Source organism: Syngnathus typhle, linkage group LG8, assembly GCF_033458585.1.
Source record: "Syngnathus typhle isolate RoL2023-S1 ecotype Sweden linkage group LG8, RoL_Styp_1.0, whole genome shotgun sequence".
Taxonomy (NCBI): domain Eukaryota; kingdom Metazoa; phylum Chordata; class Actinopteri; order Syngnathiformes; family Syngnathidae; genus Syngnathus; species Syngnathus typhle.
The window spans coordinates 9719586-9861380 of record NC_083745.1 but is presented as its reverse complement, the minus strand read 5'-3'; the positions used below and the strand labels follow the sequence as shown (position 1 = coordinate 9861380).

Here is a 141795-nt window from a genome sequence, read left to right as displayed (position 1 = left end):
TATGACCCGACCTAGGAGAGTGACGATGAACGATTACCCTAAAAATACCAAAGCGGAAAAAACTCTCATCTCATCTTGAATCCTAAATTTGGTGGTTCGTGTGATTTGTTGTTCTCAGGTATTCCATTAGTACACGTGAGAGTTATGAAGGGTCAGCATTCTCGCAAAGAACCTCATCAATCATCAGTCCCAAGCTGGACGACATATTTCACACATATCATAAAACGTACAATCCATTCCTCAAAACCTGGAGAGTATTTCATTGAGGGATATCAATGCAACCGTCTCATAACAATCAGTCCTGGTAGATTTGACACTGTGAGTTGAATTGTGGAGGTGCGGTTTGTCTCTCTGCCACCTGTGTACTTCATCTTTATTAGAGAAAGAAAAGATTCAATTCTGATAATAAATGGCCTCCCTCAGTGAGCAGTTCTCTTCTAATCATAAAAAATGAGTTATTACATGAAGACGGTCATCAAGGTGATACCTGTCCGCCCACATAAATAAACTTGAAACACTTGCTAAATTTGCTAAAAGTTTACAGTCTGAAGACAGTTCCTAAAAAAAGAACCGCACAGCGGTCCTGAAAAGGCTCATTAACACCTTATCGAAGTATGGTCGAGCCCCAAATAAGAAACTCATTAATCTCATCTCAGATGATATTTAACTCTGTTTCTCTACATACTTCATTTGACTCCACCGATGACATCATTGGCCAGCGATGTTGTGGCACCAGCAGATGTCAGGATATAGATTGACAGATTGTCTCATGCCAGCGGGGGGGCTACTGGTGATGAAGAGGGTATGTGATGCAAAGCTGTGATCTGTCATGCCCCCTGCCCCATCCAACCCTTTTAAATCCCCCTCTGTGCCTGCAGGGTTTTCTGGAGACACCTCGCGCCCCACGCACAATTACCCTTCAAGCTGTTGCCGAGCACAATTACCATGGTCTTTAGTAAAACCACACACGGAGTGGCAATAACATATGTAATGGCCACTTCTGCTGTTGAGCTGGAAACAGTTTAACTTGTCCTGGGTGAAAAAAAATAAGCTGCTGCTTTCACACCCTCTTTGAGGTATTTCGAAATGGATGCTCTACACCGTAAGCAGACAGGCCAGCAATTATACACTATTGCTAGCTTCCAAGATGAAGATGTCTGGAAAATATGTAAAGTATTGACAGTGAGACAGTTGCACGTTGTTTTAATTGTTGAACATGAGAGAGACAAGTTTTAGATTTGTTGGGTTATGCAGCATATGAATACAAAAGGAGTCTCTGTTCTCATAAATGTTGCAATGATGTCAAACAATTTTTTTAGGAGAACTATGCCTATACAATTGTGGGTTCAATCCCGGTTCCAGCCTTCCTGTGTGGAGTTTGCATGTTCTCCCCGTGCCTGCCTGGGTTTCCTTCGGGTACTCCCATTTCCTCTCACATTCCAAAAACATGCGTGGTAGGCCGAATGAACATTCCAAATTACCTTTAGGTGTCAGCGTGAATGGTTATTTTCAAGCACGTAATATGGAACACCGAAATTTGTCAACACATTTTAATGTCTGAACCCTGCTTTGAAACCCTAACCCCGAACCCCTAATCCTACTTTGAAACCCCAACCTTAGCTTGAAACCCTACTTTTAAACCCTAACCCTAGTTTTCAACCCTACTTTGAAACCCTAACCATAGTTTTAAACTCTACTTTGAAACCCTAACCCTAGGTTAAAGCCTACTTCAAACCCCTAACCCTAGTTTTAAACCCTACTTTGAAATCCTAACCCTAGTTTTAGACCCTACTTTAAAACCCTAAACCCTAGTTTGTATCCTACTTTAAAACCCTAACCCTAATTTTAAACCTCACTATGAAACCCTAACTCTAGTTTAAATCCTATGGTGAAATTTAAACCCTCGTTTGAAACCCTCACCCTGGTTTTAAAACTACTTTAAAAACCCTAACCCCTAGCCCTAACCCTAACCGATGGTTCTCTCCCACCGGTTGCATTTAATGAAACGACAATGTGGGACTAAACAGAAGTTTGAATACATCAATCATGGTTGAAAAGCAGATGTGACTGGCTGAACTTCAACCTTTTGTACTGGCAGATGTGAGTGAAAACATCTTGAACCAAAGTAATCAATCAAAAGAACTAATACAAATGTTGAAGCACAAGCGTTATCTTTAGAAACTCAGAATAAAGTAAAATGCTGGGAAGGCTGTGCGGGAGGTTCACACTTGTTCCACTCCCCACATGTGCCGGCCTTTGAAATGTCCACGCTCTGCTTGGTGCCATCAATTATTAGCGACGGTGTGGTGATTAATTTCTGTTCCAGGTCATGAGTTGATTGGAGAAGGCTTTGGGGAGAATCAAATTGATTGAATGCATCCTGTGTCTGCTGTGGCGAAGGCGCTTCTCGAACTCTCAGAGGGGACGCTGTGTATCTGTCTGTCCGCCCCCTTCACTCCACAGAGATCATCTGCAAATGAATATAAATCAGCAACCTCTTCGCTCACCTTCCCCCCAGGTAGGAGAAAGGATAGCGCGTGGTGGCGCAGGTGCAGTCGAGCGCCGTGCAATTGGAAGAGAAATGAATAGAATATGAGCGAGAGAGCGCTTTGTGCTCAAGAGACTAACATCTATGCCGAAGAGATCAGACGAAAGGCAGATATGGAAAAGTTCTGATTACAAACACTTGGAAAGACACATGGTCAATGAGTTTTGCCACTGACATCTGAAGCAGACCGGCAGATGCTCAAATCGTCTCACTGTCATCTCGATAAAAACGAATCCTTCTCAGAATGTAGAAAACAGACAAAAATGGAACATGATAGTTTCTTAATCATGCTGTGGATCCATGCATTTGACTGGTTGTCATCTCAGTCGTGATGATGGTGCTGCCCAATACTCGAACCCAGTTCTTTTCATTAACTGTTTACATTCCCAGGCACCGTCAGATTGCAGCATCACAGTGCAGCCAATGGAAATATCCATATTTTATATGGCTTGAAATTTTGCTTGCAAACAACAGTTTCGAGGAGACATATTTGGGGAAATATGAATTTCCGAATCTCACGCTTAATTGACACTGTATCATCTTTTTCTTCCTTTATCAATATTTTAAAAAGCTCTGTTATCAATCTGTGTTTTGACATTGATTTTTGTGCTTCTGAATATTTTGTCCCTTGCAAATCCGCAGCGCACCCCAGCACCTGTCAACCTCCCTCCTCTCCCTCCTGCCTCACTTAGCTCTTTTGCTGACTGTCAGGCCAAACCGCTGCAGCAGGCAGGACTCCTCTGACCTGCAGCATCAGACGTTCTGGAATCTCTGACATTTTCTGATGCAGAATTTCTTGAAAATGAATTCCTCGTTAAATGTGATTGCATGATGGTCAGTACAGTCGACATATAGTATGTAGGAAGGAAATGCTCGGAAAGCATGTAGCCTTGGCTAAAGACGTAATGACCCACTTAAAACCCACCAATGGGACACGTGGATCCATCCCATCAATAACATATGAACTTGACAAGCAATCAGTGCAGTTGTGATAAGGAAGTGAAAATTTAGGTTGTGAAACTGTCACGTGAAATGTTATTAACCGTACAATCACTGGTTTGTATCGAGTATGTAGGTCAGTCAGCGGGCCTACAAGCGGCCCGGGCAATTCGTCGGTATTATGGTCTGTTGTTCTGCTCTTCAATGCCTTTGAATGATTTGACCTTCATTGAGGTCCACCGTTCATGATCATACTGCCTCAGCAGACAATTGTGGTAATAGGCCAGTGATAGGTTGCTTTTCATCTCACAACATGACTTATTTGAATGTCTTTTCAAATAAACGCTGGCTTCAAATCTGCCCTTGAGGCTGTTTTCCCCTCAGTGTAGCTTGTATGTCCACAGGGTAGAACACCATGCAGTCTTTTATTTTCTTGGGCACCGCTAATCACCTTTAAATCCGAAGCTAGAGGCTATTTTAGTGGACAATAGTGACGTTAGTGTTTGCCCTGAGGCAGCTTGCCATACGGAGCAAGAGCAGGAGGTAGCACCAGCTAAGTGAGAGCGCCATATGTTTACGCAAAGACTTTAGATTTTATGACTTTTTTCCTCGGAACAATAAAAGTGAGGTCGTATCTCACAATACGGCCAACTTGTCCACCCACAGACAGAGAACAGGAAGTTATGCAGACATGCACAAAGGAAATTGTCCATCTATCTATCCATCTATCAAGCCATTAACCTGAGGAGTATTGAATGATGTCAATGACAAGCCCATATCATTTAAAGACAAATTAAAATGAAATTGAAATATGCCTTAACAGTGATGAACCAAGCAAGATTGATTCATCGATTCACTAGGAAAATAAGTGTAATAGAAAGCCATTGAGAACCTGTTTATGTTTTTTTTTATTTAAGCTGAAGGCTGCTGGAGAGCTTTGCACGGCAGGTACTATTGATTCTTAAAGTCATCAAAGTGCTGACAGGATGATATTTGTGTTTGTTTTTTCATGAAACACCTTCACTATTTTTCCCCTGTCTAGTTTTGATGTTTCTTGATGCTAAGTGATGATAATTGTTTTCCAAACCCAAACGATTGCCTTCTGCACCTCTCAGAAGAAGATCAAGGAAGATGTTGATTTTTAAAACAGCATAAATGCAGTTGAAGACACTACAGGAAGAGGCTACTCTCAGCAGCAGCGAATTAACAGTGATGCATGCTGACAGTTGTAGACGCAGCAAAGCGAGATGACCGAGCCATCAATAAACACAAAAGGCGTACAACGATGAGATTTCCTTTTATTGTCCTTAACGATGTCTCAAAATTGCATTGTCCTTCTCCTGCTCCATTTTGACATCATGGTGTGTTATTGCGTTATGTGGAGTTTAACTGTTATGTACAATGAAGACATACATGCTGGAGTATGAAGTGAAGGTCAAAAGGTCAGAGATGACACATCAGTCACTTGCACACAATGGCGCCATGTAAGTGAGCTGCTGGGGAGGAGAAAGCCTGGAGGATGCCTTCTCCAACAGATGGAGATGTGTGAGCAGGCCAGGCAATTAGGCCCACTGTAATCCTCCATCTGCCTTCCTACATCACCAGCCTCCAGCCCAGAAAAGAGGATCAGGCACTGTACACCATCCAAAAAACCTGACAGAGCATAATGAGAAATAAGACAGTCAGCCATTTTATCTTTTAATTACACTATTTGTCCTCATTTATCATCTTCCTCTTATCATGATTCTCCCTAATTTTTGCTTCTTTCTTCCACTTCAGTACTTTAAATTCATAGATGTGACAATAATCCTCACTTATGTGCTGCAAACTTCAATGTGAACTGTACATGACCACTTCTGAGATCTCATGGTTGACACCACACACCAAAAAGGCTAATGGAGTAGCAGTGGCGCGCCAAACCCCATTGCTGATGGGTCACGACACAAAAGACGAGACCCTTCCAGAGGCCTCGGTTAACCTGCTCTTTGTCATGTGACAGTGAGTCACTTTGCAAAACTGTCTCCAGCTTATCACTGGTCATTGAGTCGAATATCTATTTGAACGTTTATGGTGTCAACTGTGCCCTCTTAAAGGCGGGAGGCCAACACTCACTCTTCACCTCTTTGTTGACACATTTGCACAATGCCACACTTCATAGTGTCTTCTACTGCATGTAAAAGTACAGAATATGAGGGTTTGGCCATCTCCAGTTTATAATTTTAATGTTATTCAGAAAGAACGTGACGATCAACAATACAAGCTACCGTATAAGAACTATTCGAGAGGAGTTTATTTGTCCTTTTACTAAGATTAAAGCAGAAGAAATAATCTGGCAAATCATCATTCGAAAGGGACACAACAGCCAACCGTCCCTGTCGTTGCTCTGGAATTTCTAGATCATGGTCTATTAAAATGCTAGAACATCTGGGACCCACTCTGATTTCTGTCAAAATAGAAATTCATCCATAGTTTATCTTGAGCCATAGCTCGGTGACTATCAATCGGAACAAGGGAAACGAGCTCCCGGGGAGCGAGCTTGTTTACCTGCCCGATTGATCAGAAGCACCAATGTGTGGCAGTGTTTTTGATTTTCTGAACCTGGATTTGACACCTCTGCATATTTCGCTGCTATACACGGCATTGATTGATTTAAGGTGCAAATGTGAACTCAGCTTGACAGCAAGCAAATTGACTGTGTCTACTGGAAAAACACTGGGGTCAGTTCAACTGTAACATGCTTTCTAAACATGACATCAGAAAGCTTTACTGTACTTGAAAGTTAAATGCAAGCCATCTGAACCCCAGCTGGTAAAACTAATCCGACGTGCACGTGGCAGCAGTGAAAGATTGACTTTTTACTGGGTAACTTTTGCTCCAATGCTAAATCTGCCAATGCGAATGCAAAGTCAACCGCCGGGACTAAATATGCTGTGGCAAAAGGTCGAGTGTCTATGGAGTGGCCCAGTCTGTATTTCACAATTATGTGTTTTGTTTGTTTTTTCCGAATGTGGTGTACATGCAGGACATTTGAATCAAGAAATTGTTCATTCATTCAAGTGCCAATTTGTGTAATTATCTCCTGGTCACCGTATGGAACAAAGCCAAAGCGCAGCTCAGCCCCGTTTATTTCGGATAATTGGAATGTTTTGAAATCGTAAATAATGATGGAGTTTCTCCCGATTGGATTAAATTGAAAATGAACTGGACTATTTCTGAACACCCCCGTCTCCACTTTTACATTCATGTTGAGCAGATCATCAGATTGTCTGTAAAAGATGTGACATTTCCTGGTCCATTTCAGCTGTCATTTCTATTGTCCTTTTATCTTTTGTAAGATTGGCTTTGTGTGTTGGTATGTCTCTTCTTTTTAAGGATTTGACAGTTGAATTAAAGGTCTTAGAGGGGGAAAAAAGATAGCAACTTTAAAAGCACTCAATGAATCCCTAGTTCCTGATAAATGGCACATTGTCTTGTGGGACCGAGCATGGACAGAGAATGTTCTCTACCATGTGAAAAAGATGCAGACTTGTCTGCAGAAGCAGGATGTTCTGTGAATCATAAAGACCGCTTTCTTCATGCCTCCCGCCCCCTGGGAGCGAATGAGCGCGGCCCCATACATGAGTGTTGCTACGGTCACCATTGACCTTCTGGAATATTTACAGATCATTCGAAGGGCAACTCCTGCCTAAGGACCGATCCATTGAGTGCCAATAACAGGAGATTGAATGAACATTCACAGCATGCATGCCAGTCAGATATATTGGCTTTATACTTTTGGCAACATTCTTTTGTGCTTAAAATGATCCAATAAGGATATACGTTATAAAATAAGAGGGATGCAAAGTAAGTCAATCTGCTAAAAGTCTCTTCTCTGTCAAGTCCTGGAATAGAGCAGGGCGACCAAATGCAGCTTAGACCAGGATTTATTGAGGGAAAAGGGAATTGGAAATAAGGATGAGGGGAACAAACCTACTGGCACGGAAACTGACATGACTTGCAGACACAGAGACTAAACTAACCGGATCAGAGACAGACAAAGAAACAGAAAAGACAAGAGACTAGACAAGACAGAAAGACGAGAACAATCCGACAGAGGAGTGACGTGCAGACAGGACTTAAATACAAGACAGGTAACAAGAGGCATGTGAGGGTGATCACACTGATCATGGACAGACGCAGGAGGGGAGGGGCGACGCGAACAGAAACCATGACCACATAGACACAAGGAAACGAAAGGTGACATTCTCTGAGGTGAAGCCTTGTTATGTCTCTGACAGACGAGACATTCTGCGCTGTTCCATCTGCTGCTGTGTCTGGAGGTCATCAGCCTCACTATCAATGGTCAGCCGGAGAAAAGGTTGCAGGGTCACTACATTAGCCGTTGCGCTCAGACTTGTCAACCAAGAATGAATATTAGTTCTATTTTTTCATGGAGGGACAACTACAACCAAGACAACCAAGTCGGAGCCTGAGCCTTCCGATGACAGAGGCTTTATGAGCTGCCCTGCATCCTTTCGCAGGTGTTAATGCAAATAGTTGGCTGGATCATGCCGATGATTCCGTTACAACTGGTTCTTTGTTTCTATTTGTGGAAGAAAAGCTCAGCATGTGGGGGGGAAAGGGAATGTATCGTGACGAAAATAAAAGCATTTAAAAGTGCAGTGGTAGGCAGTTATGTGTATTTACCTCATTGTTATGCAACTGTGGGGCAGATGTGCAGAACGGTTCTCTCACACACACATTTCAGACACAGACAAATAACAAGGTATACACGGTCACCTATTGTCACACTTGATGGGAAAGCAGACAGTCATAGACTTAACTATTCATAAACAATTTGCTGAAAAGGCAATTTCCCAATTTCTTTTACTTCTCTATAGCCAACCAAAACAGCAGCACCAAAGCACATGAACAGGCCAAGCCAACATTTGTGCAGATTGATTGATGCAAAGTTATCAATGCAAGCAACTGAAGCATTCTGATTTGCCATCAGTTCTTGCATGCATCCCTATTAATTATAAATCTCATTAAATACCCTGAACGGACAATAACAGAGCCATGGAAATGAGTAGCAATGACACAAGAGGAGTGTGAAAGAAATGCAATATATAATTGGTGAGGTGAATCAAAGTGTGAACTTGAAATGTCAAACACAACCAACAGTCCCCTGAGCATAGTGGAAAACCTTCAATCTGTTTTGCCTTTGAAAGACAAAATGTCATTTTACCCAAGGTTTTATGATTATTGCAAGCTTGCTAACCTTAACAGCAACATTCATTTAATCTGTTGTGATTGGTCCATAATGTTACCTGCGCATACTGATGCCATTTGACCGAACAAAAGAACAATCCAAATCATACTAGTTTTTCTTGTGATTCATCAACCAATCAGTTTCTGCAGAAACGTATTTCCGCGGGGGAACTTGCATGCATGTCGGTGAAGGAAAAGCCTCATGAGTTATCTAATGTAGCATGTAGAGTCACGGAGACATTTCCCATGCATCATTCATTTATGTGACATATGAAAATTGGAGGAATGAAGATATCAATCAATCGGAAGGTTGTCACATAGCACATATTCAAGCAACAGTGGAAAGCAAACAACTTGTCGTACTCGTAGAGAGGAAAGGTTGAGAAAAAATAGGTGAGGGTGAAGAAGGGTGAACCAAAGGCTGGCTGCCAAACAGACTCATATAGTCTCTCCGAGCCGTGTCAGGTGTCTTTCGAAAAGATATATAAATAGTGCATAGCTGCTCCCCGAGCTAGTGCACTCCCTCCCTTTGAGTGTCATTAGGCCCATTTGGCGCAGTAATTGCTTATAGCGAGGCAGTCAACCGAGGCGCTGACGGATGGAAGGAGACGACAAGACTATTTTTGGTTAAGCCGCACCGGCCGCACATTACCGCACTTTTTTTTTTAAGAGAGACATTTTCTCATTATATATGCACCTCGCTAGTAAAAAAAAAATAGCCACATACCGAAGCTAATAACATTAGGATGTCACATAAAACCAGACTTGAACTCATGAGGTTTAAAAAATAGCACATCAATATTTAAGGGTAAATCATCGTCTGTCTTCATATGATTGACTGGCAACAACTTCACTTTGTAGTCTGCCTTTCATCCAAAGTCAGCTTGGATAGGGTCCAGCTCCTGCATCACTAAAAAGGTGAAGCAGAATATAAAATGGATGAATGCATATTGGGAAATGATGGTCTAATTACCAGGTAACATATGGAGTCTACACAAGGACCGCCTCAGTGAAATTATTACACACAAGCACCAGTCTGATAAAATGACCATCACAAAGAACAATAGCTCTTTTTTTTCCCCCCCAATCCTTTGTCTTTGCTGACGAGGGAGTTAGCAGCCAGAAGGTTATTTTTCACCTCACCTGTCCTCTGCCTGCTCAATGACAGATAAACCCAGCGGGTCGGCTCTGCGTCTTGCGTCTACAGATGGCACGTTGGTGCTGATGGGGCACTCTGGAGAGCACACATGGATGTGCAGAGTGGATGGAGGGTGTGTGGCATATGTGCACCAGTGAGAGTAATAGTAAGACCAATCTGCCTGAAAAAGAAGAAATCGAGGGGATGAATGAGGAAGCTCCATGGCAACCAAAATAAAGAGAGGCCAGAGGATCTCCTCAGGCAACTTGCATGTGCATGTTCTTGTTATTATCACCATGGGAAGACTTTTCACTGCTCAAGTGTTCTATTGATTTTACTGAACAATTTCTGCATACAGTATTTTGACAACAAGGTCATTTTTATAATGTTCTTGAAAATAAATCTAAATAAATGATAAGTTCAGTCTTGTGTATAAATAGAGACTTCACGTGGTTGTTAAAATACAGTCATACCAGTAGTACCTTTATGTTGGAAATAAATATTTAAGTCTCCCTAAACTAAGCCTAATGACACCATTGTTCTCCACACTGGTACTTCTAAAAACATTGAAGATTATCCGTAGGTGTGGTTGAATCTGTGATTTACCGGACACTGGTGGAAATCAACCTTTTGGGACAGCCTCGTGCTCACCTGATTATGAGCCTGTGGTTTAAGTCAAAGTACCATACATTATATTATATTTTCAAAACTTTTAGCTTCATGTCCACTGATCCTGTTTCAATCCGCATCACTCTAAATGTAAACTATATATGTTGAACACAGTGCTGTTTAAACACATTGACACACAACACACAATGCGCCCTGGGTAAAACACACAAGTTAAATACATATTTAATGAGTCCTATTTGATATGATAAAATGTGATTCGTGTCAATTATGCATTAAGAATTAAAGTTATAAAGCAGCACTTACCAGCATGTCAATGACCTGCGCGGGTCATGCGAAGAAATTCCCAGCGGCGTTCTCAAGGGGCTCCTCAAGTTCATTACCTCTGCTGCGGGAGGAATGGTTGTCACAGAAAAGGTCCTCAGGGAGACACCGCAAAGTGAGCTCGTGGCTTTGCAGCTCTGCTCACCATCTCTCAGCAGGCTCTATATTAGGAACCTGTCAGATGTTTATGAATACACCTCAAAGTCCTCAACTATTGCCTCTTCCATGTGTTTGATTTTTGTGCTTTGCCCTTGAAATGGCTGTGACCTCAATTCATAATATATGCGATGTTGCCACAACGTTGGTTGGTATGACGACAAAATGTATTATTTATGTTATTTGGACGAGGGCATCTAAAGTACACTTTGTGTGATGATGAAGGCATCTGCAACCATGGAAAATGTCAGATTGCTGTTGTTGCAGTGCACACAATGAATACATAAAAAAAAATCCATATTCTACTGGGTAATACAATTGAGAAAAATATAAACAATAGTCTTGGATATGGATTAGTGGGAGTAACATGCACAATGCTTATGATTTCACATGACATATTATATAGGGCTATACATGCAATGGGAGGGGTTAGTTCAGATTAAGCTGATCGTGATGAATTGGTTCAATTTAAACCATATGGTTACGAGTCGCTCAAATCATACAGCGGGAAATTCGCTTTCCTTCCTGTTTATTGAAAGAGCTTTTCACAATCCAATACAGCTATGTGCGCATTTTGTTCTTCGTGTAGAGTCATTTAAATGGACTTCATTTTCTTTACAGGATATTTTGGGGTACTCGTCTAAACCCATTCAAATGCTAAATCCAACTAGACATTAGAGCGATACAATATTACATGATATGACCAATCAGTGTCCTTTCAGGGAACAGATGCGTGATTCTGTTTTTCTTTCATCCAGCCATCCATTATCTGAACTGCTGTAATAAAAAAAAAAGCATAGCAGTACTTTTTAACAGAAATCTACCACATTTGTTCTTTTAAATATTTGTTCTAAATCTTACTATGCTTGAGGGGTGAAGATTAATTTGGCAAATGATTTTCTATGGATAATTAAGACTCGCATTCAATTAAGCAACCATGATTGTTTTGGGAATGAGAAAGGAAGCTAGAGATTCAAACCCACAACCTCTCTTAATATTCTAGCATGCTCTTGACTTCCTCTCTCCACTTTTACCTCTGTTCCAGGTCCACCTGTCTTCTCTCCACAGTGTGACAATTTGATGCCAAAGGCAAAAACCAGGGCAGGATATTAAAATGAGCTATTCCGCACCCTCACGTCAAATCAGTCATCGGTTTAAGAAAGCCAGAAGAAGCAAGCGCTTTTTTATAACTTGAGTATTTGTTGGTACATGTGGGTCTAATCCACTCTGCAGCTCTGTGCGATGATGAATATTGATGCTTCCGTTTGAATGGATGTTGTCTGCGTCCTACTGCTGTGGGTCTGCTTATCTAGCCTCACCGCTTCCATTTCATTTGGCTAATTCACAGTGGATGGTTGTCACACCACAAGTAATAATTCCCAATATTTGCAGCTAGCTGTACAGTATGATTAATAATACATGCAGGGTCAAGTGTTCACCAGGCAAACATTTCACATCCATTTTCTTGTGTTGTTGTTTGCTGTTGCAGAGTCACTGGTTCCCTACAGGAAACTCTTCCCTCTGTCAGTCTCAATTTCTTCCTATCTTTCTCTCCTCGCTTGCACTTTTAATTCCAAATGGCACTAATGTCCTCGGGCTGCTCTTCTTCATTTATTTGCGATTCTGGGGTGGGAGTGTCTTAAAATGGCCTACAGGGCCGCTCTTTAAAACAAAAGAATTGCACTCCTCAAAGCTAAATTGATTGAAGTGTGCGTTATCGAAATTCAAAGTTTTGTGGGGGGCATGGTTATACAGATTAACATTTCACAAGCTCTGTGAGCAAGATTTTAGCATTTAGTGGATTTAGTTTTACCCCGGGTATCGTCTCACTTGGCCCACCCTTGACCTCTTTCAGCAGAAATAAACTGTTAACATTTTGTTAGCTGCCTGTTTCTGGAAATGTGTATGGAAGACAGCAATTTAGAATTTTGCCAAAGAATGGTATTTTTAGATTAACACCAGTCATTTGCAGTCTGAATGCAGAGGGCTAAATTTCTCAGTCTCCGGGAGAAAGTTGCTACATTTGTTGTCTGTTGCTTTTATAATATTAGCTACCGTATTTTCCGGACTATAAGGCGCACCGGACTATAAGGCGCACCTTCAATGAATGGCGCATTTTAAAACTTTGTCCTTATACAAGGCGCATTGGACTATTAGGCGCACCATTAATGCATCATGTCAGATTTTTAATCCAAATCATTCTCCATTTTCTCTTTTTTATTTCAACTTCAGACGCAACAAATTCCTTTATAATCACAAAATAATGATCCATAGTCTTTTTGATTCATGATTTATAGTCTTCAGCGGGCCACTTATGATTGATTTCATGACACAATGCTTCAGGCCAGTTTAAATTTAGGAATTTGGTCCATATATAAGGCGCACCAGACTATAAGGCGCACTGTCGGCCTTTGAGAAAATTTTAGGTTTTTAGGTGCGCCTTATAGTCTGGAAAATACGGTACTTTAATATTATATTTTTTAAACATTTTAATATTAAGAGGCGGGATGGGGGGAATCATGTATACACTGTACATATTTCTATGTGTAAACATTTCTGACATGGTTGGGCATGGTTTATATAAATGAATTTCTTAAAATTGTACAAATGTATCATAATATATGTCCTGTTTAAACGTGAAATGGCCACGATAGCTGCAATACATATATCTATATACTTCTTGGTTCCAAACTGCCTTTAAAACACCGAGCAGACGGGCTTTGATGGGCTCAAGTTTCACACTTGACTGCAGCCTGTAAAATGCATTTTATTTCACCGTTTAAACGTGCACATTTAGTTAGCGACGCACAACGCTTCCCCTTGGCATATTGTGTTACTGCGCTCGTAATCCATCTTTCAGCCATTGCCTTTGATGACTGCAGCATAGTGAGCAAACTGTTCACTGAGCTTGGCTACTTGCGTTTATGATTTCTTTTATGAGTGTGTACAGCCTAAATCACATAAATCCACCATAAGCAGAACCACTGTGTTTTTATGCTGTTGGAAAACACACTTTACAATTGTTTTGAGAAACTTTATTTTAGTGTTGAAGTACTGCTTCTTCAGATACTAAATTGTCCATATGACAGGCTTGCCATGAGTTTACCTCGCCATTTTCCCAAAGTTATATTGGATAGAATCCAGCTTTTTTTTTTCCTGCCACATCCCTTGTGAAATGGAAGAAGCTAGGACAATAATGGAGGTTGAAAACTCAACCCAGGCCGAACCTTCAGATAAAATGGAACTTGGCAGAAATACCCCATCACTCACTGGCGCCATCATTAGGGTTCTTGCTCTAAAAAAGGGCATCCAGCTCCATCCATCAGATGTATTGATGTCTGCTCTTACCGTGGTGTCTGTCTCCAACCGAGACAAAGTGAAGAAGACATTTCATCCTTCTACGGGCAGCCACGTTCCCAAGGGAGGCTGCAAGGTGAGTCGCTGACCGAGCTTTCCCTGGAGGACGTACTAACAATATGTTTTTACTGCTTGGACATGGAAGTGATCAATTCTTTCTCCTTGGTGAGTGCAAAATGGGCCACATCCCATTCGTCTGAACAAAACACACAAAAAGCAGAACAAAGAACCCTTCACGCTGAAACATTGTTCCTCCAAATCGAGGTTGGGTTTTAGTTCTTTAAGTTCTTTAGTTCTTTTAGGTCTGAGTGAAATACTGTTTTATATTTCATTATAATTATGTCTTTTTAGATCTCTGTTGAGTTTGTCCAAGTATTCCCAATGTGTTTAATAAAACGACAAGTTTCACACTTAGAAGAATGAACTTTTCCACAGTAATGACTTTTATTGAGAGGCACCTGTATATCACATTCTAAAGCCAGGCATGCTCATGAAGGCAATTCAAGAGAGTTTCAGGCACAGCTCTCCAGCACTCTATTTTATTTTACTCTATGGGTCGATAGTTCACAGATTTCTCACTCACTACTGTTTTCATTGTGCTGGGGGGGTTGAAGACTCTCGGGGGGAGTCAACACCAGATGGACGGAACAGTGAGCCGCATGCTCTGGTGAGCATTTTTTCCACAAATACAAAATTCAGAGATAACAATAAGTGAGACATTACAAAATCATGGGAAAGAATATTAAATAGTGGTAAAGATTTTTTTTTATACTTTCTTCTTTTTCCCTGCATTGTCCATCTGCTTGTGTAAATCACACTCACATTTATGACTATTGGACAATTTAGTCTTTAATTAACCTAACCCTTTTTGGAATGTGGGAGGAAGTATCTGGAGAAAACCCACGCAAGAAATGAGAGAACTTCACCTTTAAGAATATTTTGGCCTCTGTTTGTTTTGATCACAGATGAGAGTTCTGTCTATTCAATGTTGCCGCAGCTGTGTTATTTATTTGTATCAGTGGCACTTTATTAATGGCTTCACCGAGAGATATGCAGATTTGGCGTACAGACACTCTGCAATTAAATTATTGGAGATCTTTATTGATTTTGCATAATTTTTCCTCCCGCCTGATTGCACAGCGTAATTTAGAGTGATAAACACAGTGGGTCCGGATTCACGTGAAAGGCTTATAAAGTGTTCAAGTGAAGCTTCTTGCGCTCAGAGTGGATCAAAGACTCTATTTTCATAGACATTTGGAATGAAAGGCAGTCTCTAAGTGCCCACATTTCACCATGACCCGTGATTGCCTGGCCAACTTTACATCATGGAGGACCGCATGCAAATTCTTAATTGTCCATTTCTGGCACAGTGACACACTAAAATATCTGATAAGTCCAAACTCGAGATAGTTCTTAACCTGGGTCCTATAATGGTAGTGTGCATGGTACCTAATAAAGGGTTCAGCAAGTGCATATGGCGGTACTCCCATTCAGAGGCAATTTCATCCCAAGTGAGTATACCCTGCAGCACATATTGTCTTGCTATATGTATCTGCAGCAAACCATCTGGATTTTTTTCCTCAAGCAATTTTACGAGACCGACTGCCTCATGGGGCTCACTGTGGTGCCACAACGGATTCAGTTATGAGGTGGGCTCATTTTGGTGGTAAGTGTGAGCGTGCGTGTGTGTGTGTGTTAGCCGACTGGCTGAGTCTGTAGGCTGCCTCAAGCTGATAGATGGTGGAGTCTTCTGGCTTGGAAAATGCTTTTCAGCCTGTCAGCAGCATGAGAGTGAGACATTGTGTGTGTGGGGCATGCAGCTGTGTTTACAAGGCAAGGCTCCACACTCTTGAGGATGAATCTGCCTCGGCTCGCAACACAAGGCTGGATCATATGGACACAAAGCAACAGCGCACCACCTTCAGCACCGCACGCCCTCTGCCACTTTGTCTTCCAATTAGCCACAGCGTTGCTGCTGAGGTGAGATAACAAAAGAAGCTTGTATCCCCTACAGACCTCACTAGAGGACCTTTATTAGCGTATTGATAACGCCGACATGTCAACACTGCCCCCACTTGCCTGGAAGGATGCCCACACGTTCTCCGTGAGGGGCTATCACCAAAGTGGGTACAAAAAGAAAACAGCAGGAAACATCATCAGGCATGATGCTACATGCTGTAATTAGTGAGACACGATGGACAATAAATAGGAATTATGGGAATGCACAGTAAATTAAAAAAAAGATTATCCCATTAAACGACACAAAAAATGTCTGGAATGTACGAAAAGATTTAGCATAAGTCATCATGCAGTCAGTGGTGCAAACAGCATTTGTTTTCTCTGCCAACTGATATTTTTTCCTTCAACATTGCAACTGTTTACAAGTATTTAAATAACAAAATCAAATTAGTTTATATGAATAAGTATTAGGGCCACATTGAAAAAAATGAACGTGGGGGTAGTAGTATTACTAATACATTTCTCATGTTTTCAATACTACAAGTATCAACTCAAATTTCTAGAAGAAAAATCTTGATAGTATATTGTGGGAAAAATTATTACTTTCATCAAATTAAAAAAAGAGGGAATAATAATAAATAAAAATAGGAAGGATTAAGTCGTGTTATATATTTACAAGAGAGAAAAATCTATCAGTGTTTGAAAAGTTTTGAATTTATTCTTGTTTTCACCTTAACCTTACAACTTTTTTATCAATGTAGCCCTAATACTATAAATATAAGATTTTCATCACTAGCAACAGTGTTCAAGTTAGCACCACATACATAAAATTACATTAAGTCCACTTGCAAAGAAAAAAACACACACAAAAAAAGCCACTGGATCAAAAAATAAAACAGTTAGTTTGTGTGCATGTATGCTAATGTAAAAAAAAGAAGATTGTCTTCTTTATCCCACAAATAATGCAAAAAGTGGTACAAATTTGGGGCTTCCGTGTTTACATTCTCTGTTTTGGTCATTGGAGTTTTCGGGTTAGTACATAGTTTAGAACACAAAAATAAACCTTCAATTGAAAACACTAGTGTAGACATTTCATTTCTTGATATTAACTGGGGGGAAAAAAAACAGTCGACTGAGAAGCCTGAAGGCACTTTGAGAATTTGAATTGCAAGTGTTGTATAGAATGTGTTTTTAAGTTAAGGTTAGCAACAACTGGAGACTTTGCTCAGTTCCACAGAGGGCTGCTTGTAAATGACTTTGAGTGCGGCTTTACGTTAAATAGAAATGTGGTCAGAGTGCAGGTCAGGCTCCCAGTGTGCGTGCTCATAAAACACAACCTGCATCCGCTTCAAATGTCCCAGCTGTCACTAAAGTACTGGTCCTCTTCCTCCTCTTCTTCCTCCTCCAAAATCCCATTTTCCACAGGCTCGTCATCATCCCGCAATTCACCAACATGCGCGTCCTCCTTGACTTCCTCGCTGAGTAGGGTGAGCATGTTTTGCAAAGTGGTTTTAACTTCCTGAACTTGCCTCTCCAGCGACTGTGCGATGTCAGTTAAGGAAGACTGAGATGGAGTTAGAGACCTTCATTGATATCAGTGTTACAAACAGCAGGACAAATTGTGACACTTGTGGTTCTCGACGCTTAACGGTAATAGCGGGGACCCGATGAAGGCATCAATGTCCAATTTGGCGAAAGAACTGATTACTGGGACAGATCATCACGCCGTAGTCAATTTAACCCCATGCACTCAAAGAGTGAATTGCAGCAATTCGCTATTCATGCTCCCATCAGCGGCGCTGGGTGGCAGGACCCCCGCAATGCAGCTGCATTATTCATGACCCATCAATGAACAGGATGGAGGCCGTCCTCACAGGGGACTTGTTTAACCTGCTTGGAAATCCAAATCAAGCCTGCGAGAGTCCGGCTTAAGCGTTAAATCAAAGGGGCGGGCTCGTGGCAGATGGAACCCGATGGCTCGTTTTACACTTTCAATGGGCACAGATTGTCTCCATCCATAATTAAACGGCCATTAAAAAAGACCAGATTCCACAGAAGGTTGTTGAAGGTGTACTCCAACCATGGCTTCTTTTGACGTTTACAAGCAATACATACAGGGTCTTGAAAAAAATACAAGATCAATTGATAAGAAATGTTTATAACTATCAGATACTTACTCATAACTCATTGAGCATTTTCCTAATCATGACACAGCATTTTAGGGTCTCTACAGTACGTGGCATCTTGAGCTCAACTGGTTTCTAACAAAACACACTTTCTGAAATGCCTCAAGCATTATTCCGCAATTGCAAATAGCTTGAAGTTTTTACACATTCCAGTCTCGCGACATATTCCAGTTATAAGTTTTGAATAAATATTTCTCTGGAATTTTGTGGTTGTCTGTCCTCACAGAGGACACACAGGGGCAATTTTTTCGGATCTTCAGATTTCTTTGGCACCTGTTGCATTATCGTTGGTTTCTGTTTCATTTCTACAATCGTGTCCAGTTTCCTCAGTGACCTCAAATGATCACTATGCATATTTCCAAGGAGCAAAAACACACAAAGTTCGTGAAGAAGCGAATCTATCTTTGACATCTTGCTAACAGAGCAAAACGTCGTACTGGCGCTGATAACATGAAGGCCGATTGAAAAATCTGATTGGACATGAACAGACTGCAGAAAAGAAACAGGAAAATTGGATCTTTGATTGAATGTACAGGTACCGTGCCATTTGTGGAAAGTAAAGACTTGAGCTTGATCTTCAAACCCGTATTGGACTATCAACCGTTCTACAATGAATGAGGAAAAACACACTAATCTACATCCAATCAAGCTTTCTAATTAGCACGGAAAATGAAGCATTGTGACCTGTAATCAGCTTCAACCCTTCCATGTGACTCATTACCATGGATATTATAATGTTCTGCAAGCCAGATCCAGCAGGCTGGAACAGGTGCAGGGCGGATGGGAGTGTATGTGTTCAAAGTTGAAAGTATAAAAGCTTTGCAGGCGCGATAGTGACATTCCTCTATTTGCCACTGCGCTGCCCCTGTCTGCCTACTTTAATCTCAGTGCCCGAGAATGGCAGCCCGCATTTGTGACCCTCCAATAACCTCACTTGGACTTTTACCGTGTTATTTTCTCGATAGCACATCCTGCCTGTCAAGAGAAATACGCCCGATTCCTGCTCAGCTTCAATTCCGTTGAATGTCAGATACGACAGCTTGAGCTATGTCTTCTCCGCCTAACATTGGAGAGCTAACATTTGGTGGCGTGCGAGTTGCTTCCAGGAAACAGCAGATCGCAAATATAAATTGGAGAGAAAGAGCAACATCTTAATAACTGTATACTTGGAGCGAAAGGATATCAGCGAGGGCCTGGTCCCGGTTCTCTATGGCCGTCTGTAAGTCGTCCTCCAAGGTCATTAGTCTGTCACTGATCAGCTCGCAGCGCTCGGAGAGGTCTGCTGCCTCGTCATCGCTGGACACGTCCTGCTGGGAGATTGGCAACAGCGGAGGAAAGAAAAATGTTTGAATGTTTGAATTAATTCACCTTGGTCAAGTAAATTGTTATGAAACTTTCTCGATTTGGACTACACCCATGAGTCTCAGAGTATCATCAAACCAGTGTGCAATGTGTTGGTATCTGATAACCCTCCAGGCATCAGCTAGTCAATATTGACTTCTTGGATTGAATTTTGTCTGAGGAGAAGAAACAATGCCTGGCAATGTTTTTTTAGCGCGTGTATACACAGACCCATCAGAACATTATGACCATTTGCACAATTTTACACCATCCAATACAAGTGCTGCAGCAAAACATCTGCGTTTAAAAGGAGACTAATGCTCAGTTTTGAAGATGCAGAGTAGAACTGTGGATCATAATACCAAGGAATATAAGAATAGCTAGAGTTTGGTTCAGTGATAAAAAGTGAAAATTAAAATGCTTTAGTTAGTAGATAACCAGTATGGATTCATGTTTTGTGGGAAATGTTTGAAATAATTAGCTCTAATGTGTGCTCTTAAGTGCTTGAAAGATTTTATAAATGGGAAAATGAAACTTGTTTGAGCAATCTATCCTCAATTTCTGTGGCAGGATTTACATATCCTCTGAACTTCCAGTTATAGATTAATTGTCGTGCTTATTTTTGGCTGACACCTTACAACAAGTCTATGGGAATATTTTGTTGAGATGTCTCGGATGTAGTATTTTGAATAAGCGGAGAAGTGTTGGATGGGAAAATAAAGGGCTGCCAAAGTGTCTGTCAGTAGGCTGCCAAGGTCATCAAGTCCACACTAAACATTGGGGTTATGTACTACCGGTGACCTCCGCTGTGCTGCGAGGATGGAGCAGTGCATGATGGGAAAGTCAGTTTGATGTGGGAGCACAGTGCAGTAGGGCACTTAAGCATTGAGGGAACAGAGCCGGCCATAATTAGAGCAGCCTCTTTTGAAGACATCGTGTCCTATTTTTCTTTTCCTTCTGTATCAGGCAAGGTGAACACATATACACAATTACACAGAAGAGTACACACAGACATCTAAACACACGCACACAAACAAATGCAAGAGAGTCACATCTGACTCATGGCTACAGGTTGAAAATATCAACTCCCTGCAGCTCAAAGATGTCACAGCAATGGTAGTAGAGTCAATTCTCTACATTGTGTATATCACTCCCTCTTAGATGATACAACACATGTTCAACAAACAACAAGTTAAAGCCAGAGGCACTACATCGTGACGGAGCGGCCGTCTCCAAACCAATTGAGATTAACGAACAAAAACAGCACAGGTAATGATTCGAGATAATGCCTTCAAGATAACATTCTCCATTGTGAGGCACCTTAAGTGTATGTCAGTCCTCACCACATATGAAACTAGGATTCATGTCCTCCATCAACAAAAGGAAAACCCGCTGAGCTAAAGCGTCGCTGTGCTGTTTGTTTTCAGGCTGTAAAGGTTAGCAGCTTCTTTAGCAGATAAGAGAACCGTGTTTGTGTAGCTGATTGATTCTATTCTCCAGCCTCCAGTCGCTCTTGCTAAAAGTCAATACGACCTGAGGAGAGAAAGCCCAGTGTACACACTGTGACATTCTTGATAGGTTTGTTTGTAAGTTTTTACAAAGAAGATATTCAACCCTTCAACAGCCGTCATTGTGATCAACACGATACGCGCGTCTTGCTATTGACAAATGTGATTTCGGTGTCATTTGCATGTCAAATTGCATAAGTGAGACTTGCCAGCACCGGCACTGCATAGTGGCAGTTTGATGAACATTAGTTGTAATGTTCAGGGACCCCCAGTAAACAAAGCAGGCATAATCAAATTATGTCGAAATGCAATACTCGGATGCACGCAGGCCTTGTCATAGTTATCTCGGCAATCAAGACTCAAAGGCTGCATGTGACTGTTGTGCTCCCCCAGGGTGCTGCTCAGTCAGACATTGTAAAATGCATAAACACGGCACCGGCTTTACATTCATGGTAAGGGTAACTTAAAAGTACAAAACAATCTTAACCTCAAAAGTAAATCGAATAAATCACATTTCAAACAAGCAGTGCCGTATTTTCCGCACTATAAGGCGCACCTAAAAACCTCCAGTTTTCTCAGAGTGTGCCTTATAATCCGGTGCGCCTTATATATGGACCAATATTGAGCCACTATGGCAGGCGTGTCCAAATATATGGACTTACGTATATATGGACAAAGTTTTAAAATGAGCCATTCGTTGAAGGTGCGTTTTATAATCCGGTGCGCCTTATAGTGCGGAAAATACGGTACAAATTTGCTTGAATGCTGGTCCCGCGGGATAAAGTACACTCATTTTTTACTGCTTGTCCTACTCAGGATCACGTGTTTGCTGGTGCCAATCCAAACTGACTACGAAGGCAGAATTCACCCTGGACATGTCGCTATCCAAAAGCAGGAATCTAATAATACCATTGTAAACAATGATAAGTAGTTTGGGAAACACCACAATCCCATCAGAGCAAATGGTCACTACATATTTATTGCTAGCATCCTACTGCCATGCAGAATGAGGAGGGTGCTAAAAGAACCTTGAGAGGATAAAACAACAATTAGAAGACATTAGAAGGAAATTGAGTAGTGCTGAAACATACACACGTAGCCACAAATCCATCTCCATTGCGGCGGCGGGGCAACAGCTTGGCAGCAGCTAAGTGGAAATCATTTACTTAAAGTCATTACGGAAAGGAGAAAGAGGTCAGAATGTGTTCTTGGCAGAGATTTCAGCACTGCCACAAAGCCGCAGCGACATCGTCAACGCCACCGGGATGAGTTGCCCTCCAATTTTTGAAGTCGCAGTTTTCTCTTTAGGCATTCTTATTCGCTCCAGCGACATCATTCAAGTGTCAATCAAGAAGAACTACAACAGTTTCTAATATGTCACCATTTAGGTCTAATCTTATTAATAATCCAAGACAGGTGAATTCCAAGAAGTTATTCATCTACTACGGCATTACCCGAACTATAATGGCCAATCCCTGTGCAGCAGATATAAATGGGAAAAGGTATGTGTGTATAAACATGAAAAAAAATCTAACTTTGCAAATAAGTAATCTGTCAAAATTATAGCTGAGTCATGTTTGATTCAAGGTCAACTAATGGATTTTTTTGTGTCCCGGCACACCAACATAAATAAAAGTGACACTTTAATTACAGTGGGAACATTCAGGCACACAGTGATGCTATTAACATGACCAACCTGTGGGTTGTTATCCTCCATGCAGAACAAAAACTCCTCCAATTTCTGCAACAAAAGGGAAACGTTTATTGAAGCCACACAGACGTAAATCGGTTCATGAATTATGGAAAACGCAATTTATGTCGGTCGGCTACTCTACGTGAGCAGCAGGGCATAGTAATGACACTGGAATTATTCATTAGCAAATGTGATGAGAGAACAACAGACTAAATGGCTCATCTGGACAGCAGATTCCTTTGTTAGTATTCAAAGTGAGGTAATTATCTCATGCAGACCAACGTATTGTTTGTGGTTTCAGGCTATATGCTCACATGTAGACGAATAAGCATAGGTTCAATTATAAGTTTTAATTTAAAAAGTTGTAAAACAAATACAAGTCATTTCGTTTATGTTTTGGAATAAATGTGAGTGAAGTTCACCTGCAGTTGAATGAAACGTTCACATATACAAACAGCCATTACATTTGTGGTCATAGCTGTTTACAGTAGTAACACGAATTTATGGCATTCCATTTTAATGTTTTTTTTTTTATGGAGTAAAAACTGTAATTTTGCTGTCATCCCGCCATCTGATTTTACTCATTACATTGTATCCCGTTGCAACATAATCTGTCACATACTGTTTTGTGGTACTAAAAAGATGAGTCTCGTTGTCTGTAGCCTTGAAAACATGTCAACTGGATAAGAATTACTGTGACAGTTATTATTTTTCTTCGGTTTAAAAAAGCCATAATAGTCTATCAGGATAAAAAGGAAATGTTTGGGGTTCTGATCTAGTTCTTTGCGTTGTTTATGTTGTCAGTCAAACAGCAGGATTATTATATTAACATGTAGAAAACATATTTTGCCACATACATCAATATTGCTAAATACACACTTGTTTATAACTTGGGGTGGAGATGAAAGAATGAACTGCACACAGCTCTGTCTTTCTCACCTTTGACTTCTTGGAGAAATGTTAGGAGAGGCTAGGCTTTAGCAGGAAAACAAAAGCAGAGAGAAACAAAAGGAAAGCAGAAAGAAGATTCGTGCCGTTCATTTAATGCAGTTAGGCAGTGTTTAAGAGAGGTTAAGAGGGCACAGGTGCAAAATGTAGATTTAGGGTTGTGCAAAGCAGGATGGTTATCAGCTCTAATGGAGAGTAAGAAACTGTGAAGGTACATTTAGCAAAACTGACACACTTTTCATGCAGTCCAAGCATCTCATGCTGAGACAGGCAGTTTGAAATTCAGAACATGAGCCTCTGGTAAAAAAACCTGCAAATATTACATTTCTGAGAGGCAATGTAGCAAATATAGCTGCACAAAAAAAAAACATGTCTGGCAAGTTCTCTTTTTTATTATTATTTTGATAGCTGCTGGCTATGTTGACTTTGTTCTTATCTCAGACGAGACTGTCGACATTGTGGGTGGAGGCAAGTGTGAGGAGAGGAGCGAACAATTCGGGATCTACCCTGGAGCAATGGCTTCAAATCACTGGTGAAAGCGTTCTCATACACATGCATGCACACGCCCACAAGAATTCTTACTCACAGAACTAAATGGTAGAATTTGTAGAATGAAGGGTAATAAGTGTAGTTGCCACTCAAATGTCTTTATTTCATAATTGAAAATAGAAAAAAGTAATGAGAATGCGACTCATCTTACTGTGATTGTACAAAATTAGCATGTTTGCCAAAACTAATAATGGTGAATGTGAAATCTTTGGCTTGTGTAAGGAACATGCTTAAAATAAAACGTCACAAAGCGCTATTTTTTGAGACGTACATCTCACTTTACATGCAGAGGTTGTTTTACCTTGGTGAACTCCGAGTTCTGTAAATTGGCCTCGGGACACCAACGGCCGCCTAAAGCTGTCAACATGGCGCTGTCTTCTTCCTCTTTGGCGCACACTTGACTTGTAGCACAGTCAGTTGTGGCGAGATGGTCGTCCACGTCCGCTCCGCAACTGATGGACGTCCGTAGCTGCAAGCCTCTTAAGAACAGGTGACATGCCTCCAGGTCGGCCTCCCAAATCCGCTCCAAGCCGGAACAGCTACAGCTAACATCCAATAAAAATATAAACAAGACGAAGTCAATGCGAGACAATATTTTCATTCAGCAATTTTATGCAAGCATAATAGAAGTCACGCGTGATTCTTGCTCATGCAACAAATGACAAAATAATTATGTAACTGACTATAATTTAAAGGGTGATCAAAAAAGAATATTTAAAGACTAACAAAGTGATTAATCTCCAGAGGAGTTTGTGACGGTGATTTCTTGCTCAGAGAATGATTTGCATCAAACTGTCAAAGCTACATTTCTTTAAAAGAAAAAGCATCCACAAATTATTCACCTCAGATCTCTGATCTGTTTACGAGCTATTTTTTTACTGACCTTTGTCTTTTCCTAACCTTTAGGTAACGCATCATTTCCGAAGATGTGTAGCCGCAGGTGACATTTGGGCAACCAAATGTATTGACCTTGTTTCTCTGTATTTTTTCCCTCCATTCAAACAGAATGGGAAAATGTCACACTCAAGGAAAAACATAAATTGCTTAAGCCATAAAAAAAAAAAAATACAGACGACACCGTCATGTGCAGGAAAACAAATGAAGAGTTACAAGATGTGTTGGAAAGCGTAACTGTGATCCCATTTCCAATGAACCCATTTCTAGTTGCTGCCCTGTCACAAATTTTCAAAAGCAAATTGATTTAAAAAGTAATAATAAAATAATAAAAAATAATAATAAATATAAAGTCATTACTATATACTATAAATTATCATACAGAGGTGAATTCTCAAGACAAATGTATGCAGACAGTGTGAAATCTCCCTATTTCATGCTCTTCGGCGGTAATGAAGCTCCTGAAAATTGAATTCCACTTTTTATTCCAGCTCATCTCCTACCTGCAAAAGGCTGCCAGCTCTGTGCCCTGCCAGTGGCCTGCCCATCAGCCGTCGTCTAACCTTCATTTTGGCACACAGGTGATAGAAAAACTGCTCATCCCAGCAGTCCTGCACTTGGTGATTTAGCACTCAATGCTGTTTCTTCTCAACTGTGTTGAAGTGGGCTGCACCCGCTGAGCCATTCTATTGTTACATTGCTTCTTTTGAAGAGGTGAGAACACACAAACAATTGAGAAATTAATTGGAAAATCTTCTCCAAATGTCAAAGTTGGCCACATCTATCACAAAATGCCCTCTCACTGTGACTGCTGCTTCTAAGGCTTTTTTGCTAAATTGTCAAACAATACAACAGCTCCAAAGCAGCGCTGTGATGGTGGCATCCTGGAGCTCATCTGTCTCAGCTTCTTAGCCACGGGTTAATTGGTGGCAGCCACTCAGCCTGCTGTCTAACAGTGACAGGGTGTGGGCGTGCTGCTTCGTTGTTCTTGGGTCCTCCACCCTGCAACTACTAACTGGCAGGACTGATGTTGCAACTGCAAGTTAGGGAGAGCCAAAGCTTGTAAGGACTACATTTATTGTTGCTTCTTTTTCTGCACAGGGATGTCTCCATGTGATATGGGAATATCCCACAATTAAAAGCGCTACTTTGATTGGCAGCAAATGGCATCATTTTGTTCACGCCCACAACGGCGCAAACTGCCCTTTTTTAAATGAGCCCACTTGTGCACATCTGTAAAATGACCAATAGTTGGTCTATCCCACGTCTGTCCAGATTTATGACATGCCTCGCACCAGACTTGCGGAAATAGAGCCCTCAGTGTCATGTGGGCTCAACCATGGCACAGATATAGTGATGCATCGTGTGAGTGCATCTCAAAGGCGAATACAGAGAATCTGCAGAAGTCACTCTTTTATTTTCTCTGCTGTAATCAAAACCTTGTCGTTTCCTTCGATATCCAATATTTCTGATGTTAGGTGAGCAAAGGAACAACATCATTCCTTTTGGCTCAGCTTGTGGATCACAAGGTTTTTGGGTTAATATATATTGAGTCAACCTTGGGGCAATAACCACTTTTTCAAACACATGCCTTCAATTTGGAAATGCTCATTTGCAATACCCACAGGCTTGGCTATAAACCAACCCATTAGAAGCTAACGGAACCAACCACATCATTATAAGATGAAAGAAATTAGGATATCATTTTACAAAAGTGGTGGCAGCACTGGAAGAGTTTATACAGAGCAGGGATAAAATATGAAAAAACTACCTCAATTGGGTTTTCTTTGACAAAATTCAAAAAGTGAATTAAAAAATGTGTTAATAGTAAGGAATGAGAGACTTAATTGTGTCAACATCTCACATATCACACTAAGCAGAGGTGCTGTTAACATGGTAAGAACCAAGGCAGTGACTATAGGAGGGAGTGTGATGGATGATGCATGGCGCGGCGAATGCTTTGTGAGGTGGGTTGTTTGATTTCTGCGAGGTTTGTAAAGCAGCCATCCGAGCAACCATGATTGCTCTGTTTGACACAATTCACACGTGACAGACGCTGCTTGGATGCTCCCAGAGCACCTTGAGCTCAAAGAGCATGTTTTTTTTTTTTTGCCATTACAATTATAGGAGAGAAATGATAAATGGCACTCCAATCTTACTTGAATGAAAGCAAAGTATTTTGTTTAGGTAGAAAAATATAGACTCACATTAAATGACTAAGCTGCTTGTCTCAACATGGTGTTCTTGTCCAAATGACACGTTTACAGCATCAATGCAGCTTTGATATTGGGTTCTAGTCTTTAGCCAGGAAGAGATAATTGCTTTTCTTTTTTTCTTTCAAAAGCATCCGTCACCACGGAGACCAGACGTCTCACCAGCGCATGTACATTTCTCCCTCCCCCAACCTTCCTCCCTATCCTCCCCTCCTGTCACCGCAGCACTCCATCACCACTGATATACATTGAAGCTGAATGATAACATTTACAGTGGATGATGGGTGCTTTTGCACGTTCATGCAGGTTATTGTACAGCACGTTTCAGCGAAATATGTCTTATTGTGTCAGCACAACAAATCCACCAGGTGTTATCTGGAGCTGCATTGTTACATTTCTGGCTTTGTCTGCCTCAAAATGCATTGATTCAAATAGGATATAAACAGTAGGGAATAAAAATTACATTTCAGCCAACCAGCCATCATCAACATCCATTTTCTATAGTGGGTGAAAGCAAACTGAACTGGTCATTAGTCGATCACAGAAGAAGCTAACATACAACAGGGAACGATGATGTAGTTTACAATTATAATTTTTTTTTACATTTATCACACTTGACAATGACATGTTTGAGACTACAAGCACTGGAAAGAAAAGATTTTCCAAAATACACCTATGGCCTATGATCTCTAATATCACTATCTGCATCTCTGAAGTCGACACAGTGAATTATTAATCCAATGGAGTGAATTTGAGAACTCGTGCATTCGCATCTGGTGAGCTCTGGCTGATCGAAGCAACATGTCCGACTCCTTACTGCAGGGGTGTCAAACTCATTTTTTTCACGGGCCACATTGTAGTCATAGCTTCTTTCGGAGGGCCATTATGACTGTCAACCCAAATAGATTTATGAGCGCCTCATTATACACAGTAAAAGCTACAAAACAAACTGACAAATAACTCCTTTTCAAGACGAGTAAAAACTGGTCAAACATTTAAAAAAAAAAGATATTATGAAAAGTGAAGACAATTTGCAATTCTAGTAATGACACACGAATTTGATGCACAATTTGTCTTTGCGGGCCACATAAAATGATGGGGCGAGCTGTAGATGGGCCCCCGGGCCTTGAGTTTGACACCTGTGCTTTACTGTTTCCTCCCAGATTGCAAAATTATGCAGCTAAGGTTAACAGAATCTCCTTAAGTGTGAATGTGAATGATTATCTGTGAGTGACTAGCAATCAGTCCAAAATGCACCCTGCTACTCATCCAAAACTCTGTTGAGCACCAGCTCACTCATTACCCGAATGGAACAAGCACTTCCAAAAATTGAATATTGATTTTTTTTTCTTTGCACAAAATATATTACAGAAAGGAGAGAAAAGTTGCAAGTACTGCTGTAAGTACATAAAGGTAAAAGAAATCTGTAGAAGGGGGAGTAGAAGCTGTCACATAAGTCATTTGGGAGACACAGAGAAAAGTGAGAAAGGCTCAAGGGGCAAAAAAAAAAACATGATGAAAGGTGTAAAAGGAGCATGAGGTGTTGGATGAGTCAAGTGAGGACAATGGCGGTAAGTCCTAAGGGCTTGTTGTTCTGTTTAGGCCTTCATTTTTTCCAATTGGTGTATTAAAGGGGCTATTGTGTACTGTATTTTCTAACATAATAAAAACATTGGCAAACAACTTACCTGTGCAACCTGTCTTCTAATAGCTCAATGTACTTGACGGCATTGTCCTTCAGCTGGCTTTCTACGTGGAGAGAACACAGGAAGAAAAATAGCACATCAAAGTCAATTGACGTAATTTGCTGCAAAACAATGACAGGGTATCTTGAGAACAAAACCTTTGTCCTGAAGTCCATTCTGGATCACCACAGTTGGAGAGGCTATTGTTTGAGAGTGAAAAATAAAATTCGCTGTCTCTCTTTGTCTCAAGACGAACACATAGAGTACTTGAGAAAATAAGGACACAAACTTGAGCTGGCTACAGAGAACAATAACCTACATGTCCTCATGTCACACCAGTCTTTTTGCAGGGCTTTAAACTGGACGGCGTATTGCTTTCTGTCGCCCCCTGCCAGCTTTGAGCTGTGCCTGAGGACGCAGACACGGGTTGGCTGAGCGTTAGTTAAGGAGTTAGGATAAAGGCGGAGGCAAACCGAGCGTCGTTAATGAGCTCATGTATGAAACATGAAAACGTGCCCCCCTGCGGCAGCGCATCTTGAAACGCAATGGGAGGCATTTATATATCAAATTGTTCCCTCATTCAAGTTTATGTATATGTTTTTGGGAGAGTAGGAGGATCCCGCACAATCAGGAGAAAATGCAAACTCCGCACAGGAGGGCCTGAGCGGAATTCAAATCCAGGACCTCTTGAGTTCATATGCTACCCACTAACACACTGTGCTGCCCCAATTTAAGCACGTGGTGGAAATTCCCCATGTACTAATTCTACTATCAGAGTGAGCTGAAGGTCATGTAGCAGTGCTTCTATTTAGATCTCACACCGAAAGGCGACAAGAAACCTAATTGGTGTTCCGAAGGATACTGTAGTTTGACATGCAATTTGTATTATTGTCTCCAAGGTGGTTATTAGACTGTGTCAGTTCCGGGATGAGACAGGCAGACACAGCAAGGAGAAAGGCTGAGTAACACACACATAAAAACACACTTACACACACTTCTGTACACACTTCTGTGCAAACACAAAGTAGATAGTCTGGCTATTCCCAGATGCTGCATGTGCATGGAGAGGGAAAGATCTCGCGTGACATCCTCATCTCATATGGTGTATGTGGACAAGGCAGCTCACGTCCAACCTCTTTAATTGCTGCGTGATATCATATCCTGCCTGAATGTCTCCCACGTCAACTTTCATCCATGCATTCATTCATTTATTAAGTAGCATGCAAATAGATAGCCACTGAATTATACATGGCGCAGGCTTTAAGCCAGACTTTGGATCGATGATGGAATGTACAAATGAGAGATGACAAAGTAGGCGATGGCTTGAACAAGAGGAAGAGACAGATTGAGATGTGAAATATTGCAAGGAAAAGAACAAGACACAAGAAATGAAGATAGGTGATGCAGACATAAGCGTATTGACTTCATATGTCCTCATTCGCGAATCCTGTTATATGCTGAAGAGTCAGCGCGCCATCTTGTCGCCATGCCAACCGCCAGCAAAACGAATGAACCTTTGTGGGCATTACAGATGAAAGAAAACTAACAGAATAGGGGAAGCAGGCATCAAGCGGCAAAACCTACCCCTGAGCGAAATGAACCCAAGCAATGGGTGATATTACCACTTCCTGTAAGTCTGCAGGAGGCCATGTCATTTGGCAGACCATGCGAATTAAATCAGTACTAAAAAGCCATCCAAGATGAGAGGAGCTTCTGTTGTAGTCCGTGATATATGAGGCTAAGCTCAGCCTCCCATTGTGACAGTGATCTCAGCAGGTGCTCATTCCAGATCCCCAAGACTGGCTCCAAAAAGCCATCCAATCACAATAAATACACAACTAGTCATAACGCATTCCTTAATGTTCCAAATGATACTTTTGCTTTGATAGGGTTCAATATAATTTCTTTCTCTTGGCGTGGCTCACTAAGAAATAATTACCCAACATTTAAAATTGATGAAGAAGGAGATCGTAATGCATCGTATTTATAGAGACAAAGCAAATAGAGCAGATTCATCACACGACGACACACAAAGTTAACAATGGGATTATATGAGCATTGGAAGAGCCATGTAATTGAAAATGAATAATACAGTAATTTCCTGACTACCTCGTAACAATACCTAACATCTGTGGGGGCTTCCGTGTTGTCTAACAAATTAGAGTGCTAATGCAGCGCCAATGATATGCATGTTATAAAAGCCTGTGCATAATAAGACAGAAGAGCAATTGTGTGTCTTTGTAACCGAGCATTGGCTGTGATAAATGTGTTCAAGCTCAGCTCCGGTTGCTTGAGAGCACAGCGCTGCAGGTAATATGAACACGCTCTGCATTATGCACACACTCACAATGCACAGTGTGGATTTATCTGAATGAAGCAGTCGCACTGGCAATGAAAGTTGCTATAGCGGACACTCAATAACCCATGATATTGTCCAGCTTTGGGAGCACAAAGCATAGCAATACCCAGACAACAGCTGGCACAGAGAACACATTGTGGAACCATGCATGAATGTGCACATAGAACTCAAAAGGAGTCAGTCGGCAGGTCGGTGTATGGACACGTGAAGGATTGGAGGCAGTTTGTATTATAAATGCTGCATGGCACATTTTGCAACTACTCCATCAAGGACGATTTTTATCGAGCAAAAAGTCGCAGGTGAAGAGTCTGGCTGTCATTCTTGACAGCGCCAAAAATTTTAATTCACATAAATAACATCATACAGTCAGCATGCTTCCTTCCCCGCAATATAAATTGACTTCACCCATATGTCCCCATTATTCACAAGAATCATAACACACTTTCCGGATCGATTACTGCAATTTTATTTTTGTTGGTTTCTACAAACTGTGAACTGGTCCAGAATTCAGCTGCTCAAGTCAGTACAAGAAGCATATCCCTTCAGCAGCTACCGGTTCAATTTGGAATACACTTCAACATGGCCACTTTCAAAGCCATCCATAACGTCTTCGCACAATACCTGTTGTATACCACACCACCACGTCTCACACACTTTGATCTCACACGCACAAACAAAATCTCCACCTCATTGTCCAAGCTTGCCCACTTCATCACAACCCAACTCATTTGACCGTTGCAACACGGACTCCAATTTTCCTTTGCAATTACTCCTTCAAGTGTTTTTCTTCTTTTTTTGAACAAGAACATTCTTGTGTTTTCAATTTGTTTGTACCCTAACATTACAGTTTGATAGCGTGGGTGTCCTTATGTGCTCTGAAAGTGGCCTTTAAATATAGTGAACTGGGGTTTTTGTTTCGAATCCCGACTGTCTGGCAGATTATTAAATGATCGTTTTTAATGGGTGTTGACAGTGATGCACTCCTAATACCTAGAACGAAAAGATTGTTATGTCTGTGAGCAAAGTTGGCTGCTTTTTTTCCCGTGTTGTTGCTCCTTCTGTATTACAATAGCAGCACTTTTAAGGTTTCTAATTACCATAACATCAATGTTAATTTTTCATTAGCCCATTTCTTAATTAAAAATTTTCATCGAGAAGGTGCATACAATTTTTTGTCATTTCTCAACAAATACTGCATTGATGAATCTTAATGATGAAATCCAAGCATAAGCAAGAAATAAGTATCAGGAGTACAAAATGGTGCTGATTAAAATTAGAATTGTTCAGAGCTGATGAAGGACTACTCAGTGCTATTGTTGTTGAAGAGAAGTAACTGATTTCGCTAGACCTCAATGTGAGTTGATCTCACACGTCGTTTTAACTGACAGAAGAAAGAACATGTTGCACCAAAATGACTAATGCCCTGAGTTCATGAGTAGAGGGGGAAAAAAATCCCCTTAGCCTGAGGGTATGGGTGTGTTCACACCTCTGTTGATGAACTGACAAAAGAACAATGGACCAAAGACAACGTAAACACATGCAATAAAATTCTATATAACTCAAGCTTGCTCTAAAAATGTTCGAAACTCACGCTCACAGTGCTTTGCAACAACATTCACGAAGGGAAAAGTCAATATACAAGCCAGAAGGACATAATTCTACTATCAGCTGTCCATGAGTATAATTAACTTGCTCACTATGCAGTGTCATTTAAAGAGAAGACATTGATTGACACTGTGGATTTATTTCAACAGTGATTCCCATGGGTACTTTCAAGCTAACATGTTATTATGCACAATGGAACGTCCCATCCCTATCACAGGAAGAAAGAATAATGCCTATAGAACTTCAGAAACAAAAAGCAGGAAACACTCTCCCGGGTCCACTTAACCACTTTAGCACTCTCAATCACACCGAGCCTTTTTGGGAGAAGTGCTGTCATACCTTCCACCAAGTTCTCAATAGAAGGACCCTAAAAGTGGCAGGGTAATGAATAAGTCATATACGAACGCCCTGGGCATTACTATCAGCACTCCATTAAGACGAAAATTGCATTTGTGTAATAACTCTGAGAGGCAGTATTTGGATGTGCACTTCCATTGCTAGATACAAAAAAATGACTGGCCAGAGTCCAAAAATAAAATCTACATCAAAGTAGGATGAAGGTGACTTGGATTGATGTGTTAAGAATGAATAGCTGGTTAAGACTGAGCAGACGAAAGAGAATTTATTATGTGTGACAATATTAAACAATGGGAGCATATTGCTTCTGTCTACATCAAAATAAACTCAAATTGACGTCAGTCTTACAAGCGAAGAACACCTCATGAATACTGAAATTTATATTAAATAAGAATTGCCAGAGATAAGCGGAAGTCACAGTCAGCGCTTTCACATCTCATTGTCTACACTCCTGGGGGTCATTTACCCTTCTTGTCCGGTCTTTCAATTATTTATTTGCAAATTTAGCATCACTCGAAATCCCTCTTGGGGGACAAAATTACACTCTCTGATGGGAGTGAAACCTCTGGATATAATGGATTTCATATTCATCAACACTCAAAGCCAATGGCAATTAAGGACATGATGGCTCCAACATCCAAAAGCCCCACCCTGAGTCTCAGCCACTCAAAATATAAAATCGATCCATGAGTACTTTTATCCTGACCATGTTGTGTTTTAAGGCACTATGGTGCTTTTCAAAGTACATCCATTTTTATTCTGATGAGATGTTTCTAGGGTTGTAGGACTGCAATACAAACAGTAGATGGACTTGAGGCGGACAAAAGCCACAAAGCTCGTCCATTGACTGAGCAAATAATTTTTTTCCCTTCACTTGATGGGTGCTTTTGATTGACTTTAAAATGTAATAAAAATGATAATAATACCGTTAATCCATCACCCATGTCTGCCTGTGCACCAATCAAATTTTCCAAATATAGTAATGCCCTGACATGCCCAACCCTAAGGGGTGTCAAACATTTTTTTCGCGGACCGCATTGTAGTCATAACTTCTTTCGGAGGGCCATTATGACTGTCAACCCAAATAAATGTATGAGCAACTCATATTATTCTACTAGTAATGACACACAAATTTGATGGATAATTTGTCTTCGCAGGCCACATAAAATGATGTGGTGGGCTGTATCTGGCCCCCGGGCCTTGAGTTTGACACCTGTGCCCTAAACAGAGGATTGATACCTAAAAGTGAAGAAATAATTTCTGTCTTTCCTCAAAACATTTGTCACGACACCCATTTTTGGGATGTTTCTAGTTGTTTAGGAGTGTACTCATCAAAGTAAATATCTCAAGGGCCACCTTGACTTTCAAGTCAAAAAATCATTTCCAACCCTTTCCAGCCAAGGACGAAATATGCTGTTTGTATACTATCAGGTTCCAGCACGCGTGTGCCAGATTCGTATTACCAAGTTGGCTGACAGTTTAATGAGCCCCTAGCTTGGTGTCAGCAACACATTGAGAAATTGCTGCTGCTGCTGCTGCTGCTGCTGCCATATTGTGTGTGCCCACTTGAGCATTTGAGCAAGGCGAAAAACCAATCATTAGCTCGCCATCTCGTCCCACATAGTGACGTGTTATCTACCTGATTCCCATTCCTTTGTCTAGCCTGAGCATCCTACTTCTTTGTGTGGCCCTCAGCGGTTCCACGAGCATGCTGAGTCACAACATGTATTTAAGATACAGCGGTATGATGTCTAGATTGTTAGGGATGTCAAATATTTGTCTGCTAATCAATGTGGGCGCGATTGTCTTCGAGAAGGTAAAATTCGTACATCTTAATTCCCACCAGTTGTCACTACTGTAATGACTAAATATAATTAAAATGAATGGATATGTTAAGAAAGACCAAACAAAAAAAGGCTCCGAACAATGAGAGTGTGCCCCCTAGTGACAAAAGATGGAGAAAATGGGCCAACACTAATGGGTGGGCTGTAGTCACTAATGATCACAAGAGAAGGCATTAGAAGGCTGATTGAACACGTTGGGGGTTACTGCAATAGCGTACTTGCACTGTCGTCTCGTCACTTTACCCATCCCCCATCCTCATGTGCCCACCTCAGTGCCTCACACAGTGAAATGACCTTTAGCGAGATCTGCCTGTGAGTGATGGATTGGAGAAACACTGCAGGCGGTGCGATCAAAATGCATTTCCAAGAGGCCATAGCCTTTAGTTAGCATTCCAAAAAGGCAAAGGTTTGTTTTAAGCAGCATTCAGAGCTCCTGTAGCGCTAATACGTCACAGCGGCAGCGTGTGACTCGAAGGTAATTGGCGAGTTCACACACTCTAAAAGTGTATTCCCTCGTTGACACTCCACTTCTTCTTAACAGCTGCCAGTTCTGATGCAAACTCATTTGATGTAGGGTCCCCAAAGACAGATGGCAGTTTTTCTGTTCCTTTGCGAGAAAAGTCACCATTCATTGATGTCCTCGAGTCCCAGCGTGAAGCAACATAAGAGAGGACCTCTCTTAAAAGAATGATTCACTTATTCATATTTAAAGAGCTGCGAAAGGGAGGTGGCTATCAAAGATGAAACCAACGTTCAGTGTTCATTTTAACAAACATTTAATTAGTATTACCAGCCCTCCACCCATTCTTTAATCCGTGCAGCCTTCCTTCTAAATATGTGTGGTCATGGGTTAAATACAAATTTCATTGGCTTAAAAAATGCTGATTGAGCCAATAAATCATTTGTCATCAAATTGCGACAAACCTGGGAAACCCTGCTAATGATAATATTATTGATGACATCATGGCAATCTGAAAGGTTGTTTGGTAATTGCTTGAAGGCAATGACATCATCATTGACCAGAATTGCTTTTCTGTGTTTACGATTTTGCATTTAGTCCTACGGGGGAAATCCCACTAGTTAGTGCGGTAAACACAAATTTAAGACAGGTATGAGAGTGTTTGAAGACCTGATTCTCAGCATTTGCACAATTCATTCGATTTCTATCTGGGTATGTTCTGAACCTTTCCCTTCACAGACTGCACTTACTACGCATATCATCCGCTGGAGGTTATTAAAGTTTGCCATAGCCTTGTTGACTTCTCAATGTCTTCTACAATAATGAAACCTGCTCGATTATTGTTTCCTCCAGTTATTTCCTCTTCCTGCGACAGCCTTCCTCCTTGGGGACAAAAGTCTATAATGTGAGTGCAGACAGACTCACCATGCTGCACCTCCCGGTGCTCCAACTCCTGTCTGAGCTGCTGCCGCTGCTCCTTCATCCTGGCTAGCTCTTGGCTGCTACCTGAGCTTAGACTGTGCAGCCGCTTGGCCAGAGCCTCCAGTCGCTCTTGCTCCTGGTACACCGCCTTCATCTCAGCCTTCAGCTCCTTGGCACTGCTGAAGTCGTTCCCTGCAGCGGTGCGCCGCAGAAACACATTATTGCCGACAACTCTCATTAATGAATGACTTTTACATTAATGGTGTAATTAAATGAAGCTAATGGAGCTTGTATAAGTACAGTGAAACCTTTAAGGTTGAGCACATTCCAGGACACTGGTTATACTCTGATGGGTTTGGATTTCGAATATATTTTTCCCACGGGAAATAATGGAAATACGATGAATCGGTTCCAGGGTCAAAGTATTGCCATGGTAAAACCTTTATTAACCGTGCAGGAAAGTAACACATAAAAAGGACCATTTTAATTAACACGTAACATGCAATGAACATGCAGAAAGGCTTTATAGCTGCTGAGGAGAGTGTAGCTAATTTTCCAGCATATATTTCGTTCTTTTATTATTATTGTTGACAAAATTGTCCATAGGTATAAGCATGAATGGTTGCTTGTCTATATGTGCCCTGATATTATCTGGCGAGCAAACAACAGTTGTCCATCTCTTACCCCAAGTCAGCTGGGTTTGGCTAAACACAAGACAAAGCGCACAAAATACGTCTTGCGTTATGCTATAATGAATGGTTATTATGTGCAATCTCAGAGACATATTTTTAGATTCTTGATTTTTGTAGGGCTCGGATGTAGCGCTTGCACTGTAAATTATAAGATCATAACAATGAAGGAAGGGCGGAGTCACCTGAGATGGCGGCCAGTTTGGCTTCCTGCAAAGCTAAGAGCTGAGTTTCAGTCTCACTGACTTTCCTCCTGAGGCTGCTGCCCAGCTTCTGACTCATGACCACCTCGAGAATGAAAAGAGCAGAGAGGGGAGGGGGGGTGAGGTTAGTCACAAAAAAAAAGAAAGCACATGAATCCCAGAGGATGCACGGTTCATTTCCAGTTCTGTCCCAATGTTCTTTTCCAACTCATTCATACAAGACGATTCGTTTGGATTCTTCTTTGGATACACGACAGAGCCTGATGCTTTACATGGATCTAACCTTTAGGAAGACAAAGACTTCTCCGCCTTTCATGTGGATGTGTGCAAATGTGAAATCTCCATAAAAGATGCTGTAGTAATGTCAGAGAGGAGAGAGGCATTGAATGTCACGGGAGACGTGATACCTCAGCTCTTGCAAGCTGATGGTTACTGATAAAAACCTGTCTGGCCTCCATCAGCCCTTTAAACTTGTGTTTTTATACAGACAGCCAGATGCAATCCCCACGACAAATCTCTCATCTTTTTTGGAGCTACATTTATGGCTCAAAGGGACATGGAGCAGGATTGCCCTTCATGTTTCTTTCTTGAACCTGACACAGTTTTGCGCTACACTTTGAAAATGTTGTCAAATGGATTGGATTTTTGAGGCAGAGCATCTCCAAGGGAGCTTTCTTCACACAGAAATATAGAAATTTATCAGGCTTGTATAATTCTAACTAAAGTTGGAATTGGAAGCCGCTTCCGACATAAAAGGCATTTATGTAACGAGTGATTTTAATTTCAAGACGAATTTGAAAGCGAACGACACTTCTAGTGAATTTTTGAATGAATCGTTCGTTAATTTCGGGTGTAGAAAAAAATATTTGAAGTCAAGAAAGTACCACAGTGGTGAAAGTCTTTGCTGGCAAACTTTTAAAATTGTCTTCTGAGGAGCCTTTGGAGCACCACCAACCATTTATTACTGACAAGAAATTGTCTTTATTGCCCTCCCCAGCTTTTGTACTGCTCACAAATTGCCTCTGGCCTTTTTCACATTCAAGAGATCAGTCAGTGGAAAACGCAAGCCTATGCAAAGCATGCAATGTGAAATTGCATCACACTGGCCTGATCGCCATTAAGAAGGACTCGAGTTGGTATTCCTTGACAGGGTATAGACAATGTAGCACTTAACAGAAATTAATAATAATAATAATAATAATAAATTATATTTATAGTTCACTTTACATTTAAAAAAAAAACCTCAAAGTGTTAACAATGGAAGTAAAAATCTTTTGTCAGTAACAAAAACAGTTATGCAAGACTTCTTCTCACTACTGCCATGCTTTAGTGAAATCTCTGATCTGCGGTCACCCCTTCTTGTAAATAAATAAGCAGTAAAGGGAGAGGTGCTACTGCTGCTAAATGTCAGCTCACTATTTTAGAACAAAGTTAAATCAGCCTGCTGAGATTTTTCATGCATGAATGCAATGCATTCGTCAACCCTTCAAAATTAGAACCTTCATTGGGGCGTGACTTATTACTACTATGACCATTTTGAACCGCACTAATAATAGATTTGTTAGTAATGGGGCAATTGCAATTTAGCTTAGGTTTAATAAATTACATTGCAATGGAGTCTTATGCTTCACTCGCACAAACACAAAGGTAGACCAAGCAACGGACACAGGTGAACTTTTGAGAGACTTTTTTTTTGGTCACAGAAAGTATGTCATCCAGATAGAATCATTTTTAATAGGACACAAAATAAACAATTTTCCGAGAATCGTGGAGAGTTCACTGCTTCATCAAATAGGAATAACCACATGAATACAAACACTGACATTTAGTAGCATGCAAATGTATCAAGCTGCAGTGGATGCACGGCGCATCCTTTCAATTTCAACATGCCGCTCATTGAAATTCATACACAATCACTCATTTCCCCCCCACCAAAATAGTGCCTTACTTTGGCAGTAGCTTCCTTGATGGATAGATTCAATGCCTGCTCCTGTTCCTGAAGTCTACAATAGGAAATAAAGAAAAATGTTGGTGCAAAATCAAACAATTTTTTTTTTTTTTGCATCATCTTATGGAACATTCAGTCTGAAGGTTGAATAAAATGTTATAACTCAAGATGGCTGCTGACGTTCAAAACTTTCTTCAGATAATAAAAAAAAGTTTCATCAGTGATCTCTCTAGACACCGAAGAGGACTCTTAAACAAAACCTTTTGAGTAGTTACTTATCAAGCATGCATAACACACATGAGTGACTCATTCTTTCGAGTTCTAGGCTGACAAATATGTTTTATTGACTGACCTATTGGATAAAGATGTGAACTTATTTCAACAAATGATGTCATTAGAGTGTAAACATGCTGCACACAGGACCAACTAGTGATTTTTTTTTGGTTATGCAAAGTCAAATATGGTAAAACACAGCATCCGATACGTAATAAAAGACAAAGTGGTCATATTGCTAAGAATTAATGAACCTTTTAACAAATTTGTTAAACAGTGGTAAAATGTGTCTCAACGATCAGTCTCATTTTTGCTGGAGCAAGATGAGATCTTTTACCAAACAAGAAAAATAAAACGTGATTGACATGACCTGCTCTTTTCTGCTTTAAATGCAAAACGGCATCACAATCATCCTGCTGACCCAAATCACAGCACACCGAGATTTGCGGCTGAATGCCCAATCTGAGGTGGAATTTTCAATCAGTTCTGAGAATAAATGCCTTCTGGCTGAGGTGAGAATATGCCAGATATCAAATTATGGTGGGTCACGCCACCGGGAAGGTGATAAGTACAATTTACATGTCTTCCTAACAAGTGGCAAGACTGAGCGGCATCCCAGAGTGCTCTCCTGTGAGCTATTACCATTAGAGATGCAAAGTAATCATTTGCATCTGAGAAAAAAACATTATCATGCAGAGCACTTTTGTGCAGGTGTGAGAGAGGAGGAGTTCCCTGTGATGTAAAAAAATATTGTCATTCTGTAACAAACACTTCATTTGGTACACCATGCCATCCAATGACATGCAAATGTATACCAAGAGTGTCAGTAAAGTTCCAGGATGGGTGTCACATAAGATGTATTTTTAAATCCAAACTTTCTTTCTTTGATGAAATCCCCCCCCCTGGAGTCTAACACCTCTTCTCAGCTTTCTTTGTCATGGTCTGCATGAATTGGCAAAGGCATTTTGAGCAGGCGTCATGGTGAAATAGCCAAAGTTGTCCAAGTACAACTCTCGCCACTTCTCGCTTGTTGAACGAAGCAAGTCCCTTTTAGAAGATTTGCCAATTCATCATATATACATTGAAGGAGAAAAGTCACGGTTTGTAGTCTGGCTTTAAAATGTATCTTTTGTGACCCCTGTCCTGGAACTTTTCTGACACACCTCATGTATTGTGCAGATGTACCAATACTTTCTGAACTAAACTCCAGTGTAAGCCATTTCAACCTACACGTGCAACACAACACATGAAAATATAGTGTGACGCAAGGGACATGTATGGCCTGCTGTACTGTCATCGTAGCTCTCTAGCATCTTCATCGGGTAGCTAACAGTACTGCAGGGATTGTTGCAACTGTGAGTGGTGTGGGAAACAAACTGACAGTTGACTGAATTTCTGTTCTTTAGCATTGTTCAAACGTTCACATGTGCAGTTTTCCACATCCCTAACGTAGCCAAACATTTAATCTCACCTGAGCATGGAGGGAGGAGGAGAGACGGAGATCTGGATGCGGTTCTCAGACATCACAAGATCGTGAAGCGTTAGGCTCAAGTCTCTGAGCTGGACCGAGGTGCAGCTCCTCAGCACGGAGCCCTCCAGCTCCTCAGCCTCCATTTGCTGCTCCTCTTGCTGGATCTGCTGGTCCAGACATTGACTGCGATCCTTTAGTTCTGCCAATCTCTGCTGCAGTTCCTTGATTTCCTCCTGCATTGCATGATTTTTTTTTTTTTTTACATTCGACCCATCTGACATGCAGATTGCGTAAAATCTGAAATTACCTCTACTGATTGTTTCTCTTGGGTGAGACGATCTCGACGGCGCACTGAATCTGACGGCTCTCCTCCATCGTATTCTGCTCCCAACCTGGTCGACAACATAAACCAAGAGACTGATTGGTGTCTGAAACGGCCCCCGTTTTTCCTCAATCTCCAAGTAACTCGGGGTCATCTAAAAGCAGGATGACCTCGATACACATTTAGCATTAGCGTGACATGTAGTTATTTCAAAACAGCCTCTCTTGAGAGATAAGAGGAACGCGTAACTATTGTGTTTGACCTTTAAGGTACTTTTCAGGATGTATGCAGCAGAGGCCCTGCTAGATTTCCTTCCTGTCACAAGAATTATGTTGCATAACTCTCTTTCACTGCCTGCTTTAAGAACATCCTTTTGAACGGGATGAATAAAAACAAGGTACATTTTGGACTATTTTTTATTGAGTGTGGTTTGCTGTCATAAACAACTGAACACGTAACCCTGCAGGTGTGCATAAAAGATTATCAAAGTCACAAATACATCAATATGTTTACAAGCACACAGCCAAGCTTGTGCTTAAAACATTTTTGTTTTCAATACAATGGTATGCACATATGGGGCAAGTGTCAAGTCATTAATTTTTTAACAAATATGGATAAATATTTTTTTTCTACGGTTAAAGTCGGTTAAAGAACTTGAAATAAATGTATAATTCCCATGTAAAGTTTCTGTAGAATGTCCTGAAACTTACTGAAAAATGTCTGCCGCAATTACAATGACATGAAGTAGTGACTGATAAGTGTGATTCTACAAATAGCGACTTACCCTTGTGTGACTGACCTGTGCTGACCACTGTCTGTCCTGTAGAGGGCGCTCTGCACCACCTCTCTGAGCCTCTGGAGAAACAGAGCCACACTCGGCTGTCTGGATGGTAAGCCCAGCTTCAGAGCTTCTCGCTCCTTGCACAGTTCCTCCAGCTTTTTCCCAAATCGCTCAGCTGAAAAAACACACATATGTCCAATGTTGAGCTTGAATGATGCATTCCTGCACACTGTGGCATTGAGCAATCAAAACAATCCATCCAATTGCTATACCATTTAATCAATCAATACAATAATCAATGACCAAAAAACAGGACCTATTGAACTTTGGTGCGGGCAAAAACAGGGTGTGTGCTACACTGAGATTATTATCATTATTATTATTATTATTATTTTATTTTTGTGATTGATTGATATATCAATAAAACAATTAACACTTTAAAGTGCCGTATCCATGAAACAAACAAACAAAACAAAAAAAAAATGAAAACAAATACACAACAAAGAATGCTCGAAATGGAGTAAGAGGAAGCATCTTATTATTATCATTATTATTATTATTATTTATGATCTCAAAACACTGCAAATAGCAACTATCTGGCCTCAAATTTGAGCACAGCACTGTATGTCCTGTGCAGTGTAACAACTTCAAACTGGTTTTAAAGGCATCCAAATAACTTTACTCTAATCCGAATTGTTAATAGGTAAAACCGGGTGCTTTGTGAGTCCCAAAGGTATCTATCTTCAGGCTGCCAAGAGCAGATGTTGGTGAAGCTATTTCAGTCATGTGGGCTGAGAAATAGGTCACAAATTAGCCCGTTCCTCCGTGCGTCTCTTAACTCTCCATGCTCCATAACTTGATTAAACAAGGCCTTCAGAGTACAATTGAATCATGTTAGATTTGTGGACGCACTGGCAATGTCTTATGACAAAAACCGACCTAGTGCGCCACGAGGAGTCCTCTTAATACACACCACTGCCCTAATTCAGTTTATAAATATCATCTCGGTCTATTTCTGTGAGTCAATAAATTCTGTCATAGGTTCAATGTGTTTTAACTCTTTTTAGAATCAGAAACATTATGTTCTCACATTTATTTTCTAATTATATTAAGAAATCCCCATCCTTTCTTCTTCATCTTTGATAAGCATATTTAAATATTTGGATACAGCGTGAACAGGATCTTCAGTCTGGATATTTTTTATCGCTTTAAGCCAGAACATGGTCTTTTTTTCCCCAGTGTTCCGACCTCCCTTCAGTAAATCTAATTAGAACACACAATTACAGCATGAAGAACAAATTGTACACACAAATATAAAGATAAATATGAACAAGATATTGTTTCATTCTGTCCTTACAAAACCTCAGTCTTGCACCAGTTTGCCTTACAGGCTTGCCTAAAGTATTGACTGACAAGTTCACCTGCGTCATAGTCATCGTCCACAATGGCTTTTTGTTGCAATCTCTGGAGCTTTAACATCATGGACTCGATCTGGGGACAAAACAAAATCAAGAAGCAGAATAAAATTACCAAGCGGTCTCACGGGCAATGCCCTTTGAACATTTAGCGAAGGGCCAAAAAGTTTGAAAAGGATAAGGATAAGATCACAGTGACATAATGAGAACGGTCTTTAGTCATTTAGTCATTCGACAATAACGTAAGATTCTCTCTCGAGAGTTGGAAGCAATAAATTGTGGACTGTTTTATTTTATTTTTATTTTATTTTATTTATTTTATATGTTGTTATATTTTTTTATATGATACATCTCTTCACATAAAATTCAGAGTTTTCCAAAGCGTTATTGCTAATAAGTCAAAATCATATTTTCGGAAATATAGCTGTTTATGGCAAACTTCAATAAGAATGTATCTTTAACCACCTTAGTGTGCGTCCGGTTGTTTTGGAGACAGTCTTGCAGCACGTGGTCATACTTCTTCACCAAATTGTCCCAGCCTTGGTCCGAAGCAGGTGTGTTGCTCTCGTATCCCGACGTAACTGAGGATGCAGAGGCGGTGTCCGAGTCAAGTGACAGTGAAGAGGTGATTTCTGAATCCAGACATTGGAAGTCACTATTGGGCAGGTAAGAAGACACCTCCCTGCTGCCCCACATACGTTCCCCCCAAAATCGTCCGAGTGTCTCCTTTTCTTCGTGGCTGCTTGGGACAGAGTTGGATGTGACCTGGGTGGATGGTTTTGACTCAGGTTGATCAAAAAACGACAATGCTGGTTCAAATTCAGAGACGTTAGGCACTTCTGTGGTTTTAGCTTCTGGGTCATGTGTTGGTGTTGCGGGGGCAGAGAGACTCCTAAGAGACTGTTGAATAAAACTGAAGCTGGAATTGAAAGACTCTCCCTGGGTAGTTGAATGGGGAAGTACTGAACTTTGGGTTAACGTGAGTTCACTGTTTGGTTGACTGAGGGCACAGTCATCGTTGGAGGGAGGAGTGACGTCGTGGGAGGATTTGTCAGGTTGTGCAATTTTCATTGGAGACATTATGACAGCAGACGATTGACTCATCCCTTTAGTTTGACATCCACTTTTGCCATTCCTTATGCAAATTGCTTCGTCTTCTCTGTCCTCATCCTCCACGTCTTCCGGATCATCGCTGGTGCTTGTCGGTCTGGATTGCTCCCCTCTCATGTAACCAGGCCTCCGGTGGAGCCTCTTACGGCCGACGCTGCCAGCTGTCCCTGAGGCTCTGCCACCTGTCGATACACAGATTAACCATTAAGCTGGACAACACGGTCAAAAGGAAGAGAACGAGCGGCTCAGCGAAAACATCCAGGACACGCTATGCCCGGAAGATTAATCAAGAATGTGAATTCACACCATTGTTAAAACGAAGGCGGATTTTATGCTCATTGATGGGGCCCTTAACTTCAGTCAAGCTTCATGTTTGAAAATAACACACAGCCAGATGTGTGAGAGTTCCCAGGGTTCTGGTCCAGCTGTTGGGAAATACCAAAAACATACAGTCATCTTAAGTTAAGCCACGCCCACCCGGAGAGCTGGGGTGTTTCAATGTGTTGTTTTTTTTAAAGCAAAACAGAACAGAAGAAAGCTTCTCACACTCTTTGCCTTCTGTGCAGAATACAGAACAATACATGGGCAGGACTGAGTAAGGCACACCTCTTATAAATTGTTGAGTCATTACGCATGGCTTGGTTCTTAACAACAGGAACAATTTGGGGGTGGTTATTTTTTTGCTTATGCAAGGTAAAGGAAGGTGGAAGCGTCTGGTGTGGAAGAATTTCAATGACCCAGATGTCATTCCCATGATACACTTCTGGGTAGAACTAGCATGGTTTGTGTAAGCGTGGCCTTGATGATGAATAGTGATTTGTCCTGACACCTGCTCCGCATGATTATACATGTCATGTGTAGGATTCAGCGACAAACACAATCTTAAATGGCGAGAATCAACGGGCTCTTTGTGTGCAGCTGCACTGCTCGCTTTTATTTCAGACTTCTCTACCCGGTGCCCACTCTCACACATTCTATAGACATGAAGGGACACACACACACTGGCAGACTTTTGTGCTGAATACAGAGGAGGCATTCTGTCATTGCGAAATCCCGATTGAAATCTCAACTATAATGTATTTCTAGAGCGGAATTTAAAGTGATATATGGCATTTATATTATGCACAATGACTGAAACTATAATGACTCCGTTCATTTATAGAACAACCACTGCACAACCCCGTGACACCCCCATGACGTCACTCCTCAACCATATCCATGTGACTTTTGGGAGCACGGGTATGGAAGGAGCACTTAGGGGAAAGTTGGGATACCATATTGAAATAGGAGCACAAGGAAAAGCCTTTGCTTCCATTGTCCTCTCTGTCCAGTGGGACCTCAAATTAAAGCTCAGGTTACTGCGCCACTGTTCTAGAATCATTTACACAATTCCACACTTTGTTCTCAGGTACAACTAGCTACCATCTGTTGTGTTATTATATACGTCGCTGTTTGTAGTCAAGAAAAAGTAGCCAGAGTGTAAGAAAAAGGGAAGGTCTTTTTACCACTGCATCATACTTCGATTACACAAAGAAGGTTCTTCCCAGTAAAGGGAAGGAAATGCCTCAGGCATATTGTGTGTTGTACTTTTTCGCTAAAGCCTTTCCGAGGTACATTCCCTGTTTCCTGCCAGGATTTGAGCTGAAATAGTCTGCAAGGAATCCCGATGGATAAGTGAAAAAGGAAGACACACGTCACAAGTGACTTTCACATTAGTCTGAGTGTAAGTGATTCCAGGCTCGGAAAAAAAATGGGACCAAAATAGTCGTTAATCACTGTATTTCAGACAAATGGGGCCTGGTTATTTACCTTTGGAGATAAAAGAGGCCAACTTTGCAGGCCTTAAGTTAAACACTATGTCCCATTGGTTGTTGAAAGTGCTTTAACCAAAGACAGAAGGAATGCAGAGGCTCTCGTAAAAGCATAGTCATTTAAGGAACAAGCTCAGCAAGACAAACATCAGCAAATCTTCAAATCCACATGTCAGCAGGCTCCTGAGAAGCAGTGTGCCTCCGCAGATGTGCAACACCACACCACTTGTGACCCCCGTACTGTCGAACACTGTCGCCTATCCAACTATCGTAGCGTGTGATGAGGCTTTCCACGACAAAATCAGCTCCCCACTTCCTGTATGGTCACATGAGGATTGCAATTTATCTGGTTTTAAGTAATAGGCAGACAAAGCACATGTTTTCTATTTGTTTTCATCTTATACTTGAATGTTCACATGCCATTCTCACAGATATAGGGAAAAGTTTAGTTTAACAATAAAATAATAAAATAAAGTGGTTCGGTCACATTGTATTGTATGACTTAATTTAACTTATGTTAATAAAGGAGTTAAATATTGTGTGACTGAAATTGTTGAATGGATACAATTTTTGATCGGGCTTAACCAGAGCTAATATGAAAAATGTGAATAGTGCTGTAAATCAAATGACACAATACAGTAGTAGTCCATTCCTTTCCTTCAACATACACAAAAGTTCATAGATGATTTGATGATTGTGACGCTGCCTTTACAAGACTAAAACTGTTCAAGTGTCTTTCAAAATATAAGCATGGCATTGCACAATTTAATAAACAATAAGACTGGTCCACATTTTTTTCTATTTTATTTTTATTTAATAAACTTTTATAGGTCATTTTTTGTGCTGATTATAATCAGCCCTTGTTTTTTCTGTAGAACATTGGGTTTTTAATAATAATAATAAAAGTAATGTATGTGAGATAGAAAAATATTTATCAATATTTATTAATTAAGGTTTAGGCTCAGCAACAGGAAGATTTTTTTTATATATATAACTAACAATGCATGGTAGAATCCATCTTGCCCAAAGCAGGTCAAAGTTAACAAAAAAAAAAAGGATGTATTGAAGAAAAAAATCAATGTCTAAAATACATTGATGGACGCATCCATCTCTGATTAAAATGTGCTGTTGACCAGTCTAATGTAATTTAGTTTTATATATTTACTTAATGTTCACTTTGTTTTTTTTGTTGTTATAAGTGAGAACAATTTGCAACATTGCCACAGATTTCAGCAAGGAATTTGGGACACTTTTTTTGTTTTTGCTTTATGTGGGCCATATAAATTGATGTGGCAGGTCGAATCAGGGCCCAGACCTTGAGATGACACCTGTGAGCAAACCACTGAGCCTCTCCATATGGAACATCCATCATGCTTGTCTTGTCCTCAAGCCTATCCCAAACCACTTGTGGCAATAAATGGGGTACTATGGCACATCCTGGACTGGCGCCCAGTCAATCGCAGAAATCGCAGAAAAATATCCATTCACAATCACGTTCATATCTAGCATCATGCATGTTTTTAATGTTAGTGGAAACCGGCAAAACACACACACACAATATTCCAACCATGAACCTCAGAACTACGGGTCACATGGGCAAACCACTAGTCCACTATGCCACTCCTTACTGTATTTTAGCAGTGCTGTTAACGTTTAAACATATGATCATAATAAATTATCCAAATAAAACGTTTTTTTTTTACCTTCCATACGTCCTTGGTTGTGGCGATGCAGAGAGTTGCCGTGGCATTTCAGGCCCAACAATCCAGCAAACATGTCTCCATGAAGAAAAGGACGAAGAAGCTGATGGTCCAACGATGTGACGTTCAGCAACTACGCGATGACACGGAGCATGACTGAGCTCACTTCCGCTGTGGAAAAGTCAAGAGACTTCTTTGTTTAAAAACTTACAGTGCAACTAAGTAGAGCAACTTTTTAACGCTGCAAGTTGATCCTTGGTAAACATTTCTGCAATCTAAAAGTTTGGTGGGATTTCTGACGCAAACGAGTCCTCCGGTTGCGTGTGAGCAGCAATCAGTGCAAAAATAAAAAAAAAGATCTAATAAAGAATGGCAATGTAATATCCGACACGGGATAGACAGATGACGAATTGGACGAGTTTTGTCTGATTGTCAATCGTGCGGATCATTGCTCAGTCGCTGGGCGAGCGGTCCGTTAGTCGATGCCCTGTGTCGTGTTGGAGCTCCTACGCGGTGAGGAATTTGACTCCAGCCTCCTTCAGACCGCCTCAATTCCCCAGTAAGCATCCTATGAATGTTTGGAGACACACCACCACATTTCACGCCGCCGCTCTTTGCACACACACGCGCGCGCGCGCCTCACACGGAAAATAACATTACGCATGTAATATTTATAATTTATAATTATTGCGAGGAATCGTTAACATGATCAGTGCATTCACATCAATAAATATAATTTCTTACTAATACCATATAAAGGTAATTTGAGAGTGAGGAGATCTGACAATTGTCTCCACCGCTTTGAAATGAGCCAGATGAGATGGCTTGGGCATCTGTATGGTTAGAATGCCACCTGATGAGTTCCGGGCCCTGGGGACGACCCAGTCCACGCTGGATCGATTATGTCTCCCAGTTGGCCTGGGAACACCTTGGGACTTCCCCAGTAGACACTGTGGATAAGAAGAAGATGTGTCCCTGTGCCAATAAAATGCACTGCCTTGCATGTAGCCAGATCACCTGCTTTGGAGATTAGAAGCACTTAATGTCCTTTGGCAAGCAAAGGAGCTAACTGCTTATTTAGAGGACGCCTCATGACCCGAGAGGTTATCAAGTTTAAGTACTCCAAAACAGAAGACGTCACGTTAACAAATAGCCATATCAGAATAATGATGACATGCATGCTGTATGAACTCCCACTGAAATGTAAGCCTAGCAATTTATTAGAGAAAAACAATTTCTTGGTTTTGATTTATGATAATGCGATTTTGATTCTGAGATAAAGGTTTTCAAACAACTCTGTTTACTTGATATATCTGCTAGACTGCTAGTGAGAGTTGTGTGTGCCTTATTCTCTCTCATGCAGAATTTCCACGCGTAATGACTGGAAAATAATTATTTTACAGGAACACAAAGTACTGATATTTACCAGCAGATGGCAGACTTAACCTTTTATTCACGCACACCCAACAACAGGGCGAAATAATACATGCACAAACTGGATAAGAGCAAATCGCCAATCAACACAAATCTTAATTTATACCAAATTCTTCCTTAACTTATGCAAGTTTTTAAACGAATGCACAAACAATCTGCAAACATGTGCTACTCTGACTCATAGAATATAGAGTCACAGCTGTATGCACACGAGTGATACGTGTCTCGTGAGTAATGAGATAAGAAAGAGGGTGGAGGGGAGGCCAAAATACAGGGGTTGCTTGACGTACGTATGTGCGTGCGTGTACATCAGGTGGCTGCCAGAGAATGGGCCTGAACAAAGGTCACATGCTCTACCTTAGATTATCTGTGTGTGATAGGGGAAGGGGAGGGCTGAGAGTGAAATAAAATAAACACACGTTATCAAAGAAGCCTCAAGTCTTGAAAGCATGACAAAGTTGCTGCAGAACTTTCATCCGTATAAAATGTCTGCAGTGGTTAGATCTATAGAGGAAAAAAAAAAAACATTGTTTATTATTGCAACAATAGTTTATTGTAGTATGAAAAAGTAAACCATGTTAAACATATGAAAGGCAATTACGATAAGGGTGTAAAGGACTTTTTTAGACCACAGCCTCTTCTGAGTCCATGTGAGCATTTCGGCTGGAGAAGACATCGGCCAGCATATGTTTGGGGATCTCAGAACCGCGGACTCGGAGGGCGTAACAGGCGTCCTCTACTTTTCCGAGACTCTGACGGAGAGTGTGCAGCTTCTTGGACACCTCATAAGGGCCCGTGTTTCCGATGTAGGAGAAACCGTCATGGATGTGGCGCAGGAACTGGCTGAGCTGGAAGGGCGTGTCGATGTCACCGTTGCCCACGCTACTGATGCACAGGCGCATCAGCTCTCCCGTCAGGTCGGCCACTCCCAGCAGGTAGTCTGCCGGCATCACCTGGAAAGTCGTGACCCGAGGTTCCGATGACAGCGTGTCGGCAGAGCCCTGAGGGAGCACAAGGGAGTTACTAAGCAAAGTAAATAACCAATATTCAGCACCTTTGAGTGTTTTCACACTATTTGATTCTGTACATCAAGAGATTTTACCTTTGATAATGACATTATCACAATGCGACAATTCTGTAAAAATGACATACTATAATTCACTTGGGAAACATCACACACTTATTCAATAATGTAAGCTTGCATTAACAGCAGCAATAAACAGCAACCAAGACAACATTGATGGTTTCGACGACCGTCAGCTAACAGTGAACGGAGAACGAAAGCTATACATGGCAGAGTCGAGATTGTTTTTACAATCTGTATTGTAAATGGGATTTGTTTCCCAACCATGTGGACCGCTTCCAAGTAATACCAGCATCTGATAGGTCACGTGAATTTCTGTACATCACACTTTTCCCTCTATGGCAAATGAAAGTATGAAACTAAGATATTGTAACAGCTTGTAACTTTGCTCATGTCACATAAATTTTGGGGGAAACTTTCAGTTATTATAGTGTATATACAAACATAGGCAAACAAGTAATCCTCCTTTGCACATTGCACTTTGTACTTTGCATTTGGCGGCAGTCATAATAAAGCTATATGTTCCACACCCGGTTAGATTTGCATTTGTAAAAGATTAGAAAATAGCTTTTACCACGGACAGTCCTACTTTTTTATTTCCACAATAAGCTACACGTACAAGAGAATACGAAAACTGCTAATCGTATTGTTGGAACAAAAAGAAAGAATAAAGTGAAACATAGAACCCAAAATACTGCTAGCTTGTGCAATGACAAAGTCTGCATATCCACAATCCTGCTCAGCGTTTGATCGCCTTTAACTTTGAGGTTGCATCATAGTCATTACATCACGTTTATGGCATGATGAGGGTCCATGCTTAAGCGGATCTGAATACTAAAGTTCTGATGCAGCAACTGGTTAAAAGTAAAGGGGAGATTTTTTTTTTTACATTTTCACATTCTACAGTCCAAACTTCATGGCAATTTAAGAATTAGTCATAAACTGACCTATACCCAATATTTAGGTAAGAACAGGTAGGACGTAAATGGCATGCATGGTCATACGTCTAAATGTACAACATTTCAAACTCAGAAATCTACCTCATCTCCTTTCATGAATACTAGACTGGCGTTGATCTCCTCCAGACTGATGAGGCTGCGATGACGGATGTAGTGCTGGAACGAGGCGGCCTCCACATATTCCTGGATTCCTGAATGCATGAAACCCACATTGAAATAAATCACTCACACCGAGCGAAGCAGCCGAGACACTTATTAAGTAAGAAATATGGAGCTTTTGGGGTGACATTTCAGGATCGATCTATAAAGGTTTAACTGTTGAACGTTTCACTACTCTTTGCACAAACTTCTGTTCATGAAGGGTGGGAGCTGACCCGCAACCATCAAACAGGATGTGGTCAGAGAGAAGTGACCACTGAGGTTAGTTTCATAGGTTGCAACAGAGATAAACTGGAAGAGTCACAGAAAGGCATAAAATCGGATGTCCTTGGTAAGGATTGCACTGTCCAGTACTACATTTTAGACTCATCCATAAATTTCATCTGAAAGTTGATTTTCCCAAACTGTGACCATATGCAATGCTGTCATACACAAAACAGAATACAGACGTTTAAAAAAGAAAAAGAAATAGGGCAGAATGCATATCTAGCCGAGTGTGCGTAAACACTAGAGGCTATCTGCAGCGTATAGATCAGATGCAGATAGTGATTCAAACCTGTTTCCTGCAACAGTCTTTTGATTTGAACAACAGTAGCCATTTTTTGTGGCAGGCCGAGATGACCCCTCATTTGTTTTCTGGCCCTGTGTAAACAACAATCAAATAATCACAGGACGGAAGACTTTGTGTCTGAAGTTTACTTTTGGAGCGGCAATTGAACTTCAAAAGGGCCTGCTATCTCGCTGAGGCTAACCACGGAAAGCTACGCGCCGCTGTGCTTCGTCTTTACTCTGCTTTCAGTGGGTGGCAGACAGACTCGCAGAAATGTGTTGTCTTTGTTTTGACATTTCGCAGATTCCATTTACGGGGATGATTCATGTAGAGGTCCTTGTTTACATGGAGTACAGGTTTGCCAGTTTAATAGGTGGGGGGGCAAGAAAATATAACTGAGTATTTTTTTCCGCACATATTTCCTGTTATGCACTTTATTAAAAAAAATCTTCTAACTTCCATTGCCCCATATACATTTATTTGGGCTGGTTTTTCATCAGCGCCACTTAGCATTTTCGAACCAGATGATAAAAATGCTATTTTAATTATAGACAAAATATGTGCTCTTCATATAGGTCATTATTTTTATCATTTGATTTTCAATGCATGTATAAAAGATCCATTACTCAAGAGCAAAACTTTTGCAGCAACCACAGCATTCAAGTGAACTCATTTCAGTATGCTGAGCGCCGGCCACGCTACAGTGCACTTCCACTTGGTTATGCAAATCTTCAGTTTGAGATTTTATCAAAGTGAAACATTCAGCCTGTTATAAGCAGTAATTAGGTTCAGATTCTGTCCTCAATATCATTAATGGCCTTTCTGTGACAAAATAAGTGAAGCCAGTACATAAGCCTGGAGACTCCTTGTGCAGATTAGCTGCAAAGCCTTTACCGTGAGTTCTAATAAAGATGATAAAATTTCAGAGAGGAAAAGAGTCTAATTGCTGGGAACTGCCACCGGTCACGTCGCAGAGGATGCCGCATTGATTCAAGAATGGGTACAATCTGAAAATGACTTCCCTCCCCCCCTAGCGAGCTAGATAACAGCTCGCCATCACATGAGTTTGTCTCCAAACTTTGCAGACATTTTGGCTACACTTACAAGAACGGATAGTGATGCAAGAAGAGGAAAAACAACGTTATCAGAGGGTGTTCCTGTCAATGTAGGCCTGCACCAAGGTCACATTTTCACACAAAAATGTTACCATCAATTTAAAGCACAGGAGGAGATACCGGCATGCACAACACTTTACAAAAGTTCACCCAAGGTGTCTTGGTTAGTTATCGAAAATTAGTTTACTCTGTTGATCCAAAAACTCACCTGCGGTAAACGCTCTATGAAACTGATAGATGTCTTCTCCTCGAAGCTCTTCTGCAATCTGACCGATTTTCTCCCTCACACCACACAGTTTCCCATCGGCCTCATTCAAAATGGGCTCTGCATCTGGAACACTTCCAACCCAAAAAAAGAAACCCAGAGCACAGTTGGAGCAGAACTTCTGCAGTTCATCTCAGAAGTAAACATTTGGGCCTTGTGTATGACGGTTTTGTTTCTGCTCTATTTCCACATGAACAATGAAGTGAGAAGGAGATGGTAAAGGAAATCCTACGTGTGATTAAAAAAAAAAACTCAAATCTTACCAACCTAAATGTATTGATAGAAATACAAAAACACTATGTGTCAGATTTGAAATAAACAAATAATTATTCTTAATTCATGAATACTGTCGCCATTAAAACACTTTTAATTTCACATACTCGTCGTGTTAGTGCATACCTTGTCACTCTGTGTAAAAGAAAAATCGTCCTCTTGCTCTCAATGGTGACATCTCGACTGAGCTTAACAAGACGCTCGTATTTGTCGTGCTTGGTGTCAAGTTCCATCTGGAAGACTTTAAATGAAATGTGTGTAAATTAATAGTTTAGAAATGATCATATCCAACCAGGTGAGAAGTGACATTTTCAAAGAGTGTACCTTTGAAGGCTGCAATGACTGGTGAAGACAAATTGGCACTTGTCTCACACTGTTGAGCCACATTTCCATTTTTCTGTGGATGTCCTTCACCTGCAGAAAAGATAGAAATGAAGCTTCTTCTTTTTTTTTTTTTTTTTACAGCTATCTAATCTAATAAGCACCCGGACATGATGCATAGTTCTGCAAATTACATAATCTCACCGTTAGTTCACACTCCAAAACAATAATGCCCGTGACATTAATTACATTGTAATACAGTATTTAGTTAAAGCAATGCACAAGTATAGCTGCCCCATCAGTTTAAATGAGACATTCTAACAAAAGGAACAATTTTCCTGAGCCGATTGCAAAATAACAACCAGTCGGATTCATAAACAAACATGGCTGTTAACGTAGAACCTCGAAGCTACATGTGCATCTGACGTTTTCAGACCAAAATGACCCGAGTTATGATTAGTCGCAAAGTTTGATCTTACCTCCTCGCTTATTCATACCTTCAACGTTATCCTAAAGTACAAGTGAGGCAAAATTTGGATTGCTTTTGACGACTGCTTGAAACGTGCTCTCAATAAGCACGCAGCTTCACTTGATGAAGCTTAGTAAAATAGTTCGTCAAGGATCAGGTTGTCTTTAAAATACAGAATTACCTGCGCATTTAAAGGAAATTATGATAAATGTGCAGGGATTCCACGCGAAATAATTTCTAGTTATGTAGATTTATTTTCAGGCAGTCGGGCTGTCTCGTCATTGTGGGTCTTCATGATGTTTTCTGCGTAACAGGAAATACAGGAAGCGGTGCATTATGGAATTTGTAGTCTTTTAGAAAGCTATGCAGAAGGGCCTTCGGTGAGTGCTACTCATTCAAAACAAAAAGTCTGCTTTGCGAATAAAGGTTATTCTGTGTGCTCCCTTGGAGTACGAACTTTTAATTTAGATGCTTGTAAATTGTTTGTTCAACTATTTTTCTACTTATTTTAAAGGGGCGGGGGTTACTAAGAAATCATCAACAATCATAGCTTATGTCTCACAGTTGTTGAAAGTGAAGACAATTTGCAAGAAACATGAGGTCGCTGATCATTATGTTGCAGGAGTCATCGGACTTGATCACGATGACTCACTCACTCGAATGGTTAAAGGCCTCTTTGGAAAGTCAAATCTAATCAAAATCGACATCTAAATCTAACCTTTTTATTCCTTAACCTTGCCTCTGTTCCCTTCACGCTTGTGTATTTGAATGGGGAATAAATTCTGCTATTTTATTTATTGTAATGATGGATTCATTGACGTTAATGAATAGAAAAAAAATCAACACAAACAGTTATTTATTTATTTATTTATTTATTTATTTATTTATTTATTTATTTATTTATTTATTTATTTATTTATTTATTTATTTATTTATTTATTTATTTATTTATTTTCTCTTCGTATGCAGGGTAGGAGACAGGGAGGCTGTTTCCTTCCTGACTGCATGCCTCCGTATTCAAGATTCAAGAGTTTTTATTCACCATGTTTGAGCGTGCCAAACAAGGATATTTTGTGGACTATTTACAGATTCTAAATCCAAGAGAACAGACCTTGATATTGGGTCAGTGTATGATTTTACACACATACACAACATTTAAAACATCTCATTTTAAAGGATATTTTACTGAAAGTCGTGGAATCCTCCATATCTAATAATAATAATAATAATAACAATAATAATAATAATTATTATTATTGTAAAATAATTTTAAAAAACGGTCTTTCAGCCATTGTCTTTACTCTGAAGTACCGTGGGCCTTGTTTCATTCGTTTTTTTGATCAGATTACTCCTCCTCCAGTGGCTCTTGAAGACTGTCTACGTGCAGTCTGACTAGTATCAACCTCATTTCGCCTGTGGAAGCGTGCATGCTGACGCCAGACCCCGTTTACTTATAAATAAGGGTGCTCGAATGAACGTTGACTGTGCAAGCATTGGATGCATGCATGCATAATGCAACGTTGAATATTTTAACATATGCATTGGAGAGTTTCTACGGGGAAGTTGTTCAACTATAAGTCAGATAAATGCGTGTATTATAACAGAAGGAGAATCTTGACACAGATATTGGGATCGTTTTGTGAAGGGAATTTCACGAATGTCATTCAAGAATGAGGACAACATGCTGATGTGACGTTGAGGGTTGTTGCCTTCACGGGCTGCCCTTGGGCTCATATAGTATCGCCGAGCTTTCACAATAGCTCGTTGTTGCTGTATTTAAAATTGCATCTTGTCATATTTCCAGGTAGAATGTCACATTTGGTTGCCAAGTAAATTGTCACATTTGGTTGCTTTGCTGCAATGATTCCATCCTTACAAATATGCTAATGAGAAGCTTTGATGACGCTGTAAGTGTTTGTTAATTGGTGTGCCGATTAGTTGTCAACTGTCAGTTCCTTTTCGAGTTCACACAAAGCTTCAAAAAGATAGATAAATATGAGATGTCTCTGTATGAAGATAAGAGACGAGCCGTAAATTGACGACCCGAACGTTTTCAGCGTCATCAGATATCCGACTACAGCGAACATAACTTGCTGGGGCGTGGCTTTCACCTGACGTCAGAGCGGGCGGGCTGGACAGGCTGGGAACACTGAGCGTCGCCATGCACGACGCGCGGACCGACAGCTAGCCTGCAGAATGCCTCGTGAAGACCTTGACGCAGGCCGTTTCGTTCGCCACGGGCCACCCAATGTCGCGTTATTTCTCCGACTCTACATCTGGAGAGGCAGCGGGTGTTATGTAGAGCACAGTTTTTAAGTTAAACTTTGGGGTTTTGCTGGGTGTAGCGTGGCAAGAGGCGGTGCACTGCTTCCAAAGTTATCGGCTAGCAGGGCGCGTGTGAAGGATTGGAATAAAAGGCGCCGCGTATTCGCTGTTAGCGCCAAACATGGAGAAGCAACAGAACGACCTGGAGCGAGAGCGCCAGTACTGTGAACTTTGTGGGAAAATGGAGAATCTTTTGAAGTGTGGTAGGTGTCGGAGCTCCTTCTACTGCTGCAAAGAGCACCAAAAACAGCACTGGAAAGAACACAAGCTCATTTGTAAGCAAGTGGAGAAGACGAAGCCTCCGAATCAGAAGCCCGAGCCCGAGCAACCGCCCGGGGATGAGAAAGCGCCGGATAAATGCCCGAAGAAGAACAGCCCCGAGCGCCAGGCGGACACTGGTGCGCCTTCGTCAGAAACCACGGAGCCGCAGGGGGTCGGAGAGCAACTGGCCGAGGAAGGCTCCAACAATACCGCCACACCTAATGGACAAACGAGTTCTTCACCGCAGAGGCTGGCCACGGAGTACGTCATCCCGTGTATGAACAAGCACGGCATCTGCGTGGTGGACAACTTCATGGGCGAGGAGATCGGACTTGGCATTCTGGAGAACGTCAAAGCCCTGCACAAAACCGGCCGGTTCACGGACGGCCAGGTGGTCAGTCAGAAAAGTGACTCCACTAAAGACATCCGTGGGGACAAAATCACGTGGGTCGACGGGAAAGAGGCCGGCTGTGAGAAGATCCGCTTTCTCACCAGTCGCATGGACGACCTGGTCAGACATTGTAATGGAAAACTGGGCAACTACGCCATCAATGGAAGGACAAAAGTAAGTAGAGATACAGGTGGGCATTGTTGATCATTCCATTTTTTTTTTTAACGTCAAACTTGCTTGCATACTTCAAATTGAGTGAGTCAAGAAAGTCAATACACACAGCCATTGCCTCTCTTTACCTTGTCACGTTTTACCAATGCAAACTGTGCAATGCACTTCTTCGGCAGATGTACAATACCTTTTAGAAATAAATTCCAACGCAAAGTGCTTCACATGGATGAAAAGCAACCCCCACCCCCCTCCACTTGTCCAAAATACAGAAACATGCACACAAAACAGGTTAAAATCATAATGGCGTGACCTGACGACCTGCACACCTGTCTCAATATAAAGCATCTACATGCTGTGCCTTTCTCGAACGTTCTTCAATTGCACTTTTTTTTTTGCTACATAAGTGCATAGCAACTTTACAAGGTCAGATGACTCACAGTATGACCCTGTCGGTGTATCCGGTGTCTACCGCCACTGCTGTGCGCCCCTGATTATAACAACGTATTAAACTGTTAAGAAGCATTAGGTAAAAGCTGAAAGTCAACTCTGTCTCCTACGTAGGATTTATTTTTGCATTACAGGGGTCCTTTGGTCATGCTAAACAACTGGCATGTGACCAATGTTTCTATTACAGTTTGGGCGTGATAAGTGACACTGTAATTTCGGACGCTTCCCATCAATGAAGTTGCAGCGTGAAGCTTCTCCGTTCATGATGTGAACACTCGTCACACTAACAACCTTGTTCAGATGGCACATTTGAAACTTTTGTTTGACGTTGCACTCTTTAGCGCTTCCGTTAACACTGTGCTTGCTCTGAACTCCCGTAGAGTGTGGGTGGAGTGTGGCGCCGTGACCCCGAGTCACCATTCTCAAGCAGTGAGCTGTCAGTGTTCCCTTTAAATAGAATTTAGCAGTGATTTGATGCAATATGTTGTCCAGCAAAAACATCAGCGGGCGGGGGCGGAGTGACGCAGATAACCCAAAGCGGCACGCTTCTATTTTAGTTGTTTTTCCTTCGACCCAGTTTCTTAACCTGGACGCTTCGAAAGACGCGTTTCAGGACGTGCCAAGTGTGTGTTTCGCCACCCGTCAAGCGAGAATGTGACTTCTCGCCGACTGCCCCGATTGTCCTTGGACCGTGACCAGAAAAAATGAGCACGATTTACACAAACACGAAGGCCGTCAGTATCGATGGCTCGACGGGAGCTGACGATAATGTGAGCAGAATTGGCATTGGGAAAGATAAAGGGAAAACGTGCACAAAGTGTTATTTGGTGTAATTGTTTTCATTTTCCCTTCTTCACTTGATAACATTGTTGGAGGCTGCAGTCAGCTGGGCATGTTTGTATAAACACAAAATGCTTTTGGGTGCCTCTAGTGCTTTCATGGTTGATGTAGAGGCATTTTTGAGGTTTTTTTTTTTTTTTTTGCACCTTCTAGTAGCATGAAATTGGTATTGACATTACGATTGTCATGTAGTTTGTTGTTCATCAGTTCTGACTGTCTGTGGACCTGACTGCTCCTCTGAGGAAGTTGACTGTTGACCTAAATCTTAACACTCTATAGCATAAGAAGGCTAGAGAGGAAGTCATGTGTTGCGGGGTCCTCTGAGTGTTGGATATTTCGCTATAGGCTGCGTGAGGTAGCTGTTCCTTCCGCTTCCACGCTCACCACTTTGTATACGACCTTTTTTCCGCCTTATTGTTTGCACGTCATACAATCAACAGTGCAAAAAAAAAAAGAAAAAGACAACTTAAGAACAAAAAGCATTACTCTTGGCCACCTGATACATTAACCTTGTTGTTAAACCATACTCGTCCTATTTAAAAAAAAAAATTTTTAAAAAACTCTAAATTATATCATGTCATTCATTAAGTTTCCGTCAACCTTGTTGAACTTTGACTCTAGATGGCATACTGGATATTCTATTATTCAAGCTGTGTTCTCACTCATCTATACTTCTGCCAACAGGAAGTATCAGTGACTGATTCAATTAGAGAATCGTGCTCACGTGACTCCTCCACTCACAAATGAAGCTATTCATTTATTGCAACAGCAACTAAAAAGTTGAATTACAACAGAAACAAAAATACACCAATTGGAGCACGTCTGATTAAACCATAGTCTGAGCTGCCGGTTTTTCTGATTATTGTTTTAATCGACACCAATTATTTGATTAATAGAGCATGGTGAATTCTAGACCACATTTTTGTTCTTCCTTATGATAACAATGAAGCCAGGCTTGTGTTTTTTATAAGTCTCGTTTTGACAGCCAACATTGTGTTTGTTCATAAAGTTAAAACATCTCAGGTCGTGCAAACAAGTCCAAAGTCATGCAGGCAAGGTTTAGTATGTGCATTCGCGTACGTTCAAATCCTTCCGTTTCCTTTATATTGTATTTAAAAAGATGCATTTGAAATCCCAAATCAAAGTCATGAAACAGATGATTCACACATTGTTCTTGTAGAAAACTACAGTATGTGCCAGATGAAGACGTACATTTCCTCTGATAACTGTTCTTGAGGATTTTGCATTGAATTTGATTCATTTCAAGACAGATGATCAGAAGCACGAGGCTGTTTAGACGACCATCTTATTTTTCAAGCATTTTTAGAAGAGCTTGGTTAAAAACATTTCTGTGGTTTAAGAGTTTTTTTTCTGCTTTGAGACATTATTATTACTATCATTATTATTATTACATGGTAGTGCTGGAGGAGAAATGAATCTTTCTGTTTTCTGATGACTTTGCTGTGACTGCGTTTACTTGGTACTTTGAATTTGAAGTCATTTTTATAACCATGCTCCTTATTGACATAAATGGAAATGCTGCCCGAAAATATCTAATGTGTTTACTTGATATATGCAAAACTAATCTGGTGCAAAGATATTTTATCATGATGTGATGTTACTCTTGATGCTTGATGGTAAAAAAAAAAAAAAAAGTGAACTCATTTATCCTTCAAACTTTGTAGCTGGGTGGGGCATTGACCAACGAAAGAAAACATTGCACTTTGGTTTTGATCCAGGAGTGCTCACCACTTGAGTTAACATGATTCAAACTTTTTCCAAATGTCTCAGTGAAAGTGACAAATACAAAAGTTGTTTGATTTGGTACTGATCTAAATGAGGATGTTTTATATACTTTAACAGCAGTCTATGCTCTGACTAACATTCTGGATTAAAAACTATATGTCAGGGCTTAAAGAAATGCTTGACTAAAACCTTTCAATCTGCAATTTTCATCCAAATTTACATGTAAATCTCATGTTCAGTTTGAAATATTTATGCCACTCAGTTAGTTTCATACGCAGGTCTGTTTATAGTTTACCAACATCCTGCTCCACACAGATTGAAAGGCTTAGTCATCCTTTTTTCCATCTGAAATTTACTGCAAGTATAGACTTCCAGGGAAAGACGACAAACGAGGCGTGCGCGTGCAGTTCACACCTCCCGTCACAAACGTGTCCCGAGCAGCATGTGCAGCATGAGCCCAGCTCAAGTGTGGGGAGTGTGAGGACGGGGAGGGGGAGTCATCACGGAGGATCAGCCAGTCCACCTCACGCGCTGCACGTAGCATGACCATTAAAATGCTAGTCTCTCTGGAATGATGCCAGGAGTCAAAGTTTATTGCAGTTCAGCTCTCTCTTCTGCTTTAGCTCCGGCCATACTCTCTTACAGGCATGTGCGTGCATGCAGCAGCTAAACCTCTTTGGCATGAAGGTTTTTCCCCATTAAATGCACTTTGATTGTTAAATGGTAAAATGGATGGCAAGCTTGTGCAGCCAGAACAAGCTTGCACACATCTTTTGTGTGAAAGTTGAGGAACGGTAATTCCGATCCTTAATTCTAATATTACTCTTTTGTCTGATAGAGGAGAGCTAGTTATTTTCTGCTCCAATATTTACCTGTGGCACTGTGTATTTTTAATGTCTACTCATTACCATTTTGATCTTCTTGTCTTTAGGCAATGGTAGCATGTTACCCTGGAAACGGGACCTGTTACGTGCGTCATGTGGATAACCCCAACGGCGATGGACGTTGTGTCACATGCATATATTACCTTAATAAGGATTGGAATGCTAAGGTATGGGATGGATGTGTGCGAGGCAAAAACCTAAAAAAAAAAAAACATGCTGAAAATTGGAAACTTGCTGGAAGAATAATATAATAATATTGTTATTATGATAATAGAAATGTATTTTTTTTTAAATATGCAATGAATATAAATAACTTGTAGCAGAGTATCAAGAAGCTTAAGAATACTGCATCCCTGTGAAAATGGCAGAAAGAGCCGGTATCAATATTTTACCCCAGATGTGAGCGTGGTGTTGTAAAAAGTCAATCACTGTCATCCATAGACAAAGTAAGCGTATTAGCAGACAGCAGTCATGTCCGTGACTGAGTCTCATGTTTTTTTTATTCCACAGTGCCAGTACGTGCCGTCTGGCCATCCTCCTTGTTGATAATCCCATTAAAAAAAAAAAGGATCCTGCTTATCAAACCACACCCAAACGACCACAATCGCCCCACACAGTTTAATTCTTAATGGCTTCAGCATCAACGCAGTATGAAAAAAAAAAAAGCGACTCAATTAAACATAGCAAAAGTGTTTTGGGCATCACGTTGCTCAGTTAGAATTTGGCATCAGTCGTCGTCAGGCAGTCTTGGCAGCTTTGTGTTTCCGCACATGACCATGACTGAGGCTGAGCTGTGTTTCTGCTCCAGCACTGTGCATCAGGTGGACCCCGATGCCCTCATGCTAATCATGAAGGTTGTTATGCCCATTGCCATTGTTATGTTCACGCATGAGCTTTAATTATTCCAATGAACCATGTTCTGAAACCCGGTTACTTTGGGCCCTATATTGGTTGGTTTTTGATGAGCCCTCTTTGATAGAATGTGGTTGCCAGGATACCGCGGCTCATTGCAGAAGAGGGTCTTGAATATTCAGGTTCACTTGTTTCAGTTATGTACCTCCAACCTCTATAGCGGGAACAAAAACATTCTCACGACAAAATTCTTACGGTTCGACAACAAATGATCAATATTTATAGGGGATTTCAAATCATTGTAGTATTCTCCTGGCAGTTCAATATGCCATTTACTGTGCATTATTTAAGTCCCATGTATGTACACTGTCACACCAATGAAGTTACACCCCATATTTTGCGTGTTAACTTTCCCTTAACCGGTTGCAGGTTGCTTTAAAAAAAAAAAAAAAAAAAAACGCCTCCTACCCTCATTGACCCAATTGTGTTGGCTTAACCTTGTCATGCCGTTGACATTTTCCCTTGGTTACAAAAAGTGCAAATGAGCAGAGCCTCTTGGAGGTGTGCGTGTGAAGGAGGGAGCCTATCATATCAGCGGTGTGTGCGGGTTTGAACGGCACGCTTGCAGCAATCTGCTTTTTCACTCTCCAGGTCCTTTATCCAGCCACCGCAGTTTTCCTGTAGGTTATTCTTCCGATCCCTCCACAGGAAAGCCATCCCCCCCGCTGCTGTTTCCTATCTTGAACTTTCCTCCGAGCCCCTGGACTCGTCGGACAACCCTTTCCCCTCGCATTGGCGTCCAGCCGATGCCGTTGTGGGATATCACCGGGGATCTTTTTATGAACCCCTTTTAAGGCGACGTCATGTGACGTGACCTTTGAACTTGGATAAACAATACAGATCTAAGAGCGGGGCACGCGCAGCGCTGCGCAGAGGCTTTGCTTCACCTTGCTGCTTTTGTCCCCATGCTTCATGCTTGTTCTCATCTCCCAGGAACATGGTGGCATTCTCCGAATCTTCCCAGAAGGAAAAACCCAATTTGCCGACATAGAGCCAAAATTTGACCGGCTGCTTTTTTTCTGGTCAGACAGACGCAACCCCCACGAGGTTCAGCCTGCTTTTGCTACCAGGTGAGCTTCAACCACAGAAGTGAAACTCATTTACCCATTGTCATGTTTGTCTGGAGCAGGACATTGTCCCGGTTGTACTTACTCGCTCTGAACATTTTTAATTCACCCCAAAAACCAACAAATAGCAACTGGCAGAACAATTGAATGGTCTTCCTCGAGACGGCAACTAACGTGTTTGTGCTTTTTGCCTCAATAATAGTTGGGAAACTAGTGTCCCTCCCATTAGGCTATTTGTAACACGTCTGGGAGCACTTGACAGCCAAAGTACAGTTCTTTTGTTTGTAGTGTGAGCGCTTCCTGGCCAGGCTCAAGCACTTCCATGGTCCAGTTATTAATGATGACCTTGTATCGTACCAAAAAACAAAGCAGAAAGATGCCAGATAACCCTCAGAGTCAAAGCCCAAAGTGGGACACTCGGAATAATGCACGTGTGCAAATAAAATGGCTCAAAGGACTGAAATATCAAACGTATGGATGTTTGCGTCGGACAAACTTTATCTCGGAGGTGTCCGAGGTATCGACGGCTCAAGCAGTTACGCCAGTAAGGGTGTTGGCCGTCTCGTTCCACCCCACTCGGTGCTGTTTTTGTTGTTTTTTCACCTACTCCAGCCATATTGAATTTTAGATTACCCTCTAAAAACACTCTCAGGGGAAAGCAACATCTATAAGCAGCTCCCCGTTAAATATTGAAGTCTAAAAAAATGCAATATTTAACGAACAGCCACTTGCATAATAGTATAATAAAGCATAAGGATGATAAACACAAGTCCAAATCACCCACCCAGTCAAAAGCCCAACGTGCGCTTGTGTACGTGTCATCTAATCAATGCGATCGTTCCACCCTCCAGTTATTGATCACAACTGCCTTGAACAGTGCAAATAAACAAAGATATGAAACAACTCACAAAGTCAAAGCCCAAGGTGCACTTGCATACTTTGTCTGATCAATGGGATCGGCCTTCCCAGGGATTCAAAGTGAAAAGCGCCACATTGCACGATGCCAATAAACAAGAGTCAGTGTGAATGCAGCAGTCGTGTCAATTAGGGTGCAATAACCCAAGCTGAAAAATATATGAACATAATTAAAATGTCATCTTTTTCAAATATGTTTGGGATGGCACCTCGTCCTACATACACACGTTTAGCAGTGAGTCAGTGCTCTCGCTTTGTCTCTGCAGGTATGCCATCACCGTGTGGTATTTTGATGCAGATGAGCGAGCCAGAGCGAAAGAAAAGTACTTAACAGGTACGGTTGGACCAGCGCTTCAAGCCCGTTTATCTCCGATGACTTTATGTGGACACTCGCAACAAACATATGTCGTCTTATTGTGTGCGTTTTGCTCCGCACGTGCAGGTGCAGGAGAAAAAGGAGTAAAGGTTGAACTTGGCACGCCATCCGATCCCAGCTAGTGCGACGACGCACCCGTCCGATCCAGGCAGCCAAGAAAGTGCTCTGTCCCCAGAAAGTGGCCCTTAGAGAGCATGTGTGTGTTTTACATGAGCCAGTGGGAAGTGGATGGTTTTGGAAAGGAAACAAAAAACAAGCATACACAGCCAAGGGTGTTCATATTCAGTCAAGCCTGACTGCACAACGGACCTTGAATGTCATGACATTGTACTGAAAGGGATTGTGTGTGCGTGTGTGGTTTTTTTTACTTCCTTCTCCCGGCCGGCCCACCGTCTTTTTCAATAGGCGAACATTTGCGCCACAACTCACCGGAATCAAGCTCATCTCTCAGTGAATTCCTTTAAGGTACAGCATTCTGCATAAACCCAATGCATTATGCTTTTCACGTGGAATCGTCGTTTTTATGCTGCTGTCTGGGAAATGTGCTTGTGTGCAAAAGAATGCCGAATGAGATGCATTAAAAACACATTTATCCTGACAGAATAACAATGGTCTTAATTTCTTGCCCTTTTTCATCAGAAAGCTATTTGAATCCAAATGCCCAAAGAATGGTGTCACTCTTCAAATCTAGTTTTACACTGCCACCTGCGGGAGGTGTAATGGTATAGCACTCATTTTGTTTTTTTGCGGTTCAGAGAATGGATGCATGGATCTCAATATTTAATGCACTTATTTCCATATAATGGAAGCTGATTTACAAAAGGTCACAAATTAATTGTGTCTTAATGTGACCACTCTAATGTACAGCAGATTGAGTAGGGGTCCAGTTTTGTATAACTTTAAAAAGAGCTTCATGAGAAAAGAACTTTTTCCTTACAATGTTTCCTTCATTTGATAATGAATCAGAAGTCAGAAAATACCTTCAATAAAATACTATAGACTGTTTAATTTTTCAATTGATAGCACAATCAATTTCAAGGTACAATCTGTATGCATATCTACACAATTTGGACTCCAGCCTCATGAAAATAGCGTTAATAAAACCAGTGAATTTACAAAGCAAGTATGGCCTGTTGGTCTTTTTCCTCATTCCAGTTCACTACACACCGTATAAAAACATCCACTCTCATAATAAACTTGATGAACTGGATTGTTGCAGTGGTGTACAACCACACAGTGATCACACTCAGTGTTTCTAATCATTTTGCTCTTACAAAACCAGAAGCGGAGAGAGCTGTGATATTCATTTAGGTTTTACACCAGTGCAAACTACAATAAACAGTCAAAATAATACATCTAACAGTGTCAATCAAAATGGAGTATTAAATATATTTTATATTACATTTTGAAAGTTAACCCTATGTGACCAATGTGTCTACAGTTGCATCTCAATAAATAAAAAATAATCTAAAAAAGTAATTTATTACAGGACAGCATTACACGCTGGTTGAATCGAGGTAAGTGGAAATGTTTGGTGAATCTGTTTCGCCTTAAATGTAAAAAGCTTCTTTAATTCTAATTTATGGACTTACTAAAATTCGCAAATAAGGACCCCTTTAGGCATATCATTGTGGATGTGGCTGATGAACAATAAGGATTGTTTTGGAGAAGACTGACCACCGGAGCCAAGTGCTGATATTTTTGGCATCCATTAAATAGTTCAATTAAGATCAGTCTTCTGATAGTTACTGTACACTATAGCGAGCATTAAAAACAAAGTCAAACGGAAGGGATATGCCTTTGAGGACAACAACGTCCACATCTTGGGATAGGGACTTTTATGAAATTCAAATTGAATGAGATGCACAAAATTTATCAACTACTTCTATTTACTTGTGTCCATTTATCAGAAAAAAATAAGTGACTTTAAAAATATATATTTCACTACAATCTATTTGACTGTTTCCATGATCTAAACTACTATATAATAAATTTGTATGAAAAGAAATACACATACAGTACATAGGGATAGAGTGCATAATACAAAGGGTCAGGAAATATATTAATCAGATATCAATATAACAGGAAGAAAAATGAGTAGTAAGATTGGGCCCTGTTTGTACATTACAGAATTGTGCAAATCGTCTTCCCATAAGTAGTCCTTCATATACTGGCACGTTCTTTTATTGAACTAATGTGAATATATCGAGTCCAGTGTGCTTGACAAGGATAGTAACGGTGTGCAAAAAACCTTTGGAGTCAAGGAATTCATTGTGACCTCATGTCAGTAATGGTTGAGCTCCTCTGGAGGAGGCGGCAGGTGGTAAATGTCGTCCCCTCCGACGTACGCGCTGATGCTGTTACTCTGGCTTCCCCACTCGTAACTGTCGGCAACCAAACTGTCACAAACACAAAGGAGTGTCATTGAGTCTGAAGTAGGCAAACTTTTAAGTCACAAGTATTTTTTTTTTTTAAATTGAGAAATTGTTTCTTAAAAACACTCAGTGAGCCAAAACAGTGTTTTGCCCGTGCATTAAACATCTCTTCCTGTAACTACATTTTTAAGGAATAATGTTTTAAACCTGGCTTGGATGTTCTGAGGCATGACGCTCCATGCAAGGTCATCATCACTGTCGTAACGTCGAGGGTTGTCGAAGAAATAAGCCCTGGACGAGAAGACGTGACTTGGAATCCCAGAACCGGTCTGCGAGACAAGACAGAGACCCACATTGCTTGTTTTCTTCTGGTTTCAAAGAAACATCACTTACAGTCTCCTTCAGCTCCTTCCACTAAACATCACGCTGATAAAAGTTGCACCACAACTACCGCCTCTTCTCATGATTAAGCTTCCAGTATTGCACAAGGTGCAGTGAATTTTGTAATCCCTGGAAGATGCAAAAAGGAAGCAATGGCACAAGCTTACTGGTGACTCACCCTGTCCAGGTTGGGCTGGCGGACTCTGAAGAAAAAAACGACAAGAGAAGTGGGGAGCAGCTCCCATATGAACAAGATCACCCCAAAGACCACGTAGCCTGTGTCGCCTAGAGTGGACTGTAGATCTGCCTGAAAGAAAATACAAACATGTCGAGAATAATCCAGAGAGTTTTAATTCTTGCTATTTGATTTATTCCGACTTCATTCGGGTTGCTAGTGAGCTGGTGATCTTCTCTTCTTTTTTTATTTTATTTATCAAGGGGCTACTTTGAGTATGGACCACTAGCGACCTAATAAATTGCCTAAAGTAAGAGAGCATTTGTTTCTACGCCGGTCGGTCAAAATATTGCTTTACCGGTCATTGCACCAAAAAAAAACTAAAGTTTTGCAATGAAATGCAATATGAGATGAAATTCTGAGGCTTACCTGGTCAGAAACGTTGTACCAGTCATAGTCAAAGGAGTTGATGCTCTTATTGGACAATCCCAGGACCACCAGGTTGTAGCAGGCCCTGGACGTGTACAGGAGGATAACAATGGCTCCTATGGCACTCACCTGGCACACCGACGTTCCCTGAAAAAGAATCACAAGGACATCAAACCAAAACTCCTCATCTGTGTTCTTAAACATGGTTGCTCATTACTCACCTTGGATTCCAGATAAATGTTAGCCAAGGACATTTTGGCAATCTTGTAGAGACACAGCGAGAGCGAGACGGCGCACAAGACGAAGAGGGTGTCGTTGATGGCAACCCTCACCAGCACCACAGTGCGGGCGTCCGCAGACGATGTCCTCACCAGCATGGCGCACACCAGGTTGACGGCCAAAAACAGCACGCTCATGAACAGGAAGACAAGGTACAGTGGCAGCCTTGCGGGGACACAAAAGAGTTGTGCAAATTCAAGAAATCGTGGAAGCATTTTTCTCTTGCAAATTTTGTACTACGAAGACCATAACTCTTCTTCGCACACTGTAAAACTTGTCACGTGACTTTATCTTACCTGTATCTCAGGAGCTCTGGTGCATATTTGGACTTGGCCTTGAACACGACCTGTCATGAGAAAGAGAAAATGGTGTACTGTAAATACCTCGTGTTGTTGTGATGCAACAAGCCGTCTTCACTTCTGTATTCAAATTGCAGCAAATACCCAAAAAAAAAAAAATCAAACAGGAAGCTTGCTGGCTTACACTTTTTCCCCACACATTTTCTACTGCAGCTAAGAATAAACTTTAGTTAGCGGGCTGAGAAGCTTTTGGTTGATATGCGAATTACGTAAGCAGATGAGGAATGAGTCACTCGTAAAATGTGATTGGAACGAAGTGTGTTATCACGCTGGCACCTCAGTGGGACGACTGTTGTCAATAAATTGATTATAAATAGAACTTTAGTTTCAGTTTGTCATCACTGAGAAATCATTTTATACAAATGGCACACCATTAATTGCTCAGTTATAATCTTGTGAAAGTCTATTAAATAGTGCATAAAAAAATTGGAGTTACATTTATAAAAATTAAAAGCAGTAGCATGGTATCCTATCAATTTTAGGAAATTCAACCTGATCCTCTTGTTTACCTGTGGAATGTTTTGAACAGGTCTTTGTTGACCATGCGTCAATTGTTTTGCTGCCACCGTCCCATTTTTTTTTGTAATATGCTGCGGGCATTAAAGTCAAAATAAGAGGATAACCAAAAATATTCCTTGATTTGAATATTAAATATTTTGGAAAGCTTTTACAGATCATTGTATTTTGTTTTTTATGGATGTTTTTCAACACAATGTTTGTACAAGGAGCCGGTTGAACCGCCTCAATATACCGCAGTCATATTTGTTGTTAGTCACAGAGGAAAAAGTAAACAATCTTACGTTACGGTATCTGTCTACATGTGCTGCTCCATTGTTTCTGTTCAAATATTTGTCGCTAAAAGGGTTATAACACTGCAATACAAATGCTTTTGCGAGCCTGTCGATGGTAATGTTTTTTTTTTTTTTTTTTTTTAAATACAGGTGTATTTTTAATGGTTTGAAAGTGTACTTTAACTTAAGTGGGATTTAAACTGCTTGTCTTACACTTACCAACCGAGCCACTAAAGTTTAATGTCGCTCATGAACACTTGGAAAGCTGCATAGTTTTTGCAGGTGGTATGAAAAATATTAATATTCTGCCCCTCTTATGTGGCTGTGGTGTGTAAGAAAATATTAGCAAATATTAACCTCTCTGTAGAAGACTCAAGTTCGGCCTTACCACTGGCAAAGGACGGCATCATGTTTGCACTCACCTGTGCAAAGTAGAGGTTCATGAGGCTCAGTGTGAAGAACTGCAGGCACACGGGGAAGCAGTACAGCAGCCAGAAGGGAAAAGGCCCCAAAGTGTTGGCCGTGACAAAGTTCTTGAAGTAGAAGGAGAAGAGCACCGTGCGCAGGGCCGACCACAGCAGGCACAGGAACAGGAACACGGTCTGGTAGCTGAAGCGCTTGTGCCGGTAGCGCAGCACCAACCACAGTTGGACGTAGATGAAGATGAAGAGCAGTGAGTAGAAGGCGCTGTAGACCACCGTCAGACCCAGGGTCACGTAAGGGGGCACGGCCGGCGTGAGAGTGGGCAGGGGGAATGACTCCCGAGTCTCCTCCACCGGGGCCTCCATGAGCGTCTCCGCGATGAGGACGAGAAGGAGGAGGAGGAGCCCGGCTCCTGACCAGCGATCGCGTCAAAAGCAGCTCAAGCCGGTGCAGACGAAGCGACTTAGCACGGACGACAACGCAGTCAAGAGAAAGGAAGCGGCAAGGGAGGAATGAGGCTCACTTCCTGAGCCTGACACAAGCGCAAGCACATGATCGGATGAGGATGGCCGGCCGGCCGCTCGCTCTCGGAGGTGCACAGACGGAGGCGGCAAGGAAGCTGCACGGGACCAGATCTTGCAACCTCCCTCCCTGGTCGGATGGCTGGATCTCGCTGCATGGCACGCCCCCTTTGCAGTGACGTCACTGGTCGCGTCAGCTGACGTACGATTGTTGTACCTTTAACCCTGTCAGGGAGCGCCTCACGCCAGCTAAAGGGTCCCTGGAGACAAGTGCTGCTTCGCACGTACACCCAACAGCCCCAGCATCAGGTTCAAAGATAATACTCAATGTTGATGCTAAAATGGCAATGTTTAGATCATGCAGGCTTAAAGACTTTCTCATTTTTATGTAAGTATATGGTGCCACTTTAAGTTCAAGTTTTGAAAAGGTATATAGGCCGGATGTTCAATTGCCAGCAAGTTTGACTGGAAATGAAAGCTGCTAGTAATTAATTAAAAAACATTAGGCATACCATATCACAAACTGTCCCTCCCCCCCCCCCCCCAAAAAAGTAATAATAAAATTATTAGAGGCTGCTGTCTGTATGATGATACATTTTGATGGTGTCCCTAAAAACAAAATGTCACTCTGAAGCCTAGTTAGTAGGAAGCTTGCATTAAACATTCACTCATACGCCCATTTTAGTGGGTGAAGACGCCAAAATCACATTTCCTATTGCAAAACTTTCGTCCCCGCCCTGTCTGTGGTTTGAAACACTAATACATTTAATATCAGTGTTCATCACAAAAGACATGAGGGCTAATCTCTTGAACGAGCAATGTGAAGACAATGACCGTTTGTTGGAGTAAAATGTCTGAATCAAGTCAAATATGAGCAAGGTTTGCAAAATTGGTGATAAGTGTGGGGGTGGTTTCACATCGGTGGAGCATGTGAAAATGCAAGAGGCCAAAGTGGAAGGTCATTTGGTGACCGCATTCATCACTCCACACCGTTGTAACACTGCACAATCCCAAAGCTACCATAGCAGGGTTCCATGGTGTAATGGTTAGCACTCTGGACTTTGAATCCAGCGATCTGAGTTCAAATCTCAGTGGAACCTGAATTGATCATTTATGTTGCACTCCAAAGACGTATATGTTATGTTGTTAGCTTACCAAAAGACTCCAAATTTCCCACTGGTGTAAATATGGGAAAGAAAATATGTTCCCTGTCACCTCAAGATGTACCTTACTTCTCATTCAAAGTGATTTGGGTTAGACTAGGATACATTGTGGAAGAAATTGTATGTGTGGTTAAAATGTTTATTCCAGCGCCTCCATCTCATTACCCACAATGGTCACATGATGGCACTGTTAACCTATGTTATACATGGAAACATGGTAAAGTCCTGCATTACATTTACATTTACCCTATAATGGTATCTAAGCCAAATACAGTGAACTCAAAAACTATTGCCTCATTCACTTTCCAAAATTGCACAAACGTGGTCAGGATGGATGTAAGCTCAAGGCTCAATTTATCGTTATTTTGTCTGCTGTATAAACATCTGAGGCAGCCTATATGGTCCAGAAACACAATGTTGATGCAGCTGGCTCAACTATTCAAAACAGGGCAAATTGGCTTGTTTTGAAGAATGAAGAAATAAGTTTAAGAAGATGACGCATAAAGGTCAGCTGGCACAAAATCGAGCGAACACACTCAAGTGACTGTCCATCCATAAAACAGGAGGAAAAAAAGTTTATTCTCAAAGCTTGAATGTTGAGTGTCTAGTCTGTGGTCATAATGTTTTAATCCAAGCGGCCATCAGATTCTGTCGGTGGTTACTGGGCCATGCGGTGATGTCAGTGCCCCGATAGGCCTCTGGCTTGTCTCCAAATGCACTAATATGGCTTCAGTGGATCTTCACACAGTGGATCCTTTATTCGGATACTTTATAAACGGAGGTAGATAATACAGTAAAGGACGTTTCACTTCAAGATGGCAAAAGCTGGGCTGCTGTAGTTTGAATGAGTGAGTAAAATTTCACTTGACAAGATGTTACCTGAGGTAAGTCCCTAAGAAAGGAGATGAAACTAATTTGAGATTTCAACAGGCAGGATTATTCAACAATAAGTGTGGTGGAAATCCAGGCAGAGTTAACATGACCCTTGCGGGCCTGCACAATTAATTCAGCAGATAACAATAAATGAAAAAATAAAAAAAACACCTTGGTCATGGTAGATGTAAAGGTTGTAAATAAACAAAGACAACTTTTCTTTTCCCTTTTTCTTCCTCGTTCTTTTTTGAAGGAAAAACAACCTTTTGATAGACGGATAGATAGATAGATAGATAGATAGACAGATAGATAGATAGATAGATAGATAGATAGATAGATAGATAGATAGATAGATAGATAGATAGATAGATAGATAGATAGATAGATAGATAGATAGATAGATAGATAGATAGATAGATAGATAGATAGATAGATAGATAGATAGATAGATAGATAGATAGATAGATAGATAGATTCAGTTGTGTTTACTTTTTAATCTCAGTGTATTTGCATTTAATTTTATAACAGTTCTTTAAATATTCACTTACAATTCTTATGTGCAGCTTACTTTAACCGAATCAGTATTAATTAATTGATCTATTTCTTTAATTTATTTATTCAGATGTACATTTTTAAACTACACAAATGTGGATTATAAGATACTTATTTTAAGTTTAATAAGTTTTCCCAAGATACTGTAGTCTTTATGTTGGTCAAGATAGTGGCACTACGAGAGGTTATTATTTTCCAGGTGTGCAACGTAAAAGTAAAGTGAAAGCTTATGTGTGAGATTTGTGATGTTCTTTTTTTTCCAAAGTGAAAGAGACTACTTGAGAAATCTGCCTTTAAGATCAAGCATGTCCTCCTTCTCATTTCCTTTTCTAGTATTGCTATTTGATGAAAGAAGCCCGGAGCGCCCCCCTCAGCTCAGCTCAACTCCGCCCCAAGTCCTTCAAACTCTGCCTGAACTTTCCTCACTGGAGGCCGGGCGTCACTCTGCTCCGTGGACCTCCTCCGCTCCGGTCACGGTGCTGCAGACTCAAGCACAACCAGGACTGCTCCGAAGCCCCTGTAGAACACGAGCAATGGCTTGGCTGGAGCAAGCGTGGCTCGTCTGCGCCTCTTTCCTCGCAATGGTGGCGTCAGCTCAGAGCTTAACGCGAGGAGACTTTTTCCCGTTCGGTCCGAGCGCTGGAGATCAACAGTTGGACGCGGGCGATGACCTCACGCACAGACTTGAACTGGAAAAGCCTGTGCTCTTTTATGATGGCACTTTTAACAGCATCTTTGTAAGTAAATCCGCATTTTACTATTATTACCATGGAAATAAAAATGTCAAAACGTCCTCTGGTTTGGTTGGACTATCCACGATGGTCTTGCGCAATTACGCACTTCTTTGGGGTTTATCAAACGAAAAAACCATATGTGTGAAAGAATGACGTATTTGTTTTCTTAAATATTGACTTGGTTATCACAAAGATTGCATGAATCGTTTGGAATGCACGTGTCCTTCTCACATTCTTGCAGCCCCAGGTTATCACTTCACTGTTGACCTACAACCCAAAGTGCCTCCTACTTAAGTATATAACCAAGTGGTTGGCTCTTCTTTTGTGTGAATGTAGCCTACTTCCCAAAAGTAATGTTTTCAGTTGTTTCCTGCCCTATCACTGAAGTTCTTATGAGGAGCATATTAATGTAAAAAAAAAAAATGCAAAATTGTATGAAAGATCCACCATTGTGTGGGACACACAAGTACCCCTTTATATTCTCCCAATCTGCTTTTTAAATAAAAGGGCTGTGTCTTTGTTTTCAGCTTTAATGCATGAGAGAATAATTTACGTATTTAACCAGACTCTGGTTACCATAGGAATTCATATACCAACAAATACTGTCTTTAACTGACAGACTATTTTGTGAAGGTTTCCATCTGCAACTTCGATGTCCACTTTTGAGTCATGTGGGAATTGTTTTGGTGCATATCTGTGCCCTAAATTGGGAATAAATATTTTTTTTACTAAAACAAAAACATGCATGGGGTTTCCCCTCTGTTCCGTTACGTCACCCACCACAAACATATTAGTCAGCTCCAATTAAAATTCTTCACGCAGCAGATAAAACATATGAACTAGTGTCTGTGCCCGGTGGGGGAACACTCACCTCTTTATATCTGACAAAGCTTTAACCATCCAAAAAAACAAATATACAATAAAAAGTCATGATACGCAATGGCAACTTACTTAAAAGGTCTAAATCGCACACTGACTGACCATTTTCCCAGCTTTTGGGCCAGGAAGTGGCTGTAATGAAGATGACTTGAGGCTCTCTGGGGCTGCTGGTCAGGGGTAAGGACAGGAAACGTAGCGTTCTTGCTCCCCCCACCCCCCACCGCCCACCCCCTGATCAGGAAGTGAAGGAGCCCCATGTGCCGGGGGCGTCTGCGTGTGTTTTTGACATGATCCCAGCTCCTCTTTTCATCTGCCTCGTGAAGAAAGTAAAACCGTTGTCCAATGGCATCTCGTTCATCAGCGCTCATGTGCCGCCTAGGAGCGGCCTTGGATCATTAGTCTAATGAGTTTGGGATAGAGATCAAAGTGGGACACATTGGACTGGAACAGTCCTTCACGTGTCTGTCCTAGTTCTTGTGAACAAAGTCGTCCCCAGTTCCAAGCCTCGCCAATCCTCATCTTGTCATTTCAGATCAACACCAACGGCTTCATCGCCACTGCGCAGCCCAAAACCGAGTCGACCTACCTTGGCAAAATGCCCGCTCCCTTCGGAATGATCGCGGCTCTGCACGGAGATCTTGACACAAGCGATGCAGAGGGGAACGTTTTCTTCCGTGAAGACAGCAGCCCGGATATGCTGCGTCGGGCTGCGGAGCACATCAACAGAGCCTTCCCAGAAGACCAAGAAGTCAGTCCCACCCACGTGGTGGTCATCACCTGGATAGACGTCGCCCAAAAGGAGACTGAAAGCACCGGCGAGAAGAAGGTGAGCCTCATAATGATGCAATCATGTGAAAGATGTCTGAGTGGTTTGTGGACGTGACCTTTTGGCCTTTAGGGCTGCAAACGATGTCAGCATCAGCCACTAGTCTGTTTGAATGGCAAATAGATACTGAAGGCACACTCATGAATTAAATGCTCATGCCATTTTTCCCTTAACAGAGAAACACCTTTCAACTGGCCATTGCATCAGTGGGGTCTTCTTCATATGCTATAATGCTATATCCCAGAGATGGGATACAGTATACAAATACTCCCGTAGGGGAGACTAGCGTCATCCTGCACGCTGGGTTCAGTCAAGGCCTGGTTCAAGGTTTCCTGTTTTCCAGTCAGGGCCCATACTACCGCACCACCAATGACAAAGACGCATCCGTCAGTGCTTTAGCCGAGTATGTCACGTCGTACATTTCCATTGTGTTGCTTTCATTGAAAAATGTGCTTTCACCCATTCAGGCAGACCAACTCAGGACTCAGGGGGGTTTGGGTGTATGAGATTGGAACGTCGCCTTATTTTACTAATGTGGCTCCAGGAGAGGTGAGCGAGCTGCCCACTGAGGCAACATTGTCCCATTCCACCGTCGACATAGAAGAAGCCCCTGATTCCAGGGGAGTTGTGTATACGAATGGACAGCAAGAGGTTTACCCTCCTGTTGAACCAGAAGAGGAACAGATCCAGGTAGAACCCGTTCAATACCAGCCCCACCGACCCGACAATTCAGAAGTGCTGGTGGTGGAGGACACGGATATAAATGTCGATGGTGAGTTGTAATGCTGCCTGTTGATGTCATTGGATTGAATTGATATGATTTTCTGCATTTGCTTCTGTGTTTTAGTGTTTGCGTACAACCTTGGCACATGCTCAAATAACAGACAAAAGTGTTCCCAATTTGCTGACTGCAAGGACCACTCCAGTGGGTATTGCTGTCACTGCAGGCCCGGTTTCTATGGCAATGGGATACAGTGCGTGGCAGAGGGTATGGCTACTTTACGTTCACATACAATTAGAAGAAGATGCTTTTTTTTGGCCAGATTAAGATCACTTACTCTAGTTGGGATTCATGGAATGTTTTACTTTTAAATTATTTGAGTATTCATTGATGTCACAACTGTTTAGGTTTGGTGCTAGTGGTGTAGTATATGCTGCTGCATTTCTAACCCATCAAAAACAACAAAACCAAACTGAACTCAATAACAAATCATTGCTACACAGAATGATGATGACGCCTTCCTGGAAATGATTCTCCGACAGTCCAGATATGGCGAGACGTCAATGAATATTGACAATGCTTATTTGTCTTGCTAGGAAAACCTCAGCGGATGAACGGTAAAGTACATGGCCAGGTGTACGTGGGCAACTCTCCCACTCCGGAGCGCTTCAACAGCAACGATCTGCACTCGTACGTGGTGGTGAACGACGGACGCTCTTATGTGGCCATCAGTGACATCCCTCAGAGCCTCGGACCCTCGCTGATGCCCCTATCAGCGCTGGGCGGTGTGATCGGGTGGGCTTTTGCTCTTGAGCAGCCCGGCTTCAAGAACGGCTTCAGCATTATCGGTGAGGGAGAGATTCAGTATCCGAATGTCACAATTCGTCATACAGCTGTGCTCGTTGAAATTCCCAAGAATGACCTCAGCGTAGACCCAAGGGGCGGCAGCTAATCTATTGCTGGGGTGGTCTCTATTAACCCTTTTTGTGCTCGTCTCCTAGGAGGAGTTTTCACTCGGCAGGCTGAGGTCACCTTTCTACCCGGGAATGAAAAGCTGACAATCAGGCAGGAATTTACAGGCATCGATGAACACGACCACCTTGCGGTGAGCACAACCCTGGAGGGTCGAGTTCCTGAGGTGCCTCGCGACTCCACCGTTCAGGTGGAGTCCTACTCTGAGATCTACCAGTACAGCAGCAACTGTAAGTAAACCCCCATTGTGGAAATGCCAGTACTAATTTAAGAACATGTTTACACGGGAAGAAAATTGTTATTTCCTTTCAGTAATCACTTCATCCTCCACGCGGAAGTACGTGGTCAACTTGCCCGATGGAACCAAGGACGAGACGAGGACGTATCAGTGGCGTCAGACCATTTCCTTCCAAGGTTGTCAGCATGACGAGTCCACGAGAGACATGCGGCCCACGCAGATGCTCAACGTGGACCAGGTCTTTGTCATGTACGACTCCAAAAATGAACTCATCCGCTTCGCCATGAGCAACAAAATCGGAAACATCAACGGTGAGCTTCCGGACATTATTGTTTTCGTCCTAGCTCTTTTCCTGCCGTGTCACCATGACATGCTGGCAAAAACTGTGTTTGCTATGAATCAAATGACTTTTCTCAGGAGGACAACCAGAAGAGAATCCGTGTTTCACCGGAAGACACGGCTGCGACACCAATGCGGTTTGTCGACCTGAAGAGGGGACCAAGTTCACATGCCAGTGCGCCTCTGGCTTCACTGGTGACGGACGCACGTGTTACGGTATGGTCAATTTCAATATTCGGTAGATTGTTGCCAAAATATTTACTTTCAAGAAAACCCGCTGTCCCGTGAGATAGACTGGCGTCATTTGTCGATTAGACGTACACACATTTCTAGTTGATTTGTCTTTCATGACTGAACAATCTCACTAATTTGGGGAAAACCACGCGTGGGAAACGTTTTTCAATCGTCCTTTTCAACCAGAGTGAGACAGGAAGGCATATACAGTACAAAGAGGAAGGATGTATTTTAGACAGATGCTATCTGGAACCATTTGTAATGAACAAATCTTCATTAGCTCTGATCTCCTGTCATCTGCTAATGAAAGACACAAATTTGACAAATCCGGATTTAGGAGATTACGTGTCATTTATTATTAACATGATTCTTGTCTGATAACTGTTACTTATCTCCATTAGACATTGATGAGTGCAGAGAGAATTCTGAGATTTGTGACTCACACGCTATTTGCAACAACCAGCCTGGCACCTTCCGCTGTGAATGTCTCGATGGATATCAATTTGCCAGCGATGGGCAGACGTGCGTTGGTAAGTACTCGGCTCACCAAATGAAATAACTTACAAGCGCTGTTATTTCATGCAACAAAATGTGAGTAATGATAGATGTTTGTGACAGCACTGGCAGAGCTAGGATTTGCTTTCTTGGGGTTTGCTCATCAACCCACAGAACAAAAGTCTTTTTGACAAAACCCGAGATTTCTTCAAAAATGCAGATACTAAACATTCCTTTTGTGTTCCTTGAGGGGAAGGGTGAACATATGGAAAGAAATTTCCAGGAAAAAAAAATCAAAAAAGGAAAGTTAATCATCTTCAGTCCTACTCTACTCTGAAACGACATAAATACGTCTTTGGGAGTGAATGATTTGATAGGGGAGCTGTTTCGAGTGGACATTTCTGCCTCAGCACGAAACATGTACTCAGCTGCATTTGTCTGGCCTCCTTCACCCATCAGCTGTGAATCGACCCACGGACGCGTGTGAAGAAGGTACTCATACCTGTGACATTCCTGAGCGTGCTCAATGTAGCTACACTGGAGGTTCCTCCTACATCTGCTCCTGCCTGCCCGGGTTCACAGGAGATGGAAGAGTCTGCCAAGGTAAAACCTCAGAGACACAAATCCACTATACAGACTTGAATTGTTGCACCATCTGCTCAAGAGCCGGGGGGGGAAGTGAGCTGGGTTACATCATGTACTTGCTGGAACGGGATAGTAAAACATCGAAAACAGATGGACATTTCAGAGTATAGCTTCTTCCTTGGCTGCTACTCCATAAGTCACATTCATAGTGTCGGAGTCCTTGCTTGACTCCCAAATCATTCTGTGCAACGCTAACCATAACATGAGTGGAATGATAGCTCATGTTTTTTTTGCCTTGAAGACATAGACGAGTGCCAGCCGGGCAGGTGCCACCAGGACGCGGTGTGCTACAACACCCAGGGATCCTTCACCTGCCAGTGTAGGCCGGGTTACTACGGCGATGGCTTTTATTGCTCCCCAGGTAAGTTTGAAGGCACGCCGGCAGTTTTTTTTTTTCATCTCGCTAGGCCAATGAATGACTTCAACAGCCAATGTGATTTCACACCCCTCGGTGGACTGACAGGAAACATGTGTTCTGTTATGTCTGCTAACATCCAGCTGCTTTGTTTTGGATGGCTGCCACTGGATCTGTGTGCAGGGAATTTTGCACAGCTGGCATCTGTTTTTTTATTTTTTTTAAGGGGGAGTTTTTGTCTCATTTAAGATAAAACAAGGAGAAAGGAAATGAAGATGCGTCATAAAATCCATGCCCACGCATTTCTTTCAGAGCGGACAAAAACGCAATGTGAGAGCCACAGAGACAGTCTTCTTGGTGTGACTGAGTTTGGCCCTCGTGGTCCGCGACCTCCTGTTGGGCAGTACATCCCCACGTGTGATGAGAACGGCAACTATGAATCCATGCAGTGCCATGGCAGCACAGGGCACTGCTGGTGTGTGGACCGCAACGGACAGGAGATCCCAGGGACACGCTCAGGTCCTGGTGGTCGACCCATGTGTGAGTTCATTACAGTTGATTTTATACCACACACTTTTATTCTATTATTTTCAGATACATTACAAACAGTTGGTCCGTTCCTACAAATCATTTATCAATTTATGATTGTGTTTTCATTGTCTGTTAGGTATTGACCATGGTGGGGTGAGACCACCCATTGGCCCCACCCCTCGACCTGACATCTACCCACTGCCGCCTGGCACACATCTGCTGTACGCACAGAGCGGCAGGATTGAGCACGTCCCCCTTGAAGGTTACGATATGAAGAAAGAAGACGCCAAGACTGTCCTCCATCTACCTGTGAGTTTTTCCCTTTTCATCTCGTTTAAGATCCACGTGGTCAAAGCAGACCATGACAGTTTATATGAACAGCTGCTAACAAGTGCAACTTGATTCATATGGTCTAATGAGTGGTGTACATTTTTTTCCACTACCATCAAGCTGTTATTTTCAAGGCGTCAGGTGAGGTGTCTCATAAAATGCTTGTAAAAAGCCTGTTGTGTTCATCGTGCTTCCAGTGTAGCAGCTTGAATTCAAAGCCTGCCTGCCCGTTACTTGAGGCACTTGGTGACATTCTCCTTAATTACAAACATCAGCTCCGTGCAACTGAAATTTGCATTTCTCTGATTTTTCACATCGGCTGTTCTTAAGTCTGGCGTGGCTTTTTCGTAATGTGCGGCGGTAGATTTATGTTAAGTCATTAATGTCAGAAAATACATCTGCTTCATGTTTGTATTTGGGAACACTTGTTTTTGAAGTAAGCGCGGTTCAAAGCTGTTGTTTGGCGTCTGCTCCACAGGAGAAAGTAGTTATTGGAGTGGCCTACGACTGCGTGGACAAGATGATCTACTGGACCGAGATCACGTCTCCATCAATCAGCAAGGCCAGCATTCAGGGGGGAGAGCCTGTGACGATCATTAGATCAGGTAAAACCTCCCTTTACATCCATTTCTCACACTCACTTGTCAGAAACAAATTGTTAAGACGTGGACTTGACTTTTTTTTTTTTTTTGTCAAAGACCTGCAGAGTCCAGAAGGGATTGCAATCGACCACCTGGGACGAAATATGTTCTGGACTGATTCTGTGGCGGACCGCATCGAGGTGGCCTCGCTTGACGGCTCCCAACGACGTGTCATTGTAGACTCCGGTCTCGTCAACCCCCGTGCTATTATCGTGGACCCACCCAATGGGTGCGTGATGGTGTTTTCTTAAAACAATCCAAAGCCCTGCAGAAAATGGCTGAATGGATAAATTGATTGATATTCTACAAAACTGTAACAGACGTTGTTTCCATTCATTTATTTCTACATCGTTACAGTAATCTGTACTGGGCCGATTGGAACCGAGACGCTCCCAAGATTGAAACCTCTTACATGGACGGCGCCAACAGACGGGTGCTTATTAAAGACGATCTGGGCCTGCCGAACGGTTTGACCTACGATGCCCAGAGTTCTCTGCTGTGTTGGGTGGATGCGGGTAGGTCAGAGGGCGCGGCGACGAAGTGGTCAATGAAGTGCCTTTTGGAAATCAGAGCTGATTGTAGTCTGTTGCGTGTAGGCACACATAAAGTGGAGTGTACCAACCCAGGCCGAGGAGACCGTAGACAGATCTTGGAGGGCCTTCAGTACCCTTTTGGAGTCACTTCCTTTGGGAAGAACATCTACTACACAGATTGGCGAAGGTTTGAATTATTTGCTTTCCACCCTTGTTGGAGCCCAGTCACCATGGTTCCAAAAGTTGTATTTACATGAGATAAAATTTCCCCTAGAAAATCTGCGCAATTATAACTAAAGTGTATGATCAAATTTAGAAGTGTGAACTCACTCATAAGTTTGTGAAACAATCTCACAAGTAGAAGAGTGTCTGGGAGGTCAGTCTTTAGCCAGGACATAGAGACACACAACTTATCTGAAGTGGTTGCACGAATAAAATGATTCTCATGTGACATCAAGCATAATGGAGGTTTGACTTTCAAATGCATATTTTTCCAACTTTTTCTCAGAACATAAACTTCACACCTCCCATGGCATTCAACATGTGAGCTTGCACTACACTGGCATTAAAAAGCTTGGATGCTTTCCCATCCTCAGACACTCTCAACTTGATACTGTCTAGCTTTTCCCCCATGTGGTTCATTTTGTGGTGTTAGATCGGCGGGGGTTGGGATGTCTGTTTGTGTGTATGTGTGTCTATGTGGAAAGGCATCCTAAAAAGTGGCAGCTGCTTGCAATTTCTCCACCTCAGTTGGGGGAAGGTATACGCTTCCACAGTTGCACATCAACAAACTCTGCCAGTCCCATCTGCCCACACTTACTCACTCCTGACACAAAACACACAGACTGGTCACTTTTAGGAGTTTCTCATCTGTCTGAGTATTGGATCGCTCACTTTTCTTTGGTATTATTTACTACAGGGACGCTGTGGTCACAGTGGACCGCTATACGGGCAGGGAGTCTGACGAGTTCCAGCCTCAGAAACGCTCCAAGCTATATGGGATCACCACAGCCTACGCCCAATGTCCTTCAGGTGAATGCAATGACCGCAATATGGATTCATGTTGACATTTTCTCTCTCCGGTGTTGAGTGAGCAAAGTCCCCTTCCTGCCCAGTGTCACCTTTCGTTTACTGTCCTCCTCATGAGCCTTTCTTAGAAAGGCCTTGACCCTCATACTTTTATCGGCTATCCTCAAGTCAGGCCTTAAATCTAGCCTTCAATGAATCCCATTTTTTTATGAGCACTGGGCCCGCTTTGAAGTGTTCCAAGGGTGTTTTTACGACCATAAAGTGTAGCTTCTCTCTTTGACCAAACCAAGATAACACTGAGTGAGAATATGACTGAATATGACTGAGCCCACAACAGCCCGAGGCCTCGTCCTCCCTTCTCGATAAGGCTGCATGCATGAATCCAGGGAATGTGCAGACCAGTGGGAGGGCCTCCAACATCTGCTGTTAGCTATGTGTTTTCTGTAAGGATGTATATGTCTGTAAAACAAACCACGAAGAGGCTGTTTCCTGTCGCTCCCCTGCTATGCTCGTTTATTTTAATAGGGCCTTCCTGCATCTGTATGCTTCCTCCAACAGGACAAAACTACTGTGCGGTGAACAACGGCGGCTGCACACACCTCTGCTTAGCAACACCCAACGGTCGCTCCTGCAAGTGTCCCGACAATGCAGTCGGCGTGGGCTGCGTTGAGAGGAACGGCGAGTATTGAGCAAAAAATAGAAGCCACTCGGCGTTACTGTGATGTAACCGCTGAAAATGCCACTGAGGTGAATTTACTGTGCCTTTTATTGTGCCTCATTGCTATTCTTATCTGCATTTTTACATTATAAAATCCCAACAGAATTGTAAATATGGACACTATTATGTTGACATTGTTTTCCCGAGTGCACATAAACTGAGAATAAAACTCAAGGGATTAGTAATTTAATGTGAAATACGTTATAGTAACACATGACACTATTTCCTGTTGGTTTGGGCTTGTTTCTATTAGTAATATCGACAGATATGATTGAAGTTCCTGTTCAAGCTTTGTGGGATGAGTTTACATGGTGGGCAGAAAAAAATAAAAAGGTTTTTCTAACAAATTTGTTTGCATTGTCATAGTGACCTCTTGTGTTTAGTAGAAGAAATTACATCTATAATCCAACAATAATCGGCAAAGCGCATACTTTTTTTTTAAAGGCAGGCATTTTATAAACGTCCCGTTGGAATATTATTTGCACATGCCGTTTCACAAATTTATATTGCACCCGAATCCACCATGAGATGTGATTTATTCCTTAATTTAATCGTGCGTCATCCAATGGAAAAAAAACAGACACGGAAGTGAATGAGATGAATTTCCCTGCAATTTGTCTTAAGGATCAAAACAAATTTATTCTTGATTGAGATTAAGGCAATTTCAAGTTATCCTGGTGATTATGTAGATTCCATACATTTTTGAAAATATTTCAAACCTAAATTGAAGTTGATTTGCCAAGGACATTATTCCATAAAATCGTAAAAATGCCGTATTTTAAATAATAAAACTCAATTAATAATCCCGTGTTGCAGTGCCCTACAGCATATTTTTTTTTAACTCGTTTAAAGACTTATTTTATTCTTTGCCTTTTGACTGACTTGTATGTTAGTCTGTGTTTCAATTGACTGTTTTCGCTGTCTTTGTGATTGTTCCATATCTATATGTGAAGCGCTTTGTTAAAGCTGTTGTAAAATGCGCTATATAAATAAAATTGTATTTTGTTGTATTGTATTGTATTCTGAATGAAGGGGACATTGTGCCTTGCAGTCAAAAATAAGGTTTAAAGTTACCGAGACTATAATAACCAGTAGGTTGTTTTCATTTACGGAGGAAAAACAGGTATGTGTGCTAATACTCTCATCCTCTTTTGCATTTGACATTATGCACGGAGACAAGACATGCGAACTCTGTATTCCATTAAAGGTAAGTAATTATAGAACCAACTTTAACAATACACGAACTGCGTCGACAGCTGCCATGCAAACAGTGCAACACTCGAGCTGAGTGGAATTGATACTGATGAATGATTACATTGCAATTACTATTATATTACCACATTTTGGGGCGCCTAGTATTAGAAAGTGCTTTTAATTATGCAAAGCGAGTATGTAACTATCGGGGCTCATTTCAAATAAGGTATGTTTTTTTCATTCACGCTAGAAGAGTCAAGCGAGTGAGAACAGAGACAACATTGTCCAACAAGAGTTTTCAACATAAAACCTTGTGGCAAACCCATGGAATGCATCTTTAAACGATAACTTTGTTTTAATTAACTCACCATTTATTCTAACTTTCATTTAGTAATTATTTGGTCTTAAAATGTGGTAGGCAAGTCCCTAAAAGGATTCAACAGACTGCATTTACTTTTTAAAACATGACCGGACCGGAAATGAGTAGTAGAACATTTGTAACTTCACCAGCTTCTGTCACATAGCAGCTAGTTTAGCAAAATAGCTAGTTTAAGCCCTCGTATCCGTGTTGTTTTGTTTATTCTCTGGTGTGTCGCAAGTTGCGGGTCCAGTTCAGGTAAAAGTGCGTGTTGCTGCTGTGTGATGGACAGATTTGTCATCTGAGTCTCTAAGTAACCAAGGGTCATGTGGTACCTCTGCAGATGCTGAATGAAAAAGTGGGGGCGAAAAAGCAGCTGAGTGAAGCATGAATCTGCTATGAACGACTCCAAAGATCATTTGGGGATTCGGTCGACGCTAGTCGAAGAACTTTGGAAGAGCTGGGAATGTTCACTTCATTATTACTCTTGGCCTCCTCAGCATCTTGATTGGCGGTCTACCTGGAGTCGTGGACATCATGGCCAGTCCATGGCAGAGCGACTTGTCTTATATGTGGGAAAAATACATGGACTGTAGGCTTCAAGGAGCGGATCTGCAGGTAGGTGCTGCAAAGTGCAACACTCAACTCATCTAGAAAAGATCAGTGTCATGCTTTTTTTTTTTTTATACATTGGAGCACTTTCCTGATTGTTTATTGTGACAATGCTTAGAAAACAATCAAAAAGTACTTTTTCCAAATATCTCCACTGCAGTTTTCAATCTACTCCTATCTTAATTGTGCCTCATATTTTGCTTCTGCCTTTTCACAAGGAGAGACTAAGTGATGAGCACAATCAATTTTAAAATTCTAACCAGCACAGATAAATAACTCATCTGCATGATTTCTTTCAATAGCGGATTTTTTGTCTTAAATTGAGAATGAAAGTATTGTGTGTGTGTGTGCCGATTTATTAATTGTAAGATTGAAGGATAGATTAAAGTCATGCAGCGCTTGTCATGCTCTCACAGTAATCAGATGTGGAAGAAAGATTGGAACAAAGTGATTTTTCATGTTGCCCGGGACACGGGAAAAACCTTCGCCTGTGATCCTCTCGATGTCATGTGGCTGACATGGCGTTACCGTGCTCAGGTGGAGGCTGGTGTCTTCAATTCGGAGTTTGTAGATATTGCTTCTTAAGTCGATCAGCATGCTGCAGCTCTTGCAGTTGCTCTCCCACTGTCAGCCATTTAGTAGCAGCCTGATCACGAGACTTGCGTTAGGCCATGGAAGATCTAATTTTGCCAATATTTTAATCCATTATTTCTTTTTACCAATCATTTAATCCATCAGTCCTCATGTTTGAGTAACCCTTTCGATACAGACTGTGGAATCCTAGTAGTTGTCCCGTTTTGTAGTTTCCCGCAAATGTTTTGACTTCTTTTTCCTTGTGTATTTTTTTTTGTCTCTTTGCACTTATATAAAGCAGTCAGCCTTTTCCAATACGATGTAACTCGTCGGCTGGGCGGGTATGGAAATTATAATATTAATCACTATTATTTCAATTGAGTTAGAAATTATTCATTGACGTCACAACTTTAATTTGATCCAACTACTCAAATACTCAACACTATCGTCACAACCTCATGCTTCATCCCTGCACGTTGAACACCTTATTCTTCAACTCTCTTTTGGTTTTGTCAAGTCCAAAATGAACTTATGAAAATATTGTGAAGTTAAAGCTGTTTGCATTTTCATTCTGTTGCATCCACAAGCCCTGAGCAACCGTGATATTACTTTTATACAGCAAACGGCAAAATGGCCGCCTCATGAGAGGGATAAAAAAACAGTGAAATTAGCCGCTTAATTCATATACCACAAATGCAATAATAATTAAAATGTTGTCTTTTGACCAGTGCAGGTGCATAGAACCTATAAAGATTTTTTTTTCTTCTTGACCTTCTCTTTACGTCAGTGATGTGAAAGTATCTTAACGATACTGACTTCCTCTTTTTTTAAATGTGTTTTAATTCCCATCTCAGGCAAATGCAGAAGTGGCATTAAAAAAATGGCATCTTGGTGCAAAACTAATAAAAAAGAAAGCTGCGATGAGTCATGTTGGGAAACCACAACAAGGTTGTGAATTTGCTCTTGGCACCCACCCATAGTCCCTTTTACGATTGGACATTGACACTATGGTAACAAACTATTATTTTAGCCTCGGGGTCTTTGGATTCAAAGCTCTCCTTATAGAGTGTTCTTAAGCTTAAAATAGCGTTGAATAATGTGTTCTTTAGCAAAGGCAAATCGCCTCCGCATAGCTGAGTGAACGTGTGAAGGCTGCTTTCCATGTCCACGTCTTGTTGAATTTTGATTAGGTAATTCGGTTTAGTGGAATGATTCTCTGGCTCGTGGCCAGGAATGAAAACACGAAGTGGTGGATTGTCGAGTCTCGTTTTAAGTCAAGGGGATGTTTCAAAAGACCAAGAAAGGCATTTGAAGCACCTAATTTTCAAAGCATACATGGGGATTAAAGCTCGGTTCTATTTCTTCATTAACTGGAAGAATAACGCTTTTTGTACAGTAAGAAATCACAGCCAAAAGGCTTTGGTGAAGAAAAGAACTAGCTAAGGATTTGAATATGTAAGTTATTGCGACACACTTTGTATATTCCGGACGCTTTACTTTTCGTCGACTTTCTCAGCTCAGGAGCGACCTTTCAGTTGGTAAAAAGATGATTGAAATGGTAAAGCGCTTTGTAATTTTTTTTTTCTTATTCTATTGGCAACGTTACTTTTGATTTAATTTGATTTTGCATTCATGTGTAATGTATTGCAAAATATTTTTGTTTCTGTTCGTTTGCTGTTGATTAATACCAAATAACATACAAATTGTTCCTTCAATATCATGTCAGAATGTAGGGAGCAGAGAAATAGCAAATAATTAAAGTGTCAGTCTGTGTATAATCTTTATATTATACATAAACAACTTTTTGATAATGACAATAATTGAGACATGGAATGCAAAATACAAATCAAAAATTTTCATTTGATAATTTTATTTTCATTGTTTTGAGGCACTGTCAGCAAAGGCACCTATTTGAATACCAAAAATTATTGTAGCTTTATTTCATAAGAAAACCGAATTGGCACTGTTGAACATGATCTATATACTTTAGAACTCATTCAGGGTGGATGTTTGATCTTTGTTTTAAATTCCCAAATTCAAATAAAATTTGAATTAATCAGTTCCACGTGTTACCATGATTCAACAGACTCATTTGTCACATCAGTGCAAAAAGAAAAAAAAAACAGTTAATACTTTACTGTAAACCTTATAATTGAGAAAAAAATGTTTGTCAATTAAATTATATCTTTAATTTTTAGTCCCTGTGCTACATGTTTGCAACAAAAAATTGTTGTGCATTGTGCGTATAACAAATGAACTACATTTACTTTACCTCAAGTGATGGAAAATCAACTGTTGCGGCCTACACATGAAAAACATGAAGTCAGACACCAACCATTCTGTCTTGTGATCATCATACTCCGTCAATTAAAAGTGGTTTATAATCATTTGACGCTAATGATATTTAGCTGGTTGTCTTTTTGATGATGTTTACCAAATCTTAACAAAGACGGTTTCCTGTTCTAGATGGACCACATGACTTTTTTTTTCCCCTCACATCTGCTTTCATTTTCAACCAGAAGTCCTACTTGCCGTTCCAAACAACTACCTGACTAGTTGAATTATTCATATCGTTGTCAGGTTGAAGCGATTCAGATTACAATTGCGTCACAGTTTTTTTTTTCCCCCCACCTGTATGTTGTTGTGTCTAGCCCTAAAAACACTGTGTAACATATTGTCGGCCTGCTCTTATCATGCGTACTGTCCAATTATTCTTTGCTGCTCAATTTGGCAGCCTGAGGGGGTCAACCTGAAGATATTCTCTTGATGGATGCACCGAGGAGTTAAATGACAATAGCTTGTGCTCCGCTAGTTTTAATCCAGCAGATAAGATTCTGTGCCGAGGAAAAAGTGATCATGATCTTGATCTTTGGTTACTGGCTGACCGCAGCCTTCTTTGCAGTTTAACTGGAACGATACACTTGTTTAGGAAATGGTATGACTGGAGCGTCTACAAACATTTGTGGCTGACCATGTGCACGATTGCAGAAAAATCTGTCGTAAAATACTACTATATAATAAAAAAAACAAAAAGGACCAATCTCTATTTGTCTAAAAAAAAATTCATTTCCTGCACCGTGTTTGAATGCAGATAAGGAGCAAACATGCTTTATGAAAGTAGCTCCTTGACATTTCAGCCCAGCGCTGTGACTCATCGCTCGTAAGGTAACGTCGAACATTAGGGCATCCTCATGATGCTCATCACCCAAATGTCCAATTAGATCAGTCGGGATGTCAAAGTGGAAGAACGGAAAACAACAAATATTACATAACCTATACACTCCCCCTCATCCCTTCTCACGAGGAAAGGATCACATCCTTTACACTGCCTCACTGCTAAATTGTGTACCGAGCGCTTCATAGAAGAGACTGGAGCAGGCTGAGTGACTCATCTACCAGACTCCCATGACTCGGCCTCCCGTGATCACCCGTGTAAAGACGCAGGTCACAGCAACAGATGCCCAGTAGTGCTAAATCCCCAGAAACTTAATCCAAAGTATTAGTTGAAGCAGTGTATTGTAGTGGGCCATTACTCTGAAATCTGAGGTGGTTTCTGATTTAAAAAAAATGGATTCAAAAATCTTCCAGTAAGTCATCAATTCAAATGTAAATGATAAATTGGACAGTTATTTTTTTCCAAATGCTTTCGCTCCAGTTCCAACTGATGATTATCCAAGATGTATATGAACACTTTTGGGTAATCTCTCTATTATCAAATCATCTCATCTGGCTGGTGCACAAAGTATTCTAAAATTTGATTAAAGTCTTCAGAGGTGGAAAACAAGCAACCCCTGCCTGGAAATTGGCATAATCTTGCACCACTCATTTCCCTTTTTCCCCATTAGAGGAAATTGGCCGCAGCCACAACACCGATTGAGATTATTTATCCACTTTTGGTGCACCCTGGTCGAGTGACCCCATCCCACCTAGCTGGCCACCTCCTTTGGGTGAAACGGTGAAACTCGCTTGCACCCTCTGGTCTCCATCTGCATCATCTGGCACCAGTGATTTAGGCATATTCAATTTGGCAAACACAAAGATAATCGTATTCCTAATTCCTAATAACACGAAAATCATGACTTGCTTTTACAGTTGTGACACAGGAAGGAAGTTGATACGGATTCTTTTGCAGTAATCAATTTCACAAATATGTCTCGCTTGCCTGTAAACAAGACACAGTTGTATTACTATTTTGTTTTATGTCAATGAACTGTCACCCTGTATTGATATGACAACGCGTCCTGGAACCAGCTAAATGGCATATGCATATTATTTACATTCCCTTCTCAAAGCAACAGTGAGGCTTTAGTTTTGCTGCTCTGGACTGAAAATATTTGGACTTGACATCAAATGATGACTGACATTGGATCAACAATTTGTATATGATGAAATGAGCTTTCACTTGTGCAACTCTTTAAAGTATTAAAGTGCCGTAACGGTCTCCTATTTGATGCCTTGGAAATTCTTTTGTACTTTACTCCTGATACATTTGAACAACAAGATGCTTTTGAAGCTGTGGAAGCGTTCTACGGACTGTGTTTTTGTCTGAAAGATGTCAGGAAAAGCCTACTAGAACATTTGAACTATATTTGGGATTAATGAAAGACTCCAAATAGTTTCAAGTATGTGCTGACTTCATTTAACTTCATTTTGAATGTGATTGGTAAGCACAGCCACATTCTAATTATAAGATTATGTGCACAAATGTACAAGGACATTTTATGTTTATTTTTATTCACATTAAAGATGGCAATTTTTTTAAGATTATTTGTCTTGGTCTGGTTATTATTATTTTTTTTTTTACATGACAAAAATCTGGCATTTGAACAAGGCGATGTGGGCTTTCCACATCTTTGCAGTTAGATTGAGGTCAGAAGTTTTTGTAGTTGAAAATTCACGTGTTGAGCTTGAATTCTGAGAAATATAACAAACTAAAAAAAAAAAAGAAATTCCCCCACAAAACACATGACCCCAATCTGATCATACGCGTCCACTGTTTGTATCGACCAGTGTGTTTTGATATTTGAACTTTTCAATCCTGTCAAGAATAGAATTGGTTTGATTCCTGATTCTCTGATCTGTGATGTTCTTATCGGCGTTTTTGTCTCTTATCAGGTCAGCCTCCAGAGTCTAGAGAATTTCCTCTGTCTCTTCCACTATGTGCAGCATCACCCTCAGCACACCAAAGATGCACTGAGATTCTGGTAGGTGCCATTATTAGCCTGTCTGCTCAAGACTGATGATATGACAGCCTTTTAATTATCATCATCATCATCTTCATTTAATCGTATGTATTGGGACAGAGTTTGGGTCACTGTGAAGTTGGGTATTAATACATTGTGCAAGTGCAGCAAGTGATTGGGAGCACAGTTATGAATTTTATTGACAAAATTGTAATAAGGTCAACATTGCTATTGTTTATGCCCAACTGTAACTTGACAAATATTAACAGTTGTCCAAGTTACAGACATGCAGGAAATAAAAAAAATCCATTGAGAAAAACTGAGCATGGGACATTTTGGAATTCAAGTGTTTCTAAAGTGTAGTCCGAGAGTTGATTTGTGCGTGAGAAATCGGTGCTCTTTAAAAAAAGCTGAAGAGCTGCAGGCAATTTAATATTTGAATCTGCAAAATAAGATTTGACATTTCCTACTGTTGTTACAACAGAATGTACACCCTACAAGCCACAACAATCGTTTCAACATATTGCAGTATTATTTTTTTAAAGCGAGGAATTGAAAAGTAACGTGTGTAATACTTTGTAAAGGAACAGTTAAGAAATTCTGTCAACTCTGTGCTATCAATGATCCCAAATAAGCAAAGCGTCTTATCTACTGTACATGTTGACAAATTGAATCGGTTGCTTTTCTGATAAACCTGTAGCAATGACTAAATTTGCTTCCAAAATCCCGCCATCTTCTTGTAAATAGAACTAAAAGCATGGCAATATAAAGTTTGTCACCATCACAGTTGCACCGGTATTGCAGGTTTTGTGAGTGATGGTCTACTACAGAGGTCCTCTGCAGGTCATTGGAGTCTCTTGCAGTATTCCCAAGGCCAGTCCCCTTGCCATGTGACATCACATGCTTTCATGTGATACGCTGATCTGCTGCGAATCTGGAAAGCTTCCATTTGAAATTCCAATTTAATGGAATTTGCTCGGCAGAACAGAAAATTTAGTCAGTCGGCGCACGGGAAGGTATGCAGATACAGCCAGCGGTCGAGCTGCAGTCAAGCTTGGAATATACGCAAGATGGCGGGAAGAAAACTGTCATTCCCAATATTATTTGGTAAGGCAACCAAATGTGTGTATACACTTGAGCTCTGCATATTTATCAATACATTTATTGTGTCTGTGATTGTCAAAGGCAGGTTTTCTTTCTGACTATATCTAGATATGGTTCACGAGAGCAATATGTGTTTTCAAATGACTTTAACATTGTTAGGAGAGATAAAGGCTTAATTCAACTGTGTAGATGACATTATGTGTTTCTTAAACAACAAACACAAAGACGCGTTGGATAGACAGTATGTCTTGTTGACGCTTGCCTATATTTTACATTTGGTAAAACTTGTTGGTGGAGTGCTAATTACTAAGATTGGCCTTTTTTGGCAATTTGTACTATGTCAGATTAGTTCTGGCTCCCCCCTTACTGCATACTGTTGTACAATATGGATTACATAGTGACCCAAAAAGTACCACTCTAAATGTTTTAGCTCAAAAATTGGTGGTCACACTATTTTAACTAGTGTCATGTATATTTTCATCTTTAAATCTTCTAAACTCCTGTTTGTTTGGTTTCTTTCCCTTTTGATTGGTCATTTTTTTTCTTAATTATGACTGGTGTATACTGGAATTGTGGGACAAATAAAGGAATATCTTATCAACTACAAGGTTATACAGTTGTCTACTATTTGTCCGTTAATAGGACTTTTGACAGTGTTGCACCACAAGTCTGTTTCTGCGTGACGTTTCCCTTCAAACATGTCAATTGAAAGATTTAAATTAAATTATTATTATTAAATTATAACTAAAACAAATTCAATTTTTAACAATTTTATGAATCGCTGGTCACGGGCAACTGTACTGTGCCACGGTTAACTCCCCACCATTTTGTGTACACAAACATGCAACCAGAGTGTGGCGCTGAGGAGGCAATGGCTATTCAGAATTATGTGGGTAAAAAGAACACGAATTAATTTAAGCTGTTTTTATTTTGTGTTTATTTGTGTTGAATGTGCTGCCACAATTGTCACTTGATGTATTTCATTGATATAGTCTATATGCAGGGGCGTGGTTGCCATCAGGAATTTTGGTAGATTCCCGAACTGCCGGTCCAAATCCTTCCACGCGCGAATATATTTTGGTGCCTGATGGTTGTGTAATGGTCACGCATTCTTTGTTAGTGAGTGCTTGTCTTTCCTCATCTTATGTCACAATTTGATCTTTTTTTATTACGGTTAAATCTTTGTGATTTGATTTGCTTTTCTGCCAATGCTGCTATTGTATATTTCACTTGTTACTTTGCGGAGCAATGCATATTACATAATCCTTTATGTTGATCTCAGGCCCTCTCTTTCTGTTTCTTTCTCTTTTAGCTCAGACATGAGTGGGGCCAGTAATACGCTGGCAAGGGAGTTCCTGACTGATGTACACCAGCTATGCAGTGCGGTGGCACAGAGAGCAGAGGCACGGGAGGAGGATGAGGAGGAAAGTCATATGGTTGCACTGGGGGAGTACCTCGTCAGAGGAAGAGGATTTTTGTTGCTTAGCACCCTGGATTCCATCATTGACCAGGTGAGAATTTTCAGTGCCATATATAAATTGTAATACATATCAGCAATGAGTTTTCAAGGTTCTCCCTGTCACATTCTCGCTGTCCCTGACCTTCCTCCCGTCTGAACTGAACTTTATCTACGAAACTGACATAAATTGGCCATTTTACTTCTATTTGTCAGAACATGGTAATCCCAAATGAGAATAAATAGTATAAAAAAAACGGATGGATGTTATGTTGGACATCTACGTTATCTCTGCCTAATCTCATCTTTTTAGAACTGATATTTACCCACCACCAAAATGATTATTGTGCGTTTTAATCTGGGAGCTGATCATTGTTTACAGACACTTGACGAAGTTGGTTGATCGTTTTTAATTAGCACATGAAGAAGTGGGTTCTCGCTGCAGTGAGGAATGCTGTCTGTCGCCCGGGTCTCGGAAGCAAGACAGCCACGTAGACGCTACATTGTTTCCCCACTGTAGATTTACAGATAAATTTAGCCAAACATTGTAAGGTGGTCTCAAAAAAGTAATCATAAAGAGGTTAATTTCACTGCTCATGATAATTTTGACTTGGTAACGAGAAGCAAGAGGGTACGTGTATTGCGCTCAGTTTGTCTCGATGGGCGTGTCTTAATGTGACATCAGAGTGTGACCAAAAGGTGAGAAGGGAGGCTTTCGAGGTAACCCCCGTGTGTTTTGTCGCTCACTCAGGAGCTGACTTGTAGAGAGGAGCTGCTCACCTTGTTGCTGTCTCTACTCCCACTGGTGTGGAAGATTCCCGTACAGGAAGAAAAAGCACCAGGTTTGTGCACATTATCATCATCATCAATATTAAATGTTTATGTCGCAACTACTAATAAGATGACTAACTGCTCTTTGTTGTGTCCAACCAAATTGTTCAGCACACTTTATTTCATGTCATAATTACCGTGTTTCTTCACAGAGCTTTTTGTCTATTGTCCTACTTTGCTAAGCGTATGCGCCCTTTGAACTCTTAACTTGGTCAAGTCGCCTAACATGCAATTAAGCACGACTAGTTTTTGTTTATTTACCCCAGATTATTTTCAAAACTTATTTTCTTTTTCCCTTTTCGACCAGTGGTTTCAAATGTTGTAAATGATGACTAAAGTGAAAGCCATGAATTATCGAAGTGCCTACAGGAGCCTCTGACCTTTGGATGACACTGGTATTTAGTACTGGACTGATGATCGTCTGTGGCATCGACGCTAGACATTTTTTACTTTAATTATTTTCTTACGCACTGAATGTGTTTTAACAAGTGGGTCATGGTTTCTGACAATTAACCCCCATGCACATGTGCCACCATGATAAGGAGTCTAGAATCCTGAAGCTAAACGTTCTGTGAGCTGCGTAGCCGTGTAATTTTTCTCTCTAAGGCGTGTTTTTGTTCTGTATTTCCAAAAGCTCACAAGCGACATTCCTCTATGTCGACAGATTTCACCCTGCCGTCGCTATTAGAGGTGTTCCTCAGCCGGGAGGTAAAGGCCGTGCCTCTTAGAGCAGGACAGAAGCCTGGGACAGATGAACAGGAAACTGGAAAGAGGCCGCGTGTCGGCAGTGGCACCTGGAAATCAAGGAGGTCACGTAGGACAGCCCAGAAATACTCTGTAAAGGATGCTCGGCGCTCCCAAGTTTCTACCTCAGATTCAGAAGCCAATGCTGAAGACAAGGCGGGCCCAAGTGGCACAAGGAGCAGAAGGTCGCATGGCTCTACCATCCGTGTACATCATCTCCATCATCGTTTGGAAGCCACGCAGTTAACGGACTCAGCGACCACCACCACGGAAACCATGAGCGCGCCATACCTTCATCCCAGGGTCTCTGGGTCTCACGCAATGGACACTGAAACTCTGACAGACCCAGCTGCAATGTCAATATTTAATCGCATGGAGAACTCACCCTTTGACCTCTGCTACGTATTACTTTCATTATTGGAGAAAGTGTGTAAATTTGATATGAGCATCAATCACAATCCTGGCTTGGCAGTCAGTGTTGTTCCAACTCTGACCGAGATCCTAACCGAGTTTGGAGATTGTTGCGGTCCAGGAGGTGGTGGAACAGGGGCCGATGAGCTTGCTGGGGGCTGGACAGAAGAGCCAATTGCATTGGTGCAGAGAATGCTTCTGCGCACCATTTTGCACCTGATGTCAGTTGATGTCAGTCAAAGTGAAACCCTTCCAGATAGCCTGAGACGCAGCCTGACCGACCTGCTACGGGCCACTCTAAAAATCCAAAGCTGCCTAGACAGACAGACCAATCCCTTTGCTCCTCGACCAAAAAAGACCCTACAGGAAGTCCAAGAAGATTTTTCTTTTTCCCGCTATCGCCACAGGGCACTACTCCTGCCTGAGCTTCTCGAAGGTGTATTGCAAGTCCTTCTGGGTTGCCTGCAGGCCTCAACACCCAACCCTTTCTTCTTTAGTCAAGCACTAGACCTCATTCATGAATTTGTCCAGCACCGTGGTCTGGAGCTTTTTGAGACGACAGTACTGCGTCTAGAGGAACTTGGGATGGCGAGGGATTCAGAAGTAGGAGGCGAGGCTTCAGATAGGCTACGAGGTTTAATTGCCGGGGTCTTCAAGATTGTAAGTGCAGTGAAGAAAGCAAAGTCAGAGCAGCTACATCAGTCTGTGTGCGCTCGACGTCGTCACCGACGTTGTGAATATTCCCACTTCCTTCATCATCACAGAGACCTGTCGGGTTTGCCTGTCTCCGCTTTTAAGTTGGCTGCCAGGCGGAACCCCTTTGAGGAGGACGGCGATGGGAAAGAAGGAATGGGGGGCGATGCAGTGCGTTACCCCGAACGCTGCTGCTGCCTGGCCGCCTGTGCTCACCAATGTCTGCGGCTCCTGCAACGCTTGTCGTCCAGTGGACCGGCCATATTGCAAGTACTGGCCGGGGTGCAGGCTGTTGGAATCTGCTGTTGCATGGACCCTCGTTCCGTGATACGGCCACTCCTGTACGCCTTCCAAGCGCCAGGTCTTCGTAGTTATCAGTCTCATGTTCTCAGTGTTCTCGGCAGACTAGTACTAGACCAGCTTGGCGGAGGACAGCCCTCGGAGAGAGCGAAGCTTGCTTCATGTAACATTTGCACTTTGGACCACAGTCAGTTGCCAGGCCTGGAGGAGACGCTACAACATGGGGAACTTTCGGCTATTTCTACCAGCCTATGCTACCGCTCCCAGGGGATTCTGCCAAGTGGAGGCAGCGCAGAGGACATGCTATGGAAGTGGGATGCCCTCGAGGCTTACCAAGAGCTCGTGTTTGGAGACGACTGGCACCTGAGCCAGCATGTCGCTGGTCACGTGTGCCACTTGACACTGCGTGGCAATGCTGTCGTGCAGTGGCAGCTCTACACACATATCTTCAACCCTGTTCTACAGCGAGGGGTCGAGCTAGCCCACCATGCCCAACAGCTTGGAGTATCTACAGTTTGTACCAAAGTCTGCGGCTATCACACACAGTGCCTGCCCATCGAGATTCTACTCGTATATCTGCAAGCATTACCCGCCCTTCTCAAATCCAGGTAAGTTATCCGATTTGTTCCCTCTGTTCATATTATTCTCTTCAGTACTACTTAAAGGCGTTAGGTGCTTTGAGTAATAGTGAGAAGATGATTATCTGAAAAATCTGTTAATTATCAGTTTTAAGGATAAAAAGGATGCTTGGTATTGATTATATAACATACATATAAAAAAATATATATATATTTTTTTTCATGATTGCCTGATTATTAAATCCATCCCATTGTCATTAGATCGGTCCAACCTTGTCATTGCTAATTGATGCTAATCAATAATTTAGCAAGGCTTTGTGGATAACAAGTGACCTGGGATACTATTGTTAGGTTTTGTGACAAGGGTACAGCGTTGGAGATCTGGAAAAGGCTGCAGTTTTCTAAAGCTGCATAGTAACATACACTCGACAGTTTGACTTTGTTTAGATGTTTTCGATAAGAGTTCTGTATTGGTACAGTGTATGTTCATAAAAGAATATGGTAACTCAAAAGTAACTTTAGAAAGGAAACAGTTTAAAAATGCATTTAGGCTCGAACCAATGTAGCCGGAAACCTTACTGATGGGTGAACACATTTTTAGTTGAATTAACCATGAAACAGAATTTTTCATTCATCACTGCCTGGTTATACCGATTTTGTCTTTGGCATGCGTTATAATTCAAAACCCAGACAAATTACAAGAAAACAGTAGTGTTTATCCGGTAATAATTTTGAACCATGTCTCACAATTAATGCAACAATTATTTTTTAAATAGAGCTGCAGGAGATGCTACATGTGACATGATCTTGAAAAACATTAGTAAACAGTAAACATTAAAAAGGAAACATTCCATTGGGATGACTATTTGTTTAGATAAAAAGGTTTTGCACTCTAGGAACTGAAGCACTGCTACACCTGTCATCTTATTGATTGATTGATTGATGGATTGATGAATTAATACTGACAAATATTTCCATCACAGGGTCATCCGAGATCTTTTCATCAGCTGCAATGGCCTCAACCAGATGACAGAACTAGTGTACCTTGACCAGACGTGCTCTTTAGCTTTGAAAGTATTTGAGATTCTGATAACCAGCTTCGGACACCAGCAAGCTGACAGCGCGCTCCAAGAGTTGGAGATAGCTGTTGCGGAAAAGAAGCCGACAATCTCGAACCTGGCTGAGGATTCGGGCTCTAGGGGATCTGGAGAGGGTCCTCAGAGCCTCAGCAAGTTCTATGAAGTGCTAAAGGAGGCATACCCACGCCACAAAAGTCGTAGCGGGCAGGGCCGTGGAGCAGGTCGTTGCCAAGCAGAGACGCACCTCCATGTCATTAACCTCTTCCTCTGTGTTGCGTTTCTGTGTGTTAGCAAAGACGCCGACTCTGACCGGGACTCTGCTAATGATTCGGAAGATACTTCGGGCTATGACAGTACAGCTAGTGAGCCTCTTGGTGGGCGCTTGGTATACCTGTCCCCAGACAGTGTGACCCTACCGTCCAAAGAACAGATCCGACGGGCAGCTGACATTTGGTCAGTGTGTCGATGTGTCTACCAGGCCAATCCTTTGTTCCAGAGGCAATTCTTCAGACTTGGAGGCTTGGATGTTTGTTTGCGCCTCATGAGCATGGTTATTCAGAAGCTTTCCTGTAAATCCAAGGATGGCAAAGCAAAGAAAAAGGAGCTCAAAGTCAAACGTAGCCCAGACTCCACCGTTGGAGTAGATGAGCAAGGTCAAGGTTCAATTAAGAGTACTCCAGCTGAGGGGAAAAGCAAAGATCCAGCCAAGAGGCTGGAGGAAGAGTGGCAGTTAGAAAGTATTCGCCTTCTTGAGGCCTTATTGGCGATTTGTCTAAACAGTGCCAACTCAGCCCTGCAGAGGACGGACTTGGAGCTTTCTTCTCAGGTATGCATCTTCAGCTATCAACCACAAAATACAAATATTCTGGTCATAGCGAGTGTCTCATGTATGGTATTATGTCTTCTCTGTAGCCCAAGTCAGTGGGAGATACCTTGTTAGAAATCAAAGAGCAGCTTTCTTGCTCGGGGGTGGTCAACTCTGACCTCGCCGTGCCACTCTTTGATTCTCTGCTGAGAGTAGCTTTGGCCGACGTGTCATCCACTCCCGATCCCCCTGAGGAGAAACCAGACAGGGTGAGTCCTGCCTTTGGAGATGCTGTAAGTGACATTATGCATTTTTCTTATCCTATCAACTCATGTAGTTTTATATAGTAGCGAAATTAGACACTAGAGAAAATAACAATACAAGATAATCGCATGACTTCATTTTTCCATTGATCAAGTTTTGATTCTCCTCAACAAAAATGCTTGTTCCAACACAGGATGGCTCATGCTTTTATAAAATAGATTTTACCCAATGCTGAAGCATGTTGTGCTCTCTCAGTGAGTCATGCAGAGCGTCCCAATGATCCAGCTGAATTTGTTCTGTGAAGCTCAAAGGTTATTCCGACGTCACAGTCAAATGATGTCACATGGATCCACATGTCTTGGCCTATTTTTTTTTTTACAGGAACTGAATTGTTCTTTATTGTCCGCCTCCACGGTGAATCAGTTGACACTTAAGACTTGTTTACTTGTGTGCACCCCTTCATGTCCTTTTGATGACGAGCGATGCAAAACAGGAACTAGGTTGCCTGCGAGCTGTACAAGTCAGCTAATAATAATTCATCTTATTTGTACTTCAGTTTTTACACATCCGTTAAACAATTTTAAATGGTTGGCATTTTGTTCACATTTGCTATTATTGAGATTAAAATGTATGGTTTGACGTTTTTTTTGTTTTCTCTCGCTTTGTCTGGCTTCCTCTTTTTTCCTCTCACCGTCTTTCTATCAGAAGTTCCAAGTGCTGGTAGAGGGGGCAGCTCCGACAGGCGATCTATCAGAGGAGGTGGACGGCGTTGCGAGCTGCAGCGTCAAGCCCCCTGGGGAAGAAGAGGAGGAGGAGGAGGGCTACGACGCCGACAGCGAAAGCAACCTTGATGACATGGACAACCAGGAAGAGGGTAGGACCACACTGCAATTCACTCATCCTTGAGAATCTGTAACATATCATTGAGATGGTCAAATAGCACTGCTATTTTTTTTATTAAATTTTTTATTTATTTATTTTTAAATTCAAAACACTCACCTCAGTCACAGGGAGTCATTTAAGTCTCAATCTATAAATCCTCTATATTTACATTCCTCTACTATTTATTTTTTGTCTGTAATAAACGTCAACAGAGGTAGTCTTGATAGATTGAGAAGTTGTGTATATTTCTCAACCTTTAAACCTGTTTATTTTTAACCTTGGGAAACAAAAACTGTGGAGCCTCCTCCTCCTTCCAGTAAACTGTACTTTCCTCAATAATGACAAAAATAAATTCTATGCCTTTTTAACTATGCTGCTTAAGCTATTCAAACTTCCTTTTCAGTATCATCCCTGCTATGATATTTGGCAATAGCAAATTCTGAATACTTGCATGACACTGCAAAACACTTTGTTTGCACTTTTTTCATGCACATATATATTTCTGCTTTGTTCTTGTCGGTTTCAGACAGCCAGCCTGATTAGACACATTCTCTCTTTCACCTCCTCAGAATACAGTCATTGTTTGGAGTTTTAAAACTGCAGGCTACTTAGTTCATTGCACCGCATGAGCTGGATCTTGTGATTTGTTAAATCTTCATTAAACATTTACTTCCTGGAAAACATTCTCAACCTTAAATCCAAAATACTGGCCTCGTTCAAAACTGATTGGATTAAAAATTCCTTCTTCTTAATTGCTCTCGTTTTAGTCGTCCCCTGTTGACACAATCTTGAGAAATTAGTCCAAATGTGAAATACTATATTACAATGAGGAAGTTAACTTAGAGGCTATTTATTTGTCCTATAAAGGTTACATGTTTGACCCTGTGTATTGTAATGTGCAGTATAGTGGTCATTTCCTTCAAACGGGACTACTCCCTTGTTTGTGCTCTGCAGAAGTTTTGGCAGAAAGTTGCAAAGCCCACACTGCCGCTGTCGAATCATAAGAATGAAGCTTCCGAATGTTGTTTTCTTTTTTGTTAGAATAACCTACAAATTATATATATATTTTTTTTTTTCACGCAAAATGAACAACTTTCCCCAAATTTATGATGACATTCATTGGGCAGTTAGCATTTCATTTAGGCCTGCATTTAAACTGTGTGTAACATTTAATGTTTTCAACAAAACAAGCTATTTACCTAAATTTGTATTTTAATCGAAGATCAAGATTGAACCAGATGCCGATTTGTTTGTGCAAGTGTGGAGGACAATTAAGCAGTGTGAACTTCAGGGGATTTACAACACTAAAAAAAAAAAAGGCTGTTTGACAAGGCGCGTGAGCATCTGCTGGGCTGCTCTCATTAAAGCACAAGGAAACTCTCCTTCTGCATTTTATCAGCCGCCACCAAGACAGCTACTTGGAGATGTAGCAGGCAATGCCTCTGGATGGTGAAGCTGTTTAAGCGTCCAGCTGGCCTTGTTCAAGTGCGGAGTCAGTCAGGAGAAGGTTTAAGATGTGTCCGTGACGGTGTTTCTCTGATTTAATGTCGTATCTCATTGGCTGCTCCCTCAGAGTTGAAGGTGGAGTCTGCGCAATGTGAATTTGCGACAGTGGCAGACGGTCCAGGGCGTGGCCTGCTGCTTTTCCCAGAGATCTGTACAATCCAGTTGCAACTACTGGCCACCGGCTCTCCAGACTTGGATGTCGTGAGTCATGTGTTTCACAGCCTGCTCGGTGCAGTTCGCGCCAACCACCGCAATGCCGCTCTACTCTATGACCAGGTCGGACTAACTTCTTCTTCTCCAAGTTTCTTAATTTTTCTTCACTCACTGGACTCTCATGTATGACTGACGACTTGATTTGATGCTCACAGGGAGGCGTCAAAACCATCCTGTCTGGTTTTCATAACATCCTTAGCCAAGCGGACCATTCACTTAAAGGTTTGTTTCGCATTTGTTTTAATCACAATTTTATTCATGCAAAAATGTGTGGATTTCCCGGATAATTTGGGACAGATTTTTGTCTGTGGAATTATGACGTTTAGAAATATTGCGATGTGCTTACCTTGATTGAAATACTCAATGTGTGTAATCTTGCTAATTGGTTTACATTCAGACTGCCAGACCGTTATAGTGGAGGTGCTTGTTGCCATGGTGAGCCAGCGAATCACAGCAGAGGAACTGGCTCTATTGATTCGTCTTTTCCTGGACAAGACCCCACCGACTGTAAGTAGTAAACCCGTCCATCACATATACAGGTCTGCATGTGGTTGGATAGCTTGTGGGCATGTATTTATTATGGCACCACCACGTGCTTTTTAGTGACGCTTTCTCCTGTATTCATGTCTTGGTTCTTGAAATACATCAATGCATTTTGCTCCCCTGTTGCTCAAACAATTAACACCCATGTGTCTAGAACAGATGTGCTGTCACAAATTGCCACCACAGTTTTGTGCTATCAGGCAGGAGATCTCATTTGTAGTCTCCCGAAACACGTTTCCAAAAAGGAAGATTGGAATGCAGTAACGTGCTACATGAGCTGCAAAGCTACAGTGGTGACAAAAAAATGTGTGGTTAAAAGCTCTTGAGGTCCAAACATTTCATCTTAGTTATTTGCATTTACACGTTTATTTTATCTTACTCTTTGCTTTACCTGAAAATGACATACAGTACTCAAAGTCAAAGAAACGGACGCTATCGTTTCTTATTATGTCTCTTCCCAGGAGATTCTACTCCAAGGCATCTTACAAATTGTTGAAGCCAATGTGAACATAGAGCCTCTTCACCTGCTGGACTTTCCAATAATCCTTGGGGCCTCAACACCTGGAGGAGTGTCACCTAGCTCCAGACCAAATGGCGCTGCTGGAGGGAAAAGTGTCGCTCTCCTCTGGAAGGGCAAACTATCTCCTGGTCGTTGGGAGGGAGACAGCGAGATCAGACCGAGTCACCTGCGTTCCTCTCCCTGGCACACTGCTCCTCTCCACTTGCCCCTAGTGGGGCAGAACTGTTGGCCTCACATGGCCAGTGGCTTCAGCGCCTCCATGTGGCTTAGGGTGGCCGAGCAAGAGGAAAGAGCAGCAAACATCGACAAGGGTGAGAAACACATTGTTGAATAAAAGTCATTGATACCAAGTCTGTACATTTCAGTATTTTTCTTCTCTTTTTCCAGAAAGGAGGAATCCTCCTGCTGCTGAGGCGCACCATGGCTCACCTCAGGCTACAAAAAGAGGAGCGGAAGAAGGCCTCATTCATATTCTATCCATGGGCTCCAAAGCACTCATGCTTCAAGTGTGGGCGGACTTCTTCACTGGCTCACTCACATTCAGGTGAGTGTTCGAATACGCCGGCGTTCCTATGAGGCACAACCTTAGTCAAGTTTTATATTTGAGTACACTGCTCCCACAGGGTTTGTATCGACCCAAATGACGAGATAAAAGCGGGGCTGTTGGCGCAGGCAGACTCTGTCGAGGGGCTCCTCCAGCCCGGCCAATGGCAGCACCTCGGCCTCACTTACACCCAACAGCCCGAGGGCAAGAAGAACATCCATGGTCGTGTGGTTGTCTGGGTCTGTGGCATCATGTAAGTACAAATATGGTGAAGTAAACGTATGAGAAATCGTTGGTAACCAAAACGTAAGCCTCCTCTCTGTTTCAGGAAATGTGAAGTTTTCTTGGACTACACCTTACCCCGTAAAAGCAGTTTATCCTCTGACAGCAACAAGACCTTCTGTATGTTGGGCCACTGTATCCCATCATCTGAGGAGCTTACAAAACAGCATTTAAACTGGAGCATGGGAACTGTTCTCCTCTTCAATGGTAGGACTTTTGTTTTATTCATTTGTCTCACCTCACTAACTTTGAGACACAATTTGAGTCTCTGCAACGCATTGTTTGTATACAGTGACACGCACAAAAATAAAACAGCTAACTACGTCACATTTCTCTGAAAGGGCTTCTACTTCCTCATGTTGAGTCACAGTCGGATTTTTTTGCATCTCTGAAATTCAGGAATTTTATTTCTCACCTTTTCCAGGGGCCAGAGTAGGGCCTGAGGAGGCCTTCTTCCTGTACACCAGTGGGCCCGACCTCACCTCAATCATGCCCTGCAACTATGGCAGACCTACAGGGTCGTTCTCCAAGTTTGTCACTCAGGAAGCACTCAGGTGTGACAGCGTACGAGAACTTCTGATGAAAAGCAAGGATGTGGACACAACAACCTTAGTGGTAAGTCTTGAACCACAACTGGGAAGAATTATTGTTGAATTTGATGGTTTGTGTGGATTGCGCCTTAACAATTATTCGTCATTACCGACACACCGCAGGGAGTCACTTTTCCTCAATGGAAAAAGATATCCTCAGCTAATTCATTGAGAACGAAAAACAGTCCTCTTGTGGTAATTGCTAATGAAGTTGAGGTTAATGCCTTTGGTGATTGGAAACGGAAAAGAGCGGAAGCCGGAGAGGAATAAGTGGCAAGCTTTTTTCTTTCTAACAAGCCAACATCAGTTCGAGAAACGACGAGTGTTAGCTGAGCTCAGTCCACTCACGATTCTGTCCCAATAGGTCAAATAAAGTCCAAGTTGAATCTGTTTTATCACAGGAGAGCCTGGCAGTTGTGTATGCTCCCAGCAGTCCGAGGGTCTATACTATCTATGAACCCGTAATTAGACTGAAGGGACAAGCCAAGACGGTGGTTACCCAGCGGCCCTTCAGCTCCAGAGAAGTGCAAAGTGTTTCCTTAGAGCCAAGCGCTCTCAAAGCTCTGCTGCCAACTCAAACCCAAGGCCTGCAAAGTGTCCTGCATAAGATCGGAGGGACAGGAAATATTGTCTTCCTCTTTGCACAGGTCAGAGAAGCCACACATGAAATTACTAAAAAAAAATAATAATGATAATATTACAGCACCAGTCAGAACTTTGAATACACATGCATCTTTAATGTTGCAGTATCTACAATGCAACTGCTAATTTAAAGATAAATCCACTAGAGAAGCCATGTTTGAACACCAAACTTTTATACTGTGAAATGTGTTACTTACTTATCCTAACATGTATTTGTGAGCCAACATGCGTGCATCTTTTCTCCTGTGCCGGGTGAAGACGAATTCTAACCACAGATTGAATTTTGTTCCTTAGACGGTGGAGTTGAGTGACTGTGAGATGACCCAGGCTTTGGCCTTGCAGATACTCTTGTCTCTGACCAAATTCAACCAGCATCGCATCCATGAAATGGACTATTATCATGGCTACTCTATGATACACCAAGTTCTCATCAAGTCCAAATGTATCGTTGGATATCATATGCTGAAAGTAAGCATTGGATTTCCAGATTATACACTGATTATGTGCATTAAGGGCTCTTTATTTAACTGTCAAGATGGGTTTTCCCCTCCCAGTCTGCATTTAAAGGTTAAAACATTTGTTCTCATTTGAGTCACAAACACTGTGCTGTTTAATTTGACGGCCACCGAATGTTTTCTCCAGACTTTGTTGGATGGCTGTTGTAGCAGACCTGTCTTAATCCTGACGGATGACGGGCAGTTCCGATTAGACACGGAGTCCATTGCTGTGGTGCAGGACATCAGACTGCTCTCGGACATCTTGTTGGACTGGAAAATCTGGGCAAAAGCAGAGGTGAACGCAAATATAAATGTCTCAATTGGAGTTTGCAGCAGGTACAACACCACAAATTAGTAAACAGTATCTGGTTTTTTTTTTTTTTAGTGTGGTGTGTGGGAGACACTTCTGGCTGCGTTGGAAATCCTGATCAGGGTGCATCATCCTTACCAGGTCTTAAACATCCGTCAGTTCCTGAAAGCTGAAGTGGTGGACCGTTTCTTGCTAACTTGCCAAGTGTTACAGGTGTTTCAAGCAAAAAATAGTCATTATAGCGCCATTAATTGTATCTGAGCAACCGTAACTTATGCTGGTATTTGTCTTCAGGAGCATCGGGACGAGCACCTGACTGCCATCCCGCAGGACGTTTGTTTGTCTTTTGTCAAAATAATCCAGGAAGTGCTAGGATCACCACCTGATCTGGACTTGCTAAAACTTATCTATAATTTCCTGCTGGCAGTTCACCCACCTACTAACACCTACGTTTGCCACACTCCTTCCAGCTTCTACTTCTCACTGCACATAGGTGAAGAGTCAGCAGGGGAATGTAACTACAAACATATGTGACTTGTATTCATTGAGCTCTTTTAATATCATTTGTCAGATGGGAAGCTGTACCATGACAAGTTGCAGTCTATTATTTACCTGCGGCACTCAAACAGTGGAGGGAAGTCCGCCAGCAGCTCAGTGGTGTCTCTTTCCCCAATTGTCTTTACCGATACTCCCCATGAAGGTAAGCCTGTTTCAATTGCTCCTTTAAAACGCTCCAGGGGGTTGTTGGAATAGCGTACAGCAGTTTGGAATAAGTACAATTGAGCAGTTTGGGCTTTTGTCTTGGCAAATTTGTGTGGAGACTTTTCACACAATTAGAGCTCACAAGCATGGAGACATAGCATGTTAAAAAGGTTACTCATTGTATCTTTAAAGGAAATGCCACGTTCCCATGAACCTATTGAGAAGTTTATTCAAAGGAACGATACAGCTTTGGAGGACGCAGCTGAGAATTTTGTCCTGCTACCAGATGACAGTGAAGGCCATCTGAGGCAAAAAAGTGCACATGGCCTCAATTTCCTCTTTGGAAACATTAATAATGCTATCTACTAAAAACGTTACTTGCTACATTGGCTGTTTTTTTTCTCTCTCTCTTATCTGGTCATGTAATATATGTGGCTTCTAAACCTCTTTGCTTAATAGAGCCAGTGATGTTAGAATATTTGTCCATATTGTATTCCTGTGTCATGGGCCAGTACTATTAATTGAGTGACTCCACACTATTGTTGTTTGTTGCTGCAAAGTAGAAGCGAGTTACACAGTACTCAATATGTTGTTTATTTTTTTAGACCATATCCTTGGTCCATCGCCTGAGCACGGGGGTGATGATCAATCCTTACGCCCACCCAGCCTTGCACCGTCGCCTTATTCATCCCCTTTATTGACACCCCGCCTCACTCACAGTGGCGTGAATGAGACTCGGGACATCGAGCGGGAGTCGCTGACCGCCCAGCATGCTCTGGGCAGTACCGAAACGCTCAAGAAGGGAGGAGGTGACGAGCAGCTCCTCAGCAGTTGTGAATCCGCCAAGACGATTTGTGACTCGAGGGACATTGGTAATGAAGGATCTCGACGCACCCCATCTATCAGCGTGGAGGAGGAGCGGGACGAGGCTACGGAGGTGGACAGCTTGGCAGAAGGGAGTGTAGGCGTGGTGGAGTCCGAGGAAAGGTTGGACTGGGCCAGTGATGAGGCGCCTCGACGCCCTGACAGCTTAAAAGGTATCCAATCCTTCCAGAGGAGTCACAGCAACCTGGCCAGTCTGGGATTGGCTTTTCCGGCTCCGAATGGCTCATTGGCAGTCAGTCGCTGGCCCAGTGCAGCCGATCGAAGCTCTGTACCCGAGGACTGGGAAAGTTACACCTACTCTCCCGGATGCGAGAGAGCACACAGCAAAATGGATTCCAATGACCGGTATGTGGAAAGCTTTTTTCATTTGACTTGGAGCAGCAGTAGCTCATCCATAAACGCTCGCGCTTAAGAACCCAAACTAGGGCACTGAATCACAAACTCTGTGTTGCAGTACGGAGGACTGCTTACTTCTTATCTGCTGTGGCCTCTATGACCTTCTGAGGGGTGTCCTACTACTGTTGCCGGACCTCATGCTTGAGGAGGTTATGGACAAACTGATCCAGCCTGAGGCCCTAACTGTCCTGGTCAACCACTCATCACCTCTCATCCAGCAAGGAGTTATGAAGGTCAGCCCTGTTTTCCTACCTATGATTTCTTTGTGTTTGACTTAATTATGAAAGACTCCTCATGATATGTCACTTCTTTTTCCTAGCTGCTGGATGCATACTTTGGCCGAGCCAACAAGGAGCAGAAGGAGAAATTCCTGAAGAATCACGGTTTCTCCCTGCTGGCCAACCAGCTGTACATCCACCAGGGCAGCCAGGGGCTCATCGAGTGCTTCCTTGAGATGCTCTTTGGACGGCCTGTGGGCCTGGAGGAAGAGTATGTTTATCTGCAAGTCTTTAATGTACTAATAGCCTACATGAAAAACCATCTGCTGTTTAAACTAATCTATTTTTACTCCATAACTGTCTAGTCTGGATCTGGAGGAAATGGAAACCATTTCGCCTTTCACAAAGCGTTGCATCATCCCAGTCTTGGGTCTTATTGAGAACTCCCTGTGCGAGAACTCTTTGGTGCACAACATCCTCTGCATGCTACTGCAGCTCCTCAACGCCTGCCCCAAGCTGGCAGACATCCTGCTCGATCACGGGCTGCTCTACGTGCTCTTCAACACCCTCTCCACCCTCAATGGCATGGAGACCTGGTAGGCCAGCTAGAATGATGAATCATTTCATATCTTAATATCTTATCGAAATCGCAAGACCCTATCATGGAATTGATATTTTTCTTGCAGCATTCCCCTGAATGATTACAAGCTCCTGGTTTGCGACATCCAGCAGATGTTAGTTGCTGTAACCATCCACTCCTGCAGCTCTTCAGGGTCCCAGTACTTCCGCATCATTGAAGACCTCATTACCTTGCTCGGTTACATGCAGACCAGCAAGATGCGGCGAACGCAGGGTAAGGATTGGATTCTTGAAATGCAAAGCACATCCGGAGTTTATCAGCGTTCAGCGTACTATTCACATATTGCATCGAGCCGTCACGCTCTGCCGCACACCAAAACGGAGCTCATTACCTACAACTACAGAGCGAACGGAAAGGTCATTCGTCCATTTGTAATCGTTTTTATTTTCACTTAATGAGTCCGTTCTTTTTTTATGCTGTCTAATTTATTAATCAATCTGTGGATCCTGCAGCTTTTTAAAAGCATTGAACTGTTTATGTGTTGAGCTAAAATTCCATCATTGTTGCTCATCTGTGCATAGCAGTGCTGACTTGTTTTTTCACCTGCTCACTTCTAGAGATGGCAGTTGCTTTGCAGTTTCGTGTCCTTCAGTCGGCTATCGAGTTTATAAAGACGACAGCCAATCAGGCACCTCAAAAGCCGAGCAGCCCCCATAATGCGCCGAGCTCGCCTCATCACACCATTTACCAGAAACGAAAGAGCATTGCAGGTGAGTGCGGAAGACTGGAGCCACGTTAGCAAAGTGACCCCTCTTGTTTTTGTTTTGATTTGTTGTTAATCATTATCTAGGTCAAACTCTCCACATATCTCAATTGTTTTTTTTGTTGAACGATCCTCTCCTCATCCCAATTTGAAGGTTCCATTGCCTTGAAAGACTCCATTATCCCTCGCATCCCCAGGCAGCACTACTGCTCCTACGGCCAGATCCCCTTACCCTCTCCCTTCAGCTTCCTGTCCCAGGACTCCCCCCTCCCCTCCCCCACTGGGGCTCCATCCTACATGCTCCACTGTGATGCAGGTAGCTGGGACTCCGGTCCACAGCCGAGAACATTGTCCCAGACTTAGGACATGTTTCCAAATGTTGCAGTGAGCTCAATCTCTTTTCTCTGCAACTCACTTGGGGTTTTAATCTGCCCGGTACCTTCATTCGCTACTGGTGCTTTGTTAGTGTGTGCATGTTTTTGATGAATGAATGCTTGACTAAATCAGTGTCAAGGATTCCTGCCCAGATGGTATTTTGATCACTGAAACTTCCCGCTTTCCTGTGCGCACAGTGATTTTTGACCTGCGTTTTGTTTTGTTTTCTCTGCACCTCAATAGAGCCATGTGTCCACTCATTTTTACAAGTCTCAGGTTTGCACTTTCTCACTTGCACTCTCACCTTTTCTTGCAGGCCGGCGTCGCTTCTCGTTAGCCCAGACCGACTCTTTGCTGATGCGGATGCGCTCCGTGGCCAGCGATGAACTCAACCAGATGATGCAGAGGAGGATGAGCCAGGAGAACCCCATCCGTGCTAGCGAGACGGAGTTTGTGCAGCGGCTGCAGAGGCTTGTGGTCCTTGCTGTCAACAGACTCATTTATCACGGTGAAACTATGTTTTGTATTATAGATGCACTTCCGTGGTGATTATTGGTATGCTTAAATGATGGTGTTATATCTTCAAGGACCGTTAAGTGCTTGGATTTTAGATGCAGGTGCTAGCAATTATTTTATTGGTTACAAATATCTATTTGTCTGTATGGTTAAACTTTTTCGATGGACAATTAATTGCTTTATCTGATTTTTTTATCTTTGTCTAATCCACTTGCTTGTTTTCATTTTAGATGTCAGTCAGGATTTGTTTGACCTGCTCAACATTCCAGATTCCCCAGACCAACAAGTTTTCACACCAGAACTGGGAGACAATTCTCACGAAGAGAGCAGCTCTGCCTCTGCCTCTGCCCCTCACTCACCTACTCCTTTCACATTGCCACCTGCCAGCAAAAAGAGTTTGCAGAAAGACATTCTTCAACTCATGATGGATGGAATCAAAATAAGCCTGGTAAGCTGTAAAACATGTTTTTTCTGATTGCGATTTTTTTTTTTAATGGCCGTAATGGATTGAACGTTATTGTCGCATTTGCATTCTCAGGGCAGTACTGGTCGAGGAGGAGCGCCGCATCAGCAATGGCGAAGAATCCTATGGTCATGTCGGGACACGTTCCGGGTCCAGATCGGTCGCCTGTTGGTGCACACATTGAGTCCTGCCCGTCCCTTGTCTGACAGGAAAGAAGCATTGGAATTTGTTCTTGAGCCAAGACATTTGGATATCCTTAAGGAGAGCCTTAGCCCCGGTCTAGAGGTACGTGAAAGTGTCTTTCAGGTCGCCGTTTATTTTAAAATCAACCAGTCGCAGAAATTCATGTTTGGATTTTAGTCATTTGAACTGATGGCAGGGGGGGGGGAGAAAAGCAGAAATGGAACATACTGTGATATAGGAAAGGGTCAGGCTTTTCAACACATTATAATCGATGGCTTTTTAGATAATTGTAGTATTATATCACAAGTTTTTGTTAAATTTCCGCAATACCTAAAAAAGCCACAAGGTGACACTACAGCTTTGTGAACACATGTCTTGTTAGCTCTCTATGCCTTTTGTTTTTAGGTATTACTAGGAATCTTCGAAAGGAGAGTACTTTTATTTTAGGTTTGCTTGGCTTTTCTTGAACAATTATGGCTAAAAAGACAATTATTGAATGTCGGGCACTGTCACAGAGCGTATTGTGGTCGATTATTCGCAAGTTTCACTGTATCTCCACCCTTCTGATAGATTTGCTTGCTCTTTATCAAGAGTCAACTACATGCCACATATCTCTTTTCATAACACGTGACTCATATGCAAATTAACCTCTCTCTCATAGCATGGACCCAAGTTGTCACTGTACCTTTATGAAATGCTGCACGACCATAAGGACAACCTGACCAAAGATGAGCAGAATGCTGTGGGCGTATTCATGACCTCGCTCAAGCTCTGTGGTCACCGCTGCATCCCACCCAACGTTCCACACAAGCAGGATCTACTCAAGGCCATTAAAGAGGCAAGCCTTTCAACAGCAGCAGGCATGCATGCCTGCCTTGTCTTAATTGGATAATGCCAAGAATGTAAGTTGAGTTGTTTACTCATAATGTACTTCATACAGGAAAAATTAAAGTATGAAGCAGAGGAGAATACAAGCAAGGTAGCATGGGAAAAGAAAATGGCCAACACCCAAAAGAAGTGAGTGCAAATCACAATATTGAAACAATTTAATCTTTTAGTAATGTAAGTGTGAGTATTTTTCTTTCCTTTGCAGTCTCATCCAGAGGCTCGACGGAAAGTCCAAAGACATTTCCAAGATCGCGGCTGACATCACGCAGAATGTGTCTTTACGGCAAGGTATGGAGAGAAAGAAAGTCATCCAGCACATCAGAGGCCTCTACAAAACAGACCTGAGCGCCAGCCGCCACTGGCAAGAGTTGGTGCAGCAGCTTACGCATGACCGGTGGGCGCACAACTACATCTTTGAGCTGGGAGATATGTGCTATTCATTTGTTAAGTTAGCTGGGATAAGCTCGTACTTTGTGATTTCAAGTACATCTTTTGTCGGACCAGTCCTGGATTTTTTTGGACGTACCTCATATATTTATGTCAATGATTTGTTTTTGGCCTTTTTCCAGTGCGGTCTGGTATGACCAGACCTCCTACCCTACGTCCTGGCAATTGGACCCAACTGAAGGGCCAAACCGTGAGCGGCGGCGACTGCAAAGATGCTACCTCACCATCCCAAACAAATACTTGCTCAAAGACAGACGTAAGCCAGAAGGTGAAAATGCGTTTAAGTGGTGTTGAAGTTTTTTTTTTTTTTTCTCTCCCATTTGTCTGCGATCTCATCCTGATCCACTTGCCTCATATAGACGCAGTGAAGCCGCCACTGTCATTCCTGTTTGAGGATAAGACGCACTCGTCTTTCTCCTCCACCGTGAAAGACAAAGCCACTAGCGAACCCATCAGGTACACTATGTTTATCTTCCTCTGATCTCAAAAACAGAATGTTCTGAGGAGGACAATAAAAAGTGTAATCGAGCTGTTTTGCTCAGAGACATTCCATCACTGCTTTATCTGGAACTGTGTTGATAAGAAATAGCTTTTTATTACTCTCAGGTTTACCAGGCGCTGCATGAGTGTGGCCCCCTCCAGAGAGACAGCAGGAGAGCTGCTTCTAGGTAAGACAAAGTGTTCCGAGATAACTGCGCTCAAGAATGCGTGCGGTCTCCGCTCACACACGAGGGAAGTTAGTCATTGTTTGCCATTCTCCCGTTGCATCGTTCTTACCGGCCTTGTGATGTCTTGCAGGGAAGTCTGGAATGTACTTTGTCGAGGACAATGCTGCAGACGCTCACGATGGTCAGGTAAGGCTGTCTATGCTGCCCGGATGGAGTCAGCAATGTTTGTGTTAGGAGTTCTAAAAGAACAGAATGACAGTTCGTGTTGAACTCGAAATACTTTCAAAGGATATTTTGGAAGTAACTTTATCAACACTGTTGAACAGAGCCTTCACGGTGAGACAGAAGCACCGTCTTTCTCCTGGACATATGAGGAGATCAAAGAGGTGCACAAGCGATGGTGGCAGCTGAGAGACAACGCTGTGGAGATATTCCTCACCAACGGACGAACACTGCTCTTAGCTTTTGACAACAACAAGGTAAAAGGCTGTCAATTTGTTACAGTCCAACACAGCGTGTACTATCCTGACAAATATGATGAAAACTATTTACTTTCCATCAGTTTGTATATAAGTACAAAAACTTTACAATGGCAAAAACCACCACAAGATCAGTTGGGCAAGTACAAGGCTGAGCCTGACCAAGTCCTAACTTCATTATTTGACTATTTACATACACTGCAAAGTGCTTTCTCCATTGGTGGATACTTTAATAGGGAAAGTGATTAAACCACTCAGGGGTAAAATTGGCCTTGCATCCACATCAAGATTGTGGTCCTAAAGGAACTAAATATTTTATTAGTGGGCAGCGTAGTGGACTGGTGCTTAGCACGTCTGCTTTAGAGTTTTGAGACGCTGGATTTACTTGTGGGGGTTCTCTCAAGTTACCATGGCTTTGTCAGAGCTTGCAAAGATGCAAGTGAGTTGAAGTGACGAATACATTTTCCATAAATTACATTGTTGTTTGTATGACGCCTGTTTCTCACCCAAAGTCAGCAAAGTCCACACCCAATCGAGTAGCAGTATGCCAAACATTAATCATGCATGATGTCACTTTTTATTTTTCCTCTCCAAAGTTCCGTGACGACGTGTACCACAACATCCTGACGTCCGATTTGCCCAACTTGCTGGAGCACGGCAATATCACGGCACTCACGCAGCTGTGGGGCTCGGGGCAGATCTCCAACTTTGAGTACCTCACACATCTCAACAAGCACGCCGGCCGCTCCTTCAACGACCTCATGCAGTACCCGGTGTTCCCTTTCATCCTGCGAGACTATACCAGTGAGACGCTAGATCTGCAGGACCCCAACATCTACAGGTCAGTGTAATATTTTGCTTGCTTTGCTTATGTACCACTCTTGCAATTTCTACACAAATATACTATGTGTAGCTTCAATAAAATGTCCGCTCTTCATGTAAAAAAATTATAAAACAGCACTTTGCAATTTAATTGTCAAAAATTAAAAACAACCCCATTATTGTTGGGAGAATTCAAAGTATTGTTATTGTGAACTATTGCTAATTATTGTTAACACATTTAAACTAAGACATTTTGTCACCCCATAGACTTGATTTTTTTTTTTTAGGCTTGTTCGATTTAATGTTACTAAACACGGCAGTTTAATATTCCAAGGAAACATGTCATTTTTATTTCCATTAGATATTAAATGTTGCGTGTGTATGTGTGCATGAAGAACTTAACTTACAAACAGATAAAACTAAAATAGTTGTTTGAACACAAGACATCTAAAATGTGTTATAAAAGAAGATATGATGAACTCAAAGTTGTGAGATTAAACTTTGTGAATAAATGAATACATATTTGCAAAATGAAAGCCTTTGTTTTTGTTTGGTTTACAATTCCCTATGTGTAGTCAGAGAAGATTTAGAAACCTCTCCTGAGCTTCTGCTGCTTTGATTGTTGTTTAGAATTCAGTGCAGCAGTGCTCCTGCAAAGAGTGGTGTTGGCCAGCATCTTTAGAATAGGTGAAAAATAAGACATAAAAGCAAGAACTTAAAATTAATAATAAATGTGCAAATGAAACTTGCAAATCAAAGCTGACGTGTAATTTTGAGACTTAAATAATTCACAACCATTTTCAATACAGCCATCCAATGCTCTAAATTTAGTAGATGAAGAATTGATGACATGACTTAGTCTTTTATCACTTTCGAGTCTGTCATTTCTAACTGCTACATGGCCATTAAACAAATAAATTAAACTCATTTCTGTGAGTAAGACTGACCTACTACTGTGTCTCTGCCATTCAGGAATTTGAGCAAGCCGATCGCCGTCCAGTCCAAAGAGAAAGAAGATCGCTATGTGGACAATTTCAGAGTAAGACCTACCCCTGTGTTCATGTTTTTTTTGTGCATGTGGCTTAAAATAAAAACACTGTGTGTTTGCCTTGTGTAGTATTTGGAAGAGGAGTACAGGAAAGGCATCCGGGAGGACGACCCCATGCCTCCCGTTCAGCCATACCACTACGGCTCTCACTACTCCAACAGCGGCACCGTGCTGCACTTCTTGGTCCGAATGCCTCCTTTTACCAAGATGTTCCTAGCCTACCAAGGTGAGTCACTGCTTTTAGCCTCCTCACCAAGGATTTGCATCTACACAACACGTGTAGTTTAAACTAGCTCCGTAAGTGTTGGTGGTTCTTTAATGGCAGCTTGTCTCTGGAATCTCACCAGTGGTGCTTTTAGTGATTGCAACAGCCACGAAAGGTTGTTTTGTCTTTTATACGCGTCCTTCGTCTCATCTTTCCCGTTCTCGCCTAATTACCTTTTTTATTCATCCGATCTCTCTTGTGATCATCAGAGACGTCTTTATTTGACTGCAAATGTATTCAGCAAGCGCTGGTGTCTAAGGTCATGAAAGGGCGCCGGTCCAATCACTGAATCGAGTTTGTAATTACATTGTCTTTGGTCCTAATCAGATCAGAGCTTTGATATCCCGGACCGGACGTTTCACTCCATGAACACCACGTGGCGGCTCTCGTCCTACGAGTCCATGACGGATGTGAAGGAGCTTATCCCAGAGTTCTTCTATCTCCCAGAATTCCTGGTCAACAGAGAGGGTCAGTATGTTTACGCTCACTTTTAAAAGCTGACAATCTTCTCTCTAAAACATCTTTGCCGGTTTCCTCAACAGGTTTTGATTTTGGCGTTCGTCAGAACAGCGAGAGGGTAAACCATGTGAATTTGCCTCCCTGGGCCCGGAACGACCCACGTCTCTTCATCCTGATTCACCGTCAGGCGCTGGAGTCGGATCAGGTTTCTCAGACGCTGTGTCAGTGGATCGATCTGGTGTTTGGACTCAAGCAGAAAGGAAAAGCTGCCGTCCAGGCTATCAACGTTTTCCACCCAGCTGTAAGAATGCCTCATCACACTCGATCCGAAATTGAAGGACTGGTGCTTAGATTTCTGTTAACTTCCATAGACCTATTTCGGTATGGACGTTTCGGCGGTAGAAGACCCGGTACAAAGAAGAGCGCTGGAAACCATGATCAAGACATACGGACAGACTCCTAGGCAGCTTTTCAACGCCTCCCACATCAGCAGGGCCGGACCCAAGCTCATGATGGAGGGCGAGCTGCCCGCCGCCATGGGTCTCCTGGTTCAGCTCGCCTTTAGAGAAACCAGAGAGCAGGCCAAGGAGATTGTCTGTCCGGTAAGAAGGATTGATTTGATGAGGTTGAGGATTTTACATGCGCTCCTGGTGTCCGCTGTGCCGCCTTTCTTTCAGACAAAGTCACTTGTGTTGGGCTTCAGCATAAGCGTTACAGGAAACAGATGGATGGATGAATGCACGTTTTCTCCAGCAATGCACTCTTTCTGTCCCACAGAGCCCACTGCCATGGATCAAAGGTCTGAAGTGGGGCGAGTACGTGGGGTCTCCCAGCGCTCCTGATCCGGTCGTGTGCTTCAGCCAGCCTCATGGCGAACGGTTTGGATCACTGCTGGCCCTGCCTACGCGGGCTATCTGCGGCTTGTCACGCAAGTTCTGCCTCTTGATGATTTACAGCAAGGAGCAGGGTAGGGAGAGGCGCGCCTGGCACGCAGGAGGATTTATCCATACAACCGGCCGATTCAACGCCTTGTGTACTCTGCAGGTGTTCGCAGCATGCACAGCACGGACATCCAGTGGTCGGCCATTTTGAGTTGGGGCTACGCAGATAACATACTGAGGCTGAAAAGCAAACAGAGCGAACCACCCATCAACTTCATTCAGTGCTCTCCACTGCATCAGGTGACCATTAGCTAACAATTGTACCTTGGCCACTGTCCAATCAGGTGCCACATTTCCTCCATCTCACGACCCGCGCGTGTCCTCCAGGTGACCAGCTGTGCTTGGGTGCCCGATGGCTGCCAGCTATTTACGGGAAGCAAGTGTGGAGTCATCACCGCCTACAGCAACCGCTTCACTTGCGCCACGGTGGGTATCCATGGCGACGTCCCCCTCTAAGCCCTCCGCCTCCACATTACAATATCGCAGGCGCCCCTCCTCCTCATCTTTCGCTTCTTTTCAGAGCCGTGCAGAGCTCATACGCTCAGCCTCATTAGGCACATCACAGTTGCCCTTAAAACATATTTCCTGAGTCCACGAGTGGGATTAAAGGGTTCAAACGGGGATTCTTGTTTCCCCCTCTCTCCGATTTGTCCTTTTAAGACCCTTCAAACCATCGGTGGGCAAAGTGTGGCCCAGGGGACACGTACGACCTGCTCCGTTCTATTAATCCAGCCCACAGAGCGTTAACATTCTTTAATATTGGTTGCATTCATTTCCCCCCTAAAATAATTCAAAAACATTTTGTAAAAAAAAAAAGGAGTACCAATGTGAGCGTTGCTTTTCTCTAACGTATGTCTGTTGCTTTGCAGTCGGAGATGGAGGTGGAGTCTCAGGTTCACCTGTACGGACACACGGGGCTGGTTACCGGCCTTTTTGTGTGCAAACCTTACAGCATCCTCATCAGCGTCAGTACAGATGGTACCTGCATCCTCTGGGATCTCAACAGGTCAGCATGGTGCCCATCGAGGCCCCTACACGCCTCCTTGCTTGTATGTGTGTGATGAATAAGATCATGTTTTGACGGGTTCTGTTCCAGGCTCTGTTATGTGCAAAGCCTTACTGGCCACAAAAGCCCAGTAACGGCAGTTTCTGCCAGTGAGACCACAGGTGACATTGCAACAGTTTGTGACTCAGGTGAGATGTCTACTCAGTTTGAGACCAGCAGCGTTTGAGAGACCATTCTATGTGTTAGATTGAATTCACGAATATCCATGCATTTTAAGGTTATATATGCTCATTTGTATCGTTGTTGTTGTTTTTTTTTGTCATTGTTGCTGATTTAATGTGTTCAGTCGGCGGTGGCAGTGATCTGCGTCTTTGGACTGTTAACGGAGATCTTATCGGTCATGTGCACTGCAGAGAGATCATTTGCTCCGTAGCGTTCTCCAATCAGCCGGAGGGCGTATCGGTCAACGTCATTGCTGGCGGGCTGGAAAATGGCGTTGTCAGGTGAGTTGTTTTGTTTTTTTTAGATTATTTCTATGAGCATATGACAAAAGAGTTAAACATATATATTATAAGTAAGTTTATTTGTATATCAAATTAAATGTTCTCATTGAAATTATCCATCCATCCATTTTCTGTACCGCTTAGTCCCCACGGGGGTCGCGGGTGTGCTGGAGCCTATCCCAGCCGTCATCCGTCAGTAGGCGGGGGACACCCTGAACCGGTTGCCAGCCAATCGCAGGGCACACAGAGACAATATTCATAATATTAATACATAAAAATAGCCCTTTATTTTAATATTTACTGTACATGTAAAAAAAAAACTACTAAAAGAGAATACAAAGCAATAAACTGGTTTACAAAGTAACTTATTTGTTGTTCCCTCGTGTCCCTTTAGACTTTGGAGCACGTGGGACTTGAAACCAGTGAGAGAGATCACCTTTCCCAAGTCATGCAAGCCCATCATCAGGTATCGTGTTACCGCCGTGCGCTTCTTGAGATCTTCCTATACATTTGCTGTGACAAGCATCTTATGTCTGTGTGCCTCAGCCTGACATACTCGTGCGACGGCCACCACCTGTACACGGCCAACAGCGAGGGCACCGTCATGGCCTGGTGTCGGCGGGACCAGCAGCGCATGAAGCTGCCCATGTTCTACTCTTTCTTAAGCAGCTATGCCGCGGGCTGAGTGTGTGTGTGTGTGCGCGTACATGTGAGAAGGTGAGAAGTGGTTCCACCTCAGCAAGAGAAGCTGCTGCTTTTTCTCACTCCTCCTCCTCGTCCCATGGAGAGAAATAAATGACTGTCTCAATACCCTGCTTGACTTTTAAGCCGAGCCATATATATAGATATATTGAATTAATGATTTAGTCATGGCTGCAATAGACACTTTATTACTTTCCATCATCTGTTGTTTCCCTTGCCTGCCGCTCACTTTTCCCTGTTAAAGCTGCTAGCTTGGCTAAAAAGCCAAACATTCTCGTCCGGGCTTTCGACATGTCTCAAATAAACGAACGAGAAAGGACAGGCCAACGTGTTAGTCCTGCATGCCACAATGACGCTTGACTGTGTGGAGGTGACGCGCTCTTAGAAGTCCACCTTTTATCCATTGTGTGATGTTGAGATTGCTTTTATTTATTGGAAATTGTCTGCAGGCCAGCGCACCACATGCAACCTCTCACACCGCTTCTGTCTCTCCTGTATCTGAGCCTTTTTCGAAGCCTCACGTAACAATGTTTCATTTCCCTCAGATCCTGTACGCTTTCTAACAGGCAACCAAATGACTCGCTCCTTTCATGCTGCTTTCTTATTTTACATTCCCTCACCAAGTTGCTGCACTTTTTTACTTTGTCCATTAGCATGGTCCGTTTTAGTAAATGTCAACCCAATTATCTTTCATCCGCAGAGAGCAATATCAAATTACATGCAATAGTTCATCATTTTTATTGTTTAGCTTTTGGAGCCTGCTGCAGCAATGGCTTACATTTCACTCTTGTTCACAAGAAAGGGAATATTTGTTTATGAATGAGACTGTTCTCCTTGTGATGCGCTCCTCTTGTATTTCTGTCCCCTCATCGTGCCTCATTACGTGCAGCCTCTCTACTGCACAGGACCACCCTTTGTTTACTTTTTCCTTGAATGTCTTTTCCACGACCAAACATTTTACAAGAATCACCTTTTTTTTTTTTTGCAATTTCTAAGAGTGTGACAGAACGAAGTAAGGATGATGTGAAGAACTTTTCGTGTCTGTGTTGAAACAGACCAGAAAGTATTTTTCTCTCGATAAACTTGAGCTATGCATAAATGAACTTTCTTGGATGGTGTCGGATCCAATCGACCTCACTGGCGTGATTGTGCATTTTGGACTAAGTTTGATAGGTCATATTTTGTTTGTATGTGGGTATGCGTGAACAAACAGTGATGAGCATATTCTAAATATAAATATATATATATGTATAAATATTTGAAGAACTATTACACCACTGTGTCCTGTGTCACTTCTTTGGTGTATCTGTGTGCGTCAGACTAAATTACTCAAGGGCCCAACATTTCAATTGCAGTCTAAGTTGCAGGCAAAACAGGATCAACATTTTTTGAGCTGTCCAGAATAGTTGACGATGCAAAACCAATAAAAAACTCCGCTCAACAAATCAAGCAAGTAACTTGCCCTAAGTAGGCCAAGCTGAAAGTCGCAGCAATATTTTAAGGTTAATAAGTGTTCACATTTTGATCACATATGCCATATAGAAAATTCTATAGTAATGGTAATTATAGGAACATTATTTTTTTCTCGAGAAAATTAGAATGTAGTTTTGCAAATAACAGAAAGTATAACATTTGTAAAGGATTGTGTATATTTCCGGTTGTTCTTATGAGGAGGGGGGCGGGGCTCTGATGTCAAAGCTGAGGTAAAGGAGAACAAATTGGGGAAGCCTGCCGCTGGTTTTCATGTCTTCTGCTGCATCGAGAAGACATCACTGGTGCGTTCAGGGTCGGCGTCCGCCGTGGGAAAACACGCTTTCAGCAGCTCCTGCCCCACACGGCGCCGCGAATATCGTCGTCACACGGATGTGTCCCCCCTTTTGCTAGCATCTCTCCGAGCCCCAGCCGCGGTACTCCTCATCTCTTTCCTTCCTCGCACGACTCACGCTGCGGATCTGCCGAGGCCACAAAGCCGCGTTCCTTCAGCGGGATCCACCGCGACGAGGCTGGGGGGTTCCTCCTAGCTTATGACATTTGACAGATCCTCTTTGTGCGTGAGCGTGTGAGAGAGTGTGACTGCGTGTGTGTGTGTGCTTGTGTGAGTGGTGTGTGCTGGGTGGAGTCAACCCGGAATCCTCCAATTTGGAAAAAACACTATCAGGTAAGTCTGCACATCACTGATATTTAGGTAAAATCACATTTGGTCCTCTTGCCATGTTCTCTCCTGATGGTCCTATTCAAATATCTCGGCTTTGCGGTGTTCTGTTTTGAATTAAACGACGCAGTTATAAAGAAAAAAAATTGGAAGGGTGAGGAAGAATCGAGGGGAAAGGCCCAGACCGGAGAGCAATTCGACTTCAGGAAAAAAACAAAACACCATTTTGAGTCTACGGGTGCCATCATCATGACCAAAAATAAGCACATGCACCGCACCCATGATTATAAAAGGCTTGATTTCCTGGGGATGGTGTTGCCCACGATGTCATGGCGGTGGGTTGTCAATCCTGGACCTGGAAGCAAATATGCAATAATGTTACACTTTCTTAACCAGAGCTACATAGACAGTAAAATATCTACAAACCACTGTTAAAATGCAAGTGATTGTGATGCAAAACAGAAATAAGCACAAACTAAATTAATTTCAAACTTTTCCTATAAAATATACAGCTCAATTTGGGGGGGGGGAATAATTAAGAAGAATTTTCAAGGCCTTAATTATACCATGGAACTCATTGAAACCTGTCTCGATCAAGATGAGAAAAAATGAATTGTGCATAAAGGAAAGCCTCCAAGAACATCTGAATTTAATTGGAATTATTTGCGACACTCTTTAATGATAAGTTAAACAGGAATAGCAGCTTTTTGGCTAGTTGGCGGGGAACATCATTGCCGTCAAAGCCAATGCATATGCAATGTTTGTCAAAGTTGCAATTACTATTATCATATCTTAAAGCTGATAATGGTTCTTTAAAAGCAGCTGCTTGCCAATGCGATAAACTGCAGTTCACATAATGATTCTATTTGTCGACGAATCGAATTATTGGTGACTATCGAATTATGAAAATAATTGTATGTGGGAGCCATAATTGCTAGCGGGAAAAATGTCTTCCAATCTCAGCCTTGTGCTCGCTAATTGTTGCTTCCAGCATCCTAACCTCTGTGCATTTGGGGGCAACAGGGTGCACCATGAAAGACGGCATCGCCAACAACAGCACAGCCAGCATCTCCCAAGCCAGGAAAGCTGTGGAGCAGCTCAAGATGGAGGCGTGCATGGATAGGATAAAGGTATGTCGCTTGAAGAGTGTTTCTTTTTCTTCAGGAATTCATCTCTGAAACTGAAATATGAATTTGTGATGATGAGTGCAATCAGGCTTGCTTAGTTTCAAACTGTGCTTAACGTAGCCTAGCCTAGCACACCCTTTTAAAAATATTTTTTGTGTTGTGGGAGCATGATCTTTTACTTTTAAGGTAAAAAAAGGAAATATTTTGTTAGCTCCCGAAGGTTTCTTTATGCGAGCCATTCTGCGCTCTAATTTTTCATAATCAATCCTGTGGTATTGTTTTTAATTTTGCGGGGTGTGATGGAGAGACTTTAAAGTTTGCGTCATCAAGTCGTTCATTATACCCGTCGCGGGTTATGAGAAAGATTTCCCCACAGCAGACGAGGCTGGAAGCCTGCCACGTATCTTCAGTGCTTCTCGTCATCCTTCAGCCATGCTTAGCACTACTAAACCTGCTTGCCGGCATGAAAATCCTCCCCGCTTCAAAAACATATTTGATTATAATTATCTTCAAACTCCAACATCCATATGTAAAGTAAAAAAATTAAAAAAAATCATGTAGCAGTATTTATTCACTAAAAGATGCTATTGTAACTACCGTTGGTTGTCAGTCATGTGACCTATGAACAATGGTGGGAAGTAATGAATTCTATGACTATCTATAAAATTGGCTCAATGTTTTCTTTTTTTCAGCCTTCGCAGATAACATGATGTAAAAAGACATAAATAGAGGTAAAACTCACTGCATTTAAGATCTTGATCGATAGAGTGACAGCTTTTGGAATTATTTTTAAAAAAAAACCTGAGACAACAGTGACATTAGCTGATTTAGCTTTTCTGTTTTGTTTTGCTCATGCAGGAGCCGTTGCCAGTTCAGTTTTGATCATCCGTTTAAGAATTTTACCAGCAGCAATGCTGTGTCTAGTGATTTTCTTTTCTTCGAGCACTGTGCAAGTGTGCTGAAAAGTTTTTAGTGTCTTTTGTTTTATCCAAAAAAATGGGAATGCTTATAATTGATGGTAACGTTAATATTATTTAATATTATCATATTATGCATCCCTTTCATTCTTGCATGAATCCAGACCCGCATCCATTTATCTATAAACCACAAATTTCAAAAGGATGCAACAGCAGGTAAAGTAACAAGTGTTCAATTCCCTGGGGGTGCACAAATCACTGACGATGGTTTATTTTCAGTTCCATCACATCTCCAGTTTGTATTTTTGTCATCTAATAGCTTGTGAAGTGGAGGGCATGCATGAATAAAAAGCGGGATAAAGAGGAAGCAGAGGAGGAAGCATTGTTGACGATGTCTGCCGGTTTCTTTGGATTTAATTAAGGGACGCGACGAGCCGGAGTGTGTATCTGTGACAAGAGCGGGTGCCTCATTGAGGGACCTTCTCATTAATCGCTCAATCAGCCAAAGGAACGTGAACTGTGTTAATTAGAAGGACACTTCCTGCATCGCCGGGCTGCAGTGTAATTACCAGCCAGTCTGGACCTTAAACACACCCACCCGCCCACGCACACACATTTCTCTTTCTCAGCAAAAAAAAAACCCAACCTAAATTTGCACTATAATTCACTTTGACTAACAGAGTTATTATGCACTTTATTTGCGTCGTTATGAAAGTCTTTGCTCAAATTCTCTCTTTATAGAGACGGGATACTGCCATGATAAGTAAATTAGGTCCTCTAAGGCAGTGTTTCTTCACTGTTCTGGAGCCAAGGCTTTAACAGCCAAGCCTATATGCATGTCACATATTGAAAAGACATTCACACTCGCATTCTCACCAATAGGCTGTTTAGAAGTCTTCAATGAAGCTACTAAATCAATGTTTTGGAAATATGAGAGGAAACCAACACCAACCTATCCTCACGATATTAACTTTAAGGTTGCACAAATTTAATCTTGTCAAATGATGTCTTTTGAGAATGCTATATAATTTTTTTCACGTGTGTTAATTTTATTCATTTTTATTTAAGTAAAATGTCCAATTTCAGTTTAGTTTTTAACTAACTACAAGCACTAGACCCAAAGAACATCAGAGAGGTGTCCAAGCTGTCCACCATCAGCCTAGTGAAATTATTTTCAAGCTCAAAATATTGTTGCTTTTAAGTTCATAACATTATATTACATTCATAATAAACACCACCCTATTATCCCAAATTGTGCCATTTCCACTAAAATAGTTATAATTAGTTGACATTTAATAGCTCTATTGATCTTCCTCTCTGAGCGTCTCAGAAATTACAAAGAAGAAAATAAATCCCAGTCAGGCTCACAGTTTGCACAAATTGTTTTGGAAACTTGTGACTTGTCACGTCCAGCAAAGAAAATGTCACCTGTTCTCTGCAGTAGGGAGCCCAGGGTGTGTTGCAATGACATATCGACTTCTCATCTCGCTCCGAGTCAGTGCAAAAGTCAGAGGAGCTCCACAGCAAAGGTGCTGTGTCACCCGCGTAAATAATAACAAAGATGAATCGACAAGGAGGCAGCTTGTTGCGGGAAAATGGATTCTATGGAGTGTAGTATTCAATATCACCATATAAACCTTTCCTTCTCAAACATGACAAAACACCTTCATGTTGTGTGCTGATAAAAATAGACGTGTCATAATAATCTGTATTGACGAGCACACGCAGAGTGCTCGTGTGGTTTTCATGCCTTGCATTGAGTCCAACGGACAGGACGTCAGATGTTTGTGTCCTCCGCATCGATCTCGGAGCCTTGGCCATCTCTTTGATGCAGCTGTTCCTCTTTCCTCCATTTGCCAACACCCCCCATAACGTGCCACTCAGATCCTGAGTGGAGTCCTGTATGTGTGTCCACTCTCTGCACGCCACAGCTTTTGATGTTTCGTCACTTTCCCAGACGTGCGTTGTCATCCTAATAACGTACCAAATAAGTTGTGGTCATTTGTTCCACACATTGCACGATTGCACAATTTAAAACTTCCATGCCACCACCACCACCCCAAAAAAATATTTTGACAATCTTTCATGTCATTTTACTGTGTTTGGAAGATGATTTGGGTTAGGCTTAAAAGTGTGCGTAAGCTTAAGTAAGCTTAAAAGTTGAACCCCATGATTCAACTTTTAAGCTCTTTCAAATGACACCCCAAGAAATATTTCCTTGTTTTTTTTCCCGCCTGTGCAGATCACCCCCTGACCTCAGATTCAATTTTTATCTCACTGACTATAATAACAAACAGCTTTAGGTTGTCATGCACCGTCAGCTATGTCTGTCCAAGAAATATCCACAGTCACAAGGCATGAATAGTCAACTATAATTCATAATCAATGTCTGATGAGCACTAACATTTTTTTTTCATTGGGGTGGATAGCTCAGGGGGTCTGCAAAAACATTTTTTATTTTTTAGAAACCCAAAGATTCTTCAAAAGATTTGGAGTAATTTTTTTGGTGTTCTTTTTTTATCTTGACCTGGTCTGCCAACAGGTGTCCAAAGCCGCCGCAGACTTGATGGCCTACTGCGACGCCCACATACGCGAGGACCCTCTCATCGTGCCCGTGCCGGCCTCGGAGAACCCGTTCCGGGAGAAGAAGTTATTCTGCGCCATCCTCTGATGAGCCGCACGCTGAGCGCGGCGTCGCCTGCCTTCTTTGTCTTCACCACACCTGAAGCGACTTGCCACGGGCGTCCACTTTGACTGGACCCTGGTGTTGGTCGGCTCCGTCCTGGCGGCTGAGGGGTTCTACAGGGGGGCAGTCTTGTTCAATAGGTTTGTTATTGCTTTGTTGTTAGAGAACAGCCTTGCTCAGTGCTTCATGAGGTGAGAGGTGGGTTTTTTTTTTCCTATCTACTTTTCGTTAATCGTGCTCGATCCGATCTTGCCTCAGGAAACAAACGTGTGCCCAGTAAACATCTTTCCATCTTTCCATCGTCAGTGCCTTTCAGTGTGCGAGCTATTTGCCGCAGCATGCACTGAAAGCACCAGTAAAACATGACACCTGGCTCATTTCACTAATGAACTGTTATTTGAGAGCCCCGAACAGACTGAAGTGTTTTGGTGAGAGCCAAGCAAGCTAATCTGTTTGTTCAAGTGACGGAACTTGTAGGCGCTGATCACTGTGCAAGCCTTTTAGTCCAAATGAAGTAATAAACCTTCCCTACCGCACCCTGATTCATTTCTACCTTCGCTCTTTCCTTCCATTGATGCTTCAATCAGTCTTTCATCACATCGTGCAGCTTCCGATTGGAATACTTTCCAATTGCAGGTTGCAGGCTGTCAAGTGTTTTCTGGGCATGTTTCCTGGCTCTTTGTTTTGCCGTTTCAGAGTGAACGGCCGGGCCTTTGACATTCAAACCAAAATGGAGGCCGGTGTTTTGCTCTGCTCCTGTATTGACCGCCGCCTCTGTTTACAAGCAGCTGTCGATCTTTTTCCCGTGTACAGTATGTTTCGGTGCCAATTCTTGTGAGAGCGGTGTTGTCGTCACACCGCGCTAACGCACATTTACTTTTTGTTTGGTTGGTTGGGTGGTTTATTGGGAGGAAAAAGCACACTGTCCTTTACATGGTATTTAAATAGCATTTACAACTTTTTACGATGAAATGTCAATAATTGTTTATTAATGTTATTATCCGTAGTATTATTGAATATTTGTTGCACAGCACTGACTGCTAAATGTAGTGTGCTACTAAGCTTGTATGATACCTAGAGCGCTTTGTTATTTATAAGATCACTCAGTTATTAATATCATGTGAGAATTCTTAAAACCGGATAACACAGAGGGTGTTAAATCTGTGAAACGGGAGTTACTTTCCTCTTGCTACTTGAACAGTCATTGTATTACTTATCAAATTTCCAGAAATGATGATGAAACATCCTCTGGAGAATCATTTCTGGATTATTCTTACCGGTATTTATTTACAAAATCCTGAGATCACTCTTGGGGTGTCTTCACTGAGCTAGTGAGGATGGTGCCAAATTTTAAACAATAAATATAATGGGTGAGGATACACTTTGCATGGTTTTGTGATCCAAACTAGAGAACTGCTATGATTTGAAAGATCGCCTCTTTGTCGACTTTCCACGAGGCTACTCTGCACATGTAATCACACCTGAGGTTCAATATGTTGACAGTGTGCAGTTGTATTCTAAAATGCTATTATTGTTTTTGTAAAAAGAAAAAAAAAATGCATTTAATTAGCAAGCTTTGTAAATCTTGATGGAAAAACTAATTAAAGAAATATATCAAATGGGACTCATCTCCCTCAATGTGCATTTTATTTGATGGCCACAAGTGGCCACTGATTACAGAAGGACTAATTCCATAGATAAGAATTTTCTTACTGTATGAGTGCAAGAACTTGCTAATGGCTGACTTTTTATGTGATCATGAGGTGGAAACATTCTTTTAGTACAAAACAAAATAGCTAAGATTTAAGATTGTATCAAATCACTCACTCTCACCACATCTTTTATGCACGCAGCAAAGGGATGATTACCTCTTAATGACAGACAGAAATAAAGCAAAATGGTAGAAGATAAAACACTTCCCCCCAAAGAATTTATAGCTTGCTGATGTCAGCGATAACATCCTGATTTGTTTCCACTATTCTGTCATTCCCCTGTCGTGTTGATTTATAATCTCAGAAGTCACAAGTGTTTTATCAAGCAGTGAAGTGACATCACAGGTTCTTTATACCTTGGAATTGCCAAGGTTGAAGACACTTTATTGCGGAATCCTACTCGCATTTATTCTGTTTTTTTAAAAATAAGTACAAGAAATTATTATCTGTTGTAGAGTCCAATCATTGCCACCTTAAATATTTTAATGCTGAAATGGCTAAACTGCATAATAATAATAATAACACTGTGTGAGCCCTTCATTTAGTATTGTTGTCAAGTTAGAGTTGCTCCACTCTAGTGATACAACAATTAATCACTTAATCGACAACCTGTTGAATATTAATTTCGATAACCATTTGTAATCATCGATTAATCATTTGATATCTTGTTCATGTAAAATTGTCCAATCCCTCAAAATTTAGGGTTGTCAAAAGTAAATATTCTCAGACACTTCTTCGTGAAAGCAGACTGATTAAATCAAAATATAACCTGGCCTTCAGTTTGACACCTGTGATCTAAGGTCACTTTTTCTGTTCACATCATATGAGCCATTACTAGCTGTTGCGTTGTGTGAATCTTCTTGTTTAAATAATAGTAATAATGACATTAACAATTTCATCATGACTACTATAATAATTAATCATTTCATTATCCAAATTTTTTGTTTATTTAATTCGCTAGCATGCATCGGCTTCATTGTGAACTTCAAGTTCCACAATGCACCTCGGCAAAGCTCCTCGCCCCCATTGGTTCAGCTCTCGCAGCATCAGAGGCGGACATGAGGCGGTGCTGAGAAGTATTCCGAGACAGATCTGCGGTACTCAAATGAAGCTCCCATTCCGAACGGTCCTCAGTGCGAACAGCACCGCTCGGGAAAAACCTGCACTCCGCTTCTGCTCGACGTTACTTCGGGTAAATGAAGCGTTCCGTCCATGCGGAGGCTAGCGCTGGTTCTTCTGCCCTGTGCTCTCGCTGTACTGGTGCACTTGTGGTTGGCTCAACGACGGTGCCCCACGCCGCTGGAAGACGACGACACACTCTCGGGTACTTTGACGTTTGACGGCGGGGCTTCACCTCCTCTCTCCGGCAACTTTTTGGACGCAGACGCACGCTTGGCTAACTTTGCACTCGCTGGTTCGCTTCGTCGGTTATTGTTGGTGTTTGTGGTTTGTGTCGCTAATAAGGGAAATTCGGGTTTACGCTTATGCACTATACTGTACATAAGCTTAGTGCGAGTTTTAAGTCACAAAAATGTGACAGCTGAGCAATGTCGGGGCGTTTCTAGGTGATGAATGCGAACTCAGCATCTCTCATTCGCTCGCTTCATGTCAAATTACTACAGTATTTCAAATTCGCAATTCAAATAGAATTCTGACGGACATATGAGTTTTTTTCTGTAGGCACTGTTGTCATGCTGGATCTTTTGTATCCAATGCAGATGGAGTGGTACCGTCCTATGAAGTTCTGGTGGGAGTTTTATCAGCCAGACAGCATTACACACTGCGACAAGCCATAAGGGACACCTGGCTGGGCTACTTGCTCCAACACCCTCACTTCAAGCACAGGTCAGTAAGGTTCCAGCTCCAACTTGTGTTTTTATTCTCTCCCAGGACAGATTGCTGAAGTTAAAACAAAGCCTGCAGCAGTTGGTGACAAAGAACCAAACTTATTTTCTTTATCTGCCCTTCGGGCAATACTGTCCACATCCGTCACCCTCTGAAGCCAAGATCACAGTTGCAGCATGATGACCCTATCTAGCAAACCGCTTAGTTACCATGGTAACGAGACGTGGACTGCTAGGCAAGGTTTTGCAAAACAATTGTATGTCCTTGTTTTCAGAGTGGGGGTGAAGTTTATTGTGGGCAAACATGGATGCGCCATCCCAGAGGAGGACCGAGAAGATCCTTACTCCTGCTCCCTACTCAACATCACTGAGCCAGGTAACAGAAATACTGCATGTCACACAAATGCGTAGCTTTAAATGTACAGGTGTTTAAGGAGAATTCTCTTGCTTTCACATCCAACTGTCACTACTGAGGGGTGAGTCGAGTCGAAAGAAGCAAATGAATGCTCGTTCTGAATAGAGGTAAAACATCTTTTATTCCGCCTCGCTTGCAGCTCAAGGACACTTTATTTTTTCTCTCCATAGCCATGGTCAAAGAATGAAGTCTGCCGTCAATGTCGCCGCTTAGGCGTTTGTGACGTACATTCTAAAGTACTAGAAGACGTCTTGTGAAATAATTGAACAGGCTCAGCATCGGTTGGAAGGTAATTGTTTATGTCTTTCAGCTTCTGTCAGGCACACCGCCGCTTGGCTTCACGAAAACATAATTACGGCTCATCAGAATAGGCTTATGGGTCATGGCGGTGACGTCTCATTTGTCCTGGCCTTTTTCCCCAGTCGTGTTAATATCTCTAAGTGCCATTTGATTCTATGCTTTGATGCTCGGAGGTGCAAGAGGAAAGGCCTTTGCTAGGTTTGTAAATCCAGCTCAATATTTAACTTAATATCCGTAAGCAGACTAATAAAAGCTGATTGAAGATGTCTGTTTGTGGTGCATTAATCACAAGGATTTTGTTTGTATAATTAGCAGATCTGCTTGAGACGGCAGTGAGAATGTTTTTTTTTTTTTTTCTCCCCAACCACTTTGGATCAAGGTGACGTTTGTAGAGCCCAAACATTCAGATAGCCTGCAAATTAAATTTGTTCATTATTTAATACACAGTACGAATCAAGTCACTCTCGAAACAGAGCTGATGTGAGGAGCGTGACGCCCGGTCTAAGGAGAGCAAGAACTGGACTATGGCTCAGTGGTCCAAAGTTCTATTTTCAGGTGAAAGTAAATTTTGCATGCCATGTGGGAATCAAGGACCCAGATTGTAGAGAAAGAGTAGCATGGAATACAATCCAAGGAGATTTCTCTGTCGGTGATAGTTGGCGCGCCATATCATCTCCAGGTGTTGGTTCCGAAGTCCATAATCAACGCGTGACATTTTAGAGCACCTAAAAAACTTATGCTTCAAGCTTTTTGGAGGATGCCCATATTATACGTGTCAACATGGCACCCGCACTTACTGTCAGAACCGCCAAAAGCGAGTTCAAAGTACCATAGCATTACTGTGATTGATTGGCTAAAAAAAACCACACCAGACTGGAACCCCAGTGAGAGTTTCTAGCCTGTTGCCAGGTAGGAGAACGCTTTGAAACACCAAACCCAATGCTGCTGACGAGCTGAGGGCAACTGCAGTCACTTCATGCTAAAGTGCTGCCATAGTTTGGGTTCCAAATGAATGAATTCATTCTATGATGCTTAAAATATTTTCAGTTTAGAAAATTGGAATTGAACATGTATACAAATGTAAAAATGGTCACTGGGTTTAATTAAGGAAAGACAATCTGAACACTCCTTATGAACTCGCCTGTTCAGGTTGTGTTCAGGTCTCGGGAGATCTGCTGAAGTAGCTTAAGTGTGGCTGATGTTTATTGTGATTGTTTTTTTCTTTCTTTCTAAAAATATGTTTCTTTTGCAAAATGTACCACATTTGGCACATTTAAAATTTGGGGTAACTCTGTAAGGGCTATCCACAAAAGGCCCACCAAATGTTCATGTTTCCAGGACCCACTGAGGCAACTCAAGGATTTTAATATCAACAAGGACAACTCTGGTTTGAGGCCAGTTATTAAATTCATTCCCCCCCCCCCCCTTTAAACATTTTAGTCTGGTACAACCCCCCACCACCCAAAAAAACACTCTACCGTACATCAAAACAGGCTGGCCAAAATAATTGGTTCAGCCCAAACTCACTTATCCAAATTATATGCCTGCTGTGAGATTGGAAAGGTCACCCTCCTCACTGCCGCCACCACCTACTGCTGTCAGGTAAAGTTACACTGGCCCAGAAAAAAAAATACCTCTAAAAAATAAACAACTAATGTTGTTTTAACGTATCAGTCTGAATGAATATTTCAGAATGGTTCATTCAAGTACAAACTCAATCCATGAGACCACAAATAAATGACCAGACTAATAATTTAGCAGCAAGACATTTTTGTCTTTTTCTTTTGTACAGTCCAGGCTATCTCCTTCCAAATGTTAACTGGGAAAGGCATCAACTCTCCCCGCGAATAAATAATTTAAAAAAAGACGGATGGATGGAGGTATATTGTTCTTTGCATCACAGTGGGACACTGAAGAACTCTGCAATCATTTTCTCCTCTGGTCTCTCAAAGCGAAATTCGGAAAAAGTCATCTTGACACATTGCTGCAAGAGCAATTATGGATCTCATCACATTGTTTGTGTCTTTTGCCGCTAGTTTTGATAACTGGAAATTGCCTTCTCAATAACAGTCATAAAAGTCTCTTTCTGGTTATTGCCACGGGTCCTATCTATCAACTCGCAATGTCAAAAAGCTCTTCTGTAATTGCGTTCTTTATCTGGCCACCCGTGTCTTTTCTTGAAAACGACTCCCAAGAACTGGCGTTCCCCTAGATCAGAATACTCTTACTCTGTTTCAATTAAAATCCGAAGATCTGATGTCATTTTGTGTCAGCAGTGGATGTGGCACAAAGAAGGATATAAAAGATTCTTTTCTGTACTGAGTACCAAAGTGCAATATCTGCTGAGCATCTTTCTAGCTGCTTCCTTTGTGCAGATTGTCAACACTGCACCACGTCACTCCATCATTGTGTATCAATCTCTGAAAGAATTTTCAATCTAAGTCGCAAACTGTTGAGGCCAATATTAGTTTCTAAAACCTCTGTTCATTCCCATGACTTTAAAACCATAATCAATTTGAAAATTGGAAGTTTACCAACTACATTCTGTTTTTAGCGTTGTGAGCTCTAAGTGTTTGAATATAACATTGTGCTGTTGACTTTTATGGCCCTACTTTTCTCTGGCTGCACAATCTAGTGCTGATTTCTATATTTTCAAACTGCACTTTTATGTTTGCTCTGTATGTTATTATGTCCTTGACAGCGCTTGTTCCTTTTTTAGATAACCATTTCATTCCTTGTACTCGGATAGCGCCTTTCTGAAAAGACAAAAACCTACTTCAGTAATAAAATTAAAATATATTGCAAAAAGAAAGTTGCAACAGTAGAAGGAAAACAAGTAAAACATGTCAAGTCATTCTTTGGATTATGTTTGACAAACAATGGAACAATTGGTGATAATGTACATGCTTGTCTGACCCTGGGAAAGAACTAAAGACAGAAATTTTTCATTTTTTAGAGTTTGTTTCCTCATCGTCAATAAATGTGTTCAACATATATTAATGTTATTAGCAAATGGATAAATGGCTGGTACTGCTCCAAAAAAACTGCTGGTTGCAGACTTTTGTGTGGCAATTTTGACTATCACTTGTTAAGTTGACTTTTTATCTGCAAAAAAAAAAGATATTCTTGAACATTATGACTTCTTTTTTTAGGTTGCAACATTTTTATGTAGTAATCTCACTATTTTCTTCTCTTCAATGTGGCTTTTGTCAATATGAGAAATGATCCACCTGTGATATTTTGATCAAGTAGTGGCAAGGATGATGCTAACAAAAAGAGAATCCATCCTGTCATTGTACATGCACGCACACACACACGCACGCACACAATATATATTTTACTTTTATTCAGCACTTAACTAGATTTGCTCAGCTCGACATAACAATAGCCTGCTTAATAGGCTCAATCTTTTAATTGATCTCCGGCATATCAATGTGACTCTTTTACAATTCAGCATTAACTCCACCCCTGTGCAGTTTAAGTCTGAATTTTTCACAGTGAAATCACTTTACCGGAGGCACTCTGTCTTCTGCTGTCACTTGGTATTTCCTTTAAAAAAAAAAAAAAACGAGCAATAAAGGAGTTCAGCATGTTGGCATTGTTATAATGCTCACATAGTGGTTTTTTTTGTTCTCTGACTCAGAGGCGGGACAGGATTCCGAGAGAGAAATCGTGATGGTGCCGGACCCCACGGTGCTAGTCCCCTCTGACGTGTCCGCCGTTGCCCTGGATTTTAAGGTGCTCCACCCGGTGGTGATCACCAGGCTGGGGGTGTTTTCCCGAAGCGCCCACCCTGAATTGAAGAGCAATGTGACCGTAAAGCTTCTGCAGCTGGATCAGGAGGTCGCTACTTTTGTTGCTGAATTTACAACCTCCAGTTGACAAGCGCCTCCTAATGAGCAAGTCTGTCTGTTCATAGGAGGCGATAGTAACGGCTCGCTTCAGTGGCATCAGCACAGGCACCCTCGTAAGCGGAATATGGTATAAACCGGTGGAGAAGTTCATCTTGCCCAAGGTAGGATATTAAAATTTGTAGCAACACAGGCTATGAGGAAACAAATTGTGTTTATTATCCAGGGATTTGAGGGGACGCTAGTATGGGAGAGTTCCGACTCAGACGTACTGACCACAGTCAACTCATCCTGCGTGCAGCTCAATGATGGAGGAGGCGTACTCAAGTTTTCCTCGGTAAAAGAAACAGGCAGGTAGGGTTGAGGCTTACAGAGTGAACAGATTTTGCGCTTCTTGTTTTTAAATCCACAGATTGCAGAAGGCATACTGCCCCACAGAGGTGCTCTTGGATTTCCTGGCCTGGCCGGAGGATTCACCTTTACCATTTACGGTTGGTCCCAATTCCCAGTGTAAACATTTCAAAGCCTTGTTTTCTTTGGCAGGTGAGGAGATGCTGCTTGGTTCAGCCTCGGGGCTCCTACCTTCTCACAGACTTCTCGTCTCATTGTGCTCTATTATTGATGCCCCCATATCTGGGACTCATTAGTTTTGAGTTTAGCTCCAAAACCGATTCTAGCCTCTTTGCGGGAGAATAGTTTAGATTTGCAGTTAACAATACCTTGCATGTTACAGAAAAAACAAACACTCCACCTTATAGTTTGATATATTTTTTTCCTCGTGTACTTTTCCTCCAGCAGGCATTAACTTTGCAATGTTTTACAAGCAGTGACGCGATATGAAATGTTCTCCGGACTTTTTCTGAACTCTACGACCCAAGCCGTCTCCACCTACTGTGTGTCAGACAGGAGCAGTCTGTCTGAGCACCTGCGGGGTCGTCCATCCAGGATGGAGCGCCACGCCGCAGGGCTGAGACAGGAGGACGCCGCCTTGAAGCAAGAAAGCCTAAGGCACGGCGACATGGTGTTTGTAGATGTGGTGGACACCTACAGGAGCGTGCCTTCCAAACTGCTTCAGTTCTACAAATGGTACGGCAAGTTCTAATGACTCGGCTCTCCGTTTCCAAATTGCCCCGGCCCTCCAAGGAAATCAGCCATCTAAAATGAATGTGTGTCATTGCCTCACAAGTGTCCCGCTGTCAGAGCCATACTTGCAATCAGTGCGACTGTGTGTCATCAATTATCCAGACATACGCTAAACACTCCCGCATTGAGGCCTAATCAATCAAAGAACGAAGTGTGCAGCTTGTCAAGGGATTGGTGGGCTATTCATTTGATATAAAAAAAAAAAAAAAAAAAAAAGGTTTTTGACAAATACATGAATATCACTGCATCTGTCACAAAGCAGATGCACCAATTACATCATGTCACTCCTGTTTTCCTCTCAACTGGGACGTTGAAACCAGCATTGTATTTTCTTATATGTGGCTCCAATTGGCACACATTTTGGGACAATCTTTCACAAATGAACACTTCCTATATCTAACTGCACAGTTTTTATTCTTCATTTTCCAATACGGTCTATGTGGCGCTGTGCTCCACTGAAATGTTAGTTTCATGGAATACTCAAAATTGTCCATAAATGTGAGTGTGACAGCGGGGACAGGGTCCGACTCACTTACAATTCTAATGAGCACAAGCATTGACAAAAATGAACAGATGAATGGTCAACTGTTACTAGCTTACTTTTGTGGTTGAATCCTCTCTCAAGGTTTGCTAAAGTCTCGTGCAATATGCTAACAGGTTGCTCCTTCAGAGTTTGTGTGCACGATTTTTTCTTCGGGGCATCGGCCGAGGTTTTCAAATTTAATGTCACGCTCTACTATGAGACCTTCAGAAGGATGTAGTTCTGAATGTTAGTTCCAGTTTTCCCTTGTGCGTCCTGAATCATCGTTTCAAATTTCCCTACTGTGGCACTAAAAGAGATTATCTGTGACTGTAAGTCTTTTGAGTCTCATCTTTTTCTTCGATACCATCACATTTGCAAATGTCAGTGTTGACAAGGCACATTTTGTGTTCTAACCTAATGTTTAAAGCAACTGTTTGCAAAGTTGTTTTTTTATTCCACTATGTAAATATACTATAATTCCCAATTTGACAGGTCTGTGGGCAACATTGACTTCAGTCTGCTTCTGAAGACTGATGATGATTGTTACATTGACGTGGACTCGGTATTAATGAAGATTGAGCTCAAGGGTCTCAAACGCAGCCATTTCTGGTGGGGAAAGTAAGTACAGACCAGGCAGCGTGCTGTTTGTACCCAGATCACCAAAGATCATTGATGGGTGAATGTGCGATTTTGTGCTTGACCCAGTTTCAGACAGAGCTGGGCGGTGGATCGCATTGGAAAGTGGCAAGAGCTCGAGTACGCCAGTCCCGCCTACCCGGCCTTTGCGTGCGGATCGGGCTATGTGGTGTCACGTGACCTGGTGCAGTGGCTCGCCAGTAATGCAGAGAGTCTAAAGGCCTACCAGGTAGGCCTTTGAGGACCAAGCACCTTGCTGGAAGCCATGTTGTGAGCTAATAAATGTGTCACCACAGGGAGAAGATGTGAGCATGGGCATATGGATGGCAGCTGTTGGACCTCAGAAGTATCAGGTAAATAGCTGCAATCATATAAATTGGAAGCTACTGAAGGGTTCTGTCGGACTACCAAAACTTAACCTTTGTGCTGTGTGTAAAACCAGCTTGCTCCGTTATATTCTCACCATGCGTTTTTAGAGCAAACATTTTTTTGTTTGTTTATTGTACACTGGACAGTAACGCGTGTCGATAATAGAAATACACTTTGCATCCGTGCTCTGAACAAGAGTGTATGGACAGAGAAGATGAAGGCATTTTTAGAACTAAATGAAATTCCCCATTTCCAAAATATATTCAGAATCATGTCCAGAATGTAATTATCATTATCTCGTTGTGCACAAAATGTAAGCAAATTGGATTTGTTGGCATTTAGGTGCACCCGAGTTAAATATTACGTTTATGGGTGATGTCATTACTCAAATTCCACTAAGTAGAGCACAGACAACAATCCAATTTTGGAGCTGCACAAAATTGTTCACCTTTTTCTACACTACCGTCCGCATCTAGTTTCAGGCATTATTCATGCAGAAATGGTGGAAAACATGGACAAATTCCCTATCCCAAATCAAGTATGGAAGTACACAAACATGTCAACCACAAAGTTTGGTATCAAATGTTTTTGAGTTAATTTTAGTCTTTGGATAACACTTTTTTTGAAAACACGCCATCCTCTGCGGAGGTAATATCATTCAGGTGTTGAAACAAGTGCTGATGTTTCCCACCTAAACACCGTATGCTTGAATACCATCCTAGCCTGTCATTGTTTTGTTTAATCTCCAAAACATGGAGGTTTGTTTGCAGCGTGCAAAAATAAACAGTTGGCCATTTGCCATGTAAACTAACACTGCTCCTCTCCTGGCCAGGATCCCAGCTGGCTCTGTGAAAAAGAATGCTACCTGGACATGCTGTCGTCCCCGCAGCACACGGCACAGGAGCTTCGTGTCCTTTGGGACAGGAAGAGGACGTGTGGTGACCCGTGTGGTTGTCCTTGGGGACAGTAAGGTTTGGCTCCACGTGCAAAACTGCGTACTTGTGACACGTAGGCGTCTGCGCTTACTTCATACCTCAATTTGTCATTTAGTTGTCTAAAAGTAAACACTGTATTTCCATTGAGTGTTTTTATGAACGATCATTTCTGATACTTGGCACAAAAAAGAAACAATGGCTTTTCTTTGCTTTTTCGCTGCCATGACTGTCGTGCCACCCAGTTGTCATTGTACAAGGTAGTGAGTGACGTTGCCTTATTGTATTTGTAATAGCAGCATAGATTCTACGTGGACAAATCAATGTAAAATTTGCGACCCATACTTTTGGAACTTGACTCCTTTGCAGGACATAAAAAAACCATCAAAGAAATGAAAATGTTTCTTGCGTACTTTGGACCGAGATGCACATTTATATTTTTGTTGGCTCCACGTTTACTTGGTATCCTTTCATTTGCCTTCCAGCTCAACAACTGTGAAGCAGCAGGTGTACCATTTAGATTCTGAAGTCCATTCTTTTTATATCGAAAAAAGGGATAGAAAACCACTCTGCAGCAGAGTGCCGGTTGTTTTCTTGAGACATCATGAGCACGTGGAATATTTTGGGGCAACCATTTAGTTCTAATCTATTTCCACAGTGGCACTGAGTTTGCACCTCCACAGATTTGAATAAAAATGTGATTGTAGTGTAGAATTTCGGCTTTAAAAGGTTCCACGAAAACAAGGCATTTTGAATAGCAGCTATTTTATGCAGATCTATTTTCAGGCCTCACCTCCACTTGTTCCTTGTTTGTGGGTCCTGTTGCCTACACTTTTGTCTTCAGTAAGTAAAAGGCACACTATTTGAATATTATTGTTATTTTCATTCTTTTTTTTTTTTTTTCTTCTCCAAGTTGTTATGACGGTAAGAAAAATACAAGCACGGCATCAATGGATTACATAAGTTAGGCATATTGCTAATGAGCCACTCGTACTGTAAAAGTAATGCAAGGTTTTTTTCAAGGCAAAAAAGTCTAATGCTCTCCAATGGCAAATCAAATCACTTTTGAGCAAGTGGTCAAATGTCACAGTGGTGGCAAAATAAAAAATCTCTGTCATTGTTCAAATACATATGGACCTGGAATGTGAATATCTTTTTTGACTTTTGAACTTAGTTTGTATAAACTAATGTTTTGGCTTCATACAATTATCATAAATATCAAATATGCTCCTCAACATTTATCTGCTTTTAGATTAAATGTCTTTTTTAAAAAAATTTTTTTTATGTTGCCCTAAAAATCCGCTCCTGCAATTAGGCTGACATTTAAACAAACTCTTCTCCCTTGAAAGCTCTCATTTGTGCTTGAGTGCTTCTTCAGGAGATGAACTTATTTAATTTACCCTAAACACCAGTGAACATTGATATAAAAGGTTTAAATTAGCAACACTCTTTTAATGTGTCCACCCACGCGCTACACTAATGTGTTTATTCTCACGGCTAATTTGCCCTTTTTAGTTGTGCCTTCCATCTCATGAATAGAATTTTTAAAATAGTGTTACATTCACAGTGTTATTTACTGTGTGATGAACGGACTCATTTACGGGTGAAGTAGAGACTCCAGAGGAAAGGGGTTAGATTATGTGGAATTGTGTGTCAAAGGTAAGGAAAGGTAGCTTTACAATTTATAATTTTATAGGTACGTATATAACACGCGTCATGCACAATATTTTGGAGGACGTTTAAAAAAACATGCTTTGAAAGACTTTACTTATTGGCACTGAGAATATAACTTAATTTCTAACCTGGATTTAAAAAAAACATTTACACTTGGGGCTGACTTCACATCTGTCGGCAGCTTATTTTATTTGCGTGCAAGCATGAAAGCTGTGTTATGCTTTGAATTCTACCAAGGGGAACCTCATCCAATTCTCTTTTGTTCTCACAGAGATCAATAATGGCAGAATCAACTTGGCTGTGAAGCCAATTGATTTAAACATGAGAGCCAAAAGACTGCTCCAAGAAAAGTAATATGGGTTCATGTTAATACTGAATACGAGAGCCATAAATGCTCAAGGGTCATCTGGCAACTTCGTGGCTGGCAGCGTTGGTTCAATTCTCACTCTGAAACCTTGGGAACGAATGTCTCTATGTGGATCCTCTGCCTTTTGCTCCAATTCAGATGGGATAGGCTCCAGCTCCCCTCATCCCTAAACAGGACAAGCAGTATAGCTTATAGTATAGCTGCAGATGATATACAAATTGCGCCTCTCACCCAAAGTCCAGTAGAATTGGCTCCAGTTCACCCACAACCCTAATGAGGACAAACGGTATCTAAAAGGATTGATGGATGCTTTCTATTTTAGTCTGAGTATGTGACATTTTACTTTGTATCAAAGACAAAATGGTCAAACTGCTGCATATGAACAAAAACTTTACACATGTGGATTGTGCATAGCTTCAAAATTGACAAAATGAGGTTATATGACACTAAGAAGCATTGTATTTTGAAACGACTGAATTACCAAAACATTTGATTTTTTTTAAATGCATTTTTCTCATTATTTTCATCAACAGAGAACCTGAATTATTGAAATGCAATGTGATCAAAATATGTGTCATTTTTTAAATATTCTTTTTATATTGTAAAGAGACTTTGTGGATACTCCATACTAAATAATATCCCCCAAAAATAGCAATTAATTTGATAATTGATTATTTGTTGTTCGATGGACTGCACTTCTGATACTTTTCCTGTTCCGACCGACCCTGATGAATAATTCGAAAAGGTTTTGATTATCCTACATTTGCATCACTCTTTGAACAACTTTTGTACTCATGCAGAACATTCCACACTGCTGTCAATCACCCTCATCCATCCTTGTGTGGGGCTCTCCAGGAGGAGGAGGAGGAAATCATTTATTCATGACACCCAGCAACAAAAAGCAGCCTTGCTGACTGTTTATGACTCGCAGGAATGAGGAGGTAATATTAGACACACAATCCCAACTTTCATTCCTACTCAGAAAATAAGCGTCTCCTCTCCATGCTGTCTTCAAATAGCTGCACTTCACACTTG

General features: G+C 41.8%; 8 protein-coding genes, 1 long non-coding RNA gene and 1 other non-coding gene across 22 annotated transcripts; 6 read left to right on the top strand and 4 right to left on the bottom strand.

Moving 5' to 3' along the window:
- Positions 1-14759: 14759 nt before the first annotated feature.
- disc1 (DISC1 scaffold protein) lies at positions 14760-49156 on the bottom strand. 6 transcript variants are annotated; one of them, XM_061285171.1, is made up of 15 exons: positions 48588-49155; positions 45380-45498; positions 44429-45255; positions 43970-44039; positions 42552-42723; positions 41753-41837; positions 41446-41678; positions 39702-39756; positions 37736-37838; positions 36865-37053; positions 29319-29379; positions 24825-25068; positions 23030-23074; positions 19668-19794; positions 14760-17840 (listed from the first exon to the last, which is right to left on the bottom strand). In XM_061285171.1, the coding sequence occupies exons 3-15, from the start codon at positions 45188-45190 to the stop codon at positions 17647-17649; spliced, it is 2340 nt and encodes a 779-aa protein (XP_061141155.1). In that variant the 5' UTR covers positions 45191-45255; positions 45380-45498; positions 48588-49155; the 3' UTR covers positions 14760-17646. The 6 variants fall into 6 exon arrangements, with proteins under 6 accessions (XP_061141155.1, XP_061141151.1, XP_061141153.1 ...); XM_061285167.1 differs by lacking the exon at positions 45380-45498 and having other exon boundaries at positions 48588-48717; positions 48796-49155; XM_061285169.1 differs by lacking the exon at positions 45380-45498 and having other exon boundaries at positions 42567-42723; positions 48588-49156.
- An 899-nt stretch (positions 49157-50055) lies between these two features.
- tsnax (translin-associated factor X) lies at positions 50056-55525 on the bottom strand. Of its 4 annotated transcripts, XM_061285692.1 has the most exons (7): positions 55224-55512; positions 54748-54837; positions 54550-54664; positions 54094-54224; positions 52143-52252; positions 50620-51019; positions 50056-50522 (listed from the first exon to the last, which is right to left on the bottom strand). In XM_061285692.1, the coding sequence occupies exons 1-6, from the start codon at positions 55237-55239 to the stop codon at positions 50642-50644; spliced, it is 840 nt and encodes a 279-aa protein (XP_061141676.1). In that variant the 5' UTR covers positions 55240-55512; the 3' UTR covers positions 50056-50522; positions 50620-50641. The 4 variants fall into 4 exon arrangements, with proteins under 4 accessions (XP_061141676.1, XP_061141678.1, XP_061141675.1 ...); XM_061285694.1 differs by lacking the exon at positions 50056-50522 and having other exon boundaries at positions 50546-51019; positions 55395-55525; XM_061285691.1 differs by lacking the exon at positions 50056-50522 and having other exon boundaries at positions 50546-51019; positions 55224-55521.
- A 1811-nt stretch (positions 55526-57336) lies between these two features.
- On the top strand, positions 57337-66157 carry egln1a (egl-9 family hypoxia-inducible factor 1a). 2 transcript variants are annotated; one of them, XM_061284862.1, is made up of 5 exons: positions 57340-58364; positions 62326-62445; positions 64124-64260; positions 65439-65506; positions 65615-66157. In XM_061284862.1, the coding sequence occupies exons 1-5, from the start codon at positions 57660-57662 to the stop codon at positions 65668-65670; spliced, it is 1086 nt and encodes a 361-aa protein (XP_061140846.1). In that variant the 5' UTR covers positions 57340-57659; the 3' UTR covers positions 65671-66157. The 2 variants fall into 2 exon arrangements, with proteins under 2 accessions (XP_061140847.1, XP_061140846.1); XM_061284863.1 differs by lacking the exon at positions 62326-62445 and having other exon boundaries at positions 57337-58364.
- Positions 66158-66534: 377 nt separating this feature from the next.
- gpr137ba (G protein-coupled receptor 137Ba) lies at positions 66535-71439 on the bottom strand. 2 transcript variants are annotated; one of them, XM_061284859.1, is made up of 7 exons: positions 70760-71439; positions 69484-69533; positions 69130-69352; positions 68909-69055; positions 68472-68611; positions 68131-68252; positions 66535-67947 (listed from the first exon to the last, which is right to left on the bottom strand). In XM_061284859.1, exons 1-7 carry the CDS (start codon positions 71123-71125, stop codon positions 67817-67819), a joined length of 1179 nt encoding a protein of 392 aa, XP_061140843.1. In that variant the 5' UTR covers positions 71126-71439; the 3' UTR covers positions 66535-67816. The 2 variants fall into 2 exon arrangements, with proteins under 2 accessions (XP_061140843.1, XP_061140845.1); XM_061284861.1 differs by having other exon boundaries at positions 68483-68611.
- An 870-nt stretch (positions 71440-72309) lies between these two features.
- trnaq-uug (transfer RNA glutamine (anticodon UUG)) lies at positions 72310-72381 on the top strand. Its single transcript has one exon. It is a non-coding gene; the product is annotated as a tRNA-Gln (tRNA).
- A 1895-nt stretch (positions 72382-74276) lies between these two features.
- nid1a (nidogen 1a) lies at positions 74277-84436 on the top strand. The gene is made up of 20 exons (XM_061286022.1): positions 74277-74606; positions 76015-76308; positions 76485-76711; positions 76776-77080; positions 77156-77296; positions 77626-77877; positions 78031-78231; positions 78314-78550; positions 78657-78794; positions 79214-79342; positions 79767-79910; positions 80194-80313; positions 80620-80847; positions 80975-81147; positions 81647-81773; positions 81867-82038; positions 82167-82324; positions 82406-82529; positions 83262-83374; positions 83930-84436. The coding sequence occupies exons 1-20, from the start codon at positions 74403-74405 to the stop codon at positions 84058-84060; spliced, it is 3618 nt and encodes a 1205-aa protein (XP_061142006.1). The 5' UTR covers positions 74277-74402; the 3' UTR covers positions 84061-84436.
- A 1201-nt stretch (positions 84437-85637) lies between these two features.
- Positions 85638-121384, top strand: lyst (lysosomal trafficking regulator). Of its 3 annotated transcripts, XM_061286019.1 has the most exons (55): positions 85638-85899; positions 85985-86259; positions 91942-92030; positions 94426-94624; positions 95321-95411; positions 96065-98156; positions 99110-100031; positions 100118-100303; positions 100980-101148; positions 102730-102938; positions 103031-103097; positions 103273-103382; positions 103880-104249; positions 104326-104482; positions 104562-104735; positions 104811-104971; positions 105189-105379; positions 105756-106001; positions 106291-106464; positions 106639-106788; positions 106879-107016; positions 107098-107296; positions 107375-107503; positions 108111-108735; positions 108845-109019; positions 109106-109275; positions 109370-109600; positions 109691-109857; positions 110202-110354; positions 110502-110663; positions 111039-111230; positions 111469-111686; positions 111777-111986; positions 112546-112722; positions 112825-112901; positions 112978-113166; positions 113342-113487; positions 113579-113675; positions 113826-113887; positions 114018-114073; positions 114214-114366; positions 114963-115207; positions 116161-116227; positions 116306-116462; positions 116829-116969; positions 117044-117261; positions 117332-117562; positions 117738-117927; positions 118005-118141; positions 118229-118327; positions 118771-118907; positions 118998-119095; positions 119254-119410; positions 119805-119876; positions 119957-121384. In XM_061286019.1, exons 2-55 carry the CDS (start codon positions 86179-86181, stop codon positions 120093-120095), a joined length of 11652 nt encoding a protein of 3883 aa, XP_061142003.1. In that variant the 5' UTR covers positions 85638-85899; positions 85985-86178; the 3' UTR covers positions 120096-121384. The 3 variants fall into 3 exon arrangements, with proteins under 3 accessions (XP_061142003.1, XP_061142004.1, XP_061142005.1); XM_061286020.1 differs by lacking the exon at positions 110502-110663 and having other exon boundaries at positions 85646-85899; XM_061286021.1 differs by lacking the exon at positions 110502-110663 and having other exon boundaries at positions 85648-85899; positions 100118-100279.
- On the bottom strand, positions 97114-101458 carry LOC133158673 (uncharacterized). Its single transcript, XR_009715266.1, has 3 exons — positions 101274-101458; positions 100966-101184; positions 97114-100570 (listed from the first exon to the last, which is right to left on the bottom strand). It is a non-coding gene; the product is annotated as an uncharacterized LOC133158673 (long non-coding RNA).
- Positions 121385-121792: 408 nt separating the features above from the next.
- Positions 121793-128613, top strand: LOC133158672 (guanine nucleotide-binding protein G(I)/G(S)/G(O) subunit gamma-4). The gene is made up of 3 exons (XM_061286023.1): positions 121793-122270; positions 123288-123394; positions 126851-128613. Exons 2-3 carry the CDS (start codon positions 123296-123298, stop codon positions 126977-126979), a joined length of 228 nt encoding a protein of 75 aa, XP_061142007.1. The 5' UTR covers positions 121793-122270; positions 123288-123295; the 3' UTR covers positions 126980-128613.
- A 1151-nt stretch (positions 128614-129764) lies between these two features.
- b3galnt2 (beta-1,3-N-acetylgalactosaminyltransferase 2) lies at positions 129765-139881 on the top strand. Its single transcript, XM_061284473.1, has 12 exons — positions 129765-130030; positions 130425-130551; positions 130826-130926; positions 134909-135108; positions 135185-135280; positions 135343-135453; positions 135529-135607; positions 136019-136202; positions 137275-137400; positions 137488-137647; positions 137715-137771; positions 138620-139881. Exons 1-12 carry the CDS (start codon positions 129919-129921, stop codon positions 138755-138757), a joined length of 1491 nt encoding a protein of 496 aa, XP_061140457.1. The 5' UTR covers positions 129765-129918; the 3' UTR covers positions 138758-139881.
- The last annotated feature ends 1914 nt before the right edge of the window (positions 139882-141795 follow it).

Coding starts and splice junctions, on each gene's coding strand:
- egln1a (XM_061284862.1), top strand. CDS start 57,660: ATGGAGAAGCAACAGAACGACCTGGAGCGAGAGCGCCAGTACTGTGAA. Junction 62,446..64,123: donor ATAAGGATTGGAATGCTAAG/GTATGGGATGGA, acceptor CTCATCTCCCAG/GAACATGGTGGCATTCTCCG. Junction 64,261..65,438: donor CAGCCTGCTTTTGCTACCAG/GTGAGCTTCAAC, acceptor TTGTCTCTGCAG/GTATGCCATCACCGTGTGGT.
- lyst (XM_061286019.1), top strand. CDS start 86,179: ATGGCCAGTCCATGGCAGAGCGACTTGTCTTATATGTGGGAAAAATAC. Junction 109,601..109,690: donor CTCAATGGCATGGAGACCTG/GTAGGCCAGCTA, acceptor TTTTTCTTGCAG/CATTCCCCTGAATGATTACA. Junction 116,228..116,305: donor GCTATGTGGACAATTTCAGA/GTAAGACCTACC, acceptor TGCCTTGTGTAG/TATTTGGAAGAGGAGTACAG.
- nid1a (XM_061286022.1), top strand. CDS start 74,403: ATGGCTTGGCTGGAGCAAGCGTGGCTCGTCTGCGCCTCTTTCCTCGCA. Junction 77,878..78,030: donor GAACGGCTTCAGCATTATCG/GTGAGGGAGAGA, acceptor CTCGTCTCCTAG/GAGGAGTTTTCACTCGGCAG. Junction 81,774..81,866: donor TGTGACGATCATTAGATCAG/GTAAAACCTCCC, acceptor TTTTTGTCAAAG/ACCTGCAGAGTCCAGAAGGG.
- LOC133158672 (XM_061286023.1), top strand. CDS start 123,296: ATGAAAGACGGCATCGCCAACAACAGCACAGCCAGCATCTCCCAAGCC. Junction 123,395..126,850: donor CGTGCATGGATAGGATAAAG/GTATGTCGCTTG, acceptor GTCTGCCAACAG/GTGTCCAAAGCCGCCGCAGA.
- tsnax (XM_061285691.1), bottom strand. Junction 54,665..54,747: donor AGTCATTGCAGCCTTCAAAG/GTACACTCTTTG, acceptor TTTCATTTAAAG/TCTTCCAGATGGAACTTGAC. Junction 54,225..54,549: donor CTTTTACACAGAGTGACAAG/GTATGCACTAAC, acceptor TTGGGTTGGAAG/TGTTCCAGATGCAGAGCCCA.
- gpr137ba (XM_061284859.1), bottom strand. CDS start 71,125: ATGGAGGCCCCGGTGGAGGAGACTCGGGAGTCATTCCCCCTGCCCACT. Junction 68,612..68,908: donor GGTACAACGTTTCTGACCAG/GTAAGCCTCAGA, acceptor ATTTTCTTTCAG/GCAGATCTACAGTCCACTCT. Junction 68,253..68,471: donor CTGGACAGGGTGAGTCACCA/GTAAGCTTGTGC, acceptor CTTGTCTCGCAG/ACCGGTTCTGGGATTCCAAG.
- disc1 (XM_061285165.1), bottom strand. CDS start 48,660: ATGTTTGCTGGATTGTTGGGCCTGAAATGCCACGGCAACTCTCTGCAT. Junction 42,724..43,969: donor GGACGATGACTATGACGCAG/GTGAACTTGTCA, acceptor GTGTTTTTTCAG/CTGAGCGATTTGGGAAAAAG. Junction 29,380..36,864: donor GCACCGGGAGGTGCAGCATG/GTGAGTCTGTCT, acceptor CTCTCCACGTAG/AAAGCCAGCTGAAGGACAAT.
- b3galnt2 (XM_061284473.1), top strand. CDS start 129,919: ATGCGGAGGCTAGCGCTGGTTCTTCTGCCCTGTGCTCTCGCTGTACTG. Junction 130,031..130,424: donor AGACGACGACACACTCTCGG/GTACTTTGACGT, acceptor TATCCAATGCAG/ATGGAGTGGTACCGTCCTAT. Junction 137,772..138,619: donor TTGGACCTCAGAAGTATCAG/GTAAATAGCTGC, acceptor TCTCCTGGCCAG/GATCCCAGCTGGCTCTGTGA.